Source organism: Elgaria multicarinata, chromosome 10 (genome assembly GCF_023053635.1).
Source record: "Elgaria multicarinata webbii isolate HBS135686 ecotype San Diego chromosome 10, rElgMul1.1.pri, whole genome shotgun sequence".
NCBI lineage: Eukaryota > Metazoa > Chordata > Lepidosauria > Squamata > Anguidae > Elgaria > Elgaria multicarinata.
Window position 1 is genome coordinate 94,999,127 of NC_086180.1, and position 144,179 is coordinate 95,143,305.

The 144,179-nt window shown below is 43.0% G+C and overlaps 2 protein-coding genes across 4 annotated transcripts; both read left to right on the forward strand.

Moving 5' to 3' along the window:
• Positions 1-454: 454 nt before the first annotated feature.
• DOK7 (docking protein 7) lies at positions 455-71,255 on the forward strand. 3 transcript variants are annotated; one of them, XM_063135893.1, is made up of 11 exons: positions 455-556; positions 756-801; positions 5,585-5,815; positions 10,950-11,150; positions 26,031-26,150; positions 33,872-33,979; positions 36,333-37,195; positions 42,575-42,617; positions 48,694-48,765; positions 50,287-50,436; positions 70,496-71,255. In XM_063135893.1, the coding sequence occupies exons 1-11, from the start codon at positions 500-502 to the stop codon at positions 70,639-70,641; spliced, it is 2,037 nt and encodes a 678-aa protein (XP_062991963.1). In that variant the 5' UTR covers positions 455-499; the 3' UTR covers positions 70,642-71,255. The 3 variants fall into 3 exon arrangements, with proteins under 3 accessions (XP_062991963.1, XP_062991964.1, XP_062991965.1); XM_063135894.1 differs by having other exon boundaries at positions 50,293-50,436; XM_063135895.1 differs by having other exon boundaries at positions 459-514.
• Positions 71,256-84,692: 13,437 nt separating this feature from the next.
• Positions 84,693-86,018, forward strand: ADRA2C (adrenoceptor alpha 2C). Its single transcript, XM_063135131.1, has one exon. The coding sequence runs from the start codon at positions 84,693-84,695 to the stop codon at positions 86,016-86,018; it is 1,326 nt and encodes a 441-aa protein (XP_062991201.1).
• Positions 86,019-144,179: the final 58,161 nt, after the last annotated feature.

The window sequence follows — 144,179 nt, forward strand, 5'->3', positions numbered from 1 at the left end:
AATGTAATAAACAAATAAACCTTTCCTGACAACACCATCTATGTAGCCAGCAATAAATATAGAAATGCAATAAATACACAAACAAACAGTGTGGATGAGGCTATGGCAGCGAAGGCCCAATTCCCACTGCCTTTCCAGCCAGACTGAGAGAAGAGGCCACTTTGCAAGAAAAGCACCGCCTCCAGCTGCTGGCAGTCACCCCCACCCACCCGCTTCTTTTTCTGGAGAAGCAGGGCCGGGAAGTCTGCGTCCACCGGCGAAGGGCCCCTTCGGCCCGGAACTGGCCCAGGAAGGGGGGTTTATTTTCTCGACTTCGTCGCCTATTCCTGCCCGCCCAGCACCAGCACTGCCTCCTTCCTGTGTGCTCCTCTCTCTTTCCTTGCCCCCCTCCCCGCTTCAGGGGCGGCAGCAGCAGCAGTGACCCAATAAAGCTATTTTGAAAGTCACCCCGCAGCGGCTCAGCCAAGCTAGCAGCAGCTGTCGGAAATCATGACTGAAGATGACGGATTCCGCGGTAGTAGTGGAGGGCCAGCTCAAGTGGAGAGATGGAAAAAAGGTCTCCGACGCGGGCCGGGCCGGGCCGGGCCCGACTTTTATTTTCTCCGGGGCGGTGCAGGGGTGGGCATTTCCCCCTGCAAGTTGTTTGGTTCGGGGTGGGCGAGGGAAAAGGGAACGCGCATCCATCTTTTCTCCACCGACACAATCCCTCTCTCTCTCTCTCTCTCTTTCTCTTTCTCTCCCATCCCCACCCGCAGTGGAAGAATAGATGGGTGGTCCTGCGCAAACCTTCCCCGGTTGCAGGTGAGTCCAGGAGCTGGAAAGGGGGGAGAGGGGCAAAGACTCCCTTCGTTGAGGGAAATGCCCGGGGCAGCCAGGAGGAAGGGAGCAAGGACGAGAGGGCCCCACGTGCCTTGGTACGGCAAGGAAAAACGGCGCGAGGAAGAGGTGATTGTGGTTCGCCAAAGCTAGCCGGGAAGCGCAGGAAGAAGGCAGGGGTCCTTCAGAGGCTCCCCCGCACACAGGCGCGCGCGGCCCCTCGCTGATGTCGCCTTTCTCGCCGGGGTCTCCCTTTTCATCCTGTTTTATTCAAGGGGGTGAGGGGCTAAATATAGAAAGAGGATCCCGAAGGTGGAACAAAGTCCGCGTTGCAATTGGGACACAGGCAAGCGAAGGCGTTGTGGCCTCGGAGCTCTGCGTGAATCAACTGAACTTCCTATATGTGATCAAATCGTAGATTTAATTTGAAAAGTTTGCTACATTAGGCATTTAAGTAGAGGCTGGGTCCTCCTCTCACGGTCTGGCCATGCAATGTGAAGTACTAGCTAAACTGTCTCTACAGGCTGCGTTTCATCAAGTGGATAGCTTCCAGCAAACTCATTTACTGTTACACTTCCTTCCTTTGTATTTAAACAGCAACTGAAAACTTCCGCCTCTCCTTCAGCCTTTCCTCCCCGGTTACTGTTACCTCCTTCGTTCTGCTACCCTGCTTGCTGCTTCTAGATAATTTTTGAGTCTGTTAGTTTGTGGGCAGAACCTCTCTATCTCTTTACCTTATAAAATCTCTGGTTTTTGAAGCACTGTGTGCGTTCTTCTTTATGCCAGTTTAGGTTTGAAAGATCTCAGATTCCTTAATATACCAGACAGGGTGCTTTGATATGGATCTTAGCCCAAATTGCATATAAAATCTTATATAACATGTATAGCGTGAAAAGTATCTATACAGTTCAAAGTTTGAAACAAATATGCTGTGTGGTTTTATCCTGGTTGCGCTTTTTATACTGTATTTCGTAACTGTGTTTTTAACCTGTTGGATGTTTTTTGTGGTTTTAATTTTTGTGAACCGCCCAGAGAGCTTCGGCTATTGGGCGGTATAAAAATGTAATAAATAAATAAATAAATAAATAAAATAAATATAATGGACTTCAGAATTCTGGAGAATCCAATTTAGTATTGCATTGTGTAAACACAGAATGAGCACAGCCCAGAAAAGTATAAGCACAAAAAATTATGCGATATAAACACATTTAAGTCCATTGTATGAGTTGAAAAATATATTAATCTTCCATTAAAATACGCTTAATTTTCACTGGATTGTGCCCAATATGTACTCTGGATATTTCAGTATAATGAGCAAGGGTAATTTCTATAAAATGTTCTTGATTGGCCCTTATCACTGACAGACTACAGAAGATTTATTCAAACGATTCAGAAAAGTATTGGAAATGCAACTGACTTTGGGTGGACTTTCTATGCATTTCATAGAAATGTGTTAAAATTAAACTATATGAGACTGAAATTCATGTGCAATGCATATTACGGATGGAAATACACTTATTTCACTGGCAATCTTACTTGAAGATGTAAAAAGCTCACTTCCAAGAAACTTGTCTTTGTTGGATTTAGAAATGTCAAGGTCAGAAAAGCCCCCCCCCCCAAAAAAAAATTCTGAAAAAATGTTTTTTCTGAGGAGCGTTTTTGTTCTTGGGGGGGGGAGGCCCCCCCAAAATTGTACAGCTTTGGATTATGAAATGTTTTCTTTTAGAATTTAAGACAAAGCATTTATATATTGTTACCCAGCTTTTACAACAACAACAACCCCCCCCCCAGTGATTTTTAAAAACTATCTAATGAGAACACTTTTATAGAAAGACTAGAGATGTAAAATGTCTGGAAATAATGAAGCCATTGGAAGACTGTTGTTGTTTTAATCCTCTCTGTAAGATTCCCAGCATAGTTATTTCTTGCATTCCTTCTTAAAATTATTGATCTAAAGTATATTTTACTGATAGGCATTTATGTTCAGTTTCCCAACACATCAGTAGAGTCACCATTCTTGGCAGTTGGAGTTTTGTTCTATAGAGACTTGTGTTTCTGATGCTGTAGCAGTCATTTAATGTAGTTCTAATCTATTCAGACAATAATTATAAATTTACTAAATGAGTTTACTTTTAAAAGTATTGAAATATGACTCGGCAGGTGTTAAGAGAGTGTCAGCTGACACACCACATTGGGAACCCAGGTTAGGTACGTTTTTAGAGTTGGACAATGGGCCTAAGTAAGAAGTATTTTGATAATTGTACTGTTCTAACATAGACATCTATTTTACCCTTCAAGTGAGGGAAGTTAATATTTGAGCCTTTGATATTGTAGTAAAAATGTATGTTCAGTATGAGTAGCTGAAAATGGAATATCTTTCCATTGCATTCTTTGTTTTTCCCCTCACAGCAAGAGCAGGTTGATATTGTTGTGAGTAGGTAGGTGGACATCCACAAGACTCCCTTTCTTCTCTTGCTGCTGATCCACCATTCCCCAACCTGGTGCCTTCCAAATGTTTTGGCTCTTAACTCCTATATGTCCTAGCAAGTACTGACAGTGGTCAGGTGGGATGATTGGAGTTGTACTCTAACATCTAAGCTGAGGAAGGCTGAATTAGACCCAGAGTTTTATGGGTATCTGGTGGTGAGACAGATTGTAGACAGTGAATAGGGACTATTTTGCTATTATTCAGGGCTCAGATGTGTATGGTAGAGACCAGTAGTTATGACCCTGGGAATGCTTTGGTGAGAAGTGGATCCTCCATTACTTGGATATAAGGGGAAGGAAGATATTTCTTTTAAGGGAAGAAGGGCCAGATATTTATGGTCTTTCCTTTTCCCAGGTCTGCTTACTAATCCACACCTTGCTCCTCTTTAATGTCAGGTCAGTACAAAATAAAATAGCAGATCATTTATTATCAAGAGGCAGCTGGACAAGCATCTGTCAGGGATGCTTTAGGGTGGATTCCTGCATTGAGCAGGGGGTTGAACTCAATGGCCTTGTAGGCCCCTTCCAACTCTGCTATTCTATGATCTTCTATGATCTATGATCTATAATCAAGGATAAGGTGGCAAGCCTAATGAGCATCATGGATACCTAACAAAGAAATCTATTTTGCCACAGTTGCTTCCAGCTGGATATTCTACAGAATATGGCTCTGATGGGGTCCTTCCTTAGAACCAGTAATCATGGAGACTGGAGAGGTATCCAGGGAGATTGCCAGCAGTATGGGTGGTCTCCTCTTCTCCAGCACAGTCACCCATCCTCTACTAGCTCTGGCAAAACAGGACAGGCAGCTGCTCTGGAGAACAGGTGTCCAAGGAGATGGCTTGTGGCTCTCCCATCAAAGCCAGCCATTTGGGTCTGTCCAGCTCTCTGAAGAGCCATGCCAGCCACTTTCTCCTGCCACAATGGCTTTCCAGGGAATGGATGGCAGTGGTTAGCGGAGAGTCTTAGGGGTTGGAAGGGATGGACCTTCTGAGCCTATGAGCCCTTGGTAACTGCCTGGCCTTGCCAACTCCTAACACGGAGTGCCTGACTGGACAAATGGTGACAGTTCTGGGTGGGGGAACCTATAGTTATTCTTTTGTCATGGATATAATACTATCTTATAAATTGTGCACTTACCATCCTTTTTCAAATTGCTGCAGGAAGCTGTGTAAGTCTACCTCCACAGGCTAATTAATCAGGAAAGTTTCCATGTGGTGTTTGGGTGTCCTGCTATGGCTGGATCAGGTTCAGTGTTAGAGTAAACTAAGGGGCAATCCAAATGGCAAGTCAATAAACAGGTAAAAGTCAAGCACAGAAATATTAGTCCAGCAATAGCACAGTTCTAGGCAGTAGTAGTAAACGGGCAGTGCTCAAAGGCGCAGTTTTACCAGGTAAGAGGGAGAGTACCAAGGGAGGACTCTGAAGAGCAGCTATGGTCTAAACACAGGTAACCAGTCAGATCCAAAATGCAGAGTCAAGCAAGTGCCCAAGGCTAAGTAGCACAGAGTGCAAAAGGGTCCAAAACCCTGGAGCTGGTAGAAAGACTTTGTTCCAGCAATGGCTAGTCTGAAACCTAAAGCTTCTGTAGTCTGAGCTTCTTTAAGGGCTGTGTCATAGAAAGGTGTCTTACACATTTAAAATATGAAAATAAATAAATGCTAACGCTAATGCTTCAGTAGCAGCATGTGAGATAAGGAAGATTTATTTCTTCCTTCCTCATCAGTAATGACAAAATTGGAAAAGAGATATTGAGAATTATCTTTTCTTTCTCCTGTAGAATTAAGAAAATGTAGTTTTAACATGTAGATTCATACTGATAATCATGTGGGGTGATAGAATTTAACTTTTTTCAACGAAGTCAGATTGCACAATGCTTATTGTGGGGGTAGTGCCTAGCGTGTCCATATGAAAAGGAGAACAGGGCCCCTGTATCTTTAACAGTTGTATTGAAGGGGGAATTTCAGCAGGTGTCATTTGTATGCATGCAGCACCTGGTGAAATTCCCTCTTATTCACAACTGTTAAAGCTGCAGTAGCCCTATCCTCCTTTTCATATAGTCACCCTAAGGGCTAGGTATCTTTCTTCATATGGCAATATTTGCTCACCTGAACCATTTAGAAGTGTAGTACCTGCAATTATTTATTTTTCTTTTTTATGGTCTGCTGTACCCTTTTATGTTTTATAATCTAGATTATCTGAACAGCCAATCCTAGATAGTGCTGAGGATTCATCTCAGTGAGTATGTACATTGTATTTGATTACACTTTTCCATCTTCAGATTGCTTGCTCATGCTGGTATACAAGGAAAGGTCTGAACGACTGAAAGGGTTGAAGGAACGGAGCAGCGTGACCTTGGAAGACATCTGTGGCTTGGATCCTGGGCTCTGTTACGAGGGTCTGAATCATGCGCTTGCCATCATCTGTTTGATGCAAGTTGTTATGCTCGGTTTTGAGAACAAGGAAACTATGCATGCCTGGGATGTACGCATCCGCTACAGTTTAGGTGAAGGTAATGTTTGCTTCTCAGTACACTGTTCCATGGGTCCCTGCTCCTCTTAGTGTTAAGAATTTCCGGGGGGGTGGGGGGGGTGGGCAGCGCTTATCCAGGCTTCGGCTTCCTTTGGTATTATGGCCTTGGAGGTATATTGGCATTTTGTAGTAGGGATATTTATTTGCAATATACAAGTTGAGCATAGCTGGAGACTCACAACTTAACACTCCAACAGACACTCCAGAGATCGCTCCTCCCACATCTGATATTCTAAGGCAAGGGTATAGAACTTTAGGCCTGCAGGCCCAATCTGAACCTCTGGGTTTCACCAGAAGACCACTCCCCTTCCCCCTAACCACAGGTCATTCGGTGGTTTCCCACCCTTTGTGCAGTTTTTTCATCATTCCAAAAGGCTCTGATGCTTCTCCTAAGGCTTAGTTACTGGCAGAAGCTGTTTTAAGATAAAATATGTGGGTGTTTTTGGTTTTGAGGCCCACCCACTATAGCTTCTCCAAATTGGAATTTGGTCCTCAGCGGGGACACAGGAGAAAAAGGATGAGCAATTCAGATCTTTATTGATAAAGCCATTAAGAGCCAACATTTAATCCCCATGCCAACCTATGACCAATATACTTAAGAACATAAGAAGTGCCATGCTGGATCAGACCGAGGGTCCATCTAGTCCAGCGCTCTGTTCACAAAGTGGCCAACTAGGTGCTGACCAGGAACCAACAAAGCAGGACATGGTTCAACAGCACCCTCCCACCCATGTTCCCCAGCAACTGGTGCACACAGGGATACGGCATCGGATACTGGTGGTAGCACATAACCATCAGGGCTAGTAGCCACTGATAGCCTTCTCCAGGAATTTATCCAACCCCCTTTTAAAGCTACCCAAATTGGTGGCCATCACTACATCTTGTGGTAGTGAATTCCATAATTTAACTATGCGCTGAGTGAAGAAATACTTCCTTTTATTTGTCCTGCATCTCCCACCAATCAGCTTCATGGGATGACTCCAGGTTCCAGCACTCCAATTCTCCCATTTTGGCTCGGAGTCTTCTAGCATTTGCATCGGAACAACTATACATGGTGTCCCTCCCCAGATGTCCCTGGCATGTCCCTTTTTCACCATTGCACTGTAGCCTCACCATTGCACTGTAGCCTCTCTGATTGGCTATCATGTTCTATGGCCTATTTGCCCCCCTTCAAAAACGTAACAATGGATGTGCCTAGACCAGGCCTGCCTGACAGGTTTCAGTCCCATTAATACTCATTCTTAGGACCAAAAGAGACGTGTGTCTAGCAACTGCATTTTTTTCTTTTATACTCTAGCATATAAACAGGGGCTCTGACCTGGATCAGAATCCAAGCATGTGTGGTAGGGGTGCTCTTAAGTTCCAGATTGCTTCCCTGTGCCTACTCTAGTAGAAAAAGAAGAAGACATAGATGCACATTTGAAGTCATGTCCAGTTCAGCTCTTAGAATCAAGAACTACTGAGTTGGAAGGGGCTCTTAGAGCACGGCTACCTCTCCTCTGAGGCAGAGTGAATCCCCCAGCAGCAGCAGCAGATCTGGAAGGGTGGCAGATCACATTTGCCCCTCGCCACCAGGAGGACTGAATACTCTGCCACTGCCCTATCCCTCACATTGAGGACCTGTTGTGTGCGTGCCCATTCCCTCCGGCATTCACACATGCTGGCAAACTGTCATGAGACATTCACATCAGTGAGACTTTTTATTGCGGAAATCTCATGGTAAACAGGTTTAATTGTTACACACTCCAAAAATACTTAAAACTGAATGATTGTCAGAAAGCTTTAGGCTCCATGCTTCAGGCAATCACAAAGGAAATTCTTGAAAGGTGTCAGGGTCTGGGGCGTGGGCAGCAAGGCTTCAGTGCAGGAATGCCAAGCCCGGGATGGACGACGGTGGAACTGACAACAGAGTCCAGGCAGGGCCGGAGGCAAAGGGCGAGGTCCAGAAGCAGGCAGGGTTCAGAGTCCAAAGGCAAACAGAGTCCAAGCAGGGCTGGAGATGAAAGGCATGGTCAGGCAAAGCGCAAGGCAAGGTCTGGAATTGCAGGAAAACATGAACAGACTACAGCAGGCTCAGGAGACCGTGTTGCTGTGGCAAAGGCTGAGGTGGAAATGCCATTCTTATATAGCCTTTTCCTGGCTGCTCCCAGCTAGTTGGCATCAGCTTATCTGGGAGTGCTACTGATATGGGCCTGGGTCCTGCAACTACTCTGCAGCCGGCAAGGTGCACTGCGGCCACCAGGTGGTGCTGCAGGACAGATCCTGACAACCGGCTTAACAAAACCATCCCAAGGGAGCTAGTCTAAATGTGGCCACATGTGGGTAACTCAGGGAACATGGTGAAAGCTTAAATAAGATTACTGGTAGGGTAAAATCTCAGGCACAGGAGTCCGATGCTTTCTGCTTTAGCACTGGCAACTCCCTGCCACCCGAGTCTGTCAGAGAAAGATCACCAATCAAACCCAGCTTGCCAAATGCTGAGCTGACCTGGTAAGCATATCACAGAGAAAGGTAATATCTCAGGCACAAGAACTCCCCTGCATGTAACGTTAGCTCTGGGAGAGCTCTCTGCCACCTGAGCCTGGCAGGGAAGAAAACTTACAGTCAACCACAGCCTGCCGAACGCTGAGTAAAAGTTCAAGTCTATGAAAAACCTCGCAGTACTTTTCATGGCACATTTCTTAGAAATCCAAAGTCCCAATTGATAAGAGTCCAAGGGCATAGAATAGTAGAGTTGGAAGGGGCCTATAAGGCCATCGAGTCCAACCCCCTGCTCAATGCAGGAATGCACCTGAAAGCATACCTGACAGATGGTTGTCCAGCTGCCTCTTGAATGCCTCTAGTGTGAGAGAGACCACAACCTCCCTAGGTAACTGATTCCATTGTCGTACTGCGCTAACAGTCAGGAAGTTTTTCCTGATGTCCAGCCGAAATCTGACTTCCTGTCAGTTGAGCCCGTTATTCCGTGTCCTGCACTCTGGGAGGATCGAGAGTGCTTTCAAAGCAGAGTGCTTTCAAAGTCCCAAGCAGAGATGGATCCCAACAGGAGGGATTTCAGACCTTGTGTTGAAAGATGAAATCTAGCAAAGCTCTTCAGCTTTCCTCCCGCTCTTATAAAGCCACTTGACAAACAAGACCTGTGACCTGTAAAACATGCCTATGTGCCAACAAGGTGAGACTGCTCCACCCACTAAGAAGATGCTACAATCTGAGTGACACTTTCAAACAGTAGCCCCCACTTCTCCACCATACCCAAGTTCCCCAAAAATCCTATTACAGCTGCAAAGCCACGACAAAGAGTGAGAGAGCTACTCCCATGAGAAACTCTGACAGAAATAAGCTTGCAGAGTCATTGACATTCTAAAACTATTCCTAATCAGTCTGCCTACATTCAACAAGGCCTGTGGCCTTGTTGAAGACTTATACCTGACAGGACCTCTCAGAGTAATGTGGGCAGCCAGCCATTCTGGAGATCCACGCTAGCTGCTGTGCTCCTATAGAAAATGTTGCAGCAAGAGAGCAGATGATGTGACTCTCCAGAGCAGTGGTCTTGCTCCCAGGGGTCCTCGGAGTGAGGCAGGCACTGGCCCACCTGATGCTCTGGAAAGTCATATTGGCTGTTCTGCTGCCACAGCAGAAGAATAGCCAACACGACTCCCCAGATTGCTGCCTGACCAATGTCTCACTCATAGAATCATAGAATAGCAGAGTTGGAAGGGGCCTACAAGGCCATCGAGTCCAACCCCCTGCTCAATGCAGGAATCCACCCTAAAGCATCCCTGACAGATGCTTGTCCAGCTGCCTCTTGAAGGCCTCTAGTGTGGGAGAGCCCACAACCTCCCTAGGTAACTGATTCCACCGTCGCACTGCTCTAACAGTCGGGAAGTTTTTCCTGATGTCCAGCTGGAATCTGGCTTCCTTTAACTTGAGCCCGTTATTCCATGTCCTGCACTCTGGGAGGATCGAGAAGAGATCCTGGCCCTCCTCTGTGTGACAACCTTTTAAGTATTTGAAGAGTGCTATCATGTCTCCCTTCAATCTTCTCTTCTCCAGGCTAAACATGCCCAGTTCTTTCAGTCTCTCTTCATAGGGCTTTGTTTCTAGACCTCTGATCATCCTGGTTGCCCTCTTCTGAACACGCTCCAGCTTGTCTGCATCCTTGAATTGTGGAGCCCAGAACTGGACACAATACTCTAGATGAGGCCTAACCAGGGCCGAATAGAGAGGAACCAGTACCTCACGTGATTTGGAAGCTATACTTCTGTTAATGCAGCCCAAAATAGCATTTGCCTTTCTTGCAGCCATATTGCACTGTTGGCTCATATTCAGCTTGCGATCTACAACAATTCCAAGATCCTTCTCGTTTGTAGTATTGCTGAGCCAAGTGTCCCCCATCTTGTAACTGTGCATTTGGTTTCTATTCCCTAAATGTAGAACTTGGCATTTATCCCTATTAAATTTCATTCTGTTGTTTTCAGCCCAGCACTCCAGCCTATCAAGATCACTTTGAAGTTTGTTTCTGTCTTCCAGGGTATTAGCTATCCCCCTGAAGCTTCTCAGAGTGAAATCTCAGGCAGGGGGTCTGTCTGAAGCCCTGCCAGATGGCAAATGCCACATGGCAAATCCACACTCAACTAATGATTTCCCTGTCAGTATACAGGATATTTCTTTGTTCTATGTGTTTTATTATACTAACGGTCTTGTGGAATTGGATGGGCAGAGATTGAAAGCTGGTAGAGTTGTAATTGTAAGATGTCTCCTTAATACTTGAGAGTCTTTAACATATCTGGGGCTACTCGGATGCCAAACTAAGATGTGACTGACATTTTCAAAATGGCTTATTAAACAAACTTGTTCAGAAAACATATTAATTTGGTTCCTTACCAAAGCAACACATCATGACAAAGGCTTTTAATCTAAAACATTATTGTACTCCCCCCATGGTTTATGCTTTTTTCCATATTTAGAAGTATTTTCCCTTGACTTTAAATGCCATTACTGTAATATTGATTGATAAGAAAACGATAGCTGTAACAACACCTGTTTTTGCATATTTGACATTTTTGGCAAAATAATTCATTCCTTTTGCCTTCAATCCCCATCCTTCTTTATAGTTCACAGGTTTCATGTTGTGGTAGCACCTGGAACTAAACTTGAAAGTGGTCCAGCGACCCTCCACTTCTGCAACGATATTCTTGTACTAGCAAAAGACACCCCGCCCTTTGTCATGGGGCAATGGAAACTCTCAGATCTGCGACGCTACGGAGCTGTTCCTAATGGATTTGTCTTTGAAGGAGGAACTCGATGTGGCTTCTGTGAGTTTTCTGCACTTAGTTTAATTTTACTGGTTATTTGAGTATCCAAACCATGCCAAGCTGTAAACACATTTCTAAACTGCTTATAGTCTGTCTGTCTATCTATCTATCTATCTATCTATCTATCTATCTAAAAATAGGGCTGCAAATGGGGTGGCAAAATGGGTGATGGTCATTTCAGCTTGGCTCTAAAATATAAATAAAACAAGTTGTGTGTTTTTTTAAAGTGCTGATGTTTAATTAGTCTGCATGTTTCAACCTAATATTTGTTGTGAACAAGAACCAGGTCTTGTTATAAACATGACTAGTATTGCAATGAGTACATTATTACTTTTATTGTTATTTTACATTTGGATATAATACATGACTATGGTTTGTTGAACAAGCCAGGATCTGGCTCACAGACATTCAGACACACCATTGTTTGTTTCAGCTAATGTTAATGGGCAGATGCCCAGCTATTGTAGCAATGTTTCATGTTGCCAGAGGAGTAGCAAGGCTGTCACTACATCCCTAGTTTTCTTATCATTGGCATGCAGTCTTGGGGAGATGGGGAGAAGAACAGGAATGCGCTTGGAGAGCTTCAGCCCCAAATCTTCCTAGATATTCCCCATTCCCATAAAGGTTTTCTAGACCACTTGGTCAATATTTTCCTCCCAAACAAAAGTCCCTCCCATTGTGACCACTCTTTCAGTAAAGACACTTTTTCAGTACTAAAACTTTAGTGGTGAGCAAGCAGAACAGATATTAGCAATAACTTGGGTCCTTAAGGATATAAGGGAGAGTGGGTGGATTGTTGCAAAAACAGTGTAGTGGTGACTGGAGGAGGCTTTTCGGTCAAACTGTGCAAATTCTGATGTGATTCCAAACAATTCCCTTTACTCTAAGAGGTAAAAATTCCAACATCCTATTAGTGTAATGGGCCAACCAAAAGATCACAAAAATGTGCAAGCTTTTGAGATCTCCAGATCTCTGCATCAAGCAGGAAGTTACCAAAAGCAGGCTTGGTGGGGATCAGGGGATGGGGAGAAAAAGAAAAAAAGCTGACTTGATAGTGAAGTCACACTGTCTGATGAAGAGTTCCGGAGAACTTAAAAGCTTAGCCATTTTTTGTGATCTTTTGGTTGGCCTGATGATATAAAGGTATTGCATTAATATGGATTTTGGAATTTTTCTTGCAATCAATCCTGCTGTCTTTATGTTTTTTCAAAGAGGGTACTTATTGTAGAGGAGGACCTCAGAGTTGTTCCAGAAAATGCACTGATGGAGTGCCCCATGCCTTCTTGAATGTAGGAGAATTTGCTGAGGAATTCCAATCCTCCTCCTCCAAAGAGGTCTCCCTTGGCTTGGGTCAGCCTGACAGGTTTCTAGTTTGTTTGATCCTATGTCCTCTGACATTCATTCAGTCATTCATTCATTCATTCATTCACTTATTCATTCATCACATTTCTATACTGCCCAACAGCTAAAGCTTTCTGGATGCTACACAGCATGTTAAAGCATAATATAAAAACTATAACATTCAGAAATTTAAAACAGGTTAAAAACAACTGACAATAAAACTACAATAACATGATAAAATCTTCTATGGATATACACTAGTCTGGGGGATTTATTTTGTTTTGTTTTGTTTTACATTCCTATACTGTCCAGTAGCCAAAGCTCACAATAGTTAAAACCGTAAAATACAATAACTTGATAAAACACAATATAAAACTTTTAAAAGTTTAAAAGTACAGTACAAAACCAAATTAAAAACAAGTAGCAGAGTGAAGACCTAAATTACAACAACAGATTTAAAACAATAAAAACTGAAGAACTGACATACAAAGTTCTTCCTCTGGCTCCTAAAAGTCCACAACACAGGCCCTAGGCAAGCTTCTCTGAGGAGGGTGCCTCACCTCACCTCACCCTCTGAGGAGGGTGCCTCACTTCTTGCGGGGAGCACCAAGAGAAGGACCTCTAAGATGACCTTAGGATGACCTTAGTTATCCTTCAGGTAACCTGGTCTTAAGCTATTCAGAGTTTTGGAAGTTAATACCAGCACTTTGAATTGAGCATAGAAATGATCTGGAAGCCGGTGCAGTTCACAAAGCACTGGCATAATATGTTTATATCCAAACAAGAGGTTACCAGAGCATGGATAAGCTGTAGCTAAGTTATCTCTGTCCAGATATGAATGTAGCTGCTAGCAGCTGAAGCTGATAAAAGGGGCTCCACGCCACTGAAGCCACTGGTGCATCAGCTGACACTTCTTTTTGGTTGTTACAATTCCTCTTCTTTGGCAATGTGTAAGTGGCTACCCTAGAATATTTGGAGAAAATTCTGTGAAGTGGCCTTTTTCTAGGGGAATGAGAAATCTCAGAAATTTTCTCAGAAAAATGCCTTACATTTTTGGCTCCAAGCAGTTTGAGGTGTGGGTTGCTAGACAGATGAGGAAAGGTTAAATATTTGGATTTTAATCCAAGTTCGAGATAAATTTAGGGGTTGTAATACTCCCATATTTGATGTTTGCATCATGAGCTCACAAGATGTGTATTTCCAAGACAAAAAAATATAAGTCGGTGGTTAGCTCTCATTAAAATAACACTTAAGTACGTTACAATGAATGTAGAGCTAATTGCACAATGACAGGTCATGTGTTAGAACACAGGTCACTTATGAATTTGTATAAAGCAGGAATTGGGTTGGGGGCAATTTAAAATAGAGGAAGAGAGGTGGAAAGGGAGATGCTGAACCCTTTCCCAGCTAGCTTGGTGTCCATCCTCCTCTGTTTTCCCCTAGAAGGGTTCTGAAACCAGAGGTGAATTCGCTGGGAGAAAAGCAAATTGTGGGATATAGCTCTGGTGGGAAAGTGGGACGGGGAAAGACTTTGGACTTTCTCCTACTTATACTTTTTCAGCTTTTATTCAGCATTTTCCACATTTTAAAATACAGGCTGTGCCACCATCATGTATAGTTACCCCCCAACATATATCAAATGTTTACCCTACTCCCACTTCTCATCCTCCCCCTTAGTCAGCTTAGCCTATATTTTAACCAAGGATTGTGTTGCTGTTGTGTATTTAGCACTGAAGTGTTATCAGTGTGGACTAGGGATGTATTTTGTCTAATCCATTCTGTCTGAGTTTCATGGATTGTCAGGCATCTTCTGTTTTGCCATTTGCTCATTGACTGAAATGGCTTATTTCCCCCTTCAGAAAAGTCCATTAAAAAGTAGCACAAAACATAACTTTCACTGCCGTGTAGTATTTTGCATATTTTTTCTTACCTTAGTTTACAACCATTGACCAGAATGCACAAAAAAGTGCCACACAACGGAGTCTGAAGAGGGATCAGAGATATATAAAACATTGTGCATGTTTTAAATGAATTTCCAGTAATTTTCATTGTATGACTAAATTGGTGTACAATTCTAAAAGGTAAAAAAATAGTTTGCAAGTCCATGCAACTTGGAAGACAACAGTCTGTGGTGGAATCCATGGTTCAGATTCATAGAAATTCAAAGTCATTTGAATTTGTTTCATATTTCTCCAATGTTCCTAGAGTTGACCTTGCAAAGGGAAAATACCCTCAAATACAGGAGACTGGCTACTCATGAGCCATACTCACAAAGAAGGCGAGAATCTGTTTTCCCTTCAAGACAGGGGTTTAGGAATCAATCTATTGATGGGAGTAATAATTTCTGATAAAAAAATTGGAACATTATGGACATTACGGGTGCTGTTAGGAAGAGCCCACCTGAGCATGGGCCCCAGATCTCCTGAGCTGTGCCCCCGTTGCCATCATCTGCCTTAATACAAGCCTGCTTCTTTTCTCTAAGCTCACTAGCCTTGCAATTACTAAGGAAGCCATAGAACTTGCTCCCTTAGCAGACCAATATGAAGTGCAGCATCTATGCACACTAGCCTTTTAAATTAGAGGGGAGACTGCCATCTTTCCCTCCACAGCTAGCTCATTATTTTCTCTCTCTCACCCTACTTTTCTTGGGAGCCTATTTGCAATGACATTTTGAAGAGGGAGAGGGAAAAGCAGGAAGTGCTCCATGTGAAATACTGACATTTCACACAGCATCTGATTTTACTGTCCCAAACTGGAACCTTTGGCTTCTGCAGAAGTTTAGTAGCTTCAGCGCAGCAATGGAATTATGCAAAAGGAATTGAGAATAAAAGTATCATACAAATCTATGGTGCAACCACATTTAGAATACTGTGTATAGCTTTTGGTCACCACACCTAAAAAAAAGATATTGTAGAGCTGGAAAAAGTGCAGAAAAGGGCAACTAAATTGAATAAGGGGTTGGAGCATCTTCCATATGAGGGACAGTTACAACAGCTGGGATTGTTTAGTTTGGGGAAAAGGAGGGTAAGCGGAGACATGACAGAGGCGTACTAAATCATGAATCGTGTGGAGAAGGTGGATATCTCATAATACTAGAACCCAGGGTCATCCCATGAAGGTGATTGGTTGGAAATTCAGGACAGATAAAAGGAAGTACTTCTTCACATAGTGCATAATTAAACTATGGAATTCACTACCACAAGATGTGGTGATGGCCACCAGTTTGGTTGTCTTTAAAAGGGGGGTTAGATAAATTCTTGGAGGAGAAGACTATCAATGGCTGCTAGTCCTGATGGCTATGTGCTATCTCCAGTATCAGAGGCAGTTGCTGGGGAACATGGGCAGTAGGATGAGTTGCACCCATGTCCTGCTTGTGGGTTCCTTGCTGACAGTAGGTTGGCCATGGTGAGAACAAAGTGTTGGACTAGATGGACTGTCGGTTTGATTCAGAATGGCTCTTCTTATGAGCTTAAGAATTCTAGCTTCAGTGGTGAAGGAAAGACACTTAGTGCATGCTCAGAGTTTCTCCATAACTTAGTCCTAGTTTTGAAAATAGACTCATTGCTAGAATCCTTGTGAAGTCTTGGCACAAATAAAGTTATGGGGAGGAAAATACAATGAGAGCTTGTGCATAACAATACCCCCTGTGGCTATCATTCTGCAATGATCTCTGATGGGGCAGTGAATCCTGAAACTTTCATCCAATACATCCAAGAAATAAAAGTGTTCTTTTTAAAAAGAAATCAAATTATAAAGGCACATAGCACAAAAAAACTTGCACTTACTTTTCCAGTATTGTTGTTGTTGTTTATTCGTTCAGTCGTTTCCGACTCTTCGTGACTTCATGGACCAGCCCACGCCAGAGCTTTCTGTTGGCCGTTGCCACCCCCCAAGGTCAAGTCCCCCAAGGTCAAGTCTGTCACCTGCAGAATATCATCCATTCATCTTGCCCTTGGTCGGCCCCTCTTCCTTTTGCCATCCACTTTCCCTAGCATCAGCCTCTTCTCCAGGGTCTCCTGTCTTCTCATTATGTGGCCAAAGTACTTCAGTTTTGCCTTTAATACCATTCCCTCAAGTGAGCAGTCTGGCTTTATTTCCTGGAGTATGGACTGGTTTGATCTTCTTGCAGTCCAAGGCACTCTCAGAACTTTCCTCCAACACCACAGTTCAAAAGCATCTATCTTCCTTCGCTCAGTTTTCCTTATGGTCCAGCTCTCGCAGCCATAGGTTACTACGGGGAATACCATTGCTTTAACTATGCGGACCTTTGTTGTCAGTGTGGTGTCTCTGCTCTTAACTATTTGATCAAGATTTGTCATTGCTCTCCTCCCAAGAAGTAAACGTCTTCTGATTTCCTGGCTGCAGTCAGCGTCTGCAGTAATCTTTGCGCCCAGAAATACAAAGTCTGTCACTGCCTCCACGTTTTCTCCCTCTATTTGCCAGTTATCAATCAAGCTGGTTGCCATAATCTTGGTTTTTTTGAGGTTTAACTGCAACCCAGCTTTTGCACTTTCTTCTTTCACCTTTGTCACAAGGCTCCTCAGCTCCTCCTCGCTTTCAGCCATCAAAGTGGTGTCATCTGCATATCTGAGATTGTTAATGTTTCTTCCTGCGATTTTAACTCCAGCCTTGGATTAACTCCAGCCCAGCACGTCGCATGATGTGTTCTGCATACAAGTTGAATAGGTAAGGTGAGAGAATACAACCCTGCCGTACTCCTTTCCCAATCTTAAACCAGTCTGTTGTTCCATGGTCTGTTCTTACCATTGCTACTTGTTCGTTATACAGATTCCTCAGGAGGCAGACAAGATGACTTGGTATCCCCATACCACCAAGAACTTGCCACAGTTTGTTATGATCCACACAGTCAAAGGCTTTAGAATAGTCAATAAAACAGAAATAGATGTTTTTCTGGAAGTCCCTGGCTTTCTCCATTATCCAGCGGATATTGGCAATTTGGTCTCTAGTTCCTCTGCCTTTTCTAAACCCAGCTTGTACATCTGGCAATTCTCGCTCCATGAATTGCTGGAGTCTACCTTGCAGGATCTTGAGCATTACCTTGCTGGCATGTGAAATAAGTGTCACTGTCCGATAGCTTGAACATTCTTTAGTGTTTCCCTTTTTTGGTATGGGGATATAAGTTGATTTTTTCCCAGTCTGATGGCCATTCTTGTGTTTTCCAAATTTGCTGGCATATGGCATGCATCACCTTGACAGCATCATCTTGCAATATTTTAAACAGTTCAGCTGGGATACCGTTGTCTCCTGCTGCCTTGTTATTAGCAGTGCTTCTTAAGGCCCATTCAACCTCACTCTTCAGGATTCTGGCTCTAACTCACTGAGCACACCGTCTGAGCTATCCCCGATATTATTATCCTTCCTATACAGATCTTCCGTATATTCTTGCCACCTTTTCTTGATCTCTTCTGTTTCTGTTAGGTCCTTGCCATCTTTGTTTTTGATCATACCCATTTTTACCTGGAATTTACCTCCGATGTTTCTAATTTTCTGGAAGAGGTCTCTTGTCCTTCCTATTCTATTGTCTTCTTCCACTTCCGCACATTGCTTGTTTAAAAATAATTCCTTATCTCTTCTGGCTAACCTCTGGAATTTTGCATTTAATTGGGCATATCTCCCCCTATCACTGTTGTCTTTTGCTTTCCTTCTTTCTTGGGCTACTTCCAGTGTCTCAGCAGACAGCCATCTTGCCTTCTTGGTTTTCTTTTTCTTTGGGACGTTTTTTGTTGCCACCTCTTGGACAATGTTGCGAACTTCTGTCCATAGTTCTTCCGAGACCCTATCTACTAAATCTAGTCCCTTAAATCTATTCTTCACTTCCACTGCATATTCATTAGGAATATTAGTGAGCTCATATCTAACTGATCTGTGGGTCTTCCCTATTCTCTTTAGTTTGATTCTAAATTGTGCAATAAGAGGTTCATGATCTGAACCACAGTCAGCTCCAGGTCTTGTTTTTACTGTCTGTATAGATGTCCACCACCTTTGTCTGCAAAGGATGTAGTCAATCTGATTTCGGTGTCGTCCATCTGGTGAAGTCCATGTATAAAGCCGTCTTTTAGGTTGTTGGAAGAGAGTGTTTGTTATGCACAGTGAGTTGTCCTGGCAGAATTCTATCAGCCTATGTCCCGCTTCATTTTGTTCTCCTAGACCATGCTTACCTGTAATTCCAGATGTCATTTGACTGCCCACCTTAGCGTTCCAGTTTCCTGTAACGAAAATAACATCTCTTTTTGGTGTATTATTCAGTAGGTGCTGCAGATCCTCATAGAACTGATCTACTTCTGCTTCTTCAGCATCTGTGGTTGGGGCATATATTTGGATCACTGTGATGTTAAATGGCTTACCCTGGATTCGAATTGAGATCATTCTATCATTTTTTGGATTGTATCCAAGCACTGCTTTAGCCACTTTATTATTAATTATGCAGGCTACTCCATTTCTTCTGTGATCCTCTTGTCCACAGCAGTAGATCTGGTGGTGATCTGATGTGAAGTGGCCCATTCCAGTCCATTTCAGTTCACTGACACCCAATATATCTATATTTAATCTTGACATCTCACCAATAACCACATCCAATTTGCCCTGGCTCATATTATTATTATTATTTATTTATTTATTTATTTATATAGCACCATCAGTGTACATGGTGCTGTACAGAGTAAAACAGTAAATAGCAAGACCCTGCCGCATAGGCTTACAATCAGATCTTACATTCCAGGTTCCTATGGTGTTTTGATCTTTAGAACATCGGATTTGTTATTCACCACCAGCACCGTCGGCCGCTAGCCTAAGGGGCTACTATGCCCACAATTATCATCCAATTCCAACTAAGAGAAAAAGGTTACAGGTTTTTAAAAAACAACAACAACAAAATTCTCATGATAGTCAAAGGAGGCATAAAGACTCAGTTTTCCCAAACTTTGACTCAGGTTTGGTACTGAGCTGAAGTATACAGATTCCAAATTGGCCCGAGCAGAAATGGAATGCTTTCCAAACCGCTGAGTTGAAGTGGTGGTGGTGGTGAGACAGTGCACATGTCTAATGTATGTATGGCTGTAGCTAGACCTAAGGTTTATCCCAGGATTGTCCTGGGGTCAAAACTGTTCATCTAAGTGCCACACAGGGCATCCAGCGCTCAGGCAGGGATGAACCCGGGATGATCCTGGGATAAACCTTAGGTCTAGCTACGGCCTATGTATCTCTGAATTTATATATACATACACACACACACTAGAGGTGTGCACTGACCCTCCCCCACTCCCTGCTTTGACTTGATAAGCAGATGCGAATTTGTGTTATGGGCTGGTGCCCTGAATCTTTTAAGAACCTAGCAACGCCCCTGATGGACATCAATAAATTAGAGTGAGCTGAACTTTTGGGAGCTTTGATTTTCGTTCAAAATTTGAATATTTTATGTGGGTAAACCTTTCAGAACAGCTGAGCAGATTGCATAAAAATAAAAATAATTTATTTGCTTTTCAGTCAGGTTCTGGATATGGTCAGGTTCTGTGCAGAAACCCCTAGAAGCTGATATTTAAACCCTAAGGAACTGTGCAGTCCCTGAGTGAATCACCAAGCACAATTCAGGAAAGCTCCCAAGCTTTGAGAGCCATGGAGCTGTGCAGTCCCAGAACTTGTCAGATTTATTTATTTATTTAGCACATTTTAATCAACTAAAGTGATTTGGGTGGATTATACAAAACAAAGGTGATAAAATAAAATACAAACCAACCGACAAACAAGCAGCATAGGAAAAGCAATGTAAAACCTATAAAAACAGCCCTAGAATCTAAAATGTCTGGAAGATAAGAAAAGGTATTTCTTTGAAATTGAAAATATAGAAGTGTGGGCCGCAGGTGAGCCTCCTTGGTGAGGGGATCCCATAAACAGTGTGCCACAACTGAGAAGGCCCTACCTCTTGTAGCCACTTGCCTAACTGCCTTCGCTAATGGGGGCAGGCGCCCAGAGAAGGCCTTTGAAGGGGATGGACTAAAAGTGGCCACTGAATTTTATTTATTTAATTACTATTATATAGAATCATAGAATAGTAGAGTTGGGAGGTACCTATAAGGCCATCGGATACATTTATATCCTGTCTTGTTTCCTTAAAAGAAACCTTGTAAGGTAGATTAGGCTGAGTCAGTCCCCCAGTGAGTTTCATGGCTGAGTTGGAGCTAGAACCTGGATCTCCTGGGAGCCAGACCAACACTCTAACCATTACAACACACTGGCTCTCAGTCTGGTTCTGGACACTAATTACACCTCAGACAATGCAGTAGTTCATTCCTAAAGGTCATAGAAAATCATTAGTAGATTTTAGAGTCCAGTCTTCAAATTAAAAGACTTGCAAGAGCTGAACAATAGTTGTTCCAAATCAAAATATACACAGAAGTTTTAGGGAACAGAGGTTTCTAGTGATCATCTCCAAATAGGCAAACCCTTTGTAATTAGAGGTGTGTACCAACACCCAGCTTTGATTGTGACCCAATTCAGCACTTTCGAAAAATACCTGACTCATCTCGGACCAATTTAGTACTATCTGCTTTGACTTGGTCCCAAACCCAAATCGAGGTTTGGAAATCCAAGGCTTTGTGAGTTCCATTGACTGTCATGGGCAATTCCAAAACAGTTATAACTTTGTTTCTCTTAGTCAGAATTGGATTCTGGTTTCAGGCATAGATGATGATGATGATGATGATGATGATGATGATGATGATGATGATGATGATGATGATGATTATATACTGCCCCATAGTTGAAGCTCTCTGGGTGGTTTACATTAGGAGCATTCCATTGTCACGTATGGGACATTTATACTCAAGTTCAAGACAAAGAATCTTTTGCATATACTAATAATGTTTAAAATGAAATGATTTATTTTGCAGCATATGAATACAATGGTCATTACTAGCAGAACAGGGTTAGTAACTTTAAATTCAGCAAGAAACAATTATCTTAGACACTATTAATATTGTGTCACGTATGGGACACAAGAATTTCCATCTTAGTGCACATGGTTATCTTCAATGAAACATTTCTGTGAACTGTGAACTTGAAACTAATTCAACTTTTTTCTGATAATTCCTGAGATATCACCTCACATTTATATCCATGTTAGACTCAATTTTTACATTTTAGTTCAGTCCAAAAAAAATGGTTTTTTGATGTCACGTATGGGACATTCTCTGTCACGTATGGAACACTGTCTGCACTACAATATAAAAAACTCACTTAGGACTATTAAATATGAATTATTAATTTATTTAAGACACTAGCATCAACAAATAATGTAGTTAGAGTGTTTAATCATTGATATTTGAAAAGTTCCTTTACATTAGAATAATTCTGAAAATTTATACATGGTGCAGCGACGAGACTTCGAAGGCACAGTTGGTGGGTCAACCTTCCTAATCACATCCTTAAAGGAGTATGTAATACAATCAGGAGTGTGGGGTCACTTATAATGATGTTTGTTGGCAGGAACCATTACACTCACTTTAACTCCATCCATGCCACAGACTTCCATAACACTGCCTGGGTAGGCCACCTTATTATAACTAACCAAGCACCAAGCACCTATATTGAATTTCACATTTGAAGTAGGCCTAGTAACAGGAACAGATTCTTCACTCTCCAGGGCATGGTGTTTGAAGGAAACTAGACCGTTTGGTTTAGCCTGCACAATATGATATGATGCTATCCCAGGCACAATGATAGTTCCTTCCCAAGGCTTGTCTTTCTCTACTTGGGAATGTATTTCACTCTGGGAAATGTACAGAGTGCATGTTGAGGGAGCAAGTTCATTTGCTAACTGTGCAAACTCCACTGCATTCTGTACGACACTGACATTGCCTTGTCTCATGGTCTTTTGTCATACAAGCCTTTTCACATTGCCTCCCACACCATCAACTATTCCTTTGCCATGTGAGGTGGCAAAATATTTCCAACTGAACTTTCTTTGGTATTTTTTTGCTAGAAGCTTCAGCACGTGCACCATGTATTTGTTCTTGAACTCAGATGCAGGTCCATCGCTCCAAATGATGTCCTGAGTAACACCAGTTTCTTCACTCATTATCTCATAGAGTTTCATCAGCATTACATACACAGTGTGTTTGTCCTTCTGTGTTATATCTGAGCACAAGAGGAAGGTTCTACAAGATCCATTTAAGAAAACACTTGCAGTGAAAAGCGTTACACTTGCTCGAGACCAAAGGGTACTCTGAATCTCGTTCTGATACTCACAGCTATAAGACATAGCAAAATCAATTTGCAGCACTCTTACATTTTCCAGTTTTTGATCACTTAAGAAAGCATTTGCTTGTATTCTTTTTATGTGAACATGACCCAGAAAGTTTTCATGACTTGAAACAATATCTTCATGTAATTCACCAGCACAACCATCTTTCATGCTTAACACTAGTCTTCCATCAGCATCCTTTTCCCACTGCTTCCATGTGACATGATTTGCTGGCTCTTCAGGAAATGGAATATTTTTTCCACTGGAACATTTTTCACATGTATTTAGTTTTTTTATTGCGTGCTCTCTGCAACCTCTTTCGATCTCTTTCATGCTTCTTCCTCTGCAACTTCTCTCTGCTACTCATAGACATTTTTCTTTCTTCTCAGTTCTTTTAACCTTTCATTTTCCTTTTTTTTTGAAATTGATCCTCCATCTTCTTCTTTAGTCTCATTTTCTTCATTCTTTCAGCACTAGTGCTCTTTTTATTTTCAGTTGACACATTGACACATTCATTGTGCATTATCTGCATAATAAGTGTCACGTATGGGACAATAAATAAAGGGACGTATAAACTGTTTAAAATACAAAATTAACATTAAGAAAATATATCATTGTGGACAACATTATCTTTGTTTTAAATCTGCTTTACTACATTTTAAATGCTACAAATAACATATATAACCTAAAAAGTGCACTTTTTCATGTCACGTATGGGACAGCAAACCTATATGCATAATTAGCTATATATCTGCTAATAAACACACAGTTTCTAATGTTTTAACATGTAGGCAGCTACTTTAGGACCTTATCTTTGCTATCAGAATGAAAACAACACTTAATTCACTGTACAATACAATGCTAACACTTAATCTGTTTTACTGTTTTACTCTGTACAGCACCATGTACATTGATGGTGCTATATAAATAAATAAATAAATAAATAATAATAATAATAATAATAATAATCAAATGTAACCTCATTTAGCATGTGACTGATCTTGACAATGGTAGCCATTTTGAAAACCAGGTTGTGCAATAATAATAGCAAAAAAATTATCTTTCATCATCAAAATACCCTCTTTCCACTATATATAACTAATACAATACAAAATATTAACTAATTTTTCATTTTGAAATTTCATGTGTTTTGTCCCTGTTTCAGTGGAATGCTCCATAAGATTAAAACAATTAAAACTGATATACAAAATCTAAAACCATAAATTGAGTAGGAGCTCAATAGTAGTCCCTTAGGAGGGCGTTACTCCTGCCAAGTGTCATTAAAATAAGAGCACAGAGTTTTGTGTTATACACCCTGCATTTTTCCCAGAAAAATGCAGATACATTTCCTATTTCTTGGCAGAAAACTGTAACTCAGGTTCTTTTTGGGGTTCCAATCTGGTTCCCTCACTCTAAGAGCTCTCTTGAATGCCTTTTCCTCTGGTTAATACTTGGTGTTCCCAGGTGTGTTTCTTGAGCTGCCCTTAATCTGGAGGCTGGGCTTAAATCGCTAAAATGCTTAGCGTGAATATATTCTATACACGTCTGGCTCCGTTGCTGCCTTGTGCTTACTCCCAACTCTTTGGCTTCCAAGATATTGTCAGATTCCTTTGAATCTCCTTGGCCAAAAGCAGTGGTGCAAAACTCACCTCTCTCCCTATTATTGTCTCTCAATAATAATAATAATAATAATAATAATAATAATAATAATAATAATAATAATTCTTACCTGCCTCTCCATCTTGATCGAGGCAGGGAACAACAATAAGTATAAAATATTGATTAAAAACATAGTATACATTGTTAAAACTTCCTAAAAAACATACTAAAAGCATCTTAAAAGCATCATAAAACTTGCTATCCATGGACATAGAAAGTGCCAAATCGACTGTTCAACAGAGATTACTGGACACAGGCTACCAGGAGCTCCAAGGAGCTGCATGGGGACCATGTTCCCCTGAGTCATTTGGTCTACCAGGCCATTCCTGCAAAGACGGAATGCCATACTTGGGATGGCTAACTATCCCTAAATATAGGAAGGCATTCTTCTTAGCAAAGTTCAGTGTTGTCCCCTCCAAGCTATTAGAGGGCAAATTCAGGAAAATCCCAAAGAATATTAGATGCTGCCCCTGTAAAGACGTCAAGGTGGATTCCATCTTGCATGTTCAATTCTACTGCAGTTACTATCAAGAGGCCAGGAAAGACCTAATATGTCCTAATATATACAGTGTTTCCCTGGTCGCTCTCCTGAGTATCTTATGATTATTGTACTCCAGGGCACCAATAAGCCTATTACTGAGCAAGTGGCCAAATTTCTGAATCTGGCTATTCTCATTAGACTACTCATGGATATTCAATAATTTCTTTAAATCTACTGATTAGCATTTTTACAGATTTTGTAACCTCCAGTTAACTTTCATTTAATACATTCCAAACTGTGTGTAAGCGATCATAGGAGCTGTTCCCTAAAGCCACTGTGTAAACAAATATTTTGATTTGAAGATGGTTCCTAAGAACAACTGCTATTTACCTTTTTGCAAGTGTTTTGATTTGAAGATGGTCCCTAAAATCTGTCAGTGATTTCCTATGGTCCTTAGAATTTATTTATTTATTTGTTATTGTATTTATATCCCACCTTTTTTCCTCTAAGGAACCCAAGGCGGCGTACATAACCCTCCTCCTCTCCCATGTTATCCTCACAACAACAACCCTGTGAGGTAGGTTGGGCTGAGAGTCTGTGATTGGCCCAAAGTTAGCCAGTGGGTTTCCATGGCCAGGTGAGGACTAGAACCCGGATCTCCCGACTCCCAGTCCAACACTTTAGCCATAGCACATAGCCATCAGGGCTAGTAGCCACTGATAGCCTTCTCCTCCAGGACTTTATCCATCCAAGTGGGTGGTCATCACCACATCTTGTGGTAGTGAATTCCATAGTTTAACTATGTGCTGTGTGAAGAAGTGTTTCCTTTTATCGGTCTTGAATCTCCCACCAAGTTGAACAATCCCAGCTGTTGAAACCTGCTCTCATAGGGGAGATGCTCCAGGCCCTTGATCATTTTAGTTGCCCTTTTCTGCACTTTTTTTTAGTTAAGCTATGTTTAAGGCCTTTTTGGAAACAATGTTACGGCCACCATGATATATAAATTGCTCCATAGATTAAGTTTCCTTGCAGGGCTCCTCAGAATTTTCTTCACTTGAATTCTCTTGTATGAATATGTCATCTAAATATGTCCAACCTGTGTTCAAATTTTAAATCACCATAATACTTTGCTTTCTTTCAGGGGCCGGAGTTTTCTTCCTCTCTTGCGCGGAAGGAGAGAAGATCAGCTTCCTCTTTGACTGCATTGTTCACGGCATCTCTCCAATGAAAGGCCCTTTTGGCTTACATCCTGTCCTACCAGGTTAATATAGGATAACCATTTCAAGAGGGAACTCCCCTCGGATAACACAGTTTGCTCTGACTGGAATAAGAGGTTCCGTGTGCCAGGGGCATGTAAAGGGCAAAATGGTGGCTAATACCAAAGTGTAAATGGGGTCTGACGTTTCGACCTGCCCGTTTTCATCTTCTCTATAGCTCATACTTTTGCTGCAAGAGGTTGCCTGGATTATCGAATGACCCGCCCCCTCCCCCAACACTCAGGGCCTTGTCTTGGATCATAATTCAAACTGTAGAAAATCTGTGGGAAAGAAGGACTCCAGTTTAGAATACATGCAAGAATTACTCCGGTGCTAATTTTTTATTCCTAGCGTCGCTTGTTCCCTGGAGAAACTGGATTTACTATCCAGTTCTTTGAATGTTGACTCAAAAATAAGACCCACTGTATTTAATGGGGCTCACTTGCTGGTATGGAGCCATACAATATTGAGAACAATATTCAAGAACCAATTCTTGAAGTGGTTCAAGAAATCACCATGTGTGCATTAACAGTTTAGATTAAAATTTATGTATCCTATTAGGTCAAATCATTGTGGTTGAAAGGAAGACAGTCTAAATTCCACTTTCCATTTTGTCAAATGCTGAAAAGAGCACCCATGTTTAGTGGTTCAAATATGTTTCAAAGAGTTTAATAATAACTACTATCAGTATTTTTGTTTTATTTCTTCACTGGAAAGAAGAAATAAAGAATTATTTTCTCTGAGAAATTAAACCTCTGTTGGAAAGTGATTCTTCTAGTAATACCATGCAGGTCTTCCAATGGGATGGGTAAACTAGTGAAGTACTGGGAAATAGTACCCCCTCTAATAACATGCTCATCAGGATCAGTCTGAATCAGAGCCTCTTCACCTGCAAAATGCAATGCAAAAGAGGTCCCACTATTTTCAATCTTGTCTTCTCCAGGCTAAACATGCCCAGTTCTTTCAGTCTCTCCTCATGGGGCTTTGTTTCCAGACCCCTGATCATCCTCGTTGCCCTCCTCTGAACCCCCTCCATCTTGTCTGCATCCTTCTTGAAGTGTGGTGCCCAGAACTGGATGCAATACTCAAGATGAGGCCTAACCAGGGCCGAATAGAGCGGAACCAGTACCTCGCATGATTTGGAAGTAATACTTCTATTAATGCAGCCCAAAATAGCATTTGCTTTTTTTGCAGCCACAACACACTGTTGGCTCATATTCAGCTTGTGATCTACAACAATTCCAAGATCTTTCTCGTTTGTAGTATTGCTGAGCCAAGTATCCCCCATCTTGTAACTGTGCATTTGGTTTCTTTTTCCTAGGTGTAGAACTTGGCATTTATCCCTATTAAATTTCATTCTGTTGTTTTCAGCCCAGCACTCCAGCCTATCAAGATCACTTTGAAGTTTGTTTCTGTCTTCCAGGTAATTGGGGTAATTGAAGTCCCCCATTACTACTATATCACACTTCTTTAAAACACTGGCAATTAGCTTTTTAAAAGTTTCATCCTCATCTTCTCCTTGATTGGGTGGTGGGTAGTAGACTCCAACTATCATGTTCCTTTTATTCCTTGCCCCATTTATTTTGGGCGCTGTTAGAGCTCTTAGCTCTGTTGTGGTGCAAAAGCCTTCATCCATTGTTACCTCCACATTTACATCACCCTGCCCTGTAGGATTCAGTTTAAAGCTCTCCTGATGAAGTTCTTCACGTTGTGGCCAAATACATTCTTCCTAGCCCTTGCGAGGTGCAACCTTGCCAGCAGTCCATCTTCCAAGTAGCATAGCCTATAGTCCCAGAATCCAAATCTCTCATGTCGGCACCATCTTTGTAGTCGTTCACCCGGAGTATTTTTCTTTCACTTTCACTTTCTAATCCTCTACCAAGAACTGTGAAGATGGATGAGAAAACCATCTGGGCCCCAAAGTTCTTGAGTTTCCTTCCCAAAGCTTCAAAGACTTGACGTGATTTCTTCGTAGATCCACTTGGCGGTATCATTTGTTCCCGCATGGATAAGAAGAAAAGGGTGTGTGTCAGTGCATTTATGAGCTTTGGCAATCCTTCAGTCACATCTCTAATCTGTGCTCCAGGAAGACAGCATACCTGGTGAGTCCATGGGTCTTTGTGACTTACTTGGTTTTCAATCCCACACAGCAGTGAGTCTCCCACAACGACTATTCTTCTCTTCTTGGTTGACCGACCTTCTGCCTCTAGCTCAGTGTTGCACAGAGTCCCCTGTAATTCTTCCTCTGCAGATTGACCTTCAGTTTCACCCTCCAGTAGCTGAAAGCGGTTATATAGCTCTAGCGGTTCCACTGGTGCAAAATGTCTTCTAATTCTTCTGCTCCCAACTGTCACCCTTTTCCAGGGAGTTTCCTCTTCATTGGCTTTTCTCACCTCAGCATTCCCCACTTCTGCTTCAGCTTTCTGTTGCTCTTCCATCTCTTGTGCTTCTTGTTGCTGTTGCAGCTCCACCATTCTGTCTAAGAACTCCTTGTCTTCTCTTATTCCTTGGAGGGTGGACGCCTGCCGCTCAAGTGCTCTCACTTTTTCTTCCAATAGTGCCACCAGCTTGCACTTGTTGCATGTGCACACCATGTTGATCTCAGGCAGGAACAGGAACGTTGCACACACTTTGTAGGTTACACCACTGGAGACTTATTTTCATCTATTATATGCTATGCTATAGAGCAGCCGGTCTTGAGCCGGTCAATTGAAGTCCAACTTCTCTGCTTCTCATGGTGACTTCTGTTCACTTCCCAGAATTCCTCAGCAGTATGTAAATTCTTCCTGCTTTCTCAGATTAAAAAACCTCCCATCCTCATTCAGATGTGGAGACTTTAGGAGGGAAGAAAGGCAATTCCAGTTATTGACCTCTACCCACACCCCCGCTATATAGCAATAAAGTGCTCATACTTGAGGTTGGCAGTCAGCCTCAAACCTAAACCTTTAGTGCTTCATAGCACAGCAAATGAGGTTTAAGGTGAGCAGAGGGTGGGAGGTGTTTATTTCCCTTTCACTGCAACCTAGCCCACCTTGCAAGCTTAAGCAGCATTACGAGTTTCCCATTTTTGACTGGCTGGCTGGAACCCAGAACATAAGAAGCCCCCTCCTGGATCAGACCAAAGGACTATCTAGTACAGTATCCTCTTTCCCACCGTGTGAAACCAGATGCCTCTAGGAAACCCAAAAGCAGGACATGAGGGAAATACTATACTCTGCTTCTGTTGTTGTTCCTCAGTGACTGGTGCTCAAAGGCATGCTGGCTATGATAAAACTATCGTTAGTGGCTACTGGTAATTATCCTCCATGAATTTGTCTTATCTCCTTTTAAAGCCATCTCAGTTGGTGACAGTCACCATACCTTGTAGTAGTGAATTTTGTAGTTTAATCACCTGCTGTGTGAAGAGCCACTTCCTTTTGTCTGTCCTGAGTCTTTCACCATTGTGCTTCATTGGATGACACCAGTTCTAGTATTATGAGAAGAGGGAAACGGCTTTCTATATACTTTCGCTACTCCAAGTATAATTTATACACCTCTATCATGTCCTCCCTCACCTTTTCTCCCCTTAAACTTTAAAGCCCCAATTGTTGATTGTTTTATAGAGGAATTACTCCTATCCCTGATCTTTCTTGTTGCCCTTTCCTCACCTTTTCCAGCTCTGCAACATTCTTTTAGAGAAGCAATGACCAGAACTATATACAATATTCTGTGTGGTCACACTATAGATTTGTATTAAAAAAATTATGAAATTTGCACTCATGTGTTTGATCCTTTTTCTAATTATCCCTAGCATGGAACTAGCCTTTTTCACAGTTGATGCACTCTGGGTCATTTAAATTCTTTACCATCTGGACATGGTGATTTGTTTCAGTTTCTAAAGAAGGTTTAGAACTTCATCTCTTATCACCACTATTTTCCTTAATTTCTCAGCTTTCCTTCCTGAAAATATTAGTCAGGATAACTGCCCTATATCTTCTGCAGTGAAGACAGACAACATAATTCATTCAACTTTTTCTGTGATCTCCTTATCCTTCTTTACTATCCTATAACACTTTTGTCATCCAATGATCCAATTGCCTTCCTAGCCAATTTCTTCTGATGTATTTATAGTGTTTTTTTTTTAAAAAAAAGAAAAAATTGATGGTCTTAGTGTTGTTAGCAACATACTGGTCAAAATCCTTTTTTGCATCCTGTATTGTCCTGCATTTCTTTTGTGTAGTTTTGTGTTATTTGTTGTTCCCCTTGTTTGGGCATGACTTCCATTTTCTGATGAAAGCCTTCTTTTTACTAATAGCTTTCTTGATGCTGCTTATTAACTATGCTGGCAGCATCTTAGACTTTTCCCTACCTTTCTTCACCTGCTGAATACATTCTAGTTGAACTATTGTTGTGGTTTGTAATAATGCCCATGCATTCTGGGGAAATTTGACTGTCTTTCCTTTCCTTTTCAATTTTGTTTTTATCAGTTGCCTCATCTTTGAGAAGATTCCTTTTTTGAAGTCAAATGTTACTATATTGGACTTCCTTGGCAATTGTCATTCAAATCTACGTTGCCTTGGATAAGCACTGTGGCAGTACAAAAAGGAACAGAGGCAAAACCTCCTCTTCGCTACAGACTGTGGGGTCACCTGAGGGAGGGAACAGGCACAGCTTCCCCTCTACTAGAGTTCCTGAGTACTTTTACTTTACTTTTACCAAGGAATGAACAAAAAAGTAAAGTGGTGACAATGGGAAAATATGTGGACAAGAGGGCTGAAATTTACGTTAAGTACCAGTCTTAAAGAAATTTTTTACAAAATGATGTATAGGTGGCATATGCCACCAGCAAAATTGGCCAAATGTATAAAGGGGGGCATCAGGACTGTGTTTGAAATGCGAAGAGCAGGAAGGGACATTCTACCATGCATGGTGGACCTGCAAAAAAGCAAAGACTTTCTAGATATAAATCCATTCTGTAATCCAAAAAATCCTAAAAATTAATATCCAATTGAAACCGGAATACTTTCTTTTGGGATTTATGGATGAGCAGATGAAAAAGAACCATGGGACTATATTCTTATATATGATGACAGCTGAAAGATTACTATATGCACAAAGATGGAAGGGCAAAATAGTGCCCACAATAGAGGAATGGCTAATGAAGATGTTTGAGCTAGCGGAGATGGAGAAACTCATGGCAATAATGAGAGAAAAATCGACTGTAAGATTTATAACGGAATGGGAACCTTTTGTAAATTTAATGAAGGGACAAGAAAAAAATGATTTGTATATCTGTGGATTCAACCAATAGTGTAGGAAATGTTGAGAGAGAAATTAGAGATTTGGACTTGACAGTGATAAAGAAAAATAATAATAATAACGACAACATTGTTATATATTTTTGCTGAGGAGAATATTGGAAGAACATTTTATTTGGTGTTTTGTTTGTTAGATTTTGTTTTATCTCATTTTTGTGGGTGTGTCTTTATATGTTTTATATTTTGTTTTTTAGTGTTTTTTATTTACTGGTGTTTGGAAATAATAAAAAGATTGAAATTGAGAAAAGTAAAGTGGTGCACTTTGAGACAATATTAAGTATTTATTTATTTATTACACTTATATACCACCCCCATAGCCAGAGCTCTCTGGGCGGTTTACAGAAATTCTAAAATTGAAATAAAAACAAGTATACAAAATTTAAAATTTTAAAACACAGAATATACACACATTAAAAACCGTTAAAAAAACCTAAACATGTGGGTGATTAAGATGTGCTGCCATATGCCTGGGCAAAGAGCAAAGTTTTAACCTGGCGCCGGAAAGATAGCAGCGTTGGCGCCGGGCGAGCCTCGTCAGGGAGATCGTTCCATAGTCTGGGGGCCACTACCGAAAAGGCCCTGTCCCTCGTTGCCACACTCCGAGTCTCTCTCGGAGTAGGCACCCGGAGGAGGACCTTAGATGTTGAACGTAGTGACCGCGTATATTCACATCGGGAGAGGCGTTCCATCAGGTATTGTGGTCCCAAACCGTGTAAGGCTTTATAGGTCAAAACCAGCACCTTGAATTGGGCTCGGAAACATACAGGCAAGCGAACCAGAGCAGGTGTTATATGGTCGAACCTTCTGGTTCCCAAAATCAATCTGGCCGCTGCATTTTGCATGAGCTGCAGCTTCCGAACCATCTTCAAAGGCAGCCCTACGTAGAGTGCATTGCAGTAATCTAACTTGGAGGTTACCAGAGCATGGACAACTGAAGCCAGGTTATCCCTGTCCAGATTGGGGCGTAGCTGGGCCACCAACCGGAGTTGGTAGAAAGCCCCCTGTGCCACCAAGGCCACCTGAGCCTCAAGTGACAAAGATGGTTCTAGGAGAAACCCCAAGCTACGAACCTGCTCCTTCAGGGTGAGTGCAATCCCATCCAGAACCGGTAGAACAACCCCCATCCTTTCAGCAGAATCACCTACTAACAGCATCTCAGTCTTGTCTGGATTGAGTTTCAGTTTATTAGCCCTCATCCAGTCCATTGTTGCAGCCAGGCACTGGTTCAACACATCCACAGCCTCTCCTGCTGAAGATGAAAAGGAGAAATAAAGCTGCGTGTCGTCAGCATACTGATGACAGCACACTCCAAAGTTCCGGATGACCGCACCCAGCAGCTTCATGTAAATGTTAAACAACATGGGGGACAAAACCGACCCCTGCGGGACCCCATACTTGAGAGTCCACGGGGCTGAGTAATGTTCCCCAAGCACTATCTTCTGTATCTGACCCGCCAAATAGGAGCGGAACCACTGCAAAGCAGTACCTCCCACTCCCAGCTCAGCGAGTTGTCCCAGAAGGATACCATGGTCAATGGTATCGAAAGCCTCTGAGAGGTCGAGGAGAATCAACAGAGTCACACTCCCTCTCCTGTCTTTCTCCCGACATAGGTCGTCATACCTGTTTCAGTGCCAAAACCAGGCCTGAAGCCCCTTGAGTGCAATTTTTTGGTAGAAAGGTGGGGTACAAATAAAATAAACAAACATTGCAGTGGAGCAAAACCTAACAATTGTCACTGACACTAGTTGGTTTGGGCACCTTTGAAGAAACCTCATGGGAAGAACAATACTTTCATCTTCGTCTTCTAGAAGTGGCTTCAGGATTGTTGGGGGGGGACACACACACTTTCAGAAGAGAATAGAAGGGTTGAAAGTTTGTGGGGGGGGCAGGCAGGCGCGGAGTATTCTTGATTTCCTCAACGTTAGGAGGCTGCGTTTAATTTGGGGCTATGTGGCAAGTCAAGCCCAACTGCATCCCTTTGCTCTGCCCATGAGAGTAGCCTCAATAATGGACAGGCAATGGATGGAAGGAGTCAACCCATATGTCTCCTTGTCAATTCTTTACTTAGGCTATTTCCATTGTAGCAATCAGGGAAAAGGATAGTAGGGCCAGGCCAACTTCTTTACTTGGAAAATGGTGGTGAATAGAGGTTCCTATTCTGTGGACTATAGGACCTGATCAAGATGGTACAGTTAAGTCATAGATAAAACAAAGCTTACTTAAGGTGAGTAAGCCATTACAGTTGGATTTTAACGTTATTTTAAATTGATGTGTATTTTATCTTTGTTTCTATGTGTCTTATTTCTTTGTAGTAGCTTTTGCTACACAAATAAATTTGTATTGTAAAATAAAAAAGGTGCTCTACTAGTCAAGTGAAAAGCTAATTACAGGCAAATGTCAATTATAATTTGATGATATCTTTTTTGAAGACCCCAGCGCAAATCCTTCATGCATGGAAGAGAGAACGGCCCATGAAGCTTTGCAGTTAGAGAAGCGCCTCAGCCTTCTATCCTGTACAAGTTTCCACAGCGGTGGAGGTAAAAACACACATATATATGGAGATTTAATTCTGTTTTCTGGGGCTAGTGCCATAATATAGTTAAAGAAGGATGAATCTGTCTGTTTTGCTTTCTATAACACTCACATTTTCTCTATTATTATTATTATTATTATTATTATTATTATTATTATTAATATAGCACCATCAGTGTACATAAGCAAATGTTTGTTCTGTCCCATTTCCCTATCAGTTTGCAAACTTTTTAAGAAGTCTGCATGAATATTTGTATTCATTTCTCTGTGCATGAAAATTCATATGGTTGTTCATAGGGCTGTGCAAGCTTCAGATTCAGCTGCCTGAAGCCTCAGTGGCCATGTTCGCCAAAGCCACCATTTAGTGCACAGCCCTAGTGGGGAAAGAAACTACAACTCCCAGCATGGAATGCCTGGGAGGGATGGTCTTACTGGGGCCCAGGAACAGCGGGCCCTTGTGGCCTTGCCACCACTGCAATTACCTGCACACTGCTGCAGTTGTCTGCCTGCATGATCCATCCAGGAAGGGCAAGTCACTAGATATATCACCGCACGTCCCACTAGCACCCCGTAGCCACTTGTTTCCCTTGAGAGCCACCTCTTTCTTCTGTGAGTTGTAGGCTCTTTTCCCCACTAGGGTTGCGCACTAAATGGCGGCTTCAGCATAACATGGCAGCCAAGGCTTCAGATATCCAATCTAAATCCAAGGCTTGAACAGCCCTAAATTTTTGCATTGCAAATTCAGAGAAGTGCAAAAACTGATGGATAATTGCAATTCTTGTTTGTATATTAGTCCCTAAATACGGTAGATTCTTTAAATTAGCAAAGATTTCTCGATCAAATCAGCCAACATTGCTTTCGAGATACTGTTATTTTGATCATTCAGTATCTCAGTGTATTGGCATCACCACATATCCATTTGTGCAAGAGCTTGTCCTAGTCTGAGTTTAACAGGTGCAAGGTTCAGTTTTGCAGACAGTTTGAAAAATAGATTATTTGCCTAGCTTCTATTAATGTTATTAGATGAATAACATTACTGTTCTAAGACAAGAAAAGGGGGAAGAGGGCCAACTGTGAGTTATGAAACAATTACCCTGGAATGGATTGCGGACAAGTCAGTAAATTTGCTGAATGTGCTGAACAGTGGGTTGAGGAGGAAAGGAGCCACCAACCAGGAAATGGTCCAAACCATGGCTACCATGAATCATTAACACTTCTCCCCTATCACATTTAAACTTCAGGAATGGATTAAACCTAAGGATGCACCAGACTGTTGCTCTCTGACTTGCCAAACTCTGATGTGCTGTATGCAGTATGAGGGATAGCTTTGCTTTCCAGTTAGGGATGTAAAATTTCCCGAAATTTTGAAGCCATGGAAAAAAACAATTTCCCCCAGGTTTTTTAGGGGGAAAAGGAAATTTTCAGAAAAATTGGGGGGGAAATGCAATATTAGTACCTTTTACAGATTGAAAGTCACTTTGTTACTTTAGGAACATAAAATGTAATTATGTACAAGTTGATTTGGCATGAAATTATTACATTTGGTATATTAAAAGTTCAGTTGGGAAAGAGCCTACAACTCTTTCAATTTGAATACAATAATAATTGTATTCAAACAATTATTACAAATCAAATTTACTTCTTTAAATTTTTACCTTTTTTTGGTAACAAATGGAACTACAAGCTCCTGAACTGTAATGAACCTCTTTGGTTTTGCCAGTTTATGAGGAGCAGGCAAAAAACAATTTTAAAAACTAGAAAAAAACCCATCAACATTAGTAACAAAGAAATTTATTTATGTCTCCGCTAGTCCTCCACAGTGTCAAGCAGACATAAAGCACCCATTCCCATAAAAAGAATTGAGAAAAAGATTCCAAGATTCAATGAATATGCATGAAATTTAATCAGACTCATTTTCTGAGCTATAGCTATCACTATCAGTTTCAGTCTCTGCTTCAGTGGCAGTGCTGCCCCCTAGAGGCAGAAATGCATCTTCCTCTTGCATTTGAGAGTTGTAGTCTCAGTTTGCAACCTAGGACTTGCTTGTCCTTGGTGCACAGAAATTGTAATAATCTGATACTGTACAGTTTTTAGAAATCATTTGGAGAAGTAAATATCTGAACACCTTGTCTTAAACATTTTATTCATCATGCTAAAATAAAACATCCCGTAATCCGTTTTTTCTTCATTGTTTACAATTTTTCGGGAAACAACAACAACAACAAAAGGCTTCGGGGGGGAAATGTCCGTCCCCCCACCCCCCCGAATGTTGCCGGGTTTTTTCCTGGGCCTTCACATCTCTATTTCCAGTGCCAACCATTTGTACTTGAATCATTAATCACCTGTCTTTTATCTTAGGTGATGATAGAAGTTTATCAAGTTCATCTTCAGATGCAAGCCACTCTGATGCTAGCATTGGGAGCAGGTTGATTATTTGGCCTGATCAGTCTTCCACCAATACTTCTCAAGAGAGTCAGGGACTGACTGCAGCAAAAGGCATTCACCTTGGGGAAGAAAAATCCCATTCGGAAAGTATCCGGGGCATCACCAAGCCACCTCCTAAACTTCTTCGGTCTAGGCAGCTACAAGAAATAGGTCGCCAAAGTTCTTCTGACAGTGGAATAGCTACTGGAAGTCACTCTTCTTACTCTGGAAGTTTCTCCTCCTATTCTGGGAGTCTGGACATTTGCCATGGTGATGAATTTGGATCACTCTTGAGTTTACCACTGAACCTTCCTTCAGACCAGAATGTATGTACTTGCCCACCTGGTGAGCACCAGAGGAGCCCTAGTTTGGAGTACCAGGTTCCGAGCTCCCTTAGACATAACTATGACACACCCAGGAGTTTGTTGCAGGTGTCTGCTAAAGATATACAAAATTCAAGTGCAGATTCCTCACTGTCCAAGGATCAGGCACCTCAAAAAATTAGTGACTTGAAATTGCTGGCACCACATCTGGAAGTGCAAGCTGCTCCTGGACATAGCCCAGAAGAGGGCCTGCAGGCAGCCGTTTCCCTAGAAAATACCAAAGACTCTGAAGGAAGCACGGATCTCGTTTCAAGGTGGTCACATCTAAGACAGCAAGGACAGGTGTTAGACTCTAGAAGTACTGAGATGACACCTTTCGGTGGAGTCGCCAGCAGCCCATGTGAAATATGTAGCTCTCCTTCAGGAACAATGCGAGCTTTCTTTTCATCTTGCCCAGTCTGTGGTGGGCTTAAGGTAAATAATTGCACTGAGCATGTGCTAACCTTGCTTGTAAGTTTTTCGGAGATTTTATGGGCAAATAAATATTATTTCAGTTACTATCAGAAGAATATTCACACACACACACACACACACACACACACACACACACACACAGTGCCTTCACCTCCCTTTGACTTGTCCACATTTTGTTGTGTTACAACCTAGAATTAAAATGGAGTTAATTGGCATGTTTGCCATTTTAATTTACACTATATGAAAGTAGCATTTTAATTTACACAGCATACTTAACACTTTGAAGGTGAAAAATATTTTTATTGCGATACAAAAGTTAAGTAAACAAAAACAAACTGGCATTTATTGGTTGCATAAGCATTCACACACACACACACACACACACCTGAGTCATTACTAGGTAGAAGCCCCTTTAGCAGCAATTATGGCTGCGAGTCTTTTTGCATAAGTCTCTACCAGCTTTGCACATCTGGATCCTGCAATATTTGCCCATTCTTCTTTGCAAAATTGCTCAAGCTCTGTCACTTTGGATGGAGACAGGTGGTGAACAGCAATTTTCAAGTCTTGCCACAGATTCTCAATCGGATTGAGATCGGGCTTTGACTGGGCCAAGACATGCAGGTTCTTGTCTCATTCCATTGTAACTTTGGCTGTGGGTTCAGGGCCATTGTCCTGCTTGAAGGTGAAGCTCCGCCACAGTCCCTTGCAGACTGTGGGAGGCGTGTTCCTTGCAAACTGAAACAGCTTTTCCTCTACAACTGCCCTGTATCATTGGCTCCATCCGTCTTGCCCTCAGTCCTGACCATGTCATGTCTAGCCCTACTCCCCCTGTTTTGGAAGATGGTCTTTCAGGTAATGAATCAGACTCTGAGGTAGAGGAGTCGGCCCCAGACGCAGGCCAGCCTGTGCCAGTGGAGGACAGAACTCTCACACTTTCTCCTCCAGCTGGTCCTGATCTCTCTCCAGAGCTTATCTTGTCAAGGGCAAATCTTACAGAGGCCATGGGAAGCCAACCTTCTTCGGAAGGAGGGGCCATGACAGGTCCGGATCCTAGGGTCTGGCGCAAGCTAAAATGCACGGAGTGAAAGGAGGGCATGAGGAAGTCAGCCAGGCTCGCATTGTGCCAGAAACAGCCTCTCTGTTCCCTCACTTTGGGAAAAGGCTTCCTGTTCTCCTTGGTAGGACAATTGTCTCACTTAGTTTGCATAGTTTTGCCTAGGGGGAAGTTTCCAAGAGATTAGACTCTCTTCAGGTGGGAAGAGATGTTTATTGCTTAAATAAAGCTTTGTGGATTACTTAGCAGGCCTTGTTATTGTCTCCCAAGAAGACAGGAGGTTTTGAGAAACATGACAACCAGCTTCCCAGTCCCTGCCGATGGCCCTGTTCAGAAGACACCTTAAACCATGGCTTTAACCACAGTGAATAAGGCAAAAAGACTTATTCACTGTGGTTAAAGCCATGGTTTAAGGCGTCTTCTGAACAGGGCCGATGAAAAGTAATCCTCACAACATGCTGTTGCCACCACCATGCTTCACCGTGGGAAGGGTGTTCTCAGGACAATGAGCACCTTTGGCTTTGAGCTCCACATAGTGTTATTATTATTTATTTATTTATTTATTTATTTATATAGCACTATCAGTGTACATGGTGCTGTACAGAGTAAAACAATAAAATAGCAAAACCCTGCCGCATAGGCTTACATGTTTTGCGCCAACACCAAAAAGTTCAGTTTTAGTCTCATCAGACCAGAGAACCTTTTCCCACATTTGCTGTGTCTCCCACAAACCTTTTGGCAAAATCCAAATGGGATTTGATGTGGTTTTTTTTTAGCAATGGCTTTCTTTTTGCCACTCTTTCATAAAGTCCAGCTTTGTGGAGTGTCTGGGTGATAGTCGTCCCATGGACCTTTTCTCCCATCTCAGCTGTGGCTGTCTCCAGTTCCTTCAGAGTTACCATTGGCCTCTTGGTTGCTTCTCTGAATAATGTCCTCCTTTATCCGATCACTGAGTTCTGGTGGACAACCTTCTGTAGACAGAGTCACAGTTGTACCATAGTCTTTCAATTTTGTAATAATGCATTTAATGGTGCTCTAGGGGACGTTCATAGTTTGGGATATTGTTTTATAACCCAACCTTGATTTGGGCTTCTCCAGAACTATATCCTGGATTTCTATTGATAGCTCCTAGGTCTTCATGATGATGCTGGTTTAGATATGCTCTCCAACAAACTCTGAGGCCTTCCAGAAACAGGAGTATTTTATCTGAGATTATGTGACATTTGAATTGCACACAGGTGGACTCCATTCAACTAATGATGCTACTTCTGAAGGCAGTTGGTTGCATTAGAGTTTATTTAGGTGTGTCACAGCACACTTTGCCAGTTAGTAAGGAGATTTAATACAATCAAGACCCCTTAGTTTTGTATTTGTAAATCATTTTGTAAAACATGTAGATTCTTTCCCCACTTCGATATTTATGGATTATTTTGTGTAGATCAGTGACAAGAAATCCTAATTCACTCCATTTTAATTCCAGGTAACACAACAAAATGTGGAAAAATCAATGGAGTGAATATTTATACAAGGCATTGTACATATAATTTTTTAAAAAAATATTACAGTTATCCCCCACTTTTCTTCCATTGATCACAAAATGGCATGCATAGGATTCCTGGGTAGTCTCCAATTCAGACATTAGTCACACCCAGATTTGTTAATAAGTGTACCTTGAGAACATGCCCTGGGACCACTCTACCATTTAAGAAGGCTGATTGTTCTTTAAGATAAAAGCTGTGAAGTCCTGGAGGAGAGATCAGTTTGTTTCATCAAAAATAATAGAAAGATTGTTCAAACTTTTATTGAAATAAAGGAATTGTAGTGGGCCATTTTGAGATGGCCTGTTGTACAAGAAAGTTCCTTCTTGCCAGTTTGTAAGGAGATTTAATAATGCCCATATACATATTATTGCACTATTTGAGATATTTAGATGTATATTTGCAATGTTTTATCATTTAAAACATTTTATTTAGTTTGCTGTCTCTACAAATGATTTGGTGAGTGGTTCCATTGTCTAATATGTCTATCACGTAAACATTTCAGCTTGTTGAGAAAGGCTGGTACTGAGGGTGGGACAACTCTTTCCAGAAACAAAGATTCCTAATAACTATACTGGATCAAGTTATAGCAACCAAGAACTACCAAAAATACATCATAAAAGATAACAATGTAACAACAGACCTAAGCAGGAAATGCCATCAATTCCAAGAAACAATAAACTATGTAACAGGAGGATGTTAAATTCTGGCAGGAATGGACTATATGGACAGGCACAATACAGCTGCAAAAATAATTCACCAACAAGCTTATCAAACAACCTACACCATACTATACATACTTATCCGAAACAATCTTTGAAAATACTGACAAAACAATACCTTGCAATCGGCCAGACATAATGGTCAAAGAAAAAAGAAAAACAGACATACCTCATCAACATAGCAATACCGAATGACAAAAATGTTGTTGAAAAGGAAGAGGAAAAGAGAGAAAAATATACACCACTGGCAATGGAAGTCAAAGAACTATGGCAACAGGAAAAGGTCACAATTATTCCATTAGTCATATCAGTCACCAGTATCACATTAAAAAAAAAACTGTACAGAAAACCTTCAGTAACTGAGCCTACCAAAATACATCCACACCAACATCCAGAAAACAGTAATAATTAAAACATGCTCAATTGTCAGGAAATTCCTGAATCTGTAAAAGACAGCATGACTTGGCAAAGCCTGTCATGTTCATCTAGAAAAACAGTCATGAGCGATAAAGAGATAATAATAATTATTATTTTATTTATTACCTGCTTCTCCCTCTGGATCAAGGTGGGGAACAACAGAATACAAAAATATTATAAGATACATAAAACTGATTAAAACATAAAAAACTAATACATTATTAAAATAACAGCCAGACATCTTAAAATTTGATTGCGTAGGCCTTCCAGAAGAGATCAGTCTTTATTGCTTTTTTTATATTCAGAAAGACTATTGCATTGGCAGATCTCTCCTGGCAGGCCATTCCAGAGACTGGGAACTGCAGAAGAGAAACTGCTCAAGGTGCAAGACCCCAAAGAGGAGGTTTGATGACCTGAGCTTGAAGGATATGACTCCAGCAGGTTTTCTTTAAAAAATATAAATTTTTAAACCTCAAAATTAAAAAAAATCCTAAAAATCAATAGATGAACAGATCTGCTTCAAATTTGGCATGGCTAAAGCCCTCTTTAAAGGCTATCATGGTGCCAAGTTTCACCACTTTATCTTTAGAAATGACATTTTTTAAAAATAATAATTTTAAAACCTCAAATTTTTTAAAAAATTGTAAAAATCAACAGATAAACGGATCTGCTTTACATTTAGCTTGTCTAAAGCCCTACTTTTGAGCTATCATGGTGCCAAGTTTTATCTATTTATCTTTAAAAATGATGGCGCTGTAAGTATTTTTGTTAATTCCCATTAAAGTACATAAGAACTGCCATGCTGGATCAGACCAATGAAGAGGGAATTTCACCAGGTGCTGCATGCATACAAATGACACCGGCTGAAATTCCCTTTGGAATACAACTGTTAAAGATACACGAGCCCTGTCCTCCTTTCCATAGGGTCACCCTATCACTAGTAGTATTGCTGAACGAGATAACTTTGGTTTGTTCTGATGCTCCAGGTCATCATGAATCTGAGCTCTGCTTTACCTGCCTTCTCTCTATTTATATTAATATTAACCAGTGGACACATATTAGGAATGCATGTTGTTCTGCCCATGGATAAGGATTGTGATAACGATGAAAACACATATTCAGGCCTTGTAAGCATTCAGTAATAATTAAAGCAGAAGATGTAGTATTTGCACATGTTTACACTGATATATTTATGAGAACTATGGATCAGCACCAGGTCAAATTAGGCAATAAGAACACAGAGAATTATTTATTGAATAGTGATTATCCTCCAGTTCTTATGGTGGGCCAATTCCAGTATAAAGCATTCAATTATGGTATGGAATTTGGAATAACTCATCTTTCACCTAGGTGTACTGTATACATAATTTGTCATCCATACAATTTGTCCATGATAACCTTTTGAGCTAGATTAACAGGACCATAGCTCATGGGAACAAGATGTATTCATAATGCAGAATCTAGGATATTTTAAATATGTATCAATGGGTGGGAACATTCCAAGTGATCAGCCTACTGAACTTGGATGATCATAGTTTAGAGAATGGTTTATCAAGTCAGTCTCATTGTTGCAAGGTTTGTAAGAAACTCATTCATTGTAATGTATTCTACTTGTGTGTGTATGTGTATGTGTTGTTGTTTTTTAAAGGAAACTTCCGTTTTATCATCTGGAGTCTTACCAGCTAACTCAGGTAAGAACCAATGAGATTTTTGTGAGATGTTAAAATTGATTTATTGCAGTAGTCACACACATAAAATAATTGCAGACTAAGCCCACAATTTATTTATTTATTTATTTATTTATTTATTACATTTCTATACCGCCCAATAGCTGGAGCTAAAAATCAAAACATGTACCAAACAGCATGAGAATTGTAAGTCAAGGCAACGCCATCTAAGCAGTAGATACATCCTACAGTTTCTCACATTGTCCTCGCTTACAACTTAGCCTCAATTCCCTCCTATATATCTCCTTGGTCTATGAGCCCTTTCTTTCTTTGAAGTTTTGGGCGGATGCATATGCACACACCTACAAGCCTGCTTGGTCCAGCAGTGACCATTAATATAAAAGTGTTTACATACAAATATATAAACAGATAGATCCATGTGAGTGTGTGTTATGTACTATCTATCTAAACAATTTTTAAAATCAACAATAAGAAATCTCATATGCCCAGTGCAGGCAGCGCATTAACAAGAGCTTTGCCAAAGTAGTCCAAAGGGCCAGCAGCCCTGCTTATCTGGCTAGATCCTCGTAGGCTTTGGACTGGCACTGGTTCCAGCTTGGAGGGAGGGAATGGCATGGCTGACTATAAGTAACCCTTGCTGTGCTCAGGCACCCTTGCCCAGAGGGGCACTCCTTGCATGGGAAGGGGCGTGAGGGGGGAGTGGCAAGATTTGCTGCTCTTCACACTCTGTGCTCTCTCATGTGGGAGCTTCCTGCTTCACCATTATGGCTTGATGCAGAAAAAGTATTATTTATTTATTTATTTATTTATATAGCACCAACAATGTACTTGGTGCAATATCTTGGAAAAAGATATTGTTCTGTCTCCCAGAATGGTACTTCTGATTTATGTTGGGGGTGGGCCTTTGTCAAGTAGGAAAATGTGGGTTTGGTGGTTAATGGCAACCAGGATGTGGATTACCAAAATCAAATTCATTTTCAGAAGGAATGATCTTTGTTTATTAATTATTGGAAAGAAACATTCCTTCATGAATCAGCTTAAACTATGTTAAGATGATGTGGTACTCAGAACACAAGAGGAACTATGCTGGATCAGGCCAAAGGCCTATCTGTTCCAGTGGCCAACCCTGTGCTTGTGGGAAGCCCCTAAGCAGGACATGAGGGCAATTGCACTCACTTGCTTATGTTCCCCAACAACTCATATTCAGAGTCTGGCAGGAGTCCCTTCTGCTGAACATGATATCATTTTGCTTTGTCCTTGGCTAGTTCCCATTTTCTAGCCTTGACCAGTCTTACCTTGGGACAAGACCTTTCTGGAGGTTCGCTGCCCTCCTGGCTCAACACTGCGAGCCTGTCCCATCCCCGTTTCCTTTCTATCAAGAAAGCATCTGGGTTTTTTGGAAGGAGTGAGGAATGGCAAACGCATTGAGGAGCGGGTGGGGATTTTAGCAAAGCAAGGGTCCCGCCCAAATAGCTGGCTTTTGCTCACCTGCTGGGTCGGTGGTGCAGATCTGGAATCCCTTCACTCCTTTCCTGGCCAAAGCACCAAGTCTGTTGTGGCCCAAATGTTACAAAGACGCTTTCTAGGTGCAAACGTATTTTATTTGATAGAAAGGGATTTACATTGCAATGGAGGGAAAGCATTCTCTGCCCAATGTTGGTGCAGTTAGCTTTTATTAGCAAGTTTTGTCACATAGACATGAAATAATTGAGCATGTGTGAAGTACTTTGTTGACTCAATCGGACATTTAGCCGACCACTGGTTTTCTGTAGTTGCTGTGGTTAGGCTAGCTCTTTCCTGTCTGTCCTGTAAGAAGAACTTGCCCAACAGTAAGTCGATTCAAAGTTCACCCAGATTGAGTGTTATTTCTATATTTGGCACAAGTTTTTTTTTCATGAACAGTTCAGTTCCAGTGTCAACATGGTGTTTACTTAATTATAAAGTGTTCACTTAATTATAAAGTTTTACTCCTCTTATTTCAATATATGTCTTAGCTACCACACCATGAACCTTACAAACTAGTATCTCCTCCAAACATATGTGAAAGTTTTGTGCTAGGTTTGTGCTGTTTTCTGCAACAAATCCGAATTTTGTGCCACCATCAAAAGCGTGAAAATGACATACTCTTAGAGGAGCCTGATGAAGTAAAAAATCCACATTCTCATATCACTTCCAAATCTATGCGAATGTTTTGTGCTAGTTTTGTGCTGTTGTGTTATTTTTATGCACTAGATCCCACCTAAGGATATGTCATTTTCACACTTTTGATGGTGTCACAAAACCCGGGACTTGTGGCACAAAACAGCACAATACTTTGGTGCAGGTTTGGAGGTTGTATGACCGTGTTGGTTTTGTGTGTGTGTGTATTATCTACAAATCCACATTTGATGTATCAGTAAACAGTTGTGGGTGGCAGCACAAAACTCGGGGTTTGTGGCACAAAACAGGCACAAAACACTGTCATATGTTTGGAGGAGATACTAGTTTGGAGGATTCATAATTAACTGAGCCCTAGGCCATAATGGCATGAAGTGATGGAACTACCTGTGAATTTGTCTTCTCAAAACAGCCGGGCAGCTCCAGCGCTAAAGTTCAAAGTAAGGCCTCATTAATTGGACTGAATGATTTCAGCTGTGCTCCTGTGAGAAAGTGGCCCCTCCCTCTCAGGGCTCAGGGGCAGTGCTGGAGCTGGCCCGGGGATTGGTGGCAAGAGAACTTCCCAGAGTTGCCAGGGTCAGGGAGATAAAAAAGGGGGAGACAGGGAGCCGCCCTACCTGTGCCAGCTTACTTCGAGCTTGTGAGTTCTCACGTCCTGGATGAAGCCCTATCCTATTGGGAAACCCTTACTTTGGCAATGTATAGGGTAGGTTTAGCTATTGTTTTGTTACTTTGCTTTTGGTATTTCTTTCAAAGGTATGTTTTTCTGTGATCCCCTGGCTCAAGCTGAGGTGGGTGTAAAAGGGATGGTGGCAGCCTGCTGGCTATCGTTGCCTCTGCCTACTTTGTAGGGAGTGTGGGCAACTCCCATTCTCCCTTCACACTTATTTATCATTTCCTTTTTTGAATGTGTCTCTTTACACCAGATTTATATATTTTTATGTCATTTTTGTATTATACTATATGTCTAGTATTTGTCTAGTTGATCGACTTCTTGTAAAACAAAGTGGTTTTTTTAAGGTGTTTTTTTGGTGGGGTGGGGGGGTAAGGCTAGCTTTAAAGTGACGATTCCCCTTTGTAGGGGTGGTAGACCTATTGAGAGGGCCCATCCTCAGAAGGTCACGTATAATCATGCATTCCTGAGGGCCCTATTTGAGCTGGCCTACTTGGTGGTCCTGCCAGTCCTAGGGATAAGGAGAGGACCAGGCAGTTGACGCTGTTGCAGAAGCCAGTCCTCCAAACACCCCGACTTTCTGAAGTTAGGCATCATCTGAAGTGATGATGGAAGATGGACCTTTGTCAGTGGTTAAGAAAACAGGGGTAAATTTGGAATAAACTGTATGAAGAATTTGTTAAAATCCTATTTTCGAATTACATTTTCGAATTAATTTTGATACCCATCTTATGTGGTACTGACCCTCAAGAAGGAAATGCAGTATGTGGGGAAGCACATGATGGAAAATGTTCCCTTGTAAAGATTGCAAAAATTATAATTAAAAAGAAAAGGACTTCACAACTAGTGCTGTGCGCAAGTGGCCTCTTGAAATTCTCAACCCTATTTGTTATCAAAGAAATTGGGGTGCTTGGGGGGATTTCACCAAATTTCTTCAACAATTTGGCAAGGGTTATAGAATAGCTTCTTCTTCTTTTCCTATGTTTTTTTGGTTTTTCGGCACTACCACTACAAGTGGCAAAGTCATCAATAGTGTTAGAAGCCTGGCCCCCATTTTGCATCCTCCACAAACCCCATATATCTAGCATCATTCTGGGGAAGGGAATGCAGCCACCGCCCAAAAAATAATGGTGAAGAAAAAGTGGAGAAAATTTTGCAAAATATTATTTTATTACTAGGGGGTAAGAAAAGAAAAGAAATTGATTTTTCTGAGAAACATGTATTCTGAGAAATTTTGCATTATTTATTTATTCATTTCTGAGGGGTGATTCCGCAAACATCTTGTCTGTAATACAGGTGCTGGAAACAGACACACCCGCCCCCGTTTCCCTGAAAGCCCTGTAGCAGGTGAGAGATTGGGTAGGGTTGCCGCTAGCTCCAGGGAAAGGGTGGAGCTAATGCTGCACCAAGGTCTGGCCTCCAATTTCCTTCTCTTGCAAATCCCATCATTGCTCTGCAGTCTCCCACGTTGCCTGCACTTCCTGATATGAAAAAAATAAATTCATGATGTCTTCCCATGGGCAGGAAGTGTGGGAAGCCAAGGAGGCTACAGGCTGTCAGAGAGATGATTGTGCAATGAAAGGCAGGTCAGTTATACACACTCTTCACATATAAGGTAAGAATTCTTAACCAAACCCATGAGAATGAAATTTCTTCTCCTTTGAATTTCTTTTCAAAAGCAATTTCTTTTCTATTGAATTGAATGAGAATGGTCGACATTTTCAAAGGAGAAATTTTTGGCACAGCACTATTCACAACTAGTCTTTCTTTCTGGATTGATAGAGTTTTGCAGTTTTTATATTTAGATAAATGCTCTCACATAAATTGAGGTGGTACCATCCCAACTGAGAACTATACTTTCTGGAGGCCCTGGATGGTGCACTTTGCCTCCCCCCACCCCAGCACCCTGCCAATCATGGCCTTACAGGCCGACTAATCCAAGGTTTTAAAGGGGCCATTAAGGCCACAATTGGCATGGGTGTGTGCTGCCATTAGAGTGGAGGGGGAAAATGTTAATAGGGCCTTTAAGGCCCCCATCCGCATTGCAGGGGAGAGACGCAATTCCCCAATGCTGGAGGAATGGTGTGTTTTTCCCCTACGTTCTTGTACTTCAGTGGAGTACAAGAATGCGCAATTTCCTGCCACTGCGTTAATGACGTGCCCATTGTCCTTTGGCAGTGTCAGGGTGAAAATCCACCAGGTGCATCAGTTGGGGTCCATGAGGGCCGGACACAGGGGCGCCTGCTGCCCTTACATGCCCAGGTGGATATTTGCCCCATCACTAGATTATAATCGCTTTGGCTCTGAGCATCATCACACAGGGGACAATTGCATTTGCCTACCCATGTGTTTGTCCCTCATTACTTCCTCTGTTGAAAGAGGAAGTAAACAACTTGCACGTGATCCATTCAGTGGGCTGTTTTGATCCTGCTGCTAAAGCAGGAGATAGTGGTAACTTACATCTTTAAAAATAAGTCTGACTTACTGGGGTGTTTTTTTGTTGTGCAAAGAAGGCTAGAAGGGGCAGGAGGCACACGACATCATGAGAGGAACCCGTGAAAATCCGTGACTGCCCAATAACGAGTGTGCAATAAAACACTCATTTGATGGAGTGCTCCGTGTCTCTTTGGAGGAGTTAAAATTGCTCTGGCACTCGCTCTTGAAGACAAAGTAAACTTTAAAGAGTGCAAGTATTTCTGTGAGGCTGGGAAGTTCCCAGGGAGGAAAAATCAAACTGATCAATCAGTAGCTTAGGAGGACCTAGTCACTCAACCTCCTTATGATTTCTACTGTACTTCTTTTATGTAAGTTGAATCATGGGGAAAGGAGAGATGAAACTTACCTGTTCTATGTTCAAGGATCTTTCAAGAAAAGCGTGGGAAGAATTTGGTTCATAAGCATCATTAATTATTCATATGAACACTTTGAAAACTACTCAAGGAGTGGTAATTCCCCCCCCCCTTACCAGTGTTCTTCTGGAAGCTTCCTAGAAAACATTCAAATTCCTTGATTGAAGCAAAATTTAAACAGTTTAGAGTTGATGTTTAAATCAATTGGAAAAGAACCTATATGATGTTGTTGTTGTTGTGATGTTGATTTGTTGGTTTGTTTGTTTTTTTAAACAATAAAACATTTAAAACGGGAAAAGAACCTGAAGGAACTAAAATTAGTTTTGGTTAGTTTTATTTTCACTAACCAAATTATTGTTTAAAATTAGACCAGGTATGTAAAAATGTCTGTGTATTCTAGGCTCTAAAGGAAGCTATGAATTGATGATGTCAGCTACAGAACCTGGATGTCTACCTGATCCTGAAGAAGTTGGTGAGTAAACAGACTTGCTGCAGAGTTCACAGAGCAAGGGTAATTTCACCGGTGATTCTATGCACAGATCCAGTTCAAAGGGCGGGAAAGAGAGGGGAGACACTCCAAGTGGGACTTTTGACTCAGTCAGGGACATGGGAAGGGCCCAGAGCACTTGCCTGAGATAAATTTGAACTATTTCCTAAATCAAAAAAGTCATGAACATTTAAGAGGGTTCCTGGGTTGTGTCTATATTCCTAAGCATGCCCTACATTAAGGATGCCCCATAGTAATCAGACCTTCCATCTTCCCTTGTGCTCCTTTCTGAGCATGCATATGAAGACCTTCCTTCTTCATGGAGGGCATGCAGATGTTTTCATTCATAAGTTCTGTAATGGTTTGGAGAAATCACTCTTGTGTTACGGTTCCTGTATCTTCTCTGGCCAAATTAGATGTAATGCTAAAATGCTCCTTTTCATTTAACATGCAAGTTAAATTCCACCTCCACACCCTCTGCAATCCCAATAATTATCGCCATCCACATTGGTGCCATTTACATGCCTTACAATTTGAGCCACACTAGGGCGAGTCCATACGGCTCTGTTTTGATGCCCCCAAAACGGCATCAACTGGATTACATGTTAGGAGTGAGTGTGACCTACCCAGCCAGGAGCGCTGTTGTCACACAGAGGTAATGGGCAAGCAAATATCGAGTGACTGAAAATCCCCAAAAGCATTTTTTTGCTGTTTTCTGGCAATTCTGCTCAACATTGTAGCTTTGAAAGCCTGTAGTTGTGGATCTGCTTTGCTACAGTTCATTGAATTCATGTGTTATACATCATAACTGTCCTTACTTTCGTTAGAGAATGAGACTTGAATGTTGCCATGGTGGCCATTACTAAGCACTCACCTGGAGCCCCGCCCCCTGCCCTGTATTCCCACACCTATCCTATACTGGGATCCGCCCCTAAATTACACCCATTCTCTTAATCCAAACTGAAACCCCCACTGTCGCATACAAAAACAACCGTGGTGACATCAGAGCAAAGTAAAAACTCACAGTAAAATGACACATTGAAAATGCACAGCTTAACGGGGAAAAAATGATGTGGCTGCGAATTGGCAGCTGCATCTTATAAACATCCGAGCACAATCATTCAACCACGATGGAGTATTACAGCAAATAGATAAGCCCCTCGTTTGGCCTTAAGTAACTGGAGAGCATGGGGACTTTTAAAAATTTACAGTGTGATAGCTTTGAGAGCTATATGCACTTTGAAGTGCATATGGACCTCTTTTATGCTCAGTCTGACATATTCACTCTGAAGGAACAGAGCCACATCACAAAGGTGAAATCCGCTTTCCCTGTTGAAAGGAATGGGGGCAGCCCTTTAAGGAAAGAACACTCCACAAGCTCATGAATTCAAATTTAATCTCAAGAAAAAGTTTCCAACTCCAGTTTAGTTCCCACCCCACACACACTTCTTCATGGGCATCTGGTTAAGTTGTCACCTTTTAATAGCCTATTTCTTCTCTTAGCAGGAGCAGTAGGTTATTCAGCAGACCTATCTATGTCTGATCGATTGCACAGTGAGATGGCAACCTATGTTAATATTCCTACCAGCCCTACATCAAAGAAACAGCTTCATTACATGGAGCTGGAACTTCAGGAACCCAGTACAAGCATAAGAGGTAGGGATCTTTGAGAGGGTCCAAAGCATTGTTGTTTTGAATAACCTTTCTACTGTTATGTTCTGCAGTGCACCAAAGATGAAATAGGTCTTTTTGAAAATACAGGCAGTTGCATTGAAGTGGGACCACAGCGAAACATGGGCAGAGCTATGGATATGACTCTTAACTTTTTACAGTATGCAATGGAAAAAATAGTAGTTTGCATCCCTCCCCAACTTGTTCAAGGTCCCCTCCATCAGCACTGTTGCTGGGGAACAGAGCAGAGAAGCAAATACTATCAGTAACTGGAGTGGAGCTGATAAGGGGCACGTCCTGGTGAGAGCCTGGAGGTCTGGACTAAGAGGCCTGGATGTCTAGACTTGGCCTACAGGCTGGAGATTCTGCCCCCTGGTTCTGCCTCATCAGCCTTTTTAGCAGTCTTTTAATGTATCAACAAACATGTAAATAAGGGTGGTTCAGGAAGGGACTGTGTATTTGGACTTGCAAAAAGCTTTTAACACAGTCCCTCACCAATGACCCCTAAGTAAACTTAGAAGACGTGGGCTAAGAGAACAGGTCTTCTTATGGCTTATTAATTGGTTAAAGCAAAACTCCAACCAACCAACCAACCCACCCACCCAGAAGCTAGGAATAAATGGTCAGTTCCATGAAGGGATTGGTAGCATAGGGGTTGAAAATAAAAATGCTAATATTTTAATATTGTTATGTAAATCTATAGTTTGGCAACATGGAATACTGTTTGCAGTTCTGGTCAACACATTCCAAAAATGTGTTGTAGAACTGGAGAGAGTAACTAAAATAATGAGTTTTCCTCTTCTCTGTGGGCCTGTTCAGACATCACGCTAAGCCATGGTTAGTCCGCTAACCCTTTTGCAGCAAATAGTTTGTTTAAACCGTGGTTTCATTCTGTTTCCCGACTCCTCCCTGAGTAGAGCAGAGAAGAGGAAGCTGCCCCTGCTCGCTAGAAGGTACATAAGGAAGCCAGCTCCCAGAGGGAGTGCCATGGCAGGGAGAGTGAACAGGAGTTTGTCAGGAGAGGTCCCCAACAACAACAAAAATGTTCTTGTAACACACACCCATATAGTATGGGACTCTGTTATTAACCTTCAAGGAGGACAGGACAAAGCACAGGCTATTCCAGTACACTCGGAAAGGCAGAAGCAAAAAGGGACTATGGATGGAGAGGATTCTTCAGTGGTGATGACCTGCAAGGTGTCTGCAATTTGTGTGTTCCTGCCTGAGATCAATATGGCGTACACCTGCAACCAGTGCAAGCTGGTTGCACTATTAGAAGAAAAACTGAGTGTGCTTGAATGACAAGTGTCCACCCACCAAGGAATAAGAGAACACGAAGAGTTCTTAGACAGAACAGTGGAACTACAACAGCAGAGAGAAGCACAAGAGGTGGAAGAGCAACAGCAAGTTGAAGCAGAAGTGGGGAATGCTGAGGTGAGGAAAGCCAATGAAGAGGAAACTCTCTGGAAAAGGGTGAGAGTTAGGAGGAGAAGAATTAGAAGACACTCTGTACCAGTGGAACCACTAGAGCTAAGTAACCGCTTTCAGGTACTGCAAGACTGGAGAACAAGGATGAAACTTTTGAAAAGCAAAGTGCCAGTGTTTCAAGGAGGAGTGATGGTGGACTTCAGTTACCCCGATATCTGTTGGGAGACAAATTCTGCCAAAAGTGGCCCCTCCAAGAAATTCCTGACATGTGTGGCTGATAACTTTCTCCTATAGAAACTGGAGGAAGGAACTAGAGGATCGGATATACGTACTTCATTTGATGCTGACGAATAGAGATGACTTAGTCGATAAAGTGGCAGTTACGAGAACTCTGGGGGAAAGTGACCACATCATACTTGAATTCTTGATTTTAAAGGAAGCAAAAGCTGAGTGTTAACCATACACGTACTCTGGATTTTAGGAAAGCTGATTTTAATAAACTCAGAACTCTAAGAAGTAAGTTCCCATGGTAAGTTCCCATGATGGGTGGGAGTTTTTAAAAAATGAAATTTTAAATGCACAATTACAAACAATTCCAACAAGAAAAAAGATGGAAGACAACAGAAGAAACCAATGTGGCTCCACAAAAAGCTTAGAGATGACCTGAAAACAAAAAAGGACACATATAGAAAGTGGAAGGCAGGCCAGGCCACAAAAGAAGAGTACAGACAGGTATCACAGAAGTGCAGGAATGGCATCAGAAAGGCTAAAGTTGAGAATGAGCTGAGGCTAGCAACGAATGCTAAAAGCAACAAAGAAGCTTTCATTGGGTATATGCCTAGTAAAAGACAGAGGAAAGAAATGGTGGTTCAACTGCTTAATAAAGATGGCAAATTGATAACAGATGACAAAGAAAAGGCCAAAGTGCTCAATTCTTACTTTGGCTCAGTCTTCTCCCAAAAGCAGGTCCATGACCACCCCCTGGAAAAAGTGAAGTACAAGCTGATGGAGAATGTGGCTGCAAAAAAAGCAAATGCTATTTAGAAGTATAGCTTCTAAATTGTGCAAGGTACTGGTTTCCCTCTATTCGGCACTGGTTAAGCCTCATAAGAACATAAGAAGTGCTATGCTGGATCAGACCAAGGGTCCACCTAGTCCACCACTCTTCATACAGTGGCCAACCAGCCATCAGCCAGGGATGAACAAGCAGGACATGGTGCAACAGCACCCTCTCGCCCATGTTCCCCAGCAACTGGTGCACACAGGCTTACTGTCTCAAATACTGGAGATAGCACACAAACATCAGGGCTAGTAGCTATTGATAGCCTTTGCCTCCAGGAATTTATCCAACCCCCTTTTAAAGCCATCCAAATTGGTGGCCGTCACTACATCTTGTGGTAGTGAGTTCCATAATTTAACTATGCGCTGTGTGAAGAAGTAATTCCTTTTATTTGTTCTGGATCTCCCACCAATCAGCTTCATGGAATGGCTCCAGGTTCTAGTATTTTGAGAGAGAGAAATGTCTCCCTATCCACATTCTCCACACAGTGCATAATTTTGTACACCTCTATCATGTCTCCCCTTAGCCTCCTTTTTTCCAAGCTAAACAATCCCAGTTGATGTAACCTTCCTTCATAGGGGAGATGCTCATTGCTCCAGCCCCTTAATCATTTTAGTTGCCTTTTTCTGCACTTTTTCCAGCTCTTTTTTTTTTTAATAAATTTTTATTTTCTACAATACTTAAACATACAGCATTACAATAAAAAGAAAACAACATAGTACATAAATGTTGAGTAAATATTGAATACATAATCTCATATCTAAATAACATAATCAAACTTAACATATAAGTGTACCCCCCACCACGGGATCTCATTCCTGATTCCAAAATCTCATACTTTCTTCTGCTGGCGGTTTCCCACTTCCCTTAGAAAACACAAATATTAGGAACTGTTTCCAAATTCCTTCAAAATCATTTGTTTTAGCTATACCTCTTCTCCATTTAATATTACAAGTCAATTTGTCATTTATAGCTATGTCCCATACTTCTTTATACATTTCTTCAATAGAATATTCCCCTTGAATCTTCCAGTTCCTAGCTACAATCAATCTTGCTGCAGTCAGCAAATTCGTTATTAATTCCTTAATTTCTTTTTTACATTTTAAATCTTCAAATAGTGACAGTAATGCAACTTTTGGTGTTCGTTCTATCTTCATTCCCACAATTTCTTCAATCTCCAAAAACACCATCTTCCACAATTTTTGTACATATTTGCATTCCCACCACATATGTAAATACGTTCCTTTCCCCCACATCCTCTCCAACAATTTGCTGAATGCTGATTATTTATCTTATTTAATCTAACCGGGGTTAGGAACCACCTCCATATAATTTTAAAATAATTCTCTTTTATTCTTACTGACATATTTCTCAACGCTCTCTGCCTCCATAGTCCCTCCCAACTCTGTTGTCCTATTTGTATATTTAAATCTGTCTCCCAAACCATTTTACCTGAACTATCCATCAACCCTTTCTCTACCAATATTCTATATATTTCACTCATTAACCCTTTTAACACTATTCTTTCCCCCCTATCATTTTCTTTCTTAACTATTAATTCCTCAAACTTCGTCAGTTCTCTACAATCTCCATTTTCTCTTACCCACTTTTTAGTCCACTGTTCTAATTGCCAATAATTTAACCAAGTTAATTTTTTATCTTTTAAAACCTCTTCCATATCCTCTCTTGTATTCATTCCTCTTAACCATTCCCTTAATTTCATTTTATTTTTTTCTATTAAAACTTTACCTAATCTACTCTTTAATTCCTCCGAGAAATTTTTTAACATTATTACCGGTGACAAAGGGGAGCTGCTTGGAATCAGCTCCCCCTTATATTTGCTCCAAATTTCCCAGTGAAACCTTAAGAGCGGGTTACCTGTACTTTCCACCCATTTTTTTCTTCCTTCCCTAAAAAATACATTTTCCAGATTAATCTCTATATTACTTGTAGTTTTATCTTCCATCCAATCTAATTCTCCTGTTCCTATAATTGCCTCCACAATATGTCTTAACCTATTTGCTACATAATATAGTTTAATATTTGGGAGACCCAATCCTCCCTTTTTTTGACTTAAATACCATTTACTCTTATTTAGCCTCGCTTTCTTATCTCCATTACAATAATTATTTATGATATTTTGCCAACTTTTTATCTCTAATTCTGAAATTTTTATTGGTAACATCCTAAACACAAAATTGATCTTTGCTAAAATCTTCATTTTTATTAATGCTATTCTTCCAAACCAGGATAAATTTAATCTCTTATATTTTTTCCAATTTTACTATAATCTCTTTTTTTAAACTATTTAAATTCTCTTTCTCTAAGCTCTCTAAATTCTGTGTAATTTTAATTCCCAAATATCTAATCTGTTCCTTAACTCTCATTTCCCTTCCCTTTTCTTCCCAGTCCTTCTCTTCCTTTTTAGTATAATTAAATAACATCAACTCTGATTTGGACCAATTTATTCTTAACCCAGTAATATCCTCAAATTCTCTCAATTGCTGTTTAATTTTTCCCATCTTTCCTATTGGATTTTTGATGGTTAGCAGAGTATCATCTGCAAACATATTCAGCTTAATTTTTTTCATGATACCTATTCCTTCTATCTCCTCATCATCTCTTACTGCATTCGCCAATAATTCCATTACCATTACAAACAGGACCGGCGAGAGTGGACATCCTTGCCTTGTCCCTCTGGTTAGTCATATCTTATCCGTGACTCCGTCATTCACTACCACTACGGCTGTATTTTGAGAGTACAACTGTTCTATTATAGCTTTAAATTTATTCCCAAATCCCATTTTATTTAAAACCATCTTTAAAGCTTGCCAGCTTATACAATCAAAAGCCTTGAAAATATCCAATGCCAGAATTCCCGCTTTAATCTTAGACTTTTTAATCACCTGTATTGCATTCAAAACTCTTCCCACTAAGTTATGCATTTGTCTACCTGCTACAAATCCACATTTATCTTCCCCTATATATTCACCTATAAATTTATTCAACCGCCTTGCTAAAATAGTTGAAAAAATCTTAGCATCTTGATTTATTAATGAAATAGGTCTATATGAATCAGGGACAGTCAAATCTTTATCTGGTTTTGGTATTAAAATTATTAATGAATGTTCCCATGATTCTGGTGTCCTTTCTCCTTGCAATATGGAGTTGTACAGCTCCAATAATTTCGGTACTAGAAAAGTTTTAAACATCTTATAGTATTCTGATCCTAAACCATCTACCCCAGGTGATTTACCCACTTTCAAATTTTCAATTACTTCTTCTATTTCTCTTTGAGTTATTACCTTCTCCATTAACTCTTTATGTTCTATTTTTATTCGCTTCTTTATGTACTTTTCTATATAAACTTCCAACTTCTTTTTTTGAATATCCTTTCCCTTATATAATTCTTGATAAAATTCTTGAATTTTTTTTATTTTTCCCTTCATTATTTGACAATAAGTCCCTTGTTTATCTTTCAATATTCCTATCCCATTCCTGGGTTTTCCCTTTGTGTGAGTCTGGCAAGCAATCTAGAATTTCTGTTGCTATTTTCAAAGTACTCCCTTTTCATATATATTAAATTTTTCTGAACTTCTTCTAAATTTAAATTTTCTAATTGCTTTTTCTTCGCTTGTATTTCTATTAATTTATGTTTGTTTTTAAATTGCCAATAATCTTTCTCCAATTTCTTAATCTCTTCCTGCAACTTTTCCTGCTCTGCTAATTGTTGCCTCCTTAAATTGCACATTTCTCTAATACATATCCCTCTTGCTACTGCCTTCATGGTATCCCAAACTACTGGCCTTATCGTTCCTCCCTTCTCATTAATTTCCCAAGTCTCTGACAATTCCCTTTGCATTTTTTCTACTACTTTATTATACTTCAAAATTTTTGTATTTAATTTCCACCTAAACGCTTCTTTATAATTCTTTCTAACTGTAAACTCTAAACTTAACAATGCATGATCTGTTACCTTTATTACCCCCGTTTCCATTTTACATACCTTAGTTGCAAGTTCCTTTGAAACAAATATATAATCTATCCTAGAGTATGTATGATGAACTGAGGAGTAATAAGAAAAGCCAGGGTTCGCCCCACTTAGTAAACGCCAGCAATCCACATAATCTTTTTCCTTTACTAATTTGTTCAATATAGTAATGTTATTTCTCTTTTCCGCTTTAGTGGGGTTTGACCTGTCCATTCTGTTGTCCATTACCATATTAAAATCCCCAGCTAAAATAACATACCCCTCCCTAAACTCCTCTATTTCTTTAAACAATTCCATATAAAACTCTCTATGTCTCTCATTGGGGGCATAGACATTGACTAATGTACATGCTTCACTTTCAATTTGTCCCTTTATCATAAGATATCTACCATTATCATCCTTTTTTATAGTTTTTAATGTAAATCCACTTTTTTTAAAAATCAAAATAGCCACTCCATTTTTTTTTTGTCCCCAAAGACTTTTCATAATAAACTGACCATTTAATGCGTATTTCATTTTCATTTTCTTTTCATAGAATCATAGAATCATAGAATAGCAGAGTTGGAAGGGGCCTACAAGGCCATCGAGTCCAACCCCCTGCTCAATGCAGGAATCCACCCTAAAGCATCCCTGACAGATGGTTGTCCAGCTGCCTCTTGAATGCCTCTAGTGTGGGAGAGCCCACAACCTCCCTAGGTAGCTGATTCCACTGTCGCACTGCTCTAACAGTCAGGAAGTTTTTCCTGATGTCCAGCCGGAATCTGGCTTCCTTTAACTTGAGCCCGTTATTCCGTGTCCTGCACTCTGGGAGAATCGAGAAGAGATCCTGGCCCTCCTCTGTGTGACAACCTTTTAAGTATTTGAAGAGTGCTATCATGTCTCCCCTCAATCTTCTCTTCTCCAGGCTAAACATGCTCAGTTCTTTCAGTCTCTCTTCATAGGGCTTTGTTTCTAGACCTCTGATCATCCTGGTTGCCCTCTTCTGAACACGCTCCAGCTTGTCTGCGTCCTTCTTGAATTGTGGAGCCCAGAACTGGACGCAATACTCTAGATGAGGCCTAACCAGGGCCGAATAGAGAGGAACCAGTACCTCACGTGATTTGGAAGCTATACTTCTATTAATGCAGCCCAAAATAGCATTTGCCTTTCTTGCAGCCATATCGCACTGTTGGCTCATATTCAGCTTGTGATCTACAACAATTCCAAGATCTTTCTCATTTGTAGTATTGCTGAGCCAAGTGTCCCCCATCTTGTAACTGTGCATTTGGTTTCTATTCCCTAAATGTAGAACTTGGCATTTATCCCTATTAAATTTCATTCTGTTGTTTTCAGCCCAGCACTCCAGCCTATCAAGATAACTTTGAAGTTTGTTTCTGTCTTCCAGGGTATTAGCTATCCCACCCAATTTGGTGTCATCTGCAAATTTGATCAGCGTTCCCTGCACCTCCTCGTCCAAATCATTAATAAAAATGTTGAAGAGCACTGGGCCCAGGACTGAGCCGTGCGGCACCCCACTCGTTGCCTCTCCCCAGTTTGAGAAGGTTCCATTGATAAGTACTCTTTGAGTCCGATTCTGTAGCCAACTGTGGATCCACCTAATAGTTGTTCCATCTAGCCCACTTTTAGCTAGTTTGTTAATCAGAATGTCATGTGGTACTTTGTCAAAAGCTTTGCTGAAGTCAAGATATATGACATCCACAGCATTCCCACAGTCCACAAGGGAGGTTATCCTATCAAAAAATGAGATCAAATTAGTCTGACAGGATTTGTTCCTGACAAATCCATGTTGGCTTCTAGTAATCACTGCATTGATTTCAAGGTGTTTACAGATTGACTTCTTTATAATCTGCTCCAGAATTTTCCCAGGGATGGATGTCAGGCTGACTGGTCTGTAGTTCCCAGGTTCCTCCTTTTTGCCCTTTTTGAAGATAGGGACAACGTTAGCCCTCCTCCAGTCGTCCGGCACCTCACCCGTCTTCCACGATTTTGCAAAGATAATAGACAAAGGTTATGAGAGTTCTTCCACTAGCTCCTTCATTACTCTTGGATGCAGTTCATCGGGCCCTGGGGATTTGAACTCATTCAAGGAAATTAGGTGTTCTTTGACCATTTGTTTATCAATCTCAAACTGCAATCCTGCCCCCTCAACTTCTGCTTCACTTTTTCCAGGGGGGTCATAGATCCGCTTTTGGGAGAAGACCGAGGCAAAGTAGGAATTGAAAACTTCAGCCTTTTGTTTGTCGTCTGTTATCAATTTGCCATCCTCATTAAGCAGTTGAACCACCATTTCTTTCCTCTGTCTTTTACTACTCACGTATCTGAAGAAAGCCTTTTTATTGCTTTTAGCATCCCTCGCTAATCTCAACTCATTCACAGCTTTAGCCTTCCTGACGCCATTTCGGCACTTCTGCGCCACTTGTCTCTACTCTTCTTTTGTAGCCTGGCCTTCCTTCCACTTCCTATATGTATCCCTTTTTGTTTTCAGTTCATCAATAAGCTTTTTGTGGAGCCACATTGGTTTCCTCTGTTGTCTTCTATCTTTTCTCCTTGTTGGAATTGTTTGTAACTGTGCCTTTAAAATTTCATTTTTTAGATACTCCCACCCATCCTGCACTCCTTTTCTTTTTAGGCTCCCTTGCCACGGGACCTTACTTATTATAGTTCTGAGTTTATTAAAATCAGCTTTCCTAAAATCCAGAGTACGTGTATGGCTACGCTCGACTTTTGTCTCCTTCATAATCAAGAATTCAAGTATGACGTGGTCACTTTCCCCCAGAGTTCCCGTAACTGCCACTTTATCCACTAAGTCATCCCTATTGGTCAATAACAAGTCAAGGATTGCCGACCCTCTAGTTCCTTCCACCACTTTCTGTAGGAGAAAGTTATCACCCATACATGTCAGGAATTTCTTGGAAGGGCCGCTTTTGGCAGTAATGGTCTCCCAACAGATATCAGGGTAATTGAAGTCCTCCATCACTACTACATCACACTTCCTTGAAACACTGGCAATTTGTTTCTCAAAAGTTTCGTCCTCGTCTTCTCCTTGATTGGGTGGTCGGTAGTAGACTCCGATTATCATATTCTTTTTATTCCTAGCCCCATTTATTTTAATCCAGACGCTCTCGACGGGGCTCCCAATCTCATCCGCCTGTATTTCTGTGCAGGGATAGGTATTTTTAACATATAGTGCAACTCCACCTCCCTTTCTATTTCTTCTGTTCTTTTTGAACAAGTTATATCCTTCAATTGCTATATTCCAGTCATGGGAGTCATCCCACCAAGTTTCAGTTATACCTATCAAGTCGTATTTGCCTTCATGTAATAAGAGTTCAAGTTCATTCTGTTTGTTTCCCATGCTCTGGGCATTAGTATATAGACATGGAAGACCATGTGTTTTATAGTCTGGCTTTGTCCCTACCTTGTTGCAGACACTATTTTGGGACTCTGTTGGAGCTGTTCTCTGTACTGTGGTGCATTGGCCTTCATCCATTGTTGCCTCAAAATTTACGTCTCCCACCCCCGCAAGATTCAGTTTAAAGCCCTCCTGATGAAGTTCTTCATGCTGTGGCCGAACTCATTCTTTCCAGCCCTTGTGAGGTGCAACCCATCCCTTGCCAGCAGTCCATGTTCCAAGTAGCGTAGCCCGTGGTCCCAGAATCCAAAACTCTCACGACGGCACCACTTTCGAAGCCAGTCGTTCATCCGGAGTATTTTTCTTTCCCTTTCTAATCCTCTTCCAAGAACCGGGAGGATGGATGAGAAAACTACCTGGGCCCCAAAGTTCTTCAGTTTCCTTCCCAGAACTTCAAAGTCTGAAATGATTTCTTTGTAGCTCTGCTTGGCGACATCATTTGTTCCCACATGGATGAGAAGAAAGGGGTATGTGTCCGTGGGCTTTATGAGCTTCGGTAACCCTTCAGTCACATCTCTAATCTGTGCTCCAGGGAGACAGCACACCTGGCGAGTCCATGGGTCTTCATGACATACTTGGGTTTCAATCCCACGCAGCAGGGAGTCTCCCACAACGACTACTCTTCGCTTCTTCTTGGTTGACCTACCTTCTGTCTCTTGGTCACTGTTGCATGGTGCCTCCTGTACTTCTTCCTCTGCAAACTGTCCTTCAGTCTCATTCTCCAGAAGCTGAAAGCGGTTGCTTAACTGCAATGGCTCCACCGGTGCAGAACGCCCTCTAATTCCTCTTCTAACTGTCACTCTTTTCCAGGGAGTTTCCTCTTCATTGGCTTTCCTCCCCTCAGCATACTCCACTTCTGCTTCAGCTGGCTGTTGTTCTTCAATCTCATGTGCTTCTTGTTGCTGTTGCAGTTCCACCGTTCGGTCTAAGAACTCCTCGACTTCTCTTATTCCTTGGAGGGTGGACACTCGCTGCTCAAGTCCTCTCACTTTTTCTTCCAAAAGTGCCACCAGCTTGCACTTGTTGCAGGTGTACGCCATGTTGAGCTCAGGCAGAAACACGAACATTGCACACCCTTTGCAGGTCACTACCTCTAGGGACTCCTTTCCATCCATAATGTCGATTTCTGCTTTTGTTTTTTTCCTTTTTGATTATAGTAGAATTGCCTTTGCTTTGTTGTGTCCTCTCTGAAGGTACACAACTATATGAGGATGTCTTAAGGGAAAGTAATCTTTTGGGGTTTTTTTTGCTTTTGTTTGGTGGTGGTTTTGTGGGGTTTTTTTTTCTCTTTATGCTTTTCTTTTTTCCCCCACCTCTTTTTTATTTTTATTTTATTTATTTATTTTTATTATTATTATTATTATTATTATTATTTTTAGAGGCCTCCCCCTTGGCCTCCCCTGCCGAACTCCCCCTGCCAAACTCCTGTTTGCTCTTCCTGTTCGCTCGCTCCCTGGGAATCTGGCTTACTTTTCTAGCTCCTCCTTGAGCTGGGCCAGCTGCTTTTCCCTGCTTCTGCTCAGCTCCAAGTCAGCAACCAGAATCACATTTCCACATTTCCCTGATGTGTTTCTTGCAGCAGGATTATGTCAGATCCTTCTCTATTTAACAATTGTTCTATTCTCCTCCTTTTCACGACTGCCCCCAGACCTTTGACATTAAGCGTTGATACTTTAATTTTCTTATCCATATTTTATCTTTTGATACTCCTTCGGATCCCGTGTGCTCTGCAACTCATAATCACATACATCAAAACACAAAAACCCTAACCCCCCCTTCAAAATCCTCCCTCCCCCCACCTCTTCCCCCCCCCCCAAATCCCCGTAAGTCTACCACTCCGGCCATTATCTACCAAGGGAGGGGGGGAGGCGGTGCTCCGCCCGAGTGGCAAGACCTCCATATTTAACAATTTTTTTTTTATTATTATTTATATCTTATCATCTCAAAAACCCTTTATCAACTTTACTTTTTCCAGCTCTGTAATATCCTTTTTCAGGTGTGGTGACCAGAACTGTACACAGTATTCTAAGTGTGGTTGCACCATAGATTTGTATCAGGGTAGTACGATACTGGCTGTCTTATTCTCAATTCCTTTTCTTATAATGCCTCATCTTGAGTAATGCGTCCAGGTCTGGGCACCACAATTCAAGAAGCATACAGACAAGCTGGAAGGCGTTCAGAGGAGGAGGACCATATTGGCAGCAGTCTAGATTCATTTGTTCTTAAAGAACAATATTAGAGACAATTCTTTAATGGTAAAGAACAATAAAATTGTGAATTATTTTATTCTTATAACAAATATTGAAACATTAATAAACTAGGAGTGGTGGAGAGATAAACAAAAGACCTCTTGGAGACTTCTTATCAACTGTCAACAGAAAAATGTAACTGTCATCTGAGAGAGCAGTTAGAACCAGGAAGCGAGCCTGAGAATTGCATCATGGGAAAATCAGAATCTTCAGTTTAAAGAGTTACCTAGGGAGGTTGTGGGCTCTCCCACACTAGAGGCATTCAAGAGGCAGCTGGACAACCATCTGTCAGGGATGCTTTAGGGTGGATTCCTGCATTGAGCAGGGGGTTGAGCTCGATGGCCTTGTAGGCCCCTTCCAACTCTTCTATTCTATGATTCTATGAGTTATTCTCAGGCTGAGTTTCTTGCACACTCGAGGTTGATTACATCTAACAGATCAGGGGTCTGGAAACAAAACCCTGTGAGGAGACTGGAAGAACTGGGCCTGTTTAGCCTTGAGAAGAGCAGGCTGAGGGGAGACATAATAGCACTCTTCAAAGACTTAAAAGGTTGTCAAATAGAGGGCCAGAATCTCTTCACGATCATCCCAGAGTGCAGGGCACAGAATAATGGAATCAAGTTACAGGAAGCCAGATCACATCAGGAAAAACTTCCTCACTATTAGAGCAGTATGACAATGGAACCAGTTACCTAGGGAGGTTGTGGGCTCTCCCAAACTAGAGGCCTTCAAGAGTTAGCTGAACAGCCCTCTGTCAGGGATGCTTTAAAGTGGATTCCTGCATTGCACAAGGAGTTGTATTCGAAGTCCTTATAGGCACCTTCCAGCTCTGCTATTCTGTGATTCTATGTAGCCACCATGGTTAGGAATAGTTCACACAACATGCTAAGTCACGGTTCACATAACACACTAAGCCATAATGTTTAGCTCAAAATGCTTAACCACCCTGGTTTAGGGTGGCATCTGGACAGGGTCATGGACTCATCTTTCTGTGTTTGTGTGCAAACACTTGTTGATTTAATTGCTATTAAGAGGTCTGCCCCACCATGCCTGCCCATGTCCTTTGCAACTAAATGTTACACAAGTGTAGTAGAAGTAGTTTACTGTTTATATTATAACAACCACAGACATACAAAATAAAAATACATATAGTTAGCATGTCATCTGAAGAGGGAATGAGTACAGAAAACAGGAATGAGTATAGAAAAAAAGACAATTTAAGCCTTCTAAAAGTATGCATATTGAGAAAGTGAAAGGTTTTCTCTCTCAGGATTATCCAAAGAAACTGACTGGCAGGAAATTCAGGACAGACAAAAGGAAAAGCTTCACACAGCATATAGTTAATTTATGGAATTCTCCACAACAAGTTATGATGTCTACCGACTTTGGTGGCTTTGGATTTAGATAAATCATGGACGAAAAGTACTAATCATGATGGCTAAATTCAGTGCCAATAGCTGGGAGAAATGATGGGGGAGAGCTATTGCCTTCATGTCCTATTTGTGCGTTTCCCAGAAAAGCACTGTGGGAAACATAGGACTGGATTAGATGACCCTTTATTCAGACTAGGTCCAGCAGCAGGGCATTTATATTCAAATATATTTATATTCAAATACATAAATACAAACATTGAAAAAGATTTATGAGGCTCCAAGAATAAAACATAGGTCCTGGAGGTGTTGCTTATTCAGAAACTATTGCAACTTGTCCATCACTCACAATTTTATGTATTTTGTTTGAGATTGCTAAGTACCTCAATATATTTTTCTCTTGTGAATGAGTTTTCTCCATGTTCGTTATAGTCTCCATACATTCCCTCAATTGGGTTTTGCACCCGTGCAGAACATCTTCAGAACTTTTTACAATTCCTTAGCTAGGGAGGAGGCCCTTTCACTCCTCTCCTTGAGCAGGGAACAGCCTGTCTGGGCTGTTCCAATGGGAAGGCCACCACCTTCCTGCCCAGTTCTCTTCTGACTGCTTTGGTGGGAGCATCATTAAGAAATCTCTCCAGTTTGTCCTTCCTCTCATTGATCTCTATTATTTTAGCTAGAGAACAGTGGTATCCATTGTTTCCTTTTCTGTATTGTCCAATTTCCCTGCCCCTTCTCATTAGCTTCTGCTAACCAACGGAATAAGTAATCCATTTCTGGCTTCCACTCAGTGCAGCCTGCTTTGGTGAACTCCAGCATGATTTTCTTTCCATGCACATTTTACCAATGAGTACAAAGAAATTTCAACATCATCATGATCATCCATTTTCCAAAAGTATCAGGAACATGTTTCAGCTGTCTTTTTGTGCTTTTGCTGTAGCTATTGTTATTGTTGAGCTAATTTATCCCTATGATGCTATAGCAGTGAGGATTCCATTCCTGCTACTTTGCTGGAAAAGAAAGCCGTCTGAGATCAATTCAATTTCCTTTGCTTTTGGAATTCTGGATCTTCTTCTTCTTCTTCTTCTTCTTCTTCTTCTTCTTCTTCTTCTTCTTCTTCTTCTTCTTGATATCCTTCTCCTCCTGGACAGCTCCATATGATATTCACCTTCGTCAACTTCAAAAATGCTTTTTTTTTAAAAAAAAAAAAGTATTATTATTATTATTATGATGATGATTATTATTATTATGATTATTATTTATAACATTTATATACCTCCCCATAGCCAAAGTTCTCTGGGCGGTTAACACAACGATCTGCCTTCAGCACCATAGAACCCACCATTTTGACATCAAGACGTGGTGCTGTAAGTGCCATATACTACCTTTTTGCTTCTTTGCAGCACCTCAGGTATTTCCGAAGTCCATATTAGTGTCACTGCATACTTCCATTACAAAAGGCCTGTGATTTTTTTTCTTATATCTATGACTGACTCAGAAATTTTTCTGGAGGTGAGTCTCAGAGTACACCTCAGCCTCACCTGCTAGCAGCCCACTGACTTTATACCAACAGAAATAAATAAATTCAATCTAAAGGCAATACAAAGATTTATTTGATTGGCTCGGCATTAGATTCCTGTATTCTGGGTGTCTTTGGGACCAATTTGTTGCCGTTCTCCCTTGCTAGGGATGTTCATCTAGGAAAGCCTTGCTAACCCAATGACTTCTTGGCCTCATGGCTTTCATACTCACCTTTGTATCACGCTGTTGCAGCTATTGGTTTTGTCCCAGCTTTGACCCCCATCGGGACCAGCAATCAATGTTTTTCATGTTTCATTATACCTACAGCATATTGATAAATTCCCTTCCATTTATTTCAGGGGGTATTGTTTACCATTCCATTCAACACCATTCCATATATTCCATTCAGACGGTTGGGTTGTCTCTATGGAATAGGGAACTCATATTGGAGGGCGTTCTGTAAATGTGTATGAATGCCATAGAGTCCAGGGCACGCAGCAGTGCTCTAGAACTTAGGAAGCTGCCTTATACTGAGTCAGACCCTTGGTCCATCTATCCCAGTATTGTCAACACTGACTGGCAGCAGCCACTCCTCAGGGTCTCAGGCAGGATTCTTTCCTCGCCCTACCTGGAGATGCCAGGGATTGAACCTGGGACCTTCTGCATACAAAGCAGGTGCTCTGTCACGCTGAGCTGTGGCCCCTCCCCTGAGTTATGGCCCACAGAGCACTGATATAATTTCTTCCTCTAATAGAAGCAATTTCTGTTCAGATAGCTGTTTACAGAGCTGACACCAAGAACTAAGACTGTCACCAGGTTAATGAAATGTGAGTTGATTAATTATATGTGTGTTAGCTGATTCATCACTTAATTGGTTGATTATATGTGCATAAATTTACCTATGAGAAAAAAAATCCAAAAGTTTTAAAGGAAAAAAGCATACGTTTCCTTTGTTCTTAGATGATGCATATATGTGTTACAGCAAGCATCACAGAAATGAAAATATTTAATTGGTTTTTGTGGAATCTTTTGTGGAAATGGTGTAATGTTAAGACCTAATTCATAGACCTAATGTCTATGAATTGTAGTAATCGTTGCTGTGCTTGTTTATATATAATACTTTAAATGTAAAATATATATTTTTAAAGTTTATAACAGCAACAACAAATATAAGGCATTTTCAGTTTACTCTCACACAAGGGGGAATGCCTTTTCTAAAATGGCACATTATCTCTAGTTTTCATAGTTATTTGCATTAAAATAATTTCAAAAATTAATCTACTAACTGATTAATTGGGAGACCTTTTTAGTCTATCAATGTTCTAATCAATTTAATTGAAATGGTTAACCAATTAAACACTGCAGCCTTACGAAGTTCTATGTAGGCAATAGATCTGTGCGTCTGGTGCACACAGGCCATTATTATGTTGTGCCCCTTGTGATCCATATTTCTGGGACTGATGACTGATAGGCAGGAACCTCCTGCAAATGGTCACTAGTGGACTTTTGGGGCATTGTCTTCAGTTCACTTTCAAGCCTGGGACATGACCCATAGGACATTTTTGGACACCTTGCAAATAGCAAAAGCAGGAAGTTCTTCACACCAGGCCCAATGCTGGGCCCTCTGGAAGACGCATTTATGGGCAGCTCACCTTTTATGAATTCCCCCCTTCTCTCCAGGTATTGTCTAAAAAGCTCCCTTCTCCCTGCCAGTCAATCTTCCTGACCTTTCCTTCAGGAAAGGTCAGGGGAGAGTGTGCTCTGTTAGTCTCTATTGCTCAGGGCATCTACAGGCAGCAATGTCCAGTGCTCCCTCCAGCAGTCTTTCCAGATCCAGAGCAGGAAAGGCCAGCATCTGTGTCCACGGCTCAAGATCTTTCTTACAAGCAATACAAGATTCTTCATCATATCATCTAAACTTGCAACCTTGCTACTTGGCACCTACACCTGTGATGAACTTTCAGCCAGATGTCCATGCAGTACTGGTATAGGCTGAGAAATCATCCACTAGGTGTTCCTGTGCTGGCAAATCTGTTCTGATTCTTCTATGCATAACTGGGACCCATTATTATGCTCTGTCCCTGATATTTTCTGCAAACTTCAAATATATGTTTCAAGGCTCTGTGCATTGTCACTTCATGTATCTTGGCCTATCACCTATATCTTGGTCTATTGTTCCCTATAATTTGGTTTCTGGATAACACATTATGTGGCCAGGTAAATCCCCCTTGATCACAGATTGGAGGTAGCAGTGGGGATCCCTGCAAAGGACGGGACTTGAAGGCCAAGCTTTGCCTTAGAGTAATCTAGGAAAGCTCCGCAGGCTGCAGGCAGGTTCTCCCACCCACCACCCTATAGCGTGGCCCTGTGTGTTCCCCATCCTAAGCACTTCTGCAAAGGCCTTGCAAATCTATATCCATGTAGGACTTCCCCAGCTCCTTCCTGATTCCTCAAAGGGTTCTCCCCAGTTTTGTCTCAATTGATGGGAGAACCCTTTGAGTCTGTGGTTACCTGTGACCTTTATCCCCTCTGACTCCAAACAACCTTTCTGGTGGCAACATCTCTGCATACAGTGTGAGCGGTCTGCGTGGATTCCACTCTGATCTACCCTCTTACTCATGCACAGGCATATTGTAGTACTACAGCAGGATATTCCCAAGGTCTTTCAACTGTCTTTGGATGTCATTAAATTGACTCACACATTGTGCTTCACTTCTAGTTTTTTTGGCTGAATTGCCATCTGTATAGTATAAGTATTGCTGGTTGGGCTGAAGCTTTAGAGAGTAGCTTACCACAAACCTGTAGTGTTATCCTCACATTGCAGGTTGGACTGAGAGAGTAGTATACAACAACCCTGCATTTTGAAGATACATTTCGCCTTTTTTTGGTGTGGATTGTGGCCACTCTATTCTTCACAGAGCATATTACATAGGGAAGCACAAATCAGTGTCTCTTTACAAGTCCTAGGACCAAAACTGTCATTATTTTAAATATTTATTTAGCAGCTACATCCCCCACATTTTAGGGGAGGTGCAGGGACTCCAATCTGGATTGGGCCCATAGCAGGACAGAAGGATTAAAGTCCCCTATCTCTGACACTGGGTCCCTATCTGGATCAGGACCTCTATGCCTAAAGTACATTTTTAAAAGGTGTAGCTGCTATAGAAGGCTTTAAAATAATGCATGTTTGGGATCCTAGATTTCACTGCACAAACACATGTTCTCTGCTGTAGAGAAGAGCCAAGGCCAACAACTCACTTCTGAACATTGCTGCTTCTGATTGGTTCCAGCAAACCTCACAAGATCTGAGCAATAGGTACACAGCTTCAGGGAACCATGTTTCCAGAAAAGCCTCAAGCATGATCTAAAATTTAACCTCATTTCCCCCCTCATGGGCTGAGCCCCCCTGGATCTCTGGGCCCTAGTAAAATGTACCCACCCCTATTGCTGAGCCCTGCATGGAGCAGGGACACACTGCAACGTTTTGTTTTGGGGCCCATTTGTTCCCTCTAACAGCCAACTTGATGGTTGAGTTCCTATAAGTTTGGATGTAAAACAGGGCCTCCCGAAACTAAGAGACTGGTTTCTATATAGCCAAGAAAATTCCTAGAAATGCATTAATATAGAAGTTTATAAATTAAAAATACTTTAAAAACCTGCTGATGGCAGTTGAGCCTGGGGGTGGGGAGATAGAGGGAGGTCTATAAAGAAATTAGATTGTATCATTAGTTTTCAAAATGTATATACATGCCATAACCAATGTTCTCTGGGCATGAGTCTGTCATTACATCTAGGGTTGAGAGCAGTTGATACGTGGAATGTTGATTCGCCAGCTTGGGAAAAAAGAAAAGAAAAATGGAGATAGAAAAATGCTCAAACCCCTGACAATTTATAAAAAGTATCCTGGAGCAGAGAATTAGGGGTGGTTGGATACATGTCCTCGCTGCACTATACAGGAATGTTTTAGGAGAGAAAAGGGATACATATTTCCCTTCCCCACTCTTTGGAACTGCATCTCTCCCCCGTTTCAAAGATGGGTTTCTTGCAAATGAGGAATGCAGTGTTGCATAAAAACTAAAACCTGCATTGCCTCAAACAAACCTACACTCTCCTCCCTCAAGTAATCAAGTTAAAGCAATATATAATTTAAAAGCAGTAAAAACAATTAAAACAGTTAAAACAATGTGCAAGACAGGTGAATTTAACCATTAAAGGCTTTATTAAAACGCCATGTTTTCACTTGGCACCAGAATAAAATCAGCATTGACACCAGTTGGGCCTCCAAGGGGAGGGCATTCCACACTCAGGGTGCCACCACAGAGAAAGCCCTCTCCTTTGTCCCATCATAGCATATGTGTTGTGCTGGTGGGATGCAGAGAAGGGCTCCTCCAACAGATCTCAAGTCTCGGGCAGGCACATATAAGGAGAGGCGCTCCCTCAAGTATCGAGGTCCCAAGCCGTTTAGGGCTTTAAAAATCATTACCAACACCTTGAATGCTGACCGGAAGCATATAGGCAGCTAGTGCAATTCCTTTAAGACCGGTGTTATGTGGTCTCTGTAAGATGTACCCACCAGCAGTATAGCTATAAGATGTTCAAGCGTGGGGCTGGCAGCCCTCTTGCACTATATAGCAGAACAGTGGAAGGCTCCTTTATCCCTTCCCCACTCCTGAAATGTAGGCCACCTGGAGATCTGAAGACTACGAGGTTCCTGTTCCAGCTGGGAGCTGGGGAATACCCTGCAGTTTTGTATTGTAGATCCCGCTTGCTTGCTGAATTCTGACACAGGACCTAAACTATGAGCTTTATCTAAATTTCTAGAAATGGTGCTACATTTCCCTTTACAAGAGGTCAGAGCTTTAGTCTCAATTCCAAATCCAATACTGTGGGTATTACTGTTTGGGCTGTGTGCGACAATAGTGTGGTTATTTCTGTATTGTTATATAGTTATCTTACATGAAAGTTTATGAAGAACTAATAGCACATAGCAATGGCAACACTTTTCTCCCACAGGGAGTGAATCAACCAAATATGCACAGATTGACATTACCGCAACAGAGACGGCCCATAAAGTGGGGACGCAACATGCGCAGTTTAGAGAAGAACGCCTGCAAGAGCTTGAACAGAAGAAGAAAGGCAGCCAGATGTGTCCTTCATAGGGAAAATGAATTAGCTAACTCATTTAACACAATACTTTTAATTTAACTAAACACTGCCATTGTTTTCAGATTTATACCAGATTCATTCCAATCTGTTAAATTTCCCATTGGAAAACTGGTAGCATGTGTGTGTGTGTGTGTGAGAACATTGTTTGTAAACATGTCTGGTAGATAACTTACGTTGTAATTTTTTAATATCTTCCCAAATTAGGTATAAACTACAAATGATTTTAAAACTGAGGCATTTAATTTAAACAAATCTGAATGTGTAATAATAAGGATGTAAATGTAGCTAACTATACAAGAAGTATTGTATGTATTTGTTAAGGTAGCTTTTCATGCTAGTTTTCAAAACGTCAAAGCTAGGAATTCAGCAAATGTTATGTGAGCTGGTGCTATTAAATGGAGAGTGAATAGCACAACCCTATCTTTATTGTCAGCCTGCGTGCTTCTATCGGAGAGCTCCGGCTATTGGGCGGTATAGAAATGTAATAAATAAATAATAAATAAATAAAATAATCCAGTTTTTATAACCAGTTGGTGGAGTCCAGGAGTTCTGTTCAGCTTACAGAGCAGATCTTGATCCAGCAGATGCCTCTGCTTAATGGAAGGGGGAGGGAGGAAGATTAGATAGATAGATAGATAGATAGATAGATAGATAGATAGATAGAGATATGCAATTCTGCCTTCCCTCTGCAGCCCCCTGTGCTACGTTGTACACTGTTCTAGAGGGGGGCCTTTACCCTCTGGAAAAGAATTGGAGAAGTCACTGCAGCCTACAGGGGTAAGGAAGAAGCTTCAAAAATTGTCTCTTCCTTTTCTGTTAGTGGAGGCATCCATTGTGTCTCCACAAGGAGAATGGCAAAATTATTCCACCCAGGATAATAATTAATTGTAATGAAACAGTAAGATATTACTGATTTATTTCCACTTAACTGCTACAGCAACAGCATTACTGCCAATGCAGGTAAACCATAATGGTCCGTCTGGCAAGTGGAGCAGTGCAGCTGGCTTTGCTCCGCTTCCCAGGAAAAGTCTCCCCACCCCCCACCCTGCTAAACTTTGGTCTTAGCTGCTGCCCTGTAACTTGGTTTAAGCAACAGCATAAGAGACAGTGGCATTCTGGCCTTTGAGCTGTTGCCCCAGTGTTGTAGCTAACTGGTTTTTGTTGCAAACAAAACCATTATAACCACTATAATAGCTGGACGACCAATGTTCAGGAGAGCAAAGCAACATCAAGTAATGTGAAAATTTTGCTGTTAATATACCGATGACATTATGCATAAACCAGGCTGCAATCTGCAATTTCCCATGAAAATTGCACAAAAAAGTTATAGCAGCTCATATTCTATTTGTAATTGTATTTTATTGCTTTGATTGGACTTTTGAAAAACTACATGTATGGCTATTGGATTTCTTGGCAAAATATACTGTCAGTTAATTTACTAGGATTTTTTCTTTTTTACACACAGATCATTTTTCTACTAAAGCAGCACCCTAACTAGCTAGTGACTTTGGATCTAAGCAGTCCCATTTTAAATGAATGGAAGTTCATTCTATCTTTCCCTTTAGGAAACCCAGTTTACTTTTACACCGTAGAAGCAGATTAATGTATTATTCCTGTCCACACTCAATGGCAGTGTCACTTTCTTCCTTTATGTCACAATGTCTGTAATTTTGATTTGTTTTTACTGAATCTTGCAAGGGATAATTTATGCAGAATTAATGCCCCCTCTTGAAAATAAGGACTTGCATTTGTATTTTCAAAGCTTGCCTCAAAAATGGAGGGAGGCTAAAATAAACATGTAAAAGAATTATTATCACTCATACCTTTTCAGTTGAATTTTATAATATTTATAAAATTGAATTTGCATGACAAGGATATAGCAAGTATGGGTGCAATCCTATGGGTTGCCTCTGCTCCTGGTTCAGAGCCCTCCCATCTCTCCTGCGTCCTGCCAGCAACAGCTTGACAGAGTGAGAGGAGGATGGAGGCAATTTCACCTCCGTTTAGAATTCAAAGAGCATCTAGCTTACCTTTCAGTGGGCGGGGAGGGGGATGGAGACACCACAGGATTTGACATATCCCACCCACGAACACCCACGACTTTCTCCCTCTCCTGCTTCTCTGATGAGCTTGCAGTCATGATCGGATCTCCACCACCTCTATCCTTGTAGTTCTGTCGGCAGGCAGGCAGGCAGGGAGGGAGGGAGGAGACCTTAGGGTGCCCCTGATGCTGTCTAAGGTCCAGGGGGTCGCCCTGTTGTGTATTTCTTGAGTCAGATTCTGGTAGACTGTCCACACCCTCCTTTGTTAACCATTCCAACATTCTTTAAACATTAACCTTTAGAAATAAATCAGCATAAACTTCTGGAGAGAAAAAACTCTTAAATGCATGTTCTGCTCCCAAACCTGCCATTTAGTTGAGTTCCTGGCAGTAGATTGTTTTTTACATAAAAAAAATACTGCAAATGAAATCACTTTCTTCTTCTTCTTCTTCTTCTTCTTCTTCTTCTTCTTCTTCTTCTTCTTCTTCTTCTTCTTCTTCTTCTTCTTCTTCTTCTTATTCTCCTCCTCCTCCTTCTCCTCCTCCTCCTTCTTCTTCTTCTTAAGCCATACTTCACTTTTCTTATATTAATTTGCACTCCTGTGTGGTTGTTCTTGTATTGATGTTAAGATCCATAGTTGATCTTAAATAGATGATTTGGGAAATCTGTTTTAGGTTGCAATCCTATGCTCACTTACCTGGGAGTAAGCCCCATTGAACTCAATAGCAGTAGCATCTTATGGGAAATTCTGCCCCTTGGTTAAAGATTGACAGTTGCTGGTGAACATGAATATGGGAGTGCTGTTACATTCATGTCCTGTTGTGGACGTGAATGCTTCCCACAGAACCAAATGCTGGACTAGATAAGGCCTTTGGGTTGATCCAGCATGGTTCTTCTTATGTTCAGCCAGGGGGAGCTCACTATATGCACTGAAGTTCTCACATCCACGGGAAATCACAGGAGTGGGGTGTTTGTCAAGAGCTGTGTTGTTTTTAGAACCTGCTTAAGCATAAATCCCATGATAGAATTCTCTTGCCTTCAGTATCTATGGGTCCAATGAAGTGCATGTGTGTATCCATTGACTTCATTTAATTTAATGTTAATACTTTAATATTTAATTTGTCCCATTTTATTATTTGTAGAATGCCTTGTATTTCTTTACTTAATGGAACTCATTAAAAAGGCTACAGTGCTCTCATGCAAATAACTGGCACTCTTACTGTTGCCTTCTTTCATATATTAGTGCATTGCATCCTGGCTTTAACAACTGTAGTATCCATTTATCTAACTTAAAGTACTGAATATAAGTGAGCTAAATATGAGAGGCCTCTTTTGTAGATATGTAGCCAAATGTTTTACAACTGGTTCTACATTCCTGATACGTTGGAGCAACCCCCCCCCCCCCCACAGACACACACACTACAAGATGCTTAACACTGTATGATTATTTTTAAAGGGGGGATACTCTAAGCTGTCATGACCCTCCCCCCAAAGAGTCTTCTTCTAAGGAGGAATTTGACTTACCTGATCTTGAGGACTCTCCTTCCCTCCTTCCTCGATCCTCCCAGAGTGCAGGACACGGAATAACGGACTCAAGTTAAAGGAAGCCAGATTCCGGCTGGACATCAGGAAAAACTTCCTGACTGTTAGAGCAGTGCGACAATGGAATCAGCTACCTAGGGAGGTTGTGGGCTCTCCCACACTAGAGGCATTCAAGAGGCAGCTGGACAAGCATCTGTCAGGGATGCTTTAGGGTGGATTCCTGCATTGAGCAGGGGGTTGGACTCGATGGCCTTGTAGGCCCCTTCAAACTCTGCTATTCTATGATTCTATGAGGTTCCAGAGGCAGCATCGCAGGAAGATAATGGATGTGCAGCTGAATGCCCGAGGGGCGCCTCTTTCCCCCACCTCAGAAGGAATCAGGTTCTGAGCCAGACATAACAAGACCACCAACCCTCAAGAGTTACACATAGACAGCAATCCCAGCCAATCCGGAAAAGCGCCAGGTTACAAGCTCCGTGAAAGTCTTCACCAGAAGACTCATTAATGAGTTGCAGCTGGGAGATGGGCATGTCCAGGCTAGGGCCTGTCTATGAGCCAGCAAGGCCAGTTCCAGCATTTGCTGGAGACAATGGCTGAGTTCAGAAGACACGCTAACCAACGGCTGTTTCCCATTCTGTTCCTATTACACACACACACAGAGTTGATTAGCGTGTCACCCAAACTCAGCCAATGTCCTTGTGTGAGTCTGGTGTTCGTGCGTCTTCTGTGATCCTGACTTTCTGCATTGGAAATTGGATCTCCTTGAGACTTTGGATTGGATTGGACTCTTCTTATTGCTTCACCCTTGTCTGGATACCGTTCTCAGATCTTTGCCTGGTGTGACTTTTTGACTGCTTGACAAATGCCTTTTGGAGCAAACTTCTTATCAGCCTGCTGTGAGGAGGAGCAGCCTTGAAGGGGCCACTGTCACTAACGACTACTTTTGATGGCAGCGCTCTCAGCCCAGTTAAGTGGACTGTGTTGGAAAAGGCGCGCAGAGCCAGGGTATGAGCATGTATAGTTTGCTTTTAACGTCATGGCACCATTATAAAATGGAGTTTGCTTCTGCTGCCTTGATGCTAAACACATTTACTTGGGAATACGCAACATGTTATAGGAAACAATTATATGTTTTAAAAGTAAAAACAAATGAACCTCTGTAGTCATCCCAGGATGTCTACCCCCTTTGAGAAATGAGGATGCTGCAGTGACCAGCGTCAATCCTATTGGGCTTCAGCATAGCTGGGCTGCTCTCTGTGGTCATATGGGGCTGGTGGGGCTGGGCTGCAGCACCCTGGACATTCACACCACCGAGCCCTTATTTTTTGGAATATTTTAATTCAAAAGACGAAAAAGGAAGTTGAAAGGGGAAGTCAAGAGTGGTAAATCTCTTCAAAATACTTGGAGGATACTCAAAACTACAATAGTAGAAGCTCAGCTAGCATGTCATGAAAAATAGCACAAAGTTCATGAGGTCACCAACATGGTTAACAAGCAGTGTCAAGAAGCTATTAGAAAGAAGAAGGCTTTCTTCAGAAAATGGGAGTTTTGATCAAATGAGGAGAACAAAAAGGAACAAAGATTTACATAAATGAAATGCAAGCAGAAAATTTAAAAGAATGCATTTTTTTTTCAAAAAAACAGTTTTGAAGATAACATCATGGGCAACAAAGAATTCTTTAAATATATCAGTAACAGAAAACTGGCTAGGCAGGCAGGCAGTTAGATGCTTGGGTAACAAAGGAGTTCAAGGCAGACTAAAGAAGGATAAGGAAATTGATGAGAAACTGAATTAATTATTTTCAACTGTCTTCACTGCAGTAGATGTAGGACAGATGCCTGAACCTGTACTGGTGTTTTCTGGAAGGGAGTCTGAGGAAATGCAACAAGTAATAGTGATAAGATATGAAATTCTCAACCTTGACAAATTGAAAGGTAACAAATTACTGGGACCAGTTAGTATCCATCCAAGAATTCCTAAAGAACTCAAATGTGAAATAAAAATATGTAAATGTCCCTAAAACCAGCCTCTGCCAACCCAGCACAGTGAGAACAGACCCTTAGCAGAAAGCAATAATAAGATTAAATTATTAAGCATATAGCAGGACAAGTCGTTCTGAAAAAGAATCAACATGGCTTCCACAATGGTAAGTCCTTTCTCACTAAGCTTTTAGAGTTCTTTGAGACTTTCAATAAATATTTGGACAGGGGTGATCCAGTAGACATTGTTTACCTGGACTTCCAAAGGTTTTTGACAAAGTTGCTCATCAAAGACTTCTGAGCAGTCATGGGATAAGGGGAAATGTCCTTTTATGGATCAGTAACTGGTTAAAGGACAGAAAGCAGAGAGCAGGAATAAATGACAAATTCTCACAATGGAGGAGTCTAAACAGTGGGGTCCCACAGCGATCGGTATTGGGACCAGTGCTTTTCAACTTGTTCATAAATTATCTGGAATGAGGAGTGAGCAATGATATGGTCATGTTTGCTGATGCCACCAAATTATTTACAGTAGCTAAAACAAAAAGGGATTGTGAAGAGCACCGAAAAGATCTCTCTAAACTGGGAGAATGGGCATCAAATGGTAAATATGTCAGTGTAAGCAAGTGTAAAGTGATGCATGTTGAGGAAAAAAATTCCAACTTCACATATATGCTGATGGGATCTGAGGCAATGACTGACCAAGAAGGAGATCTTAGTGTTGTGGTGGACAACTCAATGAAAATGTCAACCCAGTGTGCAGTCGCTGTGAAAAGGGTATATTCCGTGTTAGGCATTATTAGGAAAGGAATCAAAAATAAATCTGCCACTATCACAGTACCTAATACAAATCTATGGTGCAACCACATTCGGAATACTGTGTACAGGTCTGGTCACTATACCTCAAAAAGGATATTGTAGAACTGGAAGAGGTGCAGAAAACAGTACTAAAATTATTAAAGGGCAGAAGTAACTCCCCTATGAGGAAAAGTTACAATGTCTGGAAATGTTTAGGAACCCACTTTTCAAATTAATAAATGAGCTCCAAAAGTTATGTTCTCTGACTTGCAATCTGATGAGTCTAATTTGAACTTTTCAATAGCCAGTGTCCAGAGATAAAAGCTTTTTATTACTGCCTTATAAAAAGGAAGCATTTCATGTTTTGTATCTGTATTTGGGCATAACTTGAAAAATGGTTCTACTGGAATTTAAAATTCCTGATTAATTCTGAAAGCACACAAGATGATACAGGAAAACATTCTATATTAGAATAAGACCTTGAGATCGAGAATGAAATCAGGGAGGCCTCCAAACGAGGAAGTATTGTAATAACGGGTGACTTCAATTATCCTTACATTGACTGGATAAATTCATATTCCAGTCATGACAAAGAGGTTAAATTTCTTGATGACCTAAGTGATTGTGCCCTGGAACAGTTGCTCATGGAACCAACCAGAAGGGAGGCAATCCTAAATCCAATCCTGGACTTAATCCTAAATGGTGCTGCCCAGAACCTAATACGAGCTGTAAATATTGTTGAACCAAGCAGTAACAGTGACCACAGTGCTATCAGATTATATTTATACTTGTGGGAAATTGCCCAGGAAATCCAACACATTCACACTTGACTTCAAAAGAGGACCCTGTATTTTGTAAGACTATAGAATAGTGTTCCTCATCCTGCTGCCCTCCAGATGTTTGGGATTACAAGTCCCAGCATTCCTGACCATGGGATATACTGACTTGCAATGATGGGAGTTGTAGTCCAACACCTTTGGAGGGCACCAGTTTAGGGAAGGACTGCTCTAAACCAAAAAAGAATTAGGTGGTCCTAAGTTGTTCATCATCAGTTTTCCACAACTCCACAGTCACCTCTGCATATCATATTCTTCATCCTGTGCTCTTGGTTTATCTGATTTTGGAGAATGAGAATTTCACTTGCACTTTCTGCCTCCTTAGGGAGGATGTGCTGTTAAGGCTTGTGATCCTTAACTTCCAATTCCCAGGCTTTTTGGTGTTTGGTTGAAACCTGTAGAGCCTTAAAATTGTTTTGTAAAACTTAGGTTATTTGCTTAATGAATATTATTTTTCTTAGATCAATAATATTCATTCCTCCCTGAGGAAGAACCCCCAGGGCCTGAAATGAAACGGACTTTGGTTTTTAAATAGACTACATCCTTTGTTCTACCCCTTTGCCTCTGGCTTTTTTTGGCATCACTATTGGGGTTTCCCTTTTTTTTTGTCTTTCCCTTTAAAGTCTGACATGCATCTAAATGAATATATATTCTAGGATGAGCCACAAAATGAGAACTATAGTGCCTTAATATGGGATTCCAACAACCCATTTTAAAGCCGCTGCCTTTAAGGCAGAGGAGGCCTTAAGAAACCTCTTCCAGAGCCCCTCTGTATGTTAGGAAAATGAATGGATTAAATTCCTCCTCAGGTGTCCCTATACATTTGTTACTGGCCTGCTTGCCGTTTCTTGTATCCAACCGAAGACTTCCTTTAACCTAAATCAAGAATGGTCAAATGGCAACAGCTCATGAGCCCTGAAGCAATTTTATCTTGAATGACCATCTTCACCCACACCAGCCTGCCTGCGCTTTGAGGTAATGAACAGAGGCCCTTCTCACTTGTCCTCCCCCCGCCCCTTTTCAAGAGTCACTGTTTAATATCCATTCCCATGTGCTGGCACTGGAAGAATAGACATCTCATTGTCCCATTCTTGCCTTCCCCCAAAGCACAATAATGGGAGTACATGGTAAAAATGTGCCCTAGGATTAGGTGGGCCTGTAAGTCATTGAACCACACACTCCTCTCTCTTCCTGCAGCTCTTAGAAGAACTAAAGTAAAATATCTTATTTTGAGACATAAAGACTGCCCAATTCTGCGTGGGCTTCAGATGTGTTCTGAATTAAATGCACATAAGTGCACAAATTTAGAAATACTAAAATTTATCTACATGTCATCAACTGTGCGGTAGCACAGGTGAAGACTTTTTTATTCTCTCAGTATTTTTAACAGTCTATAAATTAATTTTAACTTTGCTGTTTTAAATTTGTATTTTTGCATTTTATATTATGGTTTTATACTGTTGTTTTGTTTTGAATTGTCTTAATTTTGTAAACCGCCCAGAGAGCTTTGGTTATTGGGTGGTATAGAAATGCAATAAATAAATGTCCTGCTTGTGGATTTCCCACGGGCAGTTGGTTGGCCAGGGCCACTAAAATTATGAAGGGGCTGGAGCATCTCCCCTAGGATGGAAGGTTACAACAGTTGGGATTGTTTAGCTTGGAAAAAAGGAGGATAAGGGGAGACATAATAGGGATATAGAAAATTATGCATGTTGTGGAGAATGTGGATAGGGAGACATTTTTCTCCCTCTCTCAAAATACTAGAACCCAGGGTCATCCCATGAAGATGATTGTTGGGAGATCCAGGACAAATAAAAGGAAGTACTTCTTCACACAGCACATAGTTAAATCATGGAACTCACTACTACAAGATGTAGTGACGGCCACCAATTTGGATGGCTTTAAAAGGAGGTTGGATAAATTTCTGGAGGCGAAGGCTATCAATGGCTACTAGCTCTGATGTTTGTGTGCTATCTCCAGTATTGAGGCAGTGAGCCTGTGTGCACCAGTTGCTGGGGAACATGGGTGGGAGGGTCCTGCTTGTTCATCCCTGGCCGATGGCTGGTTGGCCACTGTGTGAACAGAGTGCTGGACTAGATGGACCCTTGGTCTGATCCAGCAGGGCTCTTCTTAAGTTCTTCAATACAGAGTCCCTCTAAGCATATGCAAAATACTTTTTTTCACCACTGAGCACTTACATTCTCCCCCTACCAATTTCCCCTGCTCATGCTACCATCCTCCAGCAACTCTTCATAAAAAGAGATATTGCTTTGTGCTGCTCTCCTCTACCACCTCCATGTTATGCACAAGGTCTCATTGTGTTTTACTTCCCATAACTTCCTTTGTGTCAAGACTGCACAGGAATTCTGCCAATAAGTCTTTTCAAAACTAGTGCTAAGTTTCAGAGAAACTCCAGAGCATGCCTTTCCCTCATCACTGAAGCTAGAGTTCATGCAGAATGAGAAATGACAAAACATGCATAGGACCAGGCTGAAAGAGTACTCCATTAGACTGGAATTGGGTGGGCAATGCATTAAGCCTGCAGTGCCCATGCTCACAACTCAGGACGTATTTCTGAGTAAACATGCAGAAGATCAGGCTGCAAACCTCCCTGCAAAAGTAACTTGCTCTGGAATTCTATGCATGCTTTCCTGGAGGTAAGCCTTATTAAACATAATGGGGCTTAGTTCTGAGTAGATACTGTATGTGAACAGTATTTATCTGCCTTTCACTCTCAACCACCCCTCCAAAATTCCTATTTTATTAAAGTTTTCTGTTCATAGGAACATAGGAAGCAACCACTGTCCGGGTTTTGATTTTTAATATCCATAGTTTCAGTCTCACCAAGGCAGTTGCAACAATTGCAAAGAGTTACATCAGCCACTTTAAAGGTCAGGAGATAATTGGTTTATTGGTTAACGACCTGACAAGTGTGATTGATTGACTGTCAAGTTGTAAATTGGTAGGTAAAGATAATGCTCTGTATATAAGTCTTGTGTAGAAGCATATCTTTACTCTCTCCTGTGTGAACATGATGTTCTGTGAGTATATTGTATGATATTGTAAATAAGATCTCTATGTCTATGCCGCAGTAAAGCGTTGCTGAAGAAATTGCTGTTGCTGTCGTTTATCTTTGTGGCTGTATTCGCTTTCTCTGAATCCTGCCTGGAACGCTGTATTACTCTGCTAATCTCTCTGCTTGGAGAGGATTTTTTTCTGGACACCTCAACAACCACATACTGAGTCCATCTAGCCCAGTATTGCTGCCACTGACTGGCAGCAGTGACTCTCCAAAGTCTCAGGCAGGATTCTTTCCTACCCTACCTGGAGATAATAAGGATTGAACTTGGGGCCTTCTGCCTGCCAAGCCTGCACTCCACGGCTGGGCTACAGCCCTTCCTATGTTTGGTTAATGACAACTGACAGACAAAATAACCCCAGATTTGTTCCTCTGCAACCACGTGAACCCACTTTCCTTGTGGACTTAGGTGAGGAGGAGATTGAGAAAAACAAACCCTCTTGTCTGTTTGTATAAAGTCAAATACAGCTCATAACTTATCTTGCCTAGCAAAGAGAATTCTCCCACAAATTTCCCAAGATATGCTTTGGGTAGAATAAAGAAAAGAATACCCAGGATAGGGGAGAGGAGAAGAAGAAATAAAGAAGAATGGTGAATGGAAATGAAGAAGGGAGAGAATTCCCCAAGCCAAGTGGTTCCTTCCAGAGAGGGAGCACTTCAGAGGAATTTAGGAGGCCTAATTTCAGCAGTAAAGTATTTCATTTCTGTATTGTTTGTGCTCCTTCTTCTGTAAGAGGCTACTGCTGTCCCCCTCTGGTTTGTTCCAAGGCTGGGAAGAAAAAGTGGCCATCACATCATCCCATGAACTAGAAGGGAGGGTGGAGTGTTCTGCATTTCAAAGGGGCATCTCTTTAGGAGGACAGAGATAGAATTACACTCATCCTAAACCATTCATACTTTTAGGCAACTCAGGGAAACACTGTAAACTCTTTCAGCAGCAGTTTAACATCAAAAGTTCCACTAACCAAGTGAAAATCATACAGTGACTGGATTTATAGCAAATGACTGTTTTGGTAAACAAACAAACACCCTCTGGCACTTGACCTTTAATAGATGTGAAATGTTTAATTCAAAATGTGTAAATTTAGCTGAATTAGACCTTTATTTCAGTGTAGTCCAAAATCATAACCTAAAATTAAAAGTTATTCTTCAAATTCTTAGGAGCATTAATTCCTAGGAGACAAATTAAAACCATACATTGCAGTTGGGCTTTTGTAATTCTGTTGTTCACTAGTCAGCTTTCCTGAAATATTTGCTATTGCTTGCTACAGTGTAATACTATTTCCCACAAAGGTTAAATCTGTTTTCCAACAGGCTGAGCAGCCCTCCACCTTGACTCTGCTTACACCCCAATGCCCTCTGCTACCCTTTCACTCCCCCTCAAAGGAAAATAAAGCCTCACCTAGGAAAGGGGGTGGAGCAGCAGGCAGCAGAGTGTCCACCAAAGGCAAGAGAGGATTGGTAGACTCCTCCTCTAGGGTTGCCATACATCCCGGAAAACCAGGAATGTCCCAATTTCCAGGAATGTCCCAACTGGCTGGGCAAGAATCCTGGATTCCTGGTCCAGCTGGCTGGAGAGAATTCTGACCTCCAAAATGGTGCCTTGAGCCTGCTCAGTGGAGCAGCAGCAGCAGAGAAAAAGACGCATCAATCCGGTGCTTTTTCCAGAGCATCACCGCTCCTCCACAGGCTCATCTGAGTCACTCACGGTGACTCACCTTATTGCGTCTGTGGCTGCGTAGAAGAGGAACAACAGCGAGGAAAGGCGCACGTGCCGTGCAACGCAAAGGAGCAGAGTTTTGTGGGGGACAGGAAGGAGGGAGCGAGTGGGGGATGAGGGGGTGAAGGAGAGGAAAGTCACTCCCCAAAAAATCACCCAGAGCCACTTTGGTGCCATGCTGCCGCCAAACCCCGTGGTTTTGCTACTGCAGGGTGGCAGCAGGTAATCCCTAGGAAGGAGGCAGCGCGGGCTTTCCGGCGGCCATTCAGTTCACCGGGCCTGCCCCCTATGTCTTTCCTGGCTTCCAGCGACCAATCAGAGGTTGCCTTCCACTTGAGAATGCCCCCGGCTCGAGGTCAGACGGCAGAAGAGCTGTGGTGACTTTGCTTCGGCAGAAAAAGTGATGGTAAATCCCCGACTTTTTCAATGTGCACCTTCGTCTATCTGCCCTGCGAATTGGCGGCTGCGTCATGTATTACCAATGCAGGGCAGATTCACAGCCACCGCGGGGCAAAGATGACGTTTAGACAGCTTCCAGGTTGGGGGCCATCCCAGGTAAAGCCTACTTCCCATTTGGATTAGCATACATTCCTCTCTCTGAAGCAGAGGGAGCCAGGCCAGGCCAGGCCTATCCAAGGGACAATGCAGGTGGCAGCTAGTCACGTGGCCTCCCTGGGGACAGAGCCACAAAGCGGCCTTGCAGAGGCTGCCTCGGCTCAGTGGCATTGTCTCTGCATGCTTGGAGCAGGGTCTCCCTTGAATATATAAGGGGAATAGGGATGGCTTTTAAATATTACATCCCCTCTAGTTTTTCTTTTCTTTTCAAATCCTGTTGCGACTTCCCTGACAGTTATTCCTATGGAATTTACTTCTGAGTAGACATGTTGTAAATCTCTGAAAACTACAATAGATGGAGGCAGGATTTGGGGTTTTGGATCCCTGGTGCAGAAGGGGCTGATCTCGATGTCCTCAGAAGTGGCAGTTCCAGCAGCCCACGCAGCATTCTTCTTCCTTTCCTCTAATGAGCCTTAGGGATATCTACTGCAAGGCTGCCCTCTAGCGAGCGAGCTTTCTACTACCAGGGCGGTCTCCAAAAGATTTCCTTTTCACAGCGCCTGACGAGGACTGCTGTGTAACTGGAAAGCTTGCGGGGTCCTACGAAGATGCCGCGGTCAGCGAGTTAGGTGCTACAGATTAACCGCACTCCTCTCCCGGGACGGTCCATCTTCGTTTGGGTCCCTTCTTCCTACAGCGAAGACGGTTAGAGCTGCCGATCTATCGGAGATGGTGGCAGCTGCAAGCGAAGTTAAGGTAGGTGGGAGGCGCCCCTCAGACCACAAACCCGGGAGGCCCACCGTGGGGAGGGCCGGCAGCCTGCGGGGCTCTCCGGGAGGGGTGGGGCTCAGAGGCCGGCGAAACGCGAGGCAGGGGCCCGACCTCCCCCAGCAGCCTCGAAACCGGGTGGCCGCGCTTTCCCCTGCGGCGGCGGCGGCGGCGCCTCCCGGCCCGCCCGCGAGGGAGCGCACCGTCGCTCCAGCCACTGGGCATGCTCCGAGGCAGCCGGCGAGCTGGGCCTTGGCCGCGCGCGTTCGGCCCCGCACTCGACGGGAGCGGAGCGGGGCGCCGCCGGCTGCTTGCGATGCGGGGGGCTTGACGCGCCGCCACGGGCGCCCTGGCCTGCGAGAGGAGCGCGCGCGCCGCGCCGCGCCACCCTGAGCGGCCCCAAATGCTCGCCGCTGTCGAAGGGCGGCGTGGCTCGGGGGCCTCTTAGCCCCCATGGCCGGATCTCGGCTGGGCCGGGGGGACGCGGGTGCGGGCTGGCCAGTGCAGGTACCCCGGGAAGGGGGGCCTTTAGGAGCGGCGGCGGGGTGTAGCGAAGGAGGGGGCTTTGGGGAACGGCGTTGCGCGTGAATGACTGAACGTGCCAAGCGTCGCCGTGGCCGCGGCCGCCTCTTCTCCGTGGGGCTGGCGGCCCCCACTAGCAGACCCAGCTCCTGAGGGCTAGCCCCGGCGCCTCCGTAACCGCCCCGCTGCTCTCGCCTGGGCGATGGACGTGGCCCGGAACAGCAGCGGGGCGCCGCACAACCGCTCGCTCGAGGCGCTGCTCCCCTCCTCGCCGCCCTCCGCGCTGCCTGCGCCCCCATACTCGCCTGCAGCCGTGGCCTGCTTGGCCGCCGTGGTGGGCTTCCTGATCCTCTTCACCATTGTCGGCAACGTGCTGGTGGTGATGGCGGTCTTGACGAGCGCCGCGCTGAGAGCCCCGCAGAACCTCTTCCTTGTCTCGCTGGCCAGCGCGGACATCCTGGTGGCTGCCTTGGTCATGCCCTTTTCCTTGGCCAATGAGCTCATGGAGGACTGGTACTTCGGCAAGGCCTGGTGCAACATGTACCTGGCCCTCGACGTGTTGTTCTGCACATCCTCCATTGTGCACCTGTGTGCCATCAGCCTGGACAGGTACTGGTCTGTCACCCAGGCCGTGGAATACAACCACAAGCGGACCCCCCAGCGGATCAAAGGGGTCATCCTGCTCGTCTGGCTGATCTCTGCCGTCATCTCCTCACCCCCACTGATCTCCAAATATTGGGAGCCTGAGGGGGAGGCACCTTCGAAATGCAGGCTCAACGATGAGACTTGGTACATCTTGACTTCTTGCATTGGCTCTTTCTTTGCTCCATGCCTGATTATGGTGCTGGTCTACGTCCGCATCTATCGGGTGGCCAAGGAAAGGACTCGGACGCTCTCCGGAAAACGGCCTCCGCTAGAGGTTCCCTCCAACCAGGCAGAGAATGGGTTGACTCAAACTAGCAGGGGCTTTACGCCCTTGAAGATGCAGCCGAGGGAGTGTGGCCAGTTCTCGGGGCCCCACTGGTGGAAGACCTCCGAGTTGGAGGACGTGGAGCTGGAAGAGAGCAGCCCCTCGGAGAGCAGGCGCCGGCAAAGCGGAGACAAGCCGGGGGGCAAACCTCACAAGAGACAGTCCTCTGCCTCCTCCTTCTCCAGGTGCTCCAGCAACCGCCTCTCCTGCTCCATTGAGGTTTTTTCTTCTCATCGCCGAAAACACGGCAGCTTCTGCCAAAAGACCATCAACCAAGCCCGGGAGAAGCGGTTCACCTTCGTCCTAGCTGTGGTCATGGGAGTCTTTGTGGTCTGCTGGTTCCCTTTCTTCTTCAGCTACAGCTTGCATGGCATCTGCCGAGAAGCCTGCGAGATCCCAGAGGCACTTTTCAAATTCTTCTTCTGGATTGGCTACTGTAATAGTTCCCTCAACCCTGTCATCTATACCATTTTCAACCAGGATTTCCGCAGATCTTTCAAGCACATTATTTTCGGGAGAAGGAGGAAGAATAAAAGCGACATTTTCTTCCTGCATTGACTGTGGAATCTGGGGGAGGAGGGACGGGCCATGGACCATCATGGCAAAGGTCTGGGCTGGGGAGGGAACTGAAGTGAGCCGTGGGGAGATGAACACGAAGGAGTGGGCCCTCCTTTAAGCAGGGTGGGTGTGAGTGGGCAGTTGAGCTCTGCTGTTCTCCTGCACTTGAGAGAACGAGGCCAGGGCCGGAACCACCGTGAATGCAGGAAAGTGTGGGAAACCGCACCTAGGGGCCGGGGAGAGGAACCGAGGGGCTGCTGCGGCATTAAGGAATAACTGCACAGGAACTGTGGTAGACTGGGGTTGTCTAAAGCAAAACCTGGTTTTATTAGGGAGGCAAATGGGCAGGGCGGCAGGAGGAATCAAGGGTTTGCCTGCTGTCAGGCACTGACAGTGTTTTATACTGAAATGATTTCTATATTTGCCAAACTGTGCTAAAGAATAATCTAAACTTTCCCCCCTAAATAAATGTTTTTAATCTGTCCTAAAGTTTGCTGAAATGTAGTTCTGCGCAGAGGTAACACATGTCTTTCCCCCCCACTGAGGAGCTGGTTTGAATCTTGTTTCCCTGGTGCAAGGGATCACTACTAGTAAAAAGCTAGATTCACATATGCTTTTCATACATGGGCAGAAGACAACAGGCTAAAAATAAATGTACCACTCTGAATTGGGGTTTCCAGAAGCTTGAGATCATGTGGTGAACTTTTTATTTAAACGAGAACAACAACCCAACAAGAGTCAATATATTAAGTGAGTCAAGGGGAGCCAAATCCAGTTAAGGCGTTATTGGTCCATCTCTCTCTCTCTCTCTCTCTCTCTCTCTCTCTGGGTATTTATATTATGAATTTATAATTGCTAATCTGTTTTACAAATGGCAACTATTTTCTCAGATGATTTAAAAGATCCCTAATAGCAAAGAGTACATTGGGAGATGGCAGGCAAGGGGGGGGTCCTCTCTGCCCCATCATCGATAGAGAAAATATTTCCAGGTGAGCACTCTCCCTGCCCCCCCAACATGCACACGCACAGTTCACTGATGGGAAATGTCTGTAAATGCAAAGGGAGACCTCCTGAAATATATTATGGACATCACCATTCTCCAAAGACAGCAGGATTTATTTAATTACATATACCACCCAATAGCTGAAACATGTCTTTAGACTTTTCTACAGTAACCCTTTGAGATTAAGCGAAGCTTAATGAATAATAAGACTGGCATCTTGAGCTATTCAAATCAAATGTATGTCATTCAGTGGGATACTAATTGCTCTTCTGTTTTTCTGCTCCAAGAAACAGACCTTGACTAAAGCTCGTCTTCTGCTTATTTGGGGGGCATCTTGTGCACTGCTCTTTTCCTGGCTGCACCTGTGGGACTGCCAGGAAAATCTTTCCATGCTGCACTCAGCCCAGCCCAGCTTGTGTTGATACAGTATTAGCATGGGGCTGAAACAGAGGTGGCCAAAGACCTCCTGCCTCCTGAGGTGGGGGTTGTGCCACCACTCCCTTTCTCCCCCCACCCCTTCCTGTGATAACAGTGCTGGGGTGTGCCCACTCCCTCCCCCTCCCCCCTGGTGGTGGCAGTGATGGTGGTGACACCTGCCTTCTTCCTCCCCTCCCCTCCTCTTCTCTTCTTTCTCCCTCCCTCAGCCATGGTGACAACAGCAGTTGCCCCCACCCTGTCTCCTCCTCCTCCCCCTCCTCTGCCCCTTCTCCCTTACTGGCTTCTCGTCTCTCCCCCCAGCTGTGATGACAGTGGTGGTGCCCACCTGCCTCCTCCCCCTCCCCTTTCAACAAGGGTAGTGGCAGCACAGGCAGTCTCCATGGCCACCTCCCTGCCAATGCCTCCCTCGAAGGAAGGACCCCTCGCAGCAAAGCATTTGGGCATCTCTGGAAAGTTGCTCTGGCTGCTCTTCCTTCTGAGTGGCTAGAGGGGCTTCCCAGAGACTCTGCCCACCTAATGCGTGCCTCTGAGGGGTCCTCAATGCAGGACACTGAGTGAGTGGAACTACAGAGAGTTGTGCCAGCCGCTCTTGCCACAGCCAGCGAGCAGCCAGTGTGACTTTCTGGAGCACTGGGCAGGGCACATAGTTCTCCTGGGAGTAGAATCTGCCACCCTTGAGGATCTGCTGCTTGAGATGGGAACTTCACCCCACTTCATGGAAAGACTGAAATGACTAGGAAGCAGAGCCACATTTGGTTACATTCTCCACTCTCAACCTCTGCCTGCCTGTGTCTAATGTCAGATGTGGGACAATAATTACATGGAGACAAAGGATTTAATCATCCTTACTGGGGCTTTCTGCTTCCAGCTTTTTTCCAGGATTACGACATGCTCCTTAACATGGCAGACTCATAATTTGTGTGTAATTGAATTGAAAATGTCCTTTTCCTATCTTTTCCATTACACAGCACCATCTAGTGTAGTTATATTACACCATGTAGTGTAATTATTGTGAATTACAGCACAATGCTGGCATTTCATGCAGTCAGATCAATTGGAATAATGCCCCTTATTGCATTATCTCCAACCTTTTTGAAGCATGATAAAGGTCATAAACTGCAGGTTGGAGGTTGATGACACCATGAAAAGGGTCCACAGATACCTTGATCGCACGATAAAATCCCTGTGTAAAAGGGCTCATAGACTCAACCAAGAAGTGGAGAAAGAAGATGTGGGGAGCTGCAGGTGAGGAAAGAGAAATGGGTATGGATTCAGACTGTTCTGCTTTACACATTTAGCCGGCTCCCATTAGGAAGGGGATAGGAAGGTGCAAGAAAGACAGGTTGCTTACCTGTAACTGTAGTTCTTCGAGTGGTCATCTGTGCAGTCACACATATGGGGCTCTGCGCCTGCGCAGGGCCAGCTTCGGAAACTTCTCAAGCTGAAATCTTTTTAGGCGGGAACCCCTCCCCCACCATCCACTGAGCATGCTCAAGGGTTCCTGCCTAATCCCCTCAGTTCCTGAAACCGCCTAAACAGTCTCACTGAGGTGAACCACCAGGTAATCAAAAAATGACACCATAGTGGGGACGGTGGGAGGGTTGTGTGACTGCACAGATGACCACTCGAAGAACTACAGTTACAGGTAAGCAACCTGTCTTTCTTCTTCGGGGTCTCTGTGCATCACACATATGGGCGAATAACAAGCTGACTGATGAGTGAATACTCATAAAATTGCCGATAGGACAGCACGCCCAAAAGCACAGTCTCTACGTGCTCTAATGTCCAGACGGTAGTGACTGGCAAAAGTCAGAGGTTTCGACCAGGTAGCCGCTTTGCAGAGGTCTGGTAAAGCGATCCCCTTTTCAAAAGCCGTAGAAGTGGCCACTCCTCTCGTGGAGTGAGAGCGCACTTTCCCCTCCAATGGGAGGCCAGCGAGTTCATAGGCTAATTTGATAGTCTGAACAACCCAAACAGATATTCTCTGCGGAGATGCTTGGAGTCCCTTTGTTTGCCCCCATAACAAACAAAAAGTCTTTGGGATCTCCGGAGGGTAGCCGTTCTGGACTGGTAGAAGGCGAGAGCCCGTCTAATGTCCAGGGTATGTAGAGCAGACTCAATAGGAGATGTCGGCGAAGAGAAAAAACTTGGCAGGGTGTTATCCTGTCCAAGGTGAAAAGAAGAAACAATCTTTGGGAGAAAGGTCTTGGGGTTTGTATTTGTAACCCTTTACATATAGTTTATTCACTATACCAGTGAAGTAGCAGAGTAACAGCGGTTCTTAACTATGAAATCAGCAAAGACCAAATTAACTTCAAGACAGAGTCTATATTGTTTAGTACAAAAATAAAGTATTTTACTGATAGATATAACACAGTTATGGCAAGACAATGTACACTAACATACTCACATACTTGGTCATAGATACAGCTTACAGCATGGTTCACAGCAGCAGAGAGAGCATTTAATCTGGTTACAATGATCCAAATCTCTCTTTATATACACTTCCCTGAACAAATGATGAAACCACTAATTGGCAATCATGAGAAAATTACACTTTTGCATCATCTCAGTTATTCAATGAAGTCCACCTGCAAACTTGACCTTTAAGCTGATTGACTGGTGCTGAGTCTTCAGTTCTTCCAAGCTTTGCAGACTTGTCCAGAAATATGGAAAAGTACAAAAACAGTCCATTCCAGGACTTCAACAAAAGGCTGGGTCTGGTCTAAGGACTACCTTGTCAGCATGAAATACTGTATAAGGTAAGTCTATACGGAGTGCTGCTAACTCTGATGCACGTCTGGCAGATGTGAAGGCAACAAGGAAAGCCACCTTGAAAGTCAATAAACGCAAATCTGTCTTTGCCAATGGCTCAAAGGGTTTGGCAGACAGCGCCTTGAGTACTACGGAGAGACTCCATTGGGGAACAAAGGAGCGAACTGGTGGGATGGTATTCTTCATACCCTTCATGAAACGCTTAGTTAAAGGGTGAGTGAAGACCAAACAGCCCTGAACCCAACGGTGTGAGGCAGAAATAGCTGCCAAATAAACTCTAAGTGACGAGAACTTGAGTCCTTTCTTAAATAAAGAAAAAAGAAAAGAGAGCACAATGGGTATGGGTGCTGAAAACGGGTTCTCATTTTTGCTGAGGGCAAAAGCAGAAAATGCTTCCCACTTTTTGGCGTATGATGTTCTAGTAGCTGGTTTTCTGGCTGCTAGAATAATGTCCAATACGTCAGCGGGCAGGGATAGGTTATCTATCACTGCCTGATTCTCCATGCCGTTAGGTTCAGGGACCGGACATCTGGATGGAGAATGAGCCCTTTCTCCTTGGAGATCAGGTTGTGGCATTGGGGCAGTTTGATAAACTCCGCTGAGGACAGTTTGAGTAGCGGAGTGAACCACGGCTGCCTTGGCCACCAAGGTGCTACTAATATGGCGTTGTCGTTGTCTATGCACAACTTCAGAATCACCTTGGATAGGAGTGGTATGGGGGGGAACAGATACAGGAGCTGTCCTGTCCACGTCCTCTCGAAGGTGTCTCCTAGGGATGCTGTCCCGTGACCCGCCCACGTGCAGAATAGGTTACAGATGGCATTCTCTGGTGACGCGAATAAGTCTATTACAGGCAGTTCACATGCCTGAAATATCGGGTCGAGTACAGACCTTTTCATCTGCCACTCGTGCGTGTCCACGAAGGTGCGGCTGAGGTCGTCTGCCAGGATATTGTCCTGGCCTGCGATATGAATGGCCGATAAAGTCATGTCGTGGGCGATTGCCCAGTACCAAATGTCTAAGGTTAGGGAAATCAGGTCCATAGACTGTGTTCCACCTTGCTTGTTTATATGCCAAACAGCAGCCATGTTGTCTGTATGTATTTGGATTACATGTCCTGACAAGGTCTGCTGGAAGGCATGTAATGCCTTCTGGATGGCCATCAGTTCCAGGACGTTTATATGCCTCTTCCTGTCGGTAGGGCTCCAACGTTCCTGTATGGTCAGGTCTCCGCAGTGGGCTCCCCAGCCCAATAAAGACGCATCTGTCATCAGATGTTGGGATGGCAGTGGCGGTCTGAAGTCCAGGCCCTGCATAATATTGGACAGAGCCGTCCACCAAAGGAGAGTGTCCTTCACGTTGGTAGGGAGCGACAATTTCACTCGATGAGCGTCCATTGTATTGTCGTACTCCCGCAGAAGCCATAATTGTAGAGGTCTCATGTGCAGGCGTGCCCAAGGGACGACGATGACAGTTGCCGCTATGAAATCTAGTAGTCTTTGCACCTGGAAAGCAGATATGGTCTTGGAGTGAAAGAGTTTGAGTGCAAGTGTAATTAATGTTGTGGCTCTTTCCTCCGGAAGGAAAGCCCTGGAGTGGGATGAGCCCAGAATTGCTCCAAGGAATTTAATTTTTTTAGTTGGTTGAAAATTTGATTTTTCTTTGTTGATGCAAAGGCCTAATTCATTGAGGAGGTTGATGGTGAGGTGAGTGTTACGGGTGGCTTCCTGCTCCGTACTAGCCACTATCAGCCAATCGTCCAAGTAGGGGTAAATCTCTACCCCTCGAGTTCTCAGAAAGGCGCAAACTGGTGCCATACACTTTGTGAAAACTCGGGGAGCAGTAGAAAGACCAAAAGGAAGCACTTTGAATTGCAGAATGTCTTCCCCCACTATGAACCGGAGGAATTGGTGATGATTGGAATGAATTGAGACATGGAAATATGCATCCTTGAGGTCTATGGATGTGAACCAGTCCCCTTGGGAGAGGAAAGGTAGGATGCTTGCTAAAGAGTTCATCCGGAATTTTTTAGGTTTGATTAACTTGTTTAGCTCTCTAAGGTCCAAAATAGGTCTTAGCCCCCCATCCCGTTTCGGAACCGTAAAGTAGTGGGAGTAGAACCCGCATCCTAGGGCGTGAGTAGGTAATCGCTCTATGGCACCCTTCTCCAAAAGAGACATGGTCTCTTGCAATAGAGCGTCTGTAGGTAGTGAGAACCTTGCGGTTCCGAGGGGAGGGAGGGTGGTAAACTCTATTTTGTAGCCCCGAGAAATGATGGGACCGGCGAGTCAGCAATCCACTCTGCCTGAGGCGGGGGGTTTAATGCCGGTGGCGAGGATGGAGTCGCCCGTCTCGGTATCGAAAAAGGTGTCGGTAGCGAAAGCCTCGGTATCGGGCTTATCGCATGTGAGGGAGGCTTTTGTAGTGAGAGGCTTGATATCGGGCTTCTATGTTCTGCCTCATGCCTCGGTATCGAAGTACTCGGTACCGGGCTCCTCGGTACCGACGAGATTGGTTTCGACGCTTTTTTCTTTCCATTTTTATTCTTCAGTTTGCTCTTTTTTCTCTGAGGGTTTTCCGTCTCAGAGTGCTCTCTCGCTCTCTTAGAAATCTTCTTTGCCACCTTTGTTGATGCGGACTGAGAGGAGGAGGGGGGAACTGCTAAGGCTTCACTCCTTGTCAGAGGAGGTTGGGGCAGAGACTCCATTTTGTGTGGAGATGTAGGAACACGAGCCGGTCTTGGCTTGTCTACTGCCTCCAAAGCCTTTTCCCAGAGAATTGCCCGAAGGCGATCTGCGTGGTTTTTTCTTGCCTGCCTTGAGAATTTCAAGCAAAAGGCACACGACTCTACGACATGAGTCTCCCCCAAGCAGAGCAAACACAAGGAGTGTCCATCCATTTGTGAATATATATATATATATATATATATATATATATATATATATATGAATGAAAGAGTAGAAAACTGGAGAAAGAGAAAAAAAGGGAAAATGATAGATTTTTCAGCTAAGGTAAACACATTGTACCACGAGAAGTCTCCAAACGCTGTTGACCCACAGGTGGTTGAAGAGAACTGAGGGGATTAGACGGGAACCCCTGAGCATGCTCAGAGGATGGTGGGGGAGGGGTTCCCGCCTAAAAAGATTTCAGCTTGAGAAGTTTCCGAAGCTGGCCCTGCGCAAGCACAGAGCCCCATATGTGTGATGCACAGAGACCATGAAGAAGAAGCATCATTGAGCAGCATCACTGCATGGAACCCTGTGGGAATCAGGCTTGAATGGAGAGGGGAGTTTTCCTTTTCTTCACCAGAAGAGGAAGGCAGGCCAGGGTGCATTGCAGTAACAGAGATAGTGAAGATCTCTATACCCAGAGGCAATGGGGTGTGGGGCGTGTTATTGTCTTCTTTGGGGGGGATGTTATATGCTTTACGCACAGTTACATAACTGAATAATGTGCAGAGAGTTATAGTTGCACTGATAGCTGCGGGGTGGGGGGGAGGCTGGTGTGGACACTGGCTCCCACTGCTTTTTAATCTACCTTAGCCCCTCTGCACATAGATTCAAAACAGGTTTTCAGTTAACCTATTGAATCCGTAGTGAATACAAAGGTGCGTTAGTTTAGGCTAAGGGCTAGAAAAAGACATCACTTTAAGTGTATGTCTAGCAGATCTACAAGCAGATCTTGTTTTTTTAAATTTTTTATTTAATACTTCAAACTAGGGGTGTGCACGGACCCCCCCGCTCCGCTTCTCTTCCAGATCCGCGATTTGCGGATCAGCCCGCTCCGCCCCGCCCCCACTCTGCCTATGTCCGCTCCGCTCCGCTTGGAGCTCCGGATCCGGATCAAAGCTCCGTTTCCCCCCCATAGACTTGCATTAAGCTAAAAAAGTATACAACTTTTTTTCTGTGAAAGTTAGAAACCTCAAGTTTGGCACCATGACACCTCATGGGGGTATACACACGCACGCCAAGACTCAAGGCAATCCCATGATCCCCTGATTTTTGGGGAATTTATGAAAATCGGGCACCCCATTCACACCCCTTTCCATAGCTCTGTCAATTTGCACGTTAAAAATCTCAAACTCGCCACCATGATAGCTTGTCCAGGGATACATACGCACGCCAAGACTCAAGGCAGTCCCATCATCCCCTGATTTTTGGGGAATTTATGAAAATCCGGCACCCCATTCACACCCCTTTCCATAGCTCTGTCAATTTGCATGTTAAAAATCTCAAACTCGCCACCATGATAGCTTGTCCATTATTATTATTATTATTATTATTATTTATTTATATAGCACCATCAATGTACATGGTGCTGTACAGATAACACAGTAAATAGCAGGACCCTGCCGCGTAGGCTTACAATCTAATAAGTTGTAGTAAACAATAACGAGGGAAGGAGAATGCGAACGGGCACAGGGAAGTGTAAACAGGCACCGGGTAGGGTGAAGCTAAACAGTATAGAGTCAGAACAAACTCAATATTTGAAGGCTATAGGAAAAAGAAAAGTTTTTAGTTGAGTTTTAAAAGCTGTGATTGAGTTGGTAGTTCTCAAGTGTTCTGGAAGAGCGTTCCAGGCGTAAGGGGCAGCAAAAGAAAAAGGACGAAGCCGAGTAAGGGAAGTGGAGGTCCTTGGGCAGGCGAGAAGCATGGCATCAGAGGAGCAGAGAGCACGAGCAGGGCGATAGTGTGAGATGAGAGAGGAGAGATAGGCAGGAGCTAGACCGTGAAGAGCTTTGAAGGTCAGCAGGAGAAGTTTATATTGGATTCTGGAGTGAGTTAGAAGCCAATGAAGAGATTTCAGAAGTGGAGTGACATGGTCAGAGCGGCGGGCCAAGAAGATGATCTTAGCGGCAGAGTGGTGGACAGAGACCAGCGGACTGATGTGAGACGAAGGAAGGCCAGAGAGAAGAAGGTTGCAGTACTCCAACCGAGAGATAACCAGTGCGTGAACGAGAGTCTTGGCAGAAGAGACAGACAAAAATGGTCGAATCCTGGCAATATTATACAGGAAGAAACGACAGGATTTAGCTACTGCCTCGATGTGAGGAGTAAAGGAGAGCGAGGAGTCAAATATAAAGCCAAGACTACGAGCTTCCGTGACCGGAGTAAGCGTGACATCGTTGACAGTAAGAGAGAATGAGAGGTGAGGAGAAGGTTTAGGAGGAAAAACAAGCAATTCAGTCTTTGCCATGTTAAGTTTCAAACGACGATGAAGCAGCCAGGCTGAGATATCTGAGAGACATGCCGAGATACGATCGTGAACATCAGGAGAAAGTTCCAGAGATGAGAGATATAATTGTGTATCGTCGGCATACAGGTGATATTGGAGGCCGTGAGATTGGATAAGCTTACCCAAGGGCAGCATGTATAGAGAGAACAACAACGGGCCAAGCACCGAGCCTTGCGGAACCCCAACTGAAAGGGGAAAAGAGGAGGACGAGCTGCCGTTAGCCGACACGCTGAAAGAGCGACCCTCTAGATAGGAGGCGAACCAGTTATAGACAGAGCCACAGAGTCCAAGGTCATGGAGGGAATCTAAGAGAAAATCGTGATCAACCGTGTCAAAGGCTGCGGTTAGATCAAGGAGAATAAGAATGGAATAATGGCCTTTAGACTTGGCAGTAAGAAGATCATTGGTGATCTTGGTAAGGGCTGTTTCAGTGGAATGCAAAGGACGGAAGCCAGATTGAAAGGGATCCAGAGCAGAGTTATTAGAGAGAAAGTCAAGACAACAAGAGTAGACCAGACGTTCCAGGATCTTTGAGACAAAGGGCAAGAGAGAGACAGGTCGGTAGTTAGACAGGGATAGTCGATCAAGAGTGGGTTTTTTGAGAATGGGAGAGACTGTAGCATGTTTAAAAGCAGAAGGAAATGAACCAGAGGACAGAGAAGAATTAATGATGTGAAGCAAGGACGGGAGGATAGCGGGGATAAGATTAATAAAGACGCGAGAGGGAATCGGATCACGGGAACAAGTGGAAGGTTTCGACGAGCGCAGTATTTTAGACAGTTCATCAGCTGAGACCGAAGGGAACGCCGAGAGAGTTGCAGGAGGAACTGACAGGTGAGGGACAGGAGCTGGAAGCGGAGCAGAGCTGGCTAGATTGGAGCGAATAGTTTGGATTTTAGCATTGAAGAAAGAGGCAAAGTCATTGGCAGACAGAGAGGCGGGAAGAGATGGCGGATTAGGCTTCAGAAGAGAATTGAAGGACGCGAAGAGCCGCTGAGGGTGCTTAGCATTTGACTGGATCAACGTTGAGTATTGCTGCTGTTTGGCCAGTGAAATGGCAGAAGAGAAAGAGGAGAGAACAAATTTGTAGTGGACAAAGTCCGCCCAGTCCTTGGTCTTACGCCACAGGCGTTCGGCTGCCCGGGAACAAGAGCGAAGGTAGCGGAGGAAAGAGGTGAGCCACGGTTGGGGTTGAGAGGGGCGAACTATCCGAGTTGTAGATGGAGCAAGATTATCAAGAGTTGAAGATAAGGAGGAGTTAAAGGAGGAGACGGCTGAGTCCAAGGAGACGGCTGTGTAGACAGAAGGAAGAGAGGAGGCTAAAGACTGAGAAAAAGCCTCATAGTTGATAGAATGCAGGTCACGACAAGGGCGTGAAGCGGGACGTGAAGGAGGGGGATTGTGAGTAATATTGAAAGAGACTAGATGATGATCTGACAGAGGAAAGTCAACAATAGAAAAGTCCAGGACAGAGCAGTTCCGAGTGAGGACAAGATCCAGACAGTGTCCAAGGGAATGTGTGGGTGCTTCAGACCAGAGCTTAAGATCGTAAGAGGAAGATAAGGAGCGAAATAGTAGAGCTGCAGCATCGTGAGGGTCATCTACATGGATATTGAAGTCACCCAAGATCAGAGTAGGAGAGTTGTCAGAGAGGAGAAAGGACAGCCATGAGTCGAGATCAGAGAGAAATTAACAGGATGAGCCAGGGGGGCGGTACAGAACTGCAACCCGCAGTCGCAGCGGAGCGAAGAGTCTCACCACATGTGCCTCAAAGGAGGAGAAACAGTGTGAAGGAGGAATGGAAAGAGGCTGGAACTGGCACAAACTCGATAATAAAAGACCCACACCACCACCTCGACCCTCTGGGCGACTCGAGTGAGAGAAAGAGAGTCCTCCAAGAGAGAGGGCAGCCGAGATGGCGGTATCATGGGCAGGAAGCCAGGTTTCAGTAAGAGCAAGGAGGTGGAGAGATCTAGAGAAGAACAAGTCCTGGATGACAGGGGCCTTGGAAGCAATAGAGCGACAGTTCCATAAGGAGCACGAGAAAGGCAGCTGGGAGGGGGGGAGACACCGAATAGGAACTAAGTTGGGAGAGATGAAGTTGGAGCAAGCCATAGGGAACAGATAGGGGGAGAAAGGAATTAAGAGAAGAAATGATGAGAGAGATAGCAAGTAGGCAGGGAAGTAAGACAGGCGCGGGACGGGATTAATCAGAACTAGCCTGGCCAAGACCAGTAGCAGAAGGCAAGAAGGTAGGCACAGAGAAGTGCAGATGGGGTATGTTAAGGCAGTCGCATTGCCAAAATAATAACCCGACAGTGCAGGAGATCATGTTCAGAAGGAGAGGTTGTGAAGACCGGTCCGGGGCTGGGGTTCATCCTCCAAGGTAGTCGATCCGCTTGATGGCTTTGCGCCCACGGCTGAGAGCCTCAGGCCGAGAGCCCTTGTGCTCTCGCGCCGAAGGCTCGCGCCTCCAGCCCCCAGAGTCCTTTGTACCTGTAAGGCGCGGGGCAGACCAACACTGAGCTTCTAGCTTGATTGAAGCAGCCAGTTCAAATTCCCTGCAGCCTCCACCCCCAGCAGCCTCCAGCCCCCAGAGTCCTTAGTACCTGTAAGGGGCGGGGCAGACCAACACTGAGCTTCTAGCTTGATTGAAGCAGCCAGTTCAAATTCCCTGCAGCCTCCACCCCCAGCAGCCTCCAGCCCCCAGAGTCCTTAGTACCTGTAAGGGGCGGGGCAGACCAACACTGAGCTTCTAGCTTGATTGAAGCAGCCAGTTCAAATTCCCTGCAGCCTCCACCCCCAGCAGCCTCCAGCCCCCAAGGCAGTCCCATCATCCCCTGATTTTTGGGGAATTTATGAAAATCGGGCACCCCATCCACACCCCTTTCGATAGCTCCGTCAATTTGCACGTTAAAAATCTCAAACTCGCCGCCATGAAAGCTTATCCAGGGATACACGCACGCCAAGACTCAAGGCAGTCCCATCATCCCCTGATTTTTGGCGGGGCTTAAACCTGCAGACATCTCAATGGGGCCATTTCAAAGGAAATCCCAACATGCCATGAATTGGGGAGTACAGATAAACCTATGAAATCTTCTTCCACACTTGAAAAATGCATTTGGAACTTCCAAAAGTCTAACGAGCGTAGGAAGGACTTCTCCCCTGAGTCAAAGCCAGACATACACAACATCCCTGCGAGGCGGGCAGGGAAGGAGGGAGGGAAGGCAGGCAGGCAGCAGACATTTCTGGGGGCATAAGGAAGTGAGCCCCCAGTAATGCATATAAAATGCATATAAAATGGAATAAATAAATAAATAAATAAACAAAGGAGGGGTGGAATTAAAAGCAGCAGTGTTGCTGAATAAACAACAAGAACTTTTTTAAAAAGGCTATATCTGTCTTTTACCAGTAATAGGGGGACGTGCCTGGGGGAGGGGGAAGCAGCTGCCAATTTGACTGGTCCTAGTGACCAGTCTTTTAAGAAGCAACGCTGTCAGTTCAACTCATGAAAGACATTGCTCCACCACTAAGAAGTAAACGCTCACTTCAACTCATGATAGGCATTGCTCCACCGGGTTACTCTCTTTGGAGGGCTGTGATAGCCCCCCAAGTACAGGAGAGAGTGGGGGCACGTCCACATGGCATGCCCTAGGGGAGCTCATCCCCTTGCACCACATCTTTTCAGTTGTTCCCCAAAGTTAGGGTGGGTAGCAGTGCTCTCTTATTATTGGCTTAGTATATGATTTCAGGTTGTGTTTGTGCATTTGGTGGGGCTACTGTTTTAAAAAACACTGGGAAAAGTCCGTTCAGACTAAGAAAGAGAAGTTTCCCAGAATCCCAAGTTACCCGTTTTGCCTATCCCCTGCTCCAACTTTGGGATCATGTGATCATGACCGGGAGTTGACTCTGCCCCTCAGCCCTTCGAAAAAGGTATTTCCCGCCGGTTTTTTAAAAAATTCTAGCGCGCGACCCGCACCACGCAGAGAGCTGTCTCAAAATGACCCCCATCCACGACTCTCTGAGCACAAGAATTTTCAGAACGATAGCTTCAAAAACAACACAGTTATCCCCCTTTCTTTTCCGCAATGCAATCCTATGGGCAAAATATTTCAAGATGGTGATCGGAGCGGTCCGCCTGAAAGAGGAGCTCCAAAAAATGGGCGCTTCTCTTCGCCTTGCTTCTAGGGGTCTTGCTTCTAGGGGTCCTCTGGGCAAGGCGGAGCAGGCCAATTCGCTCCTGCTTCTGCACTTCTAATTGGGCACATGCCTACTTCAAACAATACATCAATACAAAATAAAACAATGCTACATAATACACAATAATATGAAATAAACATTTGATAATATATATTCTAACTTAATTCTCTTAACATAATCATACTTAACATAAAAGTGCTCCCCCCAACCACGGGATCTTATTCATGTTTCCAAAATCTCATTGCTTCCTCTGGAGGTGTTTTCCCTCTCCCCTTTGATAATACAAATTCTAGAAACTGTTTCCAAATTCCCTCAAAATCATTTGTTTTTATCATTCCTCTTCTAACTTTTACATTACATGTTAATTTATCGTTAATAGCAATATCCCATATTTCTTTATACCAATTTTCTATATGATAATCCCCTTGAACCTTCCAGTTCCTAGAAATCATTAATCTTGCTGCTGTTAACAAATTCGTTATCAATTCTTTTGTCTCTTGATTACAATTCAATTCTCCATATAATGATAACAATGCCACTATAGGTGTCTCTTCAATCTCCATTCCTAAAATTTCTTTTATATCATTAAACACCATTTTCCATAATTTTTGTACAAATTCGCATTCCCATCACATATGTAAATACATTCCTTTCTTTTGACAACCTCTCCAGCAGCTTGCTGAATTCATCTTATTTATTTTATTTTATCTCACCGGGGTTAGGTACCACCTCCATACAATCTATATAAATAAAAATGAAAAAGACTATTCGTTACTGTCGTTATATCTCCAAAAGTTCTTCACCAATTGCTTTGAAATTTTGACACAGCGTTGCGTTCGAATACGCGAGCGTTGTTATGTAACTATGTTCTATATGGGGTCAAAGGTTTGTCTTAAAATCGAAGAAATAGGCCTCCTCAAAACCAGTCCTGCTGATCATTGTGACATCACCAACCAGTAGGCCAATCCGCTGCCTCTGCCTCCTCTCCTATTTGCATGTACTCTCACAATTGGCTGAGTGAATATAGATGTCACATCTGTGACAGTTACACGTTCTGAAGAAAGGTAACTGCCAGGAGTTTCCAGTAACCTCCTCACCGTAAAAACATGCTTTTATATCTCCGAAAGTTCTTCACCGATTGCTTTGAAATTTTGACACAGCGTTGCGTTCGAATACGCGAGCGTTGTTATGTAACTATGTTCTCTATGGGGTCAAAAGTTTGTCTTAAAATTGAAGAAATAGGCCTCCTCAAAACCAGTCCTGCTGATCATTGTGACATCACCAACCAGTAGGCCAATCCGCTGCCTCTGCCTCCTCTCCTATTTGCATGTACTCTCACAATTGGCTGAGTGAATATAGATGTCACACCTGTGACAGTTACACGTTCTGAAGAAAGGTAACTGCCAGGAGTTTCCACTAACCTCCTCACCGTAAAAACATCCTTTTTTAAAAACCAAACAATCTGCTTTACTTCATCCAAATAATGCCTCGCAGAAGATCACACTTAGGTTGTCGTACTCACAGAGCGGAAGCACTGCGACGAGAAATTGCAAATCAGACTGAGGAAGAACGGGCATCAGCAAACGAGAAAAAAAGAAAAAGAATGCCTCAAATACGTGCCAAGGAACCAGCCAAGCAACGTTCAGCCAGACTTGAGGATGCACGGTTGCGAGCACGGCAATCGCATTCTACAGCTTCAGATCTGCTTTGTTCTCAACAGAATGAACGCGACAGGCTGAGAGTGGCTGAAAGACGTCAACGAGAAACAGCACATCAGCGTCAAACACGACTCCGTGGTAAACAATCACACGATTACAATCGCCTTGCATTCCGGTACAACCCAGCTGATGATTATAGTTTGAGGCGGCATGTTCTCATCGGCACTATGACTGAAGTGTGTCCTTATTGCAAGGCTCTTAAATTTAATGGAGAAACAAAAGGAATGTGTTGCGCTGCTGGAAAAATTAAACTGCCTCAACTTGGAGAACCACCAGAGCCATTACAAACTTTGCTTGCCGGATATACCGCAGAATCAAAGCATTTCCTATCTAACATCAGGAAATACAACTCATGCTTCCAAATGACGTCATTCGGCGCAGAAATCATCACAGCTCCATTTATGCCAACTTTCAAAGTCAAAGGACAAATTTATCATAAAACCGGCTCCTTCCTTCCGTTTCAAGATAGTCAACATAAATTCCTACAAATGTATTTCATTGGTGATGGCAATGATGAATTGAATGCACGCTGCGGAATTTATACCGGCATAAAAAGGTCCATCGTTTCAAAACTGCAACAGCTACTTCACGAAAAAAACAATTTAGTACATTTGTTCAAAACAGCAATTGACATGATGCCATCTGATACACACAAGATTGTTATTCATGCTGACAAAACGCCTGCTGGAGAACATGTGGGAAGATTCAATGCTCCAACTATAGACGAAGTGGCAATCGTTATAGTCGGAGATCAATCTTGACAGGACCTTTCAAAGGTGAAGATGTCCTCATTCCTCGCATTCCTATGATTCCAACAGATATGCCATTTCAATTTAAGAGATTGCAATTCCCAATTCGATTGGCGTTTGCAATCACCATCAACAAAGCTCAGGGCCAATCTTTAGAATTGTGCAGTTTAGATCTAGACACAGATTGCTTCTCACATGGACAATTATATGTTGCGTGTTCTAGAGTCGGCAAACCAGACAATCTCTATATCTACACAGACAATGGAACAACTAAAAATATTGTACATCCACAAGCATTGTGAAATTAAACATATTAGAAACATCCGCTTTGTCTTTTTTTTCTTTTCAATTTAATCAGACTGAGCCACAGCAACGCGTGGCAGGGTACAGCTAGTCTTATAATAATTTTCTTTTATTCTCACAGACATATTTCTCAACACTCGTTTCCATATCCCTTCCCAACTCTGTTGCCCTATTTGTTCCTTCAAGTCAGTTTCCCGTACCATCTTGCCTACACTTTCCGTCTCCCCCTTTTCCACTAATATTCTATATATTTCACTCGTTAACCTTTTTATTAATTTATTTTCTCTTTTCTCATTTTCTTTTTTTAAGATCAGCTCCTCAAATTTCGTATTAGCTCTACACTCTCCATTATCCTTTAACCATTTCTTCATCCATTGTTCTAATTGAAGATAATTTAAGAACGTTAAATTTCCCTCTTTTAGTCTCTCCTTTATTTCTACGGGCGAAGAATGGTGTTTTTGGGACCTTGAATGAGAGGATTCCACTATTATTGAATTAGGTCATGGGTGGGTGAACAAGAAGTCTACATCCTTCTTCTGCACTCTGTACATGGATCCCAGGCGACGGGAAGTTGGCGTCATCAAAGAGGGTGAAGTCCATGTCTGTTTAACTGCATGCATTAGCGTCAGGGCGAAAGGTATTTCTACTGGAGCTGAGGCTTCCGTAAATATTGGCTCGAAAATGGTGTCTTATATCTGTTCTTGCTGTTATTGTACATCTACCCCTAAGGCATGAGCCATTCAAAGTATTTGTTCGGCAAAGGAGCCCATCTCTTCCGAAGGTGATGCTCGCTCCTTGGGTCCCAGATTGTCATCAGGAGAGGGTAGCGATGGTGCTGCTGTCGATGCTGATGATGACTCTGAGTCATAACCTTCAGCTGTAGGCGGCGATGTAGGTGGTCTTGGTAGGGGAGCATGGGACTCACCCTGAAGTGTTGCTTGGGTAGGTACCGGGCGTGTCGGTACCGTAGGGATATCCAATGGGGGTTGCAAATGTGTAGAGCGTTGTACACTTCGTTCTCGGTACAGATGTCTCCTATTGCAATAGTAATCGTAGCCCCGTGCTGATGGTAGATAAGAATATTCAGAGTAACGATCCCAATCACGAGGAGGGGATCTAGATCTATTACGGTAAGAGTGCCGGTGTCTGCTTTCTCTATAAACCGAAGGGGATTGGTATTGGTATCTGGGAGAGCGTCAGTCCCGTTCATAGTCCCCATGCCGTGAGTAAGGTGCGTCACGTTCCCTCGATCTTGGCTGAGAGCTGGGCCGAGGTGGTAGCATCGGCAGGCTGCGTTCAGGGTCAACGGCGCTAACAGGGTCCCTTTGAGCTAGGGATGTCCCTGGCAGTTGCGTCAGAGTTAGGGGATCTCGGATTTCACCCTCCGACGATGTGGAGGAGGAGTTCAACTGCCGGGATATCTGCCGGGTTAGAACTCTCTATGGTAGCCATTGGTACAGGCTGTAGTTTTTCTAAGTTCTTTGGTCTCTTCTTCTTCTTGGTATGGGTATCGGCAGGTGATTTGACATTTTTTGCCTTTTTGGCAATTCTCTTCGCTGTCGATACCATTAATGATTGGGTCGATGTCGAAGGATTGGGACGGCATGTCGACGTCGATGGGTCTGTCAATGTCGATGGTAGTGAAATCATCGGTATGGAAGTCATGGCTTTAGGTCTATCAATTTGTTGGTGTCTTTTTCCAGAGCTCGGCTTTGAGCCGATCGGCTCTATGTCACCTCATCTGCCTAGAAAAGGACTGGCAGTGGTGGCAAGTCTCTACGACGTGAGCTTCGCCAAGGCACAATAAGCAGAGTGAATGACCGTCCGCTGCAGGGAGTTTGCTGCCACAGCAGACGCACTTGCGGAATGCTGCTTTAAGGGCCATACAAATATTCTATATATATAGTAAGAAAAGTATAAGAAAAATAAGGTTTTGTTTTTTTTCAGGAAAGATGAAGAGGACGAAAAGATAGGAGACAGATTGGAAGAACGGAAGGAAAAAACAGCTCAACTACTCAGTTTTTTGAGGTAAAAACGAGAAGAAAACTCTCTACGAAGCACCAGCCAAGGCAGTCGCAAAGGAACTGAGGGGAAGGCGGGAACGTGCATGAGCATGCGCAGTGGACGGTGGGGGAGGGTTCCCGCCAAAATTAACGGATCTCAGCTAGAGAAGACTTTCCGAAGCAGAGCTCAGCTCCAGCGCAGAGCCCATAGTGTGATGCACAGAGACCACGAAAAAGGGATTTTCCCCCTTTTAATTTATCTATAGCTTCTTCTATTTCTCTTTGAGTAATATATCTTTCCATTAAATCTTTATCTTCCCTTTTCAGAACTGCCTTTATATGTTTTTCTATATAGCTTCCCATCCTTGTCTTCAGTGTGTCTCTTTCCTTAAATAGTTCCTGATAAAATTCTTGGAAAATCTTTATTTTTCCTTTCATAGTATTACATGACTTCCCCAATTTATCTTTAACTATCCCTATCAAGTTCTTTGTCTTTTTCATTTGTGTGGCCCTAGCCAACACCTTACAATTCTTATTACTATTCTCAAAATACTTTCTTTTTAAATAAATCAAGTTCTTCTGTACTTCTTCTAATTTCTATTTTCTAATTCCTTCTTTTTTGCTTGTAATTTTGTCAGGATTTGTTTATTTCTGCTTTGCAGATACTCTCTTTCAAGCTTCTTAACTTCATCCTCTAATTTTTTCTGTATCTCCTCTTGTTGTCTCCTTAATTTACACGTTTCTCTAATACAAATCCTTACAAGCAGCTCTTGTAGACACAGGGGCACAGTTTGGGCCTTTTGAGGTGTGGGGCTTTCAAGGTCTAAATCAGGCCTCTTGCATTCACTCTGGAGTAAAACTGAAAAGGAGACATAGCTGCTAGATACATGTTTAAAGTAATGTCTACTTTGGCCCTTAGATCAGAAGAGTTGTAAAGGTGAGTGGCTAATTCCATGTATCACCCCAGCATTTGGTGAAGAAAAAGCAGGGTAAACCTGCAAAGAGCATCTACAGAACATAATGAAATGTGTATATAATATACAAGTCATGGGGAAATCAGTCCTCCGTTCCCATGACAGCATCCCAGGGACCATAGTATTCTTCAGTGTGTCCCTCTTGAATGCTGCAGGCACTGATGTGGCCTTGGAAGGGGGACTTTGGTATCCAATACAAACCCTCCCCCTGCCCCCTTGCAGCTGCCATGGAAAGAACCATGCAGGCTGCTTCCCAAGGTCACAAGAGCAGCCTTGGACAGGTCAGAAAGGGGCATGTTGATGGGCGAGAAGAGGAGAAGCCAGGATTCAAGGAATCCCACGGCCCCTCTGGCCCCAGTCCTGACCCCACCAGCATGTCCTCTCCAGATGGACTCAGAGGCCCACATGGAGGAAAAAAGCAAAACACGGAGGCTGGGAAGGAAAAATTCTTGGTCACTTCTCCTGCTGTCCCAGCAGCAGCAGCAGCAGCTTGTCAGGGCATTGGATACATGAAACCCTCTGGGTTCGGAAGCTTCTAGCTCACGAGGGCACAGCCCATAGTAAGGCTGGCTTAGGCAAGGGACCCAATCCTGGAGCCTCATTGGAAAATGGATGCCCTCAGACCCCATCCAATGAAAGCCTTATCTCAGGGCCTGTCACCAGTGGGAACACTGGTGACATAAATCTACACCAATAGTAGATTTGTGCCTGCAGAGCTTTCTGCAGGTGTAATTGGGGCCAACAGGGCAGAGGAGCCCTCCCACCAGGACAGCTCCTTTCCACTGGTAGAGGGGGGCACCTCTGCACCATATTAATCCCTGCCAGCCAGTAGATCGGGAGGTTAGGATTGCACTACCCACCATCCCAATATATAACGTCTTTGTTAATGCGTTCTTATCACAGAAGCTTGAAATAGCAAAACATGTTGAGTTTATTAATTCTCTTTAGGCAGAGCACCCGATCTTCCTAGAAGGGCTTTCAAATGAAATCACTTTGTTTGACCACTTGGTATGTGCCTTAAACTTTGCTATTTTTATATGCCTGTTATTATGTATGTAACCATGCCGTAGCCTTTTTGAACACTTTGGTATAGTTTCAAATGGGTTATTAACAAGCAATCTTCCTAACAAACAAATAGGTGGCTAGTAGCTACAAAAATATTCTTCTTGAAGTATGGAAGTTCTGAATATCTGAAGCACTAGAAAGGAGGTATTTCTCTACAGTTACATATTTCAGCTAATGGATTCACCTTGAGATGAAAAACACTTATATTGTTTTCAGACGTACTCAAAAATGTTCGCTTTCTGAAAATATTAAATATAGATTCACACGTAAGTGAAATTTTCTCTGTAGAAGAGAGAAAATGTAATGTTAAAATTATTCTTTTAGCCAGAGTAAGAATGTATTCATATGTTTGGATATCATAATTACAGCTATTGCTTGATAATCAACTGTATATATCCCTATAGATGCCTGTATCTCTGGCCTGTTACTTTAGGAAAATGACCTGCTAATGGAAGATGACAAAGAGAGAGAAAGCCAAGAATACATTCAAGTATTACAGTAAATGTGTTGTGTGTGGTTAATAATTTAGCAAACATATACAGTTTTATCTTTGATTCTCTTCTGTCTTTGTTTCTGGCAATTAAAGTAAGAGGAGGAGAGCTGGAGCCAGGTGATCCTCCAATGGGTTGAAAAGCAAAGCTAGAGCAGGCTTATATGTTTGTTGTGTTAAAATTATCTTTGAATAGATCTACTAAAGTAATCATGGGCATCAGCTTTAATAGGGAAGCCATATAAAATCTCTCTCTCTCTCTCTCTCTCTCTCTCTCTCACACACACACACACACACACACACACACACACTGAATTCAATATTGTGCAAAGGGCAATTAGGGTTGGAGATAAGAGCAGGGATTCCCCTCCCTTTAGCCTCCAGCGGGCTGGGTTGGATGAGGGGCCTATGATGAGGCCCCACTGGCTGGTTGGCCTGCTGGGCCCAATTAGCCCATGGGCCAGGGATTCCCTGTCCCTAGTATAAACCCCCATCTCTGGGATCTTAAGGTCCTTTATTATTAGGGTGCTTGTCTTTCCTTCCTAGTGCCATACCTTCTTGGCTCCTGTGTATGCACAGAAATGTTAAGCGGAACTAAGGAACTTTGCAACTTGTAGTTTTCAAAGAGCATTCACAATGGATAGCATGGTTTTCTCTGTATCTCAAACAACAAACTTTAGTGTCCTCCTTCTAGATGAGGGCCTGGACTTAGGGTGACCATATGAAAAGGAGGACAGGGGTCCTGTATTTTTAACATTTGCATAGAAAAGGGAATTTCAGCAGGCGTCATTTGTATATATGGGGAACCTGGTGAAATTTCCTCTTCATCACAACAATTAAAGCTACAGGTGCTCTGCTCTCTTTTAAATCTGTTGTGATAAAGGGGATTTCCCCAGGTTCTCCATATATACAAATGACACCTGCTGAAATTCCCTTTTCTATGCAACTGTTAAAGATACAGGAGCCCTGTCCTCCTTTTCATATGGTCACCCTACTGGACTAGTAGATCACCCTTCAAACTATTGCTGGTTCTGTACTAACATTGCTTTTGATTGGCTCCACAATTTTCTGAAGATTGTCCAAAATCCGGTTGGAGAGATGGTGGCATAATCAGATCTCTTTTTTATCTTTGTTTTTCTGTTTTGTTTTTGTTTTGTTTGGGGGTTTGGGAGCACCTTTTCTGTGTGGAATTAAGTGAAAGATCTGGACACAAATTATTTTGGGGGGATTTTTTTCAATTATTATGTATATTTCTGGGTAATTTTAAAGGTTTTCTCAGTTTCTATATCATATTACTCTAAGGTTGTCAGAAATGATTCATCTCAAACATAAACATTGGATGTATTTGCTATACAATTTATGTTATTCAATATTAGTTCTCTACAAATCTGAAAAGTGTTGTCTGTGTGGTAGGGTAAATAATTTCATTCTAAGTTGCAAAGGTCAGTAAGTCATGGACACAGTGGAAGGGTTGCCATGTAGTCCCACCCCCACCCCCTCTATAATAACCTCACAGAGATCCAGGCCCATTGGAGGGATGCCTGCCTGCCGCTTCCTCTTGGTCTGGTGGCCTCAGTTGTGACCGTTGGGGCAGGAGGGAAGGGGGCTCTCAGCCGGAAATGGACCCAGGCATGACGGAGGGATGCTTGACTGCCGCTCCCTCTTCCTCTGATAGTTCACATATAACAAACAAGCCTGCCTCTAAGTATTTCCCCATTCAAGTTCATATACTGCATATCTCCAAAACAGTTAAACCCTAATGTACTGTGCACATTTTTTTTATTCTTGTGTGACCAATAAACCAATGCCCCCTGGGACAGAACCAGTATGTAGTATGCGCCATTGGAGCAAAACTCCAAAGACGCAGTACTACCAAGGTTAGACATTTCCTTTTATGATAGTATCTTGGAACAGGCATAGGTTGGAGAGGATACTCATCTACATGACATTCTCCTTGTCACTTGCTCACAAATCCAAGGCCAGGCACCATGCATTACACTTGCTGACCATTGCTTGTTATTCTCTCACTCTCCGTTTGCTCTCCACAGACAGATCATCAACAGGTGTAGATGCGGAGGACAATACCTTCTACATGCCCAGTTCCCAGCAGACCGCAAGGGAGGCCTACAGCATAAACAGCCATAATGACACTTCCACTGTTCCTCCATGGGGTTGCAAACCTATTTATCCGAGACAGGCTCCTGAATGCTTGCAAACTTTGCGACAGTCAGTGAAAGTTAAAACCAACACAATTCAAGGTGCTGGTTTTAACCTATAAAGCCCTACATGGCTTGGGACCGCAATACCTGACCGCAATACGCCTCTCTCAACGTGAACCTACCCGTACACCGCACTCAACATCTAAGGTCCTCCTCCGAGTGCCTACTCCGAGGGAAGCTCAGAGGATGGCAACATGGGAGAGGGCCTTCTCAGTGATGGCCCCCCGACTGTGGAATGATCTCCCTGATGAGGCTTGCCTGGCGCCAACACTGATATCTTTCAGGTGCCAGGTCAAGACTTTTCTCTTCACCCAGGCATTTAACAGCATTTAACAACACTAAGTTTGTTTTTTAATGGACCCCAGAACTGTTGTTTTTAAATGGATACTCTTGTTTTTATACTGTTGTTTTTATGTTTCTGATGGTTTTTAAATTTTGTATACTTTTTAATGTTTACTGTTTTTAACTTTTGTGAACTGCCCAGAGAGCTACGGCTGTGGGGCGGTATATAAATGTAATAAATAAATAACACTGACTTCTCCAAAATGAGGAAACTGGTGGAAAAAGGAATTCAAGGGAGTTAAATCTGTTCAGAATCCTGACTTCTAGTGAAGATGCAATGTGATCAGATGCACCCTGTGTCTCTCCTGATTTTCAGGTTTTAAAACCCTGATTATTACTTAAAAGTGTCCTGGTATCCTGGTATTTGGTATTAGCCTTGTTCTAGTTTTGTTTTTATTTTTTATCTGCTTGCTGCGCTTTTGGGGAGAGTTTGATCATGGCTACTCCAAAAGTGAAGAAAAGCTTGGGAATTCCACAAACTCCTCCAGCTAAAGTGGATCGTGAAGAGGAAGTTGTTGTTCCCCTGTTGAAAAATATGTCATCTCACCAATCTAAGCAATTTGAGCAGCTGCAGCTGATCCAAGATTCTATCAAATCTCTCCAGGGATTGATGTCCATCTTAAACTGATGGAGTGAAAAGTTAATTTCTATCAGATTTTCAGCTTCTTGTGTCCCTGGCTCTATGCATGGGTCCAGAGTGGGGCCTACTTATTGTTCATCTTCAACAGGCTTCTGCTAAAGAATATCTGCTTCCTAGAGACAGACAAAAAGGGTGGCTTCATTGGAGTTGTTCTGGCAATGATCAGATCATGCTTTATCTAGATTACACCAAGGAGGTTTCAAATCAGAGAATACTATTTATTTATTTATTTAAGCATTTTTATCCCGCCATTCAGCCAAAAAAGTCTCTCACGGTGACTTACAAAAGTATTTCTTGACAGTCCCCGCCTACAGGCTTACAATCTAAAAGACTCACAATTGACGAAGGTGAGTTTTTGGCAAGACAGTTGGAATTGCATATTTGTTATCTTGCAATCTCTTGTGCCTATCAAGATCAGTTAAAGAAATTCCAATCACCTGAAGCAGCCAAGCCTTTTCTTACAGGCATTTGCACCATGGATTTTTCAGCCTCTTCCTCAGCTCCATCTTTAGTCACCTAAGAAGTTGAATTTGGCCTTTGGCCAGTTAGCCCCGGGCTGCTTACTAATGTTTATACTGTTTTATATGATCACAAGCAGATTTAGGGCACAATCCTATGGCAATGCCTTTGGGCCTCTGAATACCAAGCTTCTGTAATTGTGGTTTTGAATATCCTACAATCATTTTGAATGGAGTACTAAAGGAGGATAAGGAGATTGCAGAAAAGCTGAATGAATTATTTTTATCTGCCTTCATTGCAGAAGATGTAAGGTGGATACCTGCATATGAAGTGATGTTTGGAGGAAGGGAGTCTGAGGAACTGAGGCAAATAGTGATGATCCATGTGGGAACAAATGATGTCGCCAAGCAGGGCTACGAAGAAATCATTCAGACTTTGAAGCTCTGGGAAGGAAACTGAAGAACTTTGGGGCCCAGGTAGTTTTCTCATCCATCCTCCCGGTTCTTGGAAGAGGATTAGAAAAGGAAAGAAAAATACTCCGGATGAACGACTGGCTACGAAGGTGGTGCCGTCATGAGAGTTTTGGATTCTGGGACCACGGGCTACGCTACTTGGAACATGGACTGCTGGCAAGGGATGGGTTGCACCTCACAAGGGCTGGAAAGAATGTGTTCGGCCACAGCATGAAGAACTTGATCAGGAGGGCTTTAAACTGAATCTTACGGGGGCGGGAGACGTAAATTTCGAGGCAACAATGGATGAAAGCCAAGGCACCACAGTACAGTGAACAGCTCCAATAGTTCCCCAAAATAGTTTCCGCAACAATGTAGGAACAAAGCCAGACTATAAAACACATGGTCTTCGATGTCTATATACTAATGCCCAGAGCATGGGAAACAAACAGAACGAACTTGAACTCTTATTACATGAAGGCAAATACGACTTGATAGGTATAACTGGAATATAGAAATTGAAAGATATAACTTGTTCAAAAAGAACAGAAGAAATAGAAAGGGAGGTGGAGTTGCACTATATGTTAAAAATACCTATCCCTGCACAGAAATACAGGCGGATCAGACTGGGAGCCCCATCAAGAGCATCTGGATTAAAATAAAAGGGGCAAGGAATAAAAAGAACATGATAATCGGAGTCTACTACTGACCACCCAATCAAGGAGAAGACGAGGATGAAACTTTTGAGAAACAAATTGCCAGTGTTTCAAGGAAGTGAGATGTAGTAGTGATGGGGGACTTCAATTACCCTGATATCTGTTGGGGGACCAATACTGCCAAAAGTGGCCCCTCCAAGAAATTCCTGACATGTGTGGGTGATAACTTTCTCCTACAGAAAGTGGTGGAAAGAACTAGAGGATCGGCAATCCTTGATTTGATATTGACCAATAGGGATGACTTAGTGGATAAAGTGGCAGTTACGGGAACTCTGGGGGAAAGTGACCACATCATACTTGAATTCTTGATTATGAAGGAGACAAAAGTCGAGCGTAGCCATATACGTCCTCTGGATTTTAGGAAAGCTGATTTTAATAAACTAAGAATTATGATAAGTAAGGTCCCATGGCAAATGAGCCTAATGAGAAAAGGAGTGCAGGATGGGTGGGAATATTTTAAAAAGTAAATTTTAAAGGCACAGTTACAAACAATTCCAACAAGGAGAAAAGATAGAAGACAACAGAGGAAACCAATGTGGCTCCACAAAAAGCTTAGAGATGACCTGAAAACAAAAAGGGATACATATAGGAAGTGGAAGGAAGGCCAGGCTACAAAAGAAGAGTACAGACAAGTGGCGCAGAAGTGCCGAAATGGCGTCAGGAAGGCTAAAGCTCAGAATGCGCTGAGATTAGCGAGGGATGCTAAAAGCAATAAAAAGGCTTTCTTCAGATATGTGAGTAGTAAAAGACAGAGGAAAGAAATGGTGGTTCAACTGCTGAAAGAGGATGGCAAATTGATAACAGATGACAAAGAAAAGGCTGAAGTGCTCAATTCCTACTTTGCCTCAGTCTTCTCCCAAAAGCAGGTCTATGACCCCCCTGGAAAAAGTGAAGCAGAAGTTGAGGGGGCAGGATTACAGTTGAGATTGATAAACAAATGGTCAAAGAACACCTAATTTCCTTGAATGAGTTCAAATCTCCAGGGCCCGATGAACTGCATCCTAGAGTAATGAAGGAGCTAGCGGAAGAACTCTCAGAACCTTTGTCTATTATCTTTGCAAAATCATGGAAGGCGGGTGAGGTGCCGGACGACTGGAGGAGGGCTAACGTTGTCCCTATCTTCAAAAAGGGCAAAAAGGAAGAACCTGGGAACTACAGACCAGTCAGTCTGACATCCATCCCTGGGAAAATTCTGGAGCAGATTATAAAGAAGTCAGTCTGTAAACACCTTGAAATCAATGCGGTGATCACTAGAAGCCAACATGGATTTGTCAAGAACAAGTCCTGTCAGACAAATTTGATCTCATTTTTCCTTGTGGACCGTGGAAACGCTGTGGACGTCATATATCTTGACTTCAGCAAAGCTTTTGACAAAGTACCACATGACATTCTGATTAACAAACTAGCTAAAAGTGGGCTAGATCGAACAAGTATTAGGTGGATTCACAGTTGGCTACAGAATCGGACTCAAAGAGTACTTATCAATGGAACCTTCTCAAACTGGGGAGAGGCAACGAGTGGGGTGCCGCAGGGCTCAGTCCTGGGCCCAGTGCTCTTCAACATTTTTATTAATGATTTGGATGAGGAGGTGCAGGGAACGCTGATCAAATTTGCAGATGACACAAAATTGGGTGGGATAGCTAATACCCTGGAAGACAGAAACAAACTTCAAAGTGATCTTGATAGGCTGGAGTGCTGGGCTGAAAACAACAGAATGAAATTTAATAGGGATAAATGCCAAGTTCTACATTTAGGAAATAGAAACTAAAGGCACAGTTACAAGATGGGGGATACTTGGCTCAGCAATACTACAAACGAGAAGGATCTTGGAATTGTTGTAGATCGCAAGCTGAATATGAGCCAACAGTGCAATATGGCTGCAAGAAAGGCAAATGCTATTTTGGGCTGCATTAATAGAAGTATAGTTTCCAAATCACGTGAGGTACTGGTTCCTCTCTATTCGGCCCTGGTTAGGCCTCATCTAGAGTATTGCGTCCAGTTCTGGGCTCCACAATTCAAGAAGGACGCAGACAAGCTGGAGCGTGTTCAGAAGAGGGCAACCAGGATGATCATGGGTCTGGACACAAAGCCCTATGAAGAGAGACTGAAAGAACTGGGCATGTTTAGCCTGGAGAAGAGAAGATTGAGGGGAGACATGATAGCACTCTTCAAATACTTGAAAGGTTGTCACACAGAGGAGGGCCAGGATCTCTTCTCGATCCTCCCAGAGTGCAGGACACGGAATAATGGGCTCAAGTTAAAGGAAGCCAGATTCCAGCTGGACATCAGGAAAAACTTCCTGACTGTTAGAGCAGTGCGACAATGGAATCAGTTACCTAGGGAGGTTGTGGGCTCTCCCACACTAGAGGCCTTCAAGAGGCAGCTGGACAAGCATCTGTCAGGGATGCTTTAGGGTGGATTCCTGCATTGAGCAGGGGTTGGACTCGATGGCCTTGTAGGCCCCTTCCAACTCTGCTATTCTATGATTCTATGATTCTATGAAGACTAATGTAACAGCTGTGGGTAAGCTAAGGGTGGTAATACCAGCCTGCAATGACATTTCACAGCCTGCTGCCTGTGATCATCTGAGAGTCAACTCCTAGGATGTGGTGAATGTGTAGAATTCTCAGAACTGAACACCAGATGACAGTATTCCGTAAGTCATCATTGTCATTATCAGTGTTTCTCAGCTCAGCTTAGGGCCAATGTAAAATTTCCAGATTGGGACATGTTTGTTTAAAGTCGCCATAGGGGAGGTGTGTGTGCATGTATTTGGAAAATTGCTCCCAGCAGTGGTAGTTGGAAGGGCTGTTTAACCTTTCAACCCATGTCATTTACCAAATCAATGTCAAGGCAAATATAAATATATTATTGCCTTAAAAAACGATGTGTCATAAAAATGACTACCAATGGAATAAAAGAGCAACAGCTATATCACGGAACAGACCAGACAGCTTTATAAATTATTATAGTATGACAACACAGCAATAGTAAACAATGCTTTTTCACTAAATTTTTTTTACCAACAATATGATTTAATAACAAAATATATCACTTTTCATCAAGCTCACAACATAAGATACTAATTATCTCACAGCAGCTAAATGCTCCTTTATAAATGAACTCATATCTGTATCCCTTATTATGGATTTCAAATAAGCTGTCTAGAACAGGGGTGGGCTGTTTTGCAGGTCTGGGAGCCACTTCCATCATGTGTCCCTCTCTACACTCCTACTGTGCTGCTGAATTTCGGTATTGCAGCAGCTATGGAGCCTTAAAACGGGGTGGGGTAGGGGGCACAAAAGAGGACAGAGCCCCTATGTGCAGCCCACAAGCCATGCATTGCCCACTGCTGGGCTAGGAGAATGAGGTTATCAAAACCCAGGCAGGACTCTTAGAATAGTAGAGTTGGAAGGGGCCTATAAGGCCATGGAGTTCAACCCCCTGCTCAGTGCAGGAATCCACCTTAAAGCATTCCTGACAGATGGCTGTCCAGCTTCACCTTGAATGCCTCTAGAGTAGGAAAGCCCACAACCTCCCTAGGTAACTGATTCCACTGTCGTACTGCACTAACAGGAAGTTTTTCCTGATGGCGAGGTCCCCCTCCTAAATGCCAGAGCTGTGGGAAGAGCTTCAATCAGAGGTCCAGCCTCGAGCAACATCAAAGTGCTCATGTTGCCGAGAGACCCTTTGAATGATCGGAGTGTGGAAAAAGCTTCCATTGGAACAGCCACCTTGAGTCGCATCAAGAGTTCATGCAGGGGAAGAAGCCGTATGGATGCTTGGAGTGCAGAAAGAGCTTTGCTGACAGCATAAACTGTTGTTTGTAAATATATAATGTTGTTTTTATATTGTCTATATGTTTCTGATGATTTTTAAATTTTGTATACTCTTTTAATATTTACTGGTTTTAACTGTTGTAAACCGCCCAGGGAGCTTCAGCTGTGGGGCGGTGTATAAATGTAATAAATACATACAATACATGTCCAGCTGGAATCTGGCTTCCTTTAACTTGAGCCCATTATTCCGTGTCCTGCACTCTGGGAGGATCGAGAAGAGATCCTGGCCCTCCTCTGTGTGACAACCTTTTAAGTATCTGAAGAGTGCTATCATGTCTCCCCTCAATCTTCTCTTCTCCAGGCTAAACATGCCCAGTTCTTTCTGTCTCTCCTCATAGGGCTTTGTTTCCAGACCCCTGATCATCCTCGTTGCCCTCCTCTGAACCTCCTGCAGCTTGTCTGCATCGTCCTTGAAGTGTGGTGCCCAGAACTGGGCGCAATACTCAAAACGAGGCCCAACCAGTGCCAAATAGAGAGGATCCACGCAATTTGGAAGCTATACTTCTATTAATGCAGCCCAACATAGCATTTGTGGGGGGTTTTGTAGCCACATCACACTGTTGGCTCATATTCAGCTTGTGATCTACAACAATTCCAATTATTGCTGTGCCAAGTATCCCCCATCTTGTAACTGTGCATTTGGTTTCTTTTTCCTAGGTGTAGAACTTGGCATTTATCCCTATTAAATTTCATTCTGTTGAAATTTAGTCCAGCGCTCCAGCCTATCAAGATCACTTTGATGTTTGTTTCTGTCTTCCGGGGTATTAGCTATCCCACCCAATTTGGTGTCATCTGCAAATCTGATAAGCGTTCACTGTAGCTCCTCGTCCAAATCATTAATAAAAATGTTGAAGAGCACTGGGCCCAGGACTGAGCCCTGCGGTACCCCACTCGTACCATTGATAAGCACTCTGTCCGATTCTGTAGCCAACTGTAGCTCAGAACTGCTGACAAGATGTGAAATAAATATATTACTTCCCAAGTTCATAGGTGAGAACCGTGGAAAGAATAATAACTAATTTTTAGAAAAATCCTATTTTATGAGAAATGTTATGTCAGCAGTTGATAAGAAATTATTTGAATATGAGAGGTCAAATACAGGAATTACAGGACGTTCCACTTGTCCTCACAGAACCCAACATCAGTTCTTACAGTGTGTAATCTCTGTCCTTAGGGGGGCAATTGCACCGCTCCTCATTGACTTCTCTGCTCCATTTTGCTACCAGCTCAGAAATGTCACGTGGCTAACATGCTTAAAGATTTAACAGCAATGCTCCTAAATGATTCTTAAAAAGCTTAAAGTATATTTTGTTTGTAACTATTTTGTATCTTTATCTGTTTAATGCTCGTATATCATGAAATGTAGAAACTGAGATACTGAAGTAAAGAATAAAAAGACATGCCTGATCTCAGAATCCTATTATTATTATTATTATTATTATTATTATTATTATTATTATTATTATTATTATTATGTGTGCTAATACCAGGAATATTATAACCTCACAAATTCCTAGTTAGCACCTTTGTACCTAGACTATGCCTAGAATGTTTATCTGACCTGTAACCACTAAATACCGAAATCCTGTAGCATGATATCCTAAGGCAAGGACTAATCCATCCCAATGCGTGCACACATGCAGAAACACACACACACACACACAGAAAGTGGTCTTTTAAAAAAAGCTTCATGTTGGAGCCAGTGGGAGCACCCTGGGAGACGAATATTGACTGTTCCCCCTCAGTGCACTGTGACCCCCAGAAACCCTGCCCCGATGCAACAATTAGGCTTTTTCAAAAGCTCCCATTAGTAAGCTCCCTTTTTCAAAAGCTCCCTTTTGAAAACAAGCCTAATTTCTGCATGGGGATGAATGGAGCAGGGCAAGAAGGGGGGTGTTGCCCCCACAGGCCACATTTGCTACACATATTAGATAATTAGATAATTCTGGAAAGATCCCAGATATCTGGAGTAAAGCGATTATAGTCCCTATTTTTAAAAGAGGTGACAGGACCAATCCAGCAAATTTAGGGTGACCATATGAAAAGGAGGACAGGGCTCCTGTATCTTTAACAGTTGCATAGAAAAGGGAATTTCAGCAGGTGTCATTTGTATATATGGAGAACCTGATGAAATTCCTTCTTCATCACCACAGTTAAAGCTGCAGGAGCTATACTAGAGTGACCAGATTTAAAAGAGGGCAGGGCACCTGCAGTTTAATTGTTGTGATGAAGAGTAAATTTCGCCAGGTTCCCCATATATACAAATGACACCTGCTGAAATTTCCCTTTCAATACAACTGTTAAAGATACAGGAGCCCTGTCCTCCTTTTCATATGATCACCCTAAGCAAATTATCATCCTATCAGCCTTCTCTCAGTCATTGAGAAACTTTATGCCAGGTATTTAAAATGTAAGCTTCTAAATTGGATGGAGGATAATAATATAATAGGTGAGAAACAGATTGGGTTTAAAGCTGGCTGCTCAACCTTAGACCATTGTTGTGTATTAGCTCACCTGGCAGAGAACTAGGTGAACTAGGTTACCATTTCCTGTTTCAAGGGAACGGCTATGGTCCAAATTATACAAAATTTCTATGGACAAGCGCCTACTGTTTCTCATTAGATGTCTGTATAATCAGACTTCTAGTCAAGTCAGATGTGGGCAGCAGGGACAATTTTCCAATCCAATCCTGGTTACAAGAGATGTAAGACAGGGCTGTATTTTGGGCCCTTTTCTTTTTAATCTTTTTAAAAATGATTTGGCTTCTTATCTTTGTAGTGTTGATTCCCATGCTCCCAGACTGTCCAACACCAAGATACCTTTACTTCTGTATGCTGCTGATGCTGTACTGTTATCACTTTCTAGAATTGGGTTAAAATTATTACTCTCTGCATTTGGGACCTATTGCTCTGAGAATAGTTTGACTATCAATTATAGTAAGTCAAAAGTTTTGGTGTTCTCTAAAGCTTGGAAGCAATACAGATGGACTTTAAATGGTAATATCATTAAGCAAGTTGCCCATATAAAATATCTAGGCATACAAATGCAGAGCACTGGAGCTTGGTCTGAACAAAGAAGGCAGACAATTAATTCAGCAAATTCTAGTCATCAGCTGATCCTAAAATTCTTTTTCATGCAAGGTGGTCAATTCATCCCTTCTGCAATTCAAATTTACAAAGCTAAGACTCTGGCCCAACTTACTTACAGTACAGCATTCCTATTTGGATACTGGGATTTAATGCCCAAATTGAAAGAGTCCAATTTGTATTTCTTAGAAAACTACTGGGCCTCCCTTCCTGTGTGGGGAACACAGCTATTTATCTGGAAGTGGGTATTAGATCAATTGAATGCAAGGCATGGATCGAGGCCTTTAAATGGTGGCTACGGCTACACTTCCTTGCAGCTCCTGGTAGCTATCTCTTTTTACTGCTCTCAGATCCCTATGTCACTCATTGGATGAGAGAGATGGCGAAGAAGCTACTTAGGCTGGGCTTCTCTGTGGAAGCTGTGGGCAACTATGGGCTCCAGAAGGCCCAATCTCTTGTTGTTCAGAGACTAATAGATCTAGATCTACAGCATTTAAGAACTGCTGCTAACAAATCTTGCTCTCCACTGCTCTACAATAATTTTAATAACTATGGACTCACTGCAGCTTCATATCTGTATATGATATGATATCATATCTGTAACCATTCCCAAGTATAGGAGAGCATTTACCCTTGCTCACTTTAATGTGTTGCCATCAGCATTACTAGAAGGGCGATTTAGTAAAATCCTGGTAAAAGAATGGATATGTCCCTGTGGTTATGGAGCAATAGAATCTGTCAAACATGTCATTTTGCACTGTATCATGTATGAGGAATGCAGAAAAAAGTGAATCGTTCCTTTATTAACAGCCTTTTCTGGATGTAATCCCACAACGTTGGTATTAATCTGTTTAAGGGATGTGTCCTCCCATATTATTGAAAGGGTCTCTAAATTTCTCATGACCTCAATGCAAATTAGAAAAATAACGTTGCAATCCTTCTGAGAGAAGCAACTCACCAAGCTGTATTTTGTTTTTATGTCACTTTTTACCTATTCTTTGTATGTTTTGGTGTTGATTTTGCTGGTCTGCAACCATAATAAATAACAATGAATGAATGATATTCCCCATTTCTGTTTTAGAATAATTGGCAGAAATTAAACAGATCTAACTTTCTCTATCACTGCACCACTATGTTGGGAAAAGCTATACCTGTTACATTCTTACTTGTTACAAGGCTTTTAACAGCATAGGAACCAGTGTTTTAAAACATCAACTCATTCAAATGTCCAGGAAGCATCTTAATCAAGTCCATACAGTAGCTGCCAGGTGTGAGATGGAAAGGAGGAGTAACCTGCTTCGTCCCTCCAAAGTAGAACAAAAATCTCCCTTAGTTCCAACCAACGCCCCCCCCCCTCTTTGTGCCAAGAGGCACTCGAATTAGCACCAGGGTTACCCTGAAGTGAGCACACAAGTTTAAGGCATTTAAGCAGTTTATGAAAGTAAGAGGGGGAAGGGGAACAGGAAAATAAAAAATGTTAAAAGTACATTAAACAATACGGAGACTCTTTGGTACAGCACCTCCAAGAAAAATAAGAAATCTAACTGGCCTATTCTATACTTTACTGGAGTCACTCCCTCAATTCCAGAGCCTTGGTCAGTTACAAGAAGAATTGTAGCCAGAGTGCCCTATGCACAATGTAGCAGATACGCAGAAGGTAAAATAGGGTTTGCTTTAATGGCATTAGCGTCTGCTTTAATGGCATTAGCATTTTGCTTTAATGGCATTAGCATTTTGACTTAACTGGCTAGTAGACAAGCTGGGAATCTTTGTTGGAGGCAAATTTTGCTCACTGTTTCTGCAATCCTGAAAAGCTATTCCGGAAGACTTTTCCCAAACAACAATGGCTGCCCTACATCGTTGTTAGAAAATGTTGGTCTTTCCCTCCCCCTCTGCCCAGAAGATTGTCCACATCCAGGACGTGAGTTAGGGTTGTCATCTCTTCACCCGTGCCAGCTGGAAAAGGCCGGGCAGGGGGTTGTGTGGCATTGTCGACCCCCAGCCTACTGACTTCAATGAGATTTAACCCGCCTCCCTACATGAAGGATGTATTCTCAGCGTGGAGTATATTAATGGAGGAAGAGGTTGATGGCATTAGCCTCTTAAAGACTAACACAACCCAACCAACTAACGCCCCAAAAAGGCTAATCAGGATTAATAGCACATTAAAGACAAATAGCACTAATTGTGGCAAAATCTTTCGTGGACTAGAATTAACTTCCTCCAGAGTCATAGAATCATAGAACAGCAGAGTTGGAAGGGACCTACAAGGCTATCGAATCCAACCCCTTGCTCAATGCAGGAATCCACCCTACAGAATCCCTGACAGATGGTTGTCCAGCTGCCTCTTGAATGCCTCTAGTGTGGGAGAGCCCACAACCTCCCTAGGTAACTGATTCCATTGTCGTACTGCTCTAACATTCAGGAAGTTTTTTCTGATGTCCAGCTGGAATCTGGCTTCCTTTAACTTGAGCCCGTTATTCCGTGTCCTGCACTCTGGGAGGATCGAGAAGAGATCCTGGCCCTCCTCTGTGTGACAACCTTTTAAGTATTTGAAGAGTGCTATCATGTCTCCCCTCAATCTTCTCTTCTCCAGGCTAAACATGCCCAGTTCTTTCAGTCTCTCTTCATAGGGCTTTGTTTCCAGACCCCTGATCATCCTGGTTGCCCTCCTCTGAACACGCTCCAGCTTGTCTGCGTCTTTCTTGAATTGTGGAGCCCAGAACTGGATGCAATACTCTAGATGAGGCCTAACCAGGGCCGAATAGAGAGGAACCAGTACCTCACGTGATTTGGAAGCTATACTTCTATTAATGCAGCCCAAAATAGCATTGGCCTTTCTTGCAGCCATATCACACTGTTGGCTCATATTCAGCTTGCAATCTACAACAATTCCAAGATCCTTCTCGATTGTAGTATTGCTGAGCCAAGTATCCCCCATCTTGTAACTGTGCCTTTGGTTTCTATTTCCTAAATGTAGAACTTGGCATTTATCCCTATTAAATTTCATTCTGTTGTTTTCAGCCCAGCACTCCAGCCTATCAAGATCACTTTGAAGTTTGTTTCTGTCTTCCAGGGTATTAGCTATCCCACCTAATTTTGTGTCATCTGCAAATTTGATAAGCATTCCCTGCACCTCCTCATCCAAATCCTGCTTGGTGTAGATCTGACCACATTCGTAGGCATTTGCCAATTGAAAACTGTCTACATGAATTTCACAGTATTCCAAATAAAAAGGAAATTTTAATCTGCACTCTTCAAATACTTAAAATGTTGTCACACAGAGGAGGGCCAGGATCTCTTCTCGATCCTCCCAGAGTGCAGGACATGGAATAACGGGTTCAAGTTAAAGGAAGCCAGATTCCGGCTGGTCATCAGGAAAAACTTCCTGACTGTTACAGCAGTACGACAATGGAACCAGTTACCTAGGGAGCTTGTGGTCTCTCCCACACTAGAGGCATTCAGGAGGCAGCTGGACAACCATCTGTCAGATATGCTTTAGAGTGGATTCCTGCATTGAGCAAGGGGTTGGCTTCGATGGCTTTCTAGGCCGCTTCCAACTCTACTATTCTATGATACTTTGAAGACATTTTGAAAACTATATGGCGTGTGTCCTGGGCCCCAACAGTTTCACTACTGTTATAAACCTTTTTAAAGCAGTAGTGTAGATCCTGCCTAGGGCTTGGGACACACACCCAATCTGCATGTGTAGAAAGGAACAGATCTCCTGGATCCAATTTCCTTCAAACAAGCTGCATTATAGCATCAAGAGACAGGAAAGGGAGAAGCCAAGTACGTTAAGACTTTCTGTTAGTCCTGCAGGCTCGGATCTGTCTCTCCTGCATAGAGCCTATGAGAGGGCTTGCTTGCTTGCTTTTTGTCCTTTTCTTTTCTGGGAAAAGAAGGTAGAAAGAAACGATCAACATAGAAAAGGTATGTGTGTTGGGGGCAAATGACCATGAGGGTTGGGCACCTCCACCCACAGAAATTAGCAAACAACGTGGTTTCCCTTTTTCCTGGAACCGTTCTATTGTTAATGGGTGATATTGATCAGTTGTCAGGTAATTCTCCTATGCATTGAGACTGCAGATTTCTCCTGTCATCGCATTAAACCTTTTAAAGGCAGAGTATCCCAGAGCGATTCCATTAAATAAAAAAACAACACCCAGCAATGCTACATTAAACAAACAAACCAGGCCGGAAACAACTCTGTGGTAACGTGTGTGTGTGTGTGTGTGTGTGTGTGTGTGTGTGTGTGAGAGAGAGAGAGAGAGAGAGAGAGAGAGAGAAGGTGACGCTCCCTGGGGGTGGGGTGGGGCTCAAAGTATGGCTTCCTATCTGGAATGCCCCCGCCCCCTGCGAATCACACGAAAAGGTCCAGCCGGTGCAGCTCGACCAGCGCCCTACATTCAGCCGACTAGAAAGAGGGCGCCCAGTCCTTTCCTTGCCACTGCCAAGCCTCCAGTCGAGTCACTGCCTGTCCAGGGACCTTCTAGGTCCCCAGGCCAAGCAGGGAACAAAATCATGGATGCCCACTCGTGCAGAGATGGCGAGAAAGGGAGTTGGTGAGGATCCATTGGTAACTAGGGAAGGGAATCACAGCCCTTATGTAGAGGGCGGGCTGTCTCCCAGTTTGTTCTTATTCAATCGCACTTTTCAATGCTTTGCAGTCCTGATTGCACGGATCTCATATTGCCAGGAGCCTTTGGCTGGGAGACAGACTCCCACCTGGTGATGAAGCCATCACTCCAGGGCTGCGACCTGCCTTTGTTACACACACACACACACACACACACACTCTATATTCTACAGTAGAAAAGGTGGAGCGTGCGAACGCGGTCAAGGTGTGTTTGCAAATTGTTGCATTGCATAGCTACCTCCACAAAGGAGGAGCAGCTAAGATGTGCCTGCACCCTCCATACCTGAAATGGCTGCAGCACCCAATTTCGTCGCTCTTCTGAAGAGCGAGTAAAGGAAGGCTGCCTACCATGTCCCACACAAATAAATCTGAAATACGAACATGGATGTGCGCACCTCATTGTGCATGCCTAATCAAGGAGACTAGGGGCTCCATCACCCCAGCGATTTATCACACACTCGCCCTGCCAATCTGATTCAAACTTGGGGTGGCTAAAGCCCTCCTTAAGAGCTATCACTGTGCCAATTTTGATCTCTTTATCTTTAAAACGTACCCAGATGTAAGCATTTTGGTTACCGTGGAGCAAAGGAGGGGACCTGACCACCTTTACAAAAGAAATTAAAACGATTGTTCATCTGCCCACCCTTTGAAATGAGCAAAACAAACCTTCGCTTGAGATTTTACTAGCATAGTAGCACTCCAGGTGGAAAGATACATGAGCTGAAAGAGCGCAACAACGCACAGACGTGAAAGTGCCCAGCGCTCAGCTCGCTAAGGAAACAGAGGGGGGAAACCACAGATGAAAACTGAATTTAAAAAGTAGGTGTGATGGAGCCCTAGTAAAGGTGGTTCGGCTAAGAAAGTCTCTCTCAGGCAAGCCGCAATGCCTCCCCCGGTCGCCGCCACTTCTCTGCTTGTGTTCTTAGTTCCCAGTGTGTTTTCCTTGGTGCAGGCTCAAAGCTTTTGCTGAGCATGGGGTTGAATTCCACCCGACCTCTCTGGAAATTTTGCCTCATGCTCAGGGCGACATCTGACCCCAGAAAAGATCTCAGACGGAAGTCCCACACACTCTAGTGCTGGGTGCCTCTATTTCCAAACGGAGACTGGGCCTGTTCGTTTTTAAAAAGTGACAAAGCTGCTGCCACGATAGTTCAGTGGGGCAAAGTCCCGTGGAAGCAGATTTGCTTCCTGGTAAGCATGTTCAGTACATCTGGGCATGGATAGTTTTAGGATTTTAAAATGTAGGTCTTCCTGTGGTATTTAGGAGTTTCTTGTTAAAATTCCTGGCTTTTAGTACCTCCTCCCACCGCCCCACCCCATGCAGACAGGACGAACAGCAAAATCAAATAATCACAACCTCTCATCTAATGCAATCTTATGTATGTTTACGTGGAAATAAATCCCACGGTGTCAATTTCTTACCAAACACACACTGGTTCAAGAAAGAACTCTCTGCCCCATCTGCTTCCAAAGTCGGAATTGCCTTCTTGTCAGATGGAAGGAAGGAGACGCTACCCTGTTACTAGTTCCTAAGTAATGGATTATGTTGAGAGGAGTTTAGCACAATACTTTGTTTACAAAGGTGTTGAGAATCTTATTTTTGTCAGGCCCTTCTTCTGCACGTCTTTTGCCTTGTCCCACAGATCTCGAAATACATTTTACTTTACTATAAATTCCTCTTAATGTCTATTTCATTTTAATTCAGGTCTGCTTCTTTTTATTTCCCATCACTCTCCCTTTCTTTCAGTGGGATTTTTTTTAATATTCTACCATCTGACCTAGTTAGACCAACTTTATCCAACTTCTCTTTGAATCCTTCCTTTGCGACAAAGGAGGTGGTTAATGAAATGTGTTATAAAACCCCTTTAGATTTTAGCCAGACACTATAGGCTAACCTCCCTACCCATCTTACTTGGAAGTAAATTTACTTAGAAGTAAGTTCCATTAAGATTGCTGTCAAAGGTAGATCGGGCTGCTGCCTTAAAGCCAATTAAGTTTAGTCGCATTGATGTATTTGTTAAGGCTTTGCAACTCGCAGATTTTGAATTAAAGTTTATATCAGAGTCTTTGGAGTCCGAACACGAAGTTTCCTCGAGCTGCATTGCTATCCTATGTCCAGATTTATCCTATTTATGAGAATTCAAAGTGAAGTGTTTAGAAACTGGGCAGTTCTCTCTCCAGAGTTATATATCGTGTGTGATCCACTGAATTTTAGGATCTATCTCGGGGAGATCATTTTCAGTGGGTTCAACGGGCTGAGGGACTGGGGGGCTTGTTTTGAAAGAATCGGTACCGGAGCCTGCTGCTGCTCCCCCCACCCTTCATGCGCCCGTAAAGTGTTCTCCTGTGGGATCCTATCTGTCTACGGGATCCTATCTAGGCCCCGGTCTCCTTATTAGGCGCCCTTGGGGTTTCCCTGGGCCTGCTCTCCTCGGCAGGGCTGTTCTTCGGCGGCCGCGGAGGCCCTGCAGACAGGATTGTGGCGGAGCGAGCGAGCGAGCGGGAGGGAGGGCCGGTTCCTGCTCATTGAAGCAGCCGCGGTGGCGGCTCGGGACCAAGCCTCCGCCGCTGTCAGACTAATCCCTTCAGCCTTGGGGCGGTCAAATGCCGGGGCAGCCACGCGGTTGGGAGCTGGGCCTTCCCACGCAAGTGGGCTTGGGCCGATTTCCCTTCCCGCAGCTGGATAGTTGCCATATTTTATGAGCACAGCTAAGGAAAACACGGAAGGGAACCTGCCCCATTATATTAAAAAACCATACCAAAAACAGTGGCATGTGTTAGCAACACTTGGGAACAATATTTTAGGACTAAAACCATGCCAATATTATATCACTATTAACCCCAGAACTCCCAAAACAACGTCCGGCACAGAATGGGATGGCCGGAACGGCCACTACTGAACAAGCGATATCAACCAAACTCACCAGTCATGCATACCTCCATGGCAGGGATGCAATAAGCCACAAAATGTGCAATGAAACTGCGTTCCGATAACCGTTCCGCGCACAGCGCATATTGCGTAAAACGGGCAGGGACAGCAGCTTCCAAGTGAAGTATGTTAATCAAACTCACCAGACACACGTTACTAGGTGAGCCTGATGTAATAAGCTCCAAAAACCACGTTCAGAGACCCGTTCCGGGCAAAAACGTGTATTGCGCAAAATGGGCCGTAACGGCAGCTTCCCAATGAGGTAAGTGAACCAAACTCACCAGATGCACATAACTAGGTGGGACAAATATAGAAAGCGCCAAAAGTTGCCCTGAAACTACGTTCAGATACCCATTCCGGGCAAAAACGCGTATTGTGCAAAATGGGCAGTAACGGCAGCTTCCCAATGAGATAAGTGAACCAAACTCACCAGAAGCACATGACAAGGTGGGACAAATATAGAAAGCTCCAAAAGTTGCCCAGAAACCACGTTCCGATACCCGTTCCGGGCAAAAACGCGTATTGCGCGAAACGGGACATAACGGTAGCTTCCCAGTGAGGAAGGTCAACCAAACTCACCGGATGCACATGACAAGGTGGGACAAATATAGAAAGCTCCAAAAGTTGCCCCGAAACCATGTTCAGGTACCCGTTCCGGGCAAAAACGTGTATTGCGCAAAATGGGCCATAACGGCAGCTTCCCAATGAGGAAAGTCAACCAAACTCACCAGATGCACATGACAAGGTGGGACAAATATAGAAAGCTCCAAAAGTTGCCCCGAAACCACGTTCAGATACCCGTTCCGGGCAAAAACGTGCGTTGCGCAAAACAGGCCGTAACGGTAGTTTTCCAATTAGATAAGTGAACCAAACTCACCAGATGAACATGACAAGGTGGGACAAATATAGAAAGCTCCAAAAGTTGCCCTGAAACCACGTTCCGATACCCGTTCCGGGCAAAAACGCGTATTACGCAAAATGGGCTGTAACGGCAGCTTCCCAATGAGGAAGGTCAACCAAACTCACCGGATGCACATGACAAGGTGGGACAAATATAGAAAGCTCCAAAAGTTGCCCCGAAACCATGTTCAGGTACCCGTTCTGGGCAAAAACGTGCATTGCGCAAAACAGTTGTAACGGCAGCTTCCCAATGAGGAAAGTGAACCAAACTCATCGGATGCACATGACAAGGTGGGACAAATATAGAAAGCTCCAAAAGTTGACCCCAAACCATGTTCAGGTACCCGTTCCAGGCAAAAACGCGTATTGCGCGAAATGGGCAATAACGGCAGCTTCCCAATGAGGAAGGTCAACCAAACTCACCGGATGCACATGACAAGGTGGGACAAATATAGAAAGCTCCAAAAGTTGCCCCCAAACCACGTTCAGATACCCGTTCAGGGAAAAAACACGTATTGCGCAAAACGGGTCGTAACGGCAGCTTCCCAATGAGGAAAGTTAACCAAACCCTCCAGATACACATAACTAGGTAGGACAAATATAGAAAGCTCTAAAAGTTGCCCTGAAACCACGTTCCGATACCTGTTCCGGGCAAAAACACGTATTGCTCAAAACGGGCCGTAACGGCAGCTTCCCAATGAGATAAGTGAACCAAACTCTCCAGATACACATAACTAGGTGGGACAAATATAGAAAGCTCCAAAAGTTGCCCAGAAACCACGTTCTGATACCCGTTCCGGGCAAAAACACGTATTGCGCAAAATGGGCCGTAACGGCAGCTTCCCAATGAGGAAAGTGAACCAAACTCACCGGATGCACATGACAAGGTGGGACAAATATAGAAAGCTCCAAAAGTTGCCCAGAAACCACGTTCCGATACCCGTTCCGGGCAAAAACACGTATTGCGCAAAAGGGGCTGTAACGGCAACTTCCCAATGAGGTGAGTCAACTAAACTCACCAGACACACATGACAAGGTGGGACAAATATTGAAAGCTCCAAAAGTTGCCCCGAAACGACGTTCAGGTACCCGTTCCGGGCAAAAACGTGTATTGAGCAAAACAGGCCGTAACGGTAGTTTTCCAATGAGATAAGTGAACCAAAGTCACCGGATGCACATTACAAGGTGGGACAAATATAGAAAGCTCCAAAAGTTGCCCCGAAACCACGTTCAGGTACCCGTTCCGGGAAAAAAACACGTATTGCGCAAAACGGGCCGTAACGGCAACTTCCCAATGAGGTGACTCAACCAAACTCACCAGACACACATGACAAGGTGGGACAAATATAGAAAGCTCCAAAAGTTGCCCCGAAACCACATTCAGGTACCCGTTCCGGGCAAAAACTTGTGTTGTGCAAAACAGGCCACAACGGCAGCTTCCCAATGAGGAAAGTCAACCAAACTCACCGGATGCACATGACAAGGTGGGACAAATATAGAAAGCTCCAAAAGTTGCCCCGAAACCACGTTCAGATACCCTTTCCGGGCAAAAACGTGTATTGCACTAAACGGGCCATAACGGCAGCTTCCCAATGAGGAAAGTGAACCAAACTCTCCAGATACACATGACAAGGTGGGACAAATATAGAATGCCCCAAAAGTTGCCCCGAAACCACGTTCAGGTACCCGTTCCGGGCAAAAACATGTATTGCACTAAACGGGCCATAACGGCAGCTTCCCAATGAGGAAAGTGAACCAAACTCACCGGATGCACATGACAAGGTGGGACAAATATAGAAAGCTCCAAAAGTTGCCCCGAAACCACATTCAGGTACCCGTTCCGGGCAAAAACGCGTATTGCGCAAAACGGGACGTAACGGCAGCTTCCCAATGAGGTAAGTCAACCAAACTCACCAGACGCACATGACTAGGTGGGACAAATATAGAAAGCTCCAAATGTTGCCCCAAAACCACATTCCAATACCCGTTCCGGGCAAAAACCCATATTGCTCAAAACGGGCCGTAACGGCAGCTTCCCAATGAGGTAAGTCAACCAAACTTTTTGTATGTCTCTTTGCACATGTGCTATGCAGTGGCTCACCTGTCCCTTTCCCAGCAGACATGGTGCCTGTACGGCAGTGGATTGCAAATGAACTTCTGAAGCACAAATCATTTCTTCCACAGCCAAGTTTAATGCAGAGACAGCAGCATAGAACAAAGAAGCAAATAAATCAGAGAGAAATTAAGCAATTCAATAGTCCTGTTTCTAGAAAATCACCAAAAGGAGCATTCTCTACAATCCAGTTCTTGTCTTCAGCAATGCAACAATATTATTATTATTATTATTATTATTATTATTATTATTATTATTATTATTATTATTATTATTATTATTATTATTTATCATACTTATACCCCGCTCCTCAGCCAAAAAAGGCTCTCGGAGCGGCTTACACTTAGCAAAAAAGACAGTCCCTGCCCTCAGGCTTACAATCTAATAAAGACATGACACACAAGGAAAAGGAGTCAAGGAGGGAGGGAGGGAGGAGAGAGAAAGAAAGAAAGAAAGAGAGAGAGAGAGAGAGAGAGAGAGAGAGAGAGAGAGAGAGAGAGAGAGAGAGTCCAGCAGGAGCAGGCCCTGCTCCTGTCCCCTCGGTCCTTCTTCTTCCCCACAGGGCCAAGATGGCAGTTTGCCCTGTGGGGGGGGGGGGGGAAGAGTCCAGCAGGAGTTACTGGAGTTATTACCCTTCATCTTGGTCTTTGTGCTTAATGGGTGATCAGTGCAAGAAACCCAAGGAGGACACCATGACAATTATGGCCCATTTTGCGCAATACAGACTTTTGGAGCTTTCTATGTTTGCCCCACCTAGTTATGTGTATCTGTTGAGTTTGGTTCACTTATCTCATTGTGAAGCTGCTGTTACGGCCCGTTTTGGGCAATACGCATTTTTGCCCGGAACGGGTATCTGAATGTGGTTTCAGGGCAACTTTTGGAGCTTTCTATATTTGGCCCACCTTGGCATGTGCGTCTGGTGAGTTTGGTTCACTTATCTCATTGGGAAGCTGCCGTTACGGCCCATTTTGAGCAATACGCGTTTTTGCCCGGAACGGGTCTCTGAACGTGGTTTCGGGGCAATTTTTGGAGCTTATTACATCAGGCTCACCTAGTAACGTGTGTCTGGTGAGTTTGATTAACATACTTCACTTGGAAGCTGCTGTCCCTGCCCGTTTTGCGCAATATGCGCAAATAAATGTAATAATAAATGTAATAAATGTAATAAATAAATAAATAAAATATGCGCTGTGCGCGGAACGGTTATCGGAACGCAGTTTCTTTGCACGTTTTGTGGCTTATTGCATTCCTGCCATGGAGTTATGCATGACTGGTGAGTTTGGTTGATATCGCTTGTTCAGTAGTGGCCGTTCCGGCCATCCCGTTCTGTTCCGGACGTTGTTTTGGGAGTTCTGGGGTTAATAGTGATATAATATTGGCATGGTTTTAGTCCTAAAATATTGTTCTCAAGTGTTGCTAACACATGCCACTGTTTTTGGTATGGTTTTTTAATATAATGGGGCCGTTCCGGCTTGTTCCGTTCCATTCCGGCTTTTACACCGTCCCCCAAATTTCTCTAGAAAGAGGAGAAATTCTCCCACAATTTCTCACAGGTGGGGCTCACCCTTGGTGAAGGTTGTAGCACAGCATCTTTTTTTCTCCCAAAGTTTTTCTTTTTCTTTTGCACTTCCGCTTCAAGCGGCCACATATCAACTGTGTTGGCAGCCCGGCCCCCATTTTGCATCCTCCGCAATACCCCATTCCTAGCAGGTGTGTGTGTGTGTGGGGGCAAACAACAGAAAAATAATGGTGAAGAGAATTTCGAGGAAATTCTTCAAAGTGGCCTGTAATTGCCACTTTGGCAAGGGTAAAAAGAAAAACAACTCAATCTGAGAAAAATGTCTTCTGAGAAATATTGGCTCAGCTCTAGCCATCGTTCTTAAGGGTTCAGCACCTTTCCCATGGTTTTCCAAGTGCTAAATTTCTGCGGGGAGATTGTGGCTACTCTCATACAAGTGCTGATAATATCTTACTTGCAAGCCCTGTAGTAGTTGGTGGGGTGGGGGTGGGGGTGGGGGGCAGCAGTGTTATGTTCAGCTCCAGGAGATGGAGCTAGTGCTGTGCCAAAATATGTCCTCCAATTTCCTGAAAGTTTTCTTCCCCTATGAAAGAGACTTCCATTTTTCTGCTTCATTCTCAGGGCATTTTATCATTTATTTTTAATTTCTTTTGGTAGTGTTTTTAATCTTACCTAATCCCTGTAAGGTGGCCGTAGCTGTGTGGTGTGTGTGTGTGTGTGTTTTCTTTCCATTGCTCTGCGTTCCATTTTCTGAGTGCAGAGAGGTAGCCAGCATGGTTCTCTCTGTGCTGGCTACAAGATGGACACAAAAGGGGTGAGGAGCATGGTTTTCTGGGGGCTGCCTATACATTTTAAAAGCACCACAGTGTAGGGTGACCATATGAGAAGGAGGACAGGGCTCCTGTATCTTTAACAATTGTATTGACAAGGGAATTTCAGCAGCTGTCATTTGAAATTTCCTCTTCATTACAACAGTTAAAGCTGCAGGTGCCCTGCCCTCTTTTAAATCTGGTCACTCTAGTATAGCTCCTGCATCTTTAACAGTTGTGATGAAGAGGAAATTTCACCAGGTTCTCCATATGTACAAATGACACCTGCTGAAATTCCCTTTTCTATGCAACTGTTAAAGATGCAGGAGCCCTGTCCTTCTTTTCATATGGTCACCCTACCATAGTGGCACTACACTGGTTATATGATGTAGCAGCCACCTTATAGCCACTGTGGGGCTTTCCTATGGAGCTACAGATTTAAAGAGTCAGGAACCTACTCTGACTTATCACGCTGGAGTGAGGTGAACACATCCCTTCTATTCTGCCATCTGACCTCACTCCAGCATCGAGGTGGAGGCATTCCCAGGTGGAAGGCAACCCGATTGGTCAGCAGAAGCTCGGGCAGAGGGTGAGTCTGGCAAGCTGAATGCCTACTGGAAAGCCCACGCTGCCTTTTGCATCAGGATTAGCTGCTGCCACCCCACATCATTAAACCTGTGGGATTTTCTCAAAAGTGGTGGCAAGGAGGCTCGCCTGGCACCAACATTGTTATCTTTTCAGTGCCAGGTAAAGACTTTTCTCTTCTCCCAGGTAGTTTACAATATATGCTGAGGTTTTTTTTAACTTACCCCAGAACAGTTGTTTAAAATGGATATTACTGTTTTTATGCTTTTGATGGTTTTACATTTCTGTATATTTGTTTTTAATGTTCACTGTTTTTAACTTTTGTAAACTGCAAAGAGAGCTTTGGCTATGGGGCAGTATATAAATGTAATAAATAAATAAATAAATAAACTTGGCACCATGAAGACAGCCTCCTGGATCGGAGGACCTCCAACCTCAGAGCCAGGAAACTGAACTATTCTATGCCCCCCTCCCAAATGCTGTCCGGGGGGACATAGGATTGCTTCCTCAATCTTTTCAAAATGTTTGGTGGTTACTCCAGACCACAATAATAGAATTTCAGTTAGAATGTATATCACTTAAGAAAGGTACCACCAAGTCCGTGTCTATATGATGCCGCTTTGGTCCTGATATCCTCACACAAAACCCTGGCATTTCTGCAGCGAAGCGGCATTAATGTGTTTAAATGGCAGTGCTAAGCGAAGACTATTTGCGCTGTACAGTTCATTGAATTAATGCGTTAGACAGCACAACTGCCCTTGCTTTTGTTCCCCAGACTGTAATATGGCCATGGTGGCCATTACTTGGCTTGTCTAGTCCACCCCTGACCTGTGTTCCTGCTCCTAACCTGGACCACAACTAGTTATGCCCACTTTCCTAATCTGAAGTGAAGCCAGGAGTGACAGACAGAAGAAGCAACATAGTGACTTTGGGGTAATTGAAAAAGTTGCAGTAAAACAGTGTCACGAAGAAGTGCAGTTTTGCGCGGCGGGGGGGAAGCCTGATGTGGCTGCGAGTGGGTGGCTGTGTCATATAAACAGTGCAGCCACAATGGGTAAATAGGCCTTACAGACACCTGCAAAGAGTTCATCAGCATGCTTAACTAGCATTATCAAGGAAGCTATTAGAGAAAAGAAGGCTTCCTTCAGAAATGGGGTGTTTTGCCCAAATGGGGAAAAACAAACCCAGAAACTTGCACAAAGGCAGTGTGAACAGTCAATAAGAGAGGCAAAAAAGAATTTTGAGGAGCATATTGCTAATAAAATCAAGTCCAAAAATTCAAGGCCCACAATCAAGAGTTTTTAATATATATATATATATATATATATATATATATATATATATATATCAGAAGCAGGAATCCAGCTATTTATTTATTTATTGCAGTTGGACCATTGAATGACAATGAAGTTAAAGGAGCACTAAAGGAGGACAAGGAGATTGCAGAGAAGCTAAATGAGTTACCTGCAGTAATCTGAATTGATGTTTCCAGGAAAACAATCTGAGAAATTGAGACAAGAGATGAAATTTTAGACCTTGTTGGCAAATCGAAACTTAACAAATCACTAGGTCCAGATGGGATCCATCTGAGAATTCTTTAAAAACTCAAAGGTGGTTATTGATCTTCTAACAAAAATATCTGACTTGTCCTTTAGAATAGTCTCTATACCAGATGACTAGAGAGTAGCAAATATAACACCAATTTTAAAAAGGGATTTGGGGAGGTACTGATAATTACCCAGAAATGTCTGTTCTGGGTAAATTGGTGAAAGCATTATCAAAGATAAAATTAGTAAGCACATAAAAGGACAAGTACTACTGAAAAAGCATAAATATGGCTTCAAAAAGTATGTCTTGTCTCACAAATGTTTTAGAGTTCTTTCAGAGTGTCAGCAAGCATGTGGGGGGAAGTGATCTAGTAGACATTGTTTACATGGGACTTCAAAAAGAGTTTTGACAAAGTCCCCCACCAAAGACTCCTGAGCATAAATGGTCAATTCAAGCAATGGAGATATGTAAACAGCATGGTCCCACAAGGGTCTATATTAAGAGCGGTGCTTTTTAATTTGTTCATAAATGATCAGGAATTAGGAGTGAACTGTGAAGTAGTCAAGTTTGCTGAGGACACCAAATTATTTAGGGTGGGTAAAACAAAAAGAGATTGCAAAGAGATCCAAAAGAACTTCCAGATTGCGAGAATATTGGCAAATGTGGTTCAGTAGAAGCAAATATAAAGTAATGCACTTTGGGATTAAAATATATATCTCAAGATATATACTGATGGGATCTGAAGTGACACTGATTGACCACGAAAGGAATTGTGGTGGAAAGTTCAATAAAAATGTCAACCCAGTATATAGCTGCTGTGAAAAAGGCAAATTCCATGTTGAGCATAATTAGAAAAGAAATTGAAAATATCTCAATATCATACTGCCCTTACACAAATCTATAGTATGACCACAATTGGAATACAGTGTACAGTTCTGGTCACCACTCTTCAAAAAGGATGTTGTAGAGTTGGGCAACTAAATGATAAATGAGTAAGAGCAACTCCCCTGTGAGGATTAGGAGCGTAGAAGCAGTAGCGGATTGGCCTGCTCCGCCTTACCCAGAGGCGGAGTAGGAGCGGACCGCGGACCCCCTAGAAGCAAGGTGAAGAGAAGCACCCATTTTTCGGAGCTCCGAGTTCAGGCGGAGCGCTCCGGTCGCCATCTTGAAAACATTTCGCCATAGGATTGCATTGCGGCAAATAATCGCGCATAACTACGTTGTTTTTGAAGCTATCATTCTGGAAATTCTTGTGCACAGAGAGTCGTGGATGGGGGTCATTTTGAGACCACTCTCAACTTTCTGCGTTGTCTGGGTCGCGGGCTATATTTTTGTGAAAATCGGGTCAAACGCGCGGCTCAAACTGCGTTTTCGGCTTTTCGCCCATAGGATTGCATTGAGGGAAAGAATCGGGGATAACTGGGGGGGGGGGTTTAAGCTATCGTTCTGGAAATTCTTGTGCACAGAGAGTCGTGGATGGGGGTCATTTTGAGACCACTCTCAACTTTCTGCATCGTACGGCTCGCGGGCTATATTTTTGTGAAAATCGGGTCAACCGCGCGGCTCAAACTGCGTTTTCGGCTTTTCGCCCATAGGATTGCATTGAGGGAAAGAATCGGGGATAACTGGGGGGGGGTTTAAGCTATCGTTCTGAAAATTCTTGTGCACAGAGAGTCGTGGATGGGGGTCATTTTGAGACCACTTTCAACTTTCTGCATCGTACGGGTCGTGGGCCAGACGTTTTTAAAAAATCGGCGGGAAAAATACCTTTTTCAAAGGGCTGAGGGGCAGAGTCAGCTCCCGGTCATGATGATCCCAAAGTTGGAGGAGGGCATAGGCAAAACAGGTAACTTGGGATTCTGGGAAAGTTCTCTTTCTTCATCTGAACGGGCTTTTCCCCGTGTTTTTTAACACAGTAGCCCCACCAAATGCACAAACACAACCTGAAATCATATACTAAGCCAAGAATAAGAGATAGAAACACAGCACTGCTCCCCACCCTAACCTTGGGGAACAACTGAATCGATGTGGTGCAAGGGGATGAGCTCCCCTAGGGCATCTCATCGTGGACGTGCCCCCACTCTCTCCTGCACTGGAAGGCCATTAGAGCCTTCCAAAGAGAGTAAAACGGTGGAGCAATGCCTATCATGAGTTGAAGTGAATGGTCACTTTTCAGTGGTGGAGCAATGCCTGTTCTGAGTCGAAGTGAGCGTTTTACTTCTTCTCAGAGCTGTGGCTGTCAGTGTCTTGAACTGGCAGCTACTTCCCCCTCCCCCGGGCACGTCCCCCTATTGCTGGTAAAAGACAGATATAGCCTTTTAAAAAAAGTTCTTCTTGTTGTTTATTGAGCAACACTGCTGCTTTTAATTCCACCCCTCCTTTGTTTATTGATTGATTTATTCCATTTTATATGCATTACTGGCTTATCCTTGGCTCACTTCCTTATGCCCCCAGAAATGCCAGCTGCATGCCTGCCTGCCTTCCCTCCCTCCTCCCCTGCCCACCTCGCAGGGATGTTGTGTGTGGGGTGCCCGATTTTCAAAAATTCGCCAAAAATCAGGGGATGATGGGATTGCTTTGAAACTTGGCATGCGTGTGTATATCCCCATGAGGTGTCATGGTGCCAAACATGAGGTTTCTAACTTGAACAGAAAAAAAGTTGTATAATTTTTTAGCTTTCAATGCAAGCCTATGGGGGGGGGGGAAACGGAGCTCCGGATCCGGATCCGGAGCTCCGGGCGGAGCGGAGCGGAAGTGGGCGGAGCGGGGGCGGGGCGGAGCGGCCCGATCCGGAAAATGGCGGATCTGCAAGTGAAGCGGAGCGGGGGGTCTGTGCACACCCCTACTTAAAGCAGGTGCTTGTGACATCTCTCTCTCACTAACACACACTTCTTCAAAACAACGGGGGATTTATTAGACCCAAGAAAGAATTTAAAATGTACACTGATTACTTTGGGGGAAGTAATTTGGAAGAGTGATTTTATACTTCAGATACAAGCATACCAACCAATTACTACCTTCAGAATTTGTGGAGAACAGGATTATGGGGAAATTAGATTAGCATCAGCAAGTTGTAGGGCATAACTTGAGAATGACAGTAGTCCCATAACTTGTCCAGACTTTGCCTCCTCTGGAGCCTGTATGCTAAGAGAACACCTCTGTGATTGTGACCCAACAGTTTCCTGTAGGACTGTTTTAGCTTGCATCTTAGCTTCCTCAGGCAGGCTGGTTCTTCATTTCCACTGCCACCAATTATTTCAGAATATTTCAAAACCTAGTAGCCTGGTATAAGAATCTTAGTCATGAGATGGGCACCAACACTACAGACAAGATGATCTATTAAACAACTGGTTTATTACAGGGATATTTTGTACATAAGGGGATATTTACTTTGGGTTTTCCAAATACTGCTTAACTGTCAATTATTAAAGACTGAAGAGACACTTTTACTAATAGAAGCCCCTTAGAGAGCAATCCTATGGCAAGCATCTCGAGGACCGTAGGATTGCTCAGAACACCCCTTCTGAGATCGGAAAAAGTGCTCCGACCTCAGAAGGGGGATTTGGACATCTGACCCCCCATGCCTCACAGCTGGAATGGAGAGAACTGCCCTGGCTGCCTCTTTGAGGTCAGAAAATCAACCTCAGAGGTGGGTGGGGGGAAGGGGGTGTTCTGGTGGGCAGGGAAGGAAGGGGACTGGAGAGGCCTCCTTTCCTTCTCCTCCAAAGTGTCCTTCAGAGGCTGGGGAAGCAAAGATCGCCTGTGCGGCTCCTTCCACCCTGCCCAATTCAGTGTGGAGGCGAGAAGGGCATAGGAACCTCAGAAGCCTCTGAGTTCAGAGGCTTCCAAGCAGCGAGGGCACAGTCCACAGGATTGCACACTTAATTGTATTTAATGTTGTTCCCCGCCTCGATCCAGAGGGAGAGGCTGGTAAGAAATAATAATAATAATAAAAAATTGCCAAGCACATATCGACATGAAAATTGGCACCATGATAGGGCTTCAGTGGGGCTTCATTTTTGCCAAGTTTGAAGCATATTGGTTCATCCCCTGATTTTTAGATTTTTTTAAAAAATTGAGGTTTTAAAATTATTTTTTTAAAAATCCAGATAAATAACCCAGTTGTTTTTCATAAGTCTAACGGGCATCTGGTGTTGATCGTGTTTCATCATACTTAGGGTGACCATGTGAAATGGAGGACAGGGCTCCTGTACCTTTAACAGTTGTATTGAAAAGGGAATTTCAGCAGGTGTCATTTGTATATATGGAGAACCTGGTGAAATTCCCTCTTCATCACAACAGTTAAAGCTGCAGGTGCCCTGCCCTCTTTTAAATCTGGTCACTCTAGTATTGCTCCTGCACTTTAACTGTTGTGATGACGAGGGAATTTCACCAGGTTCTCCATATATACAAATGACACCTGCTGAAATTCCCTTTTCTATGCAACTGTTAAAGATGCAGGAGCCCTGTCCTCCTTTTCATATGGTCAACCTAATCATACTAGACTTCATCAGAAAAACAGTTTGATTTTCTCCGTGTGTGAGCAAATGCCATGGGAGTATGGGTTTTTAAATAGTAGTCCCGTACTGTTTTTAGTTTTTTAGTTAAAGCCCTCCAAAAGGTTTTTTTCCCCTTAATCTCCAGCAAGCAATCCAAATGTTTCAACAGCAGCAGCAGTACTGTAGAAAGGTGAATCCACCTACTAAATTTGTGTAAAAATTCAGACTTGTGATATAACCAGTTAGTTTGACTCATTTGTCTTATAAAATAACTTTTATTTGTGTTGTATAAAAACAATTTACTCTGTATGCAGGTGTGTGCTTTTTGGCATTGTTTATTTTTGCACTTAACAATAAGGCCATCTTTGGATTTTAGGAAGGCCAATTTTAATAAGCTAAGAGAAATAGTAAGGAAGTAAACCTTAAAAGTAAAAGTGTTGCAGCCAGCTGGGATTTCTTGAAAAGGGAATTAAGGTTAGTGCATTCTCAAACAAGACCAATAAGGAAGAAAATGGGGAGACATATAAAGAAGCCAATATGGTTGAACAGGCTCTTCATGACAGAGCTTACTGGAAATGGAAGGAAGTCTACAGAGCTTTAGCCCAGTATTCAAGTTGAGGCCTAAGCTGTGCTGTGGACCAGTACCTCACACGATTTGGAAGCTATACTTCTATTAATGCAGCCCAAAATAGTGTTTGCTTTTTTTGCAACCACATCACGCTGTTGGTTCATATTCACCTTGTGATCTGTAACGGTTTCTAGGTTCCTCCTTTTTGCCTTTTTTGAAGATAGGGACAACGTTAGCCCTCCTCCAGTCATCTGGCACTTCACCCATCCTTTATGATTTCACAAAGATAATAGACAGTGGTGCTGAGAGTTCTTCTGCCAGCTCCTTTATATTCAGAGAACTGCATCCTGAAGACTTGAACTTGTTCAAAGAAATTAGGTGTGCTTTGATCATTTGTTTATCAATCTCAAACTGCAGCCCTCCCCCTTCAGCTTGAACTTCACATTTGACACTGTGCTGAAAGAGCAGCAGTATATCTCTCCCTGGCATAACTGGAGTATTGGATTGCTCTGTGACTTAAACGTTCCAGGATCAAATTCCAGTTATGAACATGATTTTCACATAGATTAATAAAATAAATTAATGTTTGGAAATACTTTCATATCTGCTCTAAAATCCTCTAATGATAATGACAACTCTCTATATTCAGTTTTTCTCTTCCTTGTTCATTCAAAAATGTAATGCTATAGACCAGGAATGGGCCACATATTTCCCCTGACTTTCTTTGTGGCCCCTATCTTGGTTTAACCCTACCACCCCTAAATTGCCTCCATGCTGCTGAGTTACTGCTGTAGTTTGGAGGTGCACAGCAGGAGCAAGAAAATCAGTGCATGCTTTTTTTAATTATTTGAAGCATGGTATGTTAGGAGTGCAACTTGTTTTAAAGCAAAACTCCAGGGTTTCCATGAATGTGATTCTGTATTAAAAGGCAAACTCTCCTCACATACCTTGTTTTAAAGCAAAAAATTGGCTTTTTCTTTCACTGCTAAATTGCTACCAAAATTTGATGTGTGTCTACAGAAACTGCCCCCTGGACCCTCCAAAGTTGCTCACCCCTGCTATAGACCTTAAATACAAGACTTCCTGCTGAATTCAATTTTACTATCTGTTTTATATTGTATTTTATATCATGTTTTTATACTGTTTGTTTTATACTTTGAATGGTTTTAATTTTTGTGAGCCGCCCAGAGAGCTTCAGCTATTGGGTGGTATAAAAATGCAATAAATAAATAAATAAATAAATAAAACATTATACATCATCCTTCCATTAAAATGTTCAAGGCAGCATTTAGAATATACTAGAACAATGTCAAAATAATTCAATTGCCTATTAACTTAAAACTGATGAACCAGTATGGAAAAAATGGAAGTACCAGGCAGTCATCCTCCTGTCCTTTGGGCAGGCGTGCGGAGGTGGCGGGTTGGGAGGGGGGAGGAGAGAGGATTACTTCATAGTGTAAAAGCTCTACATCTTAGGCAAAGTTCAATCGATTTCTAGTCTGCGTTTGTATATTCCCCAATAATAGTTTAGATTACATTCAACATTATCAAAAATTGATGTCAAAGGCGACATACAATGGGAGTTTCATTCATACATTTCCTTAATTTATAGTTAAGGAGTTTCCCGTATTTATTTTTTTAAAAAACATACAAACATGGCTTTCCTTTTCAAATCACAATGCGGATTGTAACAGGATCTGAGTTTCTGCTTTTTCATGCTTATTCCCCCATTATGCTTGTACAGTTTCTATAAATCAGCCTGCTATTGCCATTGGCTGTGATGTCAAGTAATAAGTAGTGCTGTGCTCACTGTAATGTAGCGAGCACAGTAACCTTGTCCACCATCCAGTGGGAAGTTCTCCTGCAGAGACTGCATTGAAGTGGTTATTTTAATGAGTTATACACAGCTCCTATTCATTTCAACTGGGCCTCAACAGGAGAACTTTCCAGCATTGCACCCATTGTACATTCTGCAGAATTCAAATGGACTTTGAAAAAGTAATACCTACGAAGCAGAGCCTTTATTTATCAAGTTGTAACTGCAACATGAAGGGCTACACACTCTGCCCTCCCCTCTCCCTGCCTCCCCTCTCATCAGACTTTATTTGAACATGATTTGTTCTTTTTGACAAGGTTAAGCTGTTGTGGAAAGGTTAAACAAATGGAGCTTGTAAGCTCTTTGTCAGGAAAGCTGTTCAGAATATGTTCTTCTTAATCGCCATTCTTCCTGTATTCCTGGGAAAGGGTATAACTGACAAAAGCTGATAATTCAGAAGGATGCGACCACTGGGGGATGCAACCAAAGGGAATGAAGGCTTGGGGTCCCCTTCTTTCCTAGCACTAGATTTGCTTGAGACCTTTAGTGTCTTCTGTGGAAAATGCTTGTGAGCCTTTTTCTGCTCTGCATACAACATTCCTTTGGGGGTTGGAGTTGAAACCAGCATCTCTAATGCTGTCTGTGCCTATTCTGTCAGGAGGGTAATGAGGGGAAACTTTCCCAGACAGAAGTAAAAACATCTCTGTACTCAAGTACTTGGTTAAAAGATTAAAGGCATTTTCATACTCTAAAACTGGCTTGCACCTCCATGTTCAAGACTCTTCCAATGTCAGAGGGAAAGAGAGAGCGTTGAAAGAAAGGCATTTTCTGTTAATTTACACAGAATGAAGGATGTTTTGTTGCTTCTTTTAATTCAACTCTGGTTCATTCTCTTAGGCCTTGCTGGAATCCATGGTCACCTTAAGTAAGCAATTTTAGACATTTGTAATAATAATGATTACTATTCTAGCCCATTAAGCATGAACATCCCCACCCATGATTATATTTATTTATTTATTGCATTTTTATACTGCCCAATAGCCAAAGCTCCCTGGGCGGTTCACAAAAATTAAAACCATTCAGTATAAAACAAACAGTATAAAAACATGATATAAAATACAATATAAAAGCACAACCAGGATAAAATCAGCAGCAGTGCAGAAATACAATTTTAAAATACAAATTTAAAAAAGCGAAGTTAAAATTAACATATATATCTGCTCTGTTCTTACTGGAAAAACAATGGAATTGTTGGGTAACAAAGGACCCAGTAACAAAGAAATGAATAAGGGCTGCAACATTATTATCTTATAATCAGAAACTGTAATGGTTGCTAATCTTATTTAACACTACATTCCAATTACCAGGACACTTCCAGAGGGAGGGCTCCTAGCACTCAAGAGGCATGGTGCAGCTGTTCTGTCTTTTTGCCTTATCAGGGTTTTTTTGGAAATAAAAAGATGGAAGAAGTGGTGGAAAAATGCAGCAGGGCTACAAATGGAAAATGATGGTGGCTGGACCTCATTATGTGAATGAGGTGCACTCACCTGGAAACACCTACATTTGGTTTGGTGTTGTGCACTATTTTACCACCAACCACAACACAACATTTAGGGTAAGTCCATCAAGCCTCAATGCTGCAGCTCAGTACATGCACTGATCCAAGCACCACCTAGCTACACCAGCTAAGGTTAATTGATGGAGTCCTGCCCTTATCGCTGCTCCCTTGAGCCCTTTAGGTCTGAACAGGTGAGTCAGACAGCCCCAAGAGGTTCTGGTCCCATCCCCCAAGTGCCCCAGAGAAGCTGGTCTAGGGAAACCCTTTTCACCGACTGACTGATGCTTCAGGGCGCCCAGTTAAGTCCTTATAGCCTTCTCTGACTCTGCCATTGTGACCTATTTGTAAACTCAATGAACTGTTGTATGCTGCTACCAATTTCCCATTCACCAGCATGACAATAAAGAGCAGGCAAGGGGAAAACAACAACAATCCATTATTTATGGAAATATTGACCAAGGGAGAAATAATCTATACTAGGCCTCTGTGAGGACACACAGTCTATATGCATTAACCTTATATTTTCCCTTTATTACCTCCCTGAGGTGTGAATCATTCTGACCCCAGTCTCAGCCAAAAGTTACCCCATGAGAGCAAGAGGACAGAGATTGTGGTGATTGTGTGGGCAGTGGACCCCCCCCCCCCAGTGTGCATCTGACTGGAGAGGAAGATTTGATGAGAGATCCTCCTCCTCCATTGACCTGGTTGCAGTCGGAGAAGAACACGAACACCATTTACAGAGAAGGATTTGGGGACTGTAGAAAGGCTGGTTGGACAGTGCACAGAGTCCAGGAAGGGACACTTTGGTGGTGGACAGGTGGTCTCAATGTGGAGCCTCAAAGGTGCTGGATTTCCACAGGGACGCTGCAAGCTGGCCTTGGGGTTTCCACTTTTGTAAGGGGTTGGGGTGGGGATGTGATGTTACACATTTGTCGATTCTGAGTTTTTGTTTATAACTATGGTATAATAAGTATCTCTAGGGATAGAATAATTGATTTGCATGTGTGAGCTGATTGGCTGAGAGAGTGAGACGGGAGGGGTGAAATGTGTGTGGGGGGGCTATATAACTGGGTGCTGCGCCTATGGGAGAGAGGGAAGTGGGCTGGTAGAGTTAGGGGGTGGGGAAGGAGAGAGTTCCCTCAAAACGAAATGCATTGATATTAATAAAATACAACAGATTAACATAACAAGCAGCTGATTTTGTCACCACCTGCCGCTGCCTATTGCTCACTGGCTCTCAGCCTGTCAAGCAAAGAAGTGGTAGCAATGGCTGAAAAAGAGGATGAAGAGCAGCAACAGCTGGTGACAATTCAAAAACCACAACAGGAACAGTTGCAAATAACCATAGTGTCAATAAATACGCACATAATAAAATGTCAATCAATACAACTTTTGCATAAATTATAAATAAAATAAACTAGCCTAACAACTTAAAAATAACAGAAATCAAACCTAGCAGTAATAAAAATACATTACATGTATAGACCAAGTAGATTTCTATTCCATAAATGAACAATCATATTGATATTCTTAAAATAGTATGAATTATATTTTATCCATAATGAATGGGCTAAATATCACAGTACTGTATTGGACACACTACTGTCTTGGAATTGGACTTACAAATTTGTCCCTTGTGTGGTAGGAGCAAGTTTTGATCTGATCATCTGGATAAGCTTCAGGACACCCCAAACAACTCAAGGGATGGAAGGAGTCCCTTCCTGTTGTTCATACAGGGTGGATGTGACAGCTCAGGTGGCAGACAAGGGGCAAAGCAGTAGCAGTGCTTGTTACCAAACCACTTTGGTGTATGTGTTTTGGAGAGGTCATATGAAGTAGTCCATTGGTGAAACTCATGAATGTTAATCTCTTACTGAAAGGGTTAAATGATTTTGCTAACAGAGGACTGAAGAGACTGCTGCAAACTACAGATCACTAATTTGATCTGGAATGGTTGGGCAGGATTTTGGAG

Excerpts from the sequence above, each read along its gene's own strand:
- ADRA2C (XM_063135131.1), top strand. The coding sequence starts at position 84,693 with ATGGACGTGGCCCGGAACAGCAGCGGGGCGCCGCACAACCGCTCGCTC.
- DOK7 (XM_063135893.1), top strand. The coding sequence starts at position 500 with ATGACGGATTCCGCGGTAGTAGTGGAGGGCCAGCTCAAGTGGAGAGAT. Across the intron at positions 557-755 it reads AGTGGAGAGATGGAAAAAAG|TGGAAGAATAGATGGGTGGT; the intron begins GTCTCCGACGCG and ends CCCCACCCGCAG. Across the intron at positions 37,196-42,574 it reads CAGTCTGTGGTGGGCTTAAG|GAAACTTCCGTTTTATCATC; the intron begins GTAAATAATTGC and ends TGTTTTTTAAAG.